This window comes from Lithobates pipiens, unplaced genomic scaffold, assembly GCF_037356315.1.
Source record: "Lithobates pipiens isolate NorthernLeopardFrog02 unplaced genomic scaffold, aLitPip1_a1.2 Scaffold_8, whole genome shotgun sequence".
Taxonomy (NCBI): Eukaryota; Metazoa; Chordata; class Amphibia; order Anura; family Ranidae; genus Lithobates; species Lithobates pipiens.
The window spans coordinates 677428950-677573128 of record NW_027507903.1 but is presented as its reverse complement, the minus strand read 5'-3'; the positions used below and the strand labels follow the sequence as shown (position 1 = coordinate 677573128).

Sequence of the window (144179 nt, the reverse complement as noted above, 5' to 3'; positions counted from 1 at the left end):
TGATGGATGTGTCATCATAGGTCAAAGTTTTTTTACACAGAAAACACGGAAGTCCGCCGGGCGAACGGCGGCAATAGTCCGCTGATCGGGCGAATTACGAACAGTCGAAATTCGCCGCGAAACGACCGCCTGGCGAACTGTTCGGCCATCACTAATACAGACCAGAGCGGAAAGAAACATTTTGACAAAGAAACAAAAATCAACATGTTGTCAGCACTAAAGGGTTTCATTAACCACTTCAGCCCCGGACCATTTTGCTGGCCAAAGACCAGACCACTTTTTGCGTTTCGGCACCCCGTCCCTTTAACTGACAATTGCGCGGTCGTGCAACGTGGCTCCCAAACAAAATTGATGTCCTTTTTTTCCCACAAGTAGAGCTTTCTTTTGGTGGTATTTGATCACCCCTGTGGTTTTTATTTTTTGCGCTATAAACAACAATAGAGCGACAATTTTGAAAAAAACACATTATTTTTTACTTTTTGTTATAATAAATATCCCCCAAAAATATATATAAAAAAACATTTTTTCCCCTCAGTTTAGGCCGATACGTATTCTTCTACATATTTTTGGTAAAAAAAGCACAATAAGCAATTATTGATTGGTTTGCACAAAAGTTATAGTGTTTACAAAACAGGGGACAGTTTTATGGCATTTTTATTAATATTTTTTTTTTACTAGTAATGGCGGCGATCAGAAATTTTTATTGTGACTGCAACATTGTGGCGGACACAGCGGACATTTTTGGCACATTTTTGGGACCATTGTCATTTCTACAGCAATCACTGCTATACAAATGCAGTGATTCCTGTGTAAATGACACTGGCAGTGAAGGGGTTAACCAGTGGGTGGCAGTGTAGGGGTTAAGTGTTCATAGGGGTGTGTTACTAACTGTTGGGGGCTGGGCTTTCTTTTAGTGAACACTGATCTCTGCTCCAATCACATGGAGCAGAGATCAGCATCACTTGTTGCTAGGCAGAACGGGAAGATGCTATTTACAACGGCATTTCCTCGTTCAGCCGCCCCGTGAGATGATCGCGGGTATGCCCACGGCGATCGAGTCCGAGGGACTCGCGACCAGACTGCCCATGCCATTCTGCCGACGTACATCGGCATGCGCCGGACGGGAACTGGTTAATGGGTCAGTCCTACCAAAAATGGGACTTTATTACAGGTGGAGCCTGGCTGGCTTCTTTTATGTCTTTTATGGTCAATTCTCCAGCAGTGAGATCTCTCAGTCATAATCCCAGCTCTGTTCTCACCCACCTTTGTATGAAATAAATAGAAATCATGAAAGGATTGTGGGAACCCCTCATAATGAGCCCAGCAGGTGTACAGACCCAGGAACTCAGCACAGGGATGGTGGGAACCCCTCATAATGGGCCCAGCAGGTGTACAGACCCAGGAACTCAGCACAGGGATGGTGGGAACCCCTCATAATGGACACAACAGGTGTAAGACCCAGGAGAGCATGTGCCTCACATGCCTAATGAAGGGGCCCTGCGTGACTGCGAAACATTGCACTACAAGTACTGTGATGTAATCATGCTTCAATAAAAAATCGTTTTGACGCTACCTGTCGATCTGTTGTGTGGCAAATATCCTCATTGAGTCTTTCATAATGTGCACAGCAGGTATGCAGACATGGGAACTCTGATCAGGGATGGAGGGAACCCTTTATAATGTGTGCAGACCCGGGGGCTCGGTGCAGGGATGGTCCTCATAAAGGCTCCCACAATGTATAATATTGCAAAATATTTATTATTTTTCTCTATTTATACTCTTCCTCGGGTCTGCAGTCAACCATCATCGATGGTTGTCAAAGTTCTGGGCATTTGCCATGATATTTCTATCACCTTCAGTTGTGGAAGTTCAGAGCGTACTGCAAGAAATAGAAGTAACACTGATATGGAATATGATCTGTGGCCCCCGAGCATTACAGACACTTTAAGGCAGTGTTGTGCCGCAGTGTTGGGACATGAATTATTATCAGTACAGATAGTAGTAGTCGGTCACATTCCTATGAACTCCTTCTGTAATATGGAAGACCTCTGATAGCTTCTCCAAGTCACTTCTAATGAGTGTCAAGAACATCCCTCAACATTTCTCTCCACACAGGGAGCGCCAACACCTCCAACCAATCACCATGGGAAGGTAGATGTTGGTTGTCCAAAAACAAGGATGGGAGGTGTGAAGGTTATAATCCCATTCTTGGTGTCAGGAATAGTGATGACCTAAATGAACTTGGGTTTGGTTCCAGCAGCAGACATGACTAAAGTTCAGGTGTTGAACCAAACCCCACTGAAGTCAATGGAAGCTGAATGCTAATAAAAGGTTCTGCCCATTTTCTAGGTGGCAAGGGATTGTCAAACAACTGACACGGGGGTCGGAGAGGCTGGGCACTGCACTAAGGAACATATACCAGAGCAAACCTTTTTAGATTGCACACAGGTGGACATCATTTCACTAATTATGGGACTTCTGAAGGTAATTGGTGGCACCAGAGCTTTTTATGGGCTTCATAACAAAGGGGGTGAATACATACACACATGCCAATTATCAAATTTATATTGCTGAAAAATAGTTTTATGTATATATTTTTCTAATTTTACTTCACCAACTTGGACTATTGTGTTCTGATCCATCACATCTATGCTATCTAATCTCTTTTAATTGTTGTCATGACTACGTTTATGTTTCTCTTTCCCTCCTGTGTCTACCAAGTCCCCCTTGCCGCTACCGCGCATGCCCCGTTCTTATGGAGTTTCCTCTGTCTCTGTTCCCATAGTCACTCTCGCTCCTATTGATCCGCCGCTACTGCGCATGCCCCATTCCCATAACTGCCCTCCCTCCTCTATCCTACGTAATGGAATGACGCACATGTCGCACAGGGAATCCCCGCCGTACGGCGCACTATAGCCACACTCGCGCCGCATCCCGGCGTGCTAGGCATACCCCCGTGCACGCTCTGCAGTTAATCCACACACACAGCTAATACATACTGACATCTTTGTATATTCCTGCTTATGTGACGGACTGGGGTTTATATGGTCACAAAACAGACACCCCAAAGCAAAGTACATATTCATTTTTTTTTATATTTCTAAACATATCCCTTCTATTCTATTAATAACCAGTAGATGGCAGAGAAGGTACACAAACAGAGTCTATATAAGGCCACACACCATGTGACTGGAAATTAAACTACTTCCAGCCATAAAGTCAGTGGTCATATCTCATGCTGTTTGTGTGATTCTTTGCAGGTATGTACTCTAAATTGTTCCTAATCTGTATTAACCTGTGATAGAAAGATTCCTAAACATCTTGAGCAGATGCAGAAAAAGTCTCAGCAGATTTTATGCTATAGTTTTGCTGTAATTAGAAGTTTAGAACAGCATGTGTCAGAAACAAGTGAAAAGTGCATAAGAACATGAAAATACTGCATTAGTCAGAACAAATGTCTATGATAAACACTAAACCTTTCTAAATAGGTATATTTAAACCTGATTTATTGAAAATTGCATAGATTTATAGAAGCACATGTTTTCTGTTATTTAATATAGAAAAAACCTATTGTATGTAAAGCTTATGTATTGCATCATACAGACATGCAATGTGCACCATCTAGTGGTTAAAAAAAGAGTACTACCATGAAAATATTTGTATTAAAGCAATGCATTGCTAGTATGATTATTGCACACTTAAAGTGTACCAGAGAGATAAAGATAATTATCTATAACACTGAAATAACAGGGATATATATGTTATTAAATATAGTAATGTTCATTGTTATAACTACGTTTTAAAATACTTTAGTTAAAATCGGTATTATATATATTGTTAATGTTTATAAACATGTGACTATAAAAATGTAAAAGATGTATTGTTATGTAAAAATTAAACTACTTCCAGCCATAAAGTCAGTGGTCATATCTCATGCTGTTTGTGTGATTCTTTGCAGTCCGCGCCAAGCTGATCACCTTATCTCATCGCGTCTACAATCATCGGCTCTCTTAATTCACATTTTGAGGCCGGTAACATTTTGGGGGCTCGTGTGTCGGGATTCGTTGTGTTACCAGTGAGAGGGAAGTGCGAGACAAGCGTGAGCCTGCTACAGAGCTACAAGGAGAGTCGTGAGTGTCGTCTGCCTTGTGAGTGCAAGTCTTCAGATTGCAACAGAGATGGCGTCTCCTCATCGTGCGCTGATGTGGGATATCCGGAAACAAATTCATCTGCTTAATGAAGAACAGCTGCATAGCCTTGCTATTACGCTGGAAGATGAAAGAGACGTGGACGTTCCATCAGTGACTGGTACCAACGAAATGGAACTTGTTGAATTTATTGAAGACTACTTGAGAAGTGATCAGCTGGAAAAGTTGGAAGATCAAGGTATGTCTTACCTACTCATTATCCAAGACAAGATCAATGAACTAAAACTTAACAAGGAAAGTACACCAACTGTGGACATTGCAACCGCTGCAAAAAAAAATAAGTAGTGGGACTGCAAGGACTGAACAGGTATCGGAGGTGGTGAGATTAACTGATGTTGTTGCTTTATTGCCACGTAGAGAATTTAAAATGCATGGTGGTGTAATTTCAGATCATGGTTCGGACATGAGTTACAGTAGTGTGTGCAGACAAATTGACGAGGGTCTAACAGAAAAATTCCCTGAATCTGAAATTATACGCACAGTGTTGAGAATAATCAAACCTGGTAATTTTAAAGATATGTTGACTGACAAAGATGATCTTACTGTTGCTGAATTGAAAAGGTTTTTGAAGTCACATATGAGAGAACGAAGTGGTAATGAGTTATTTCAGGACCTTAGCAATGCTGCCCAGCAAGAAAGAGAAACAGCACAACAATTTGTTTACAGGCTAGTGGGGTTAAAACAAAAAGTTTTGTCTACATCACAACATGATAGGCGAGAGCTTAGCTATGACAAAAAACTGGTGCAAGGCATATTCCTTCATACACTGTATCAGGGACTAAATGAGAAAAATTCTAATGTTAGACGAGATATCAAGCCTTACGTGTCTGATTTGACAGTAACGGATGACTTTATCATAGAGCAGGTCACCAGATCAGTTGATGAGGAAACAGAAAGGCAGAGACGCTTAAACAGTGCACCTAAACATAAACCTCTTACTGTTCATTCATCCCAGACACCAGGGAATAACGAAAAAGACACCTTCCAAAAGGGAGTTGAGGGAGATGCTAGAGCAAATCACACTGCATTAATGGAACTAACAACACAGGTCTCTGCTCTCACAAAGAACCTGAAAAAGATGATGAAGCTAACTCCTATTGTTGGAAACCAAATGATTAAACCACTAACCACTGTTCAAGTTCCAGATACAACTCACTGCAAGCCCAGGTGTGATGATTGCATTAAACGAGAGAGTCAGAACTGCTACCATTGTTTCTACTGTGGTTGGACAGGACACAGAGCGGTTGATTGCTTGAAGAAAAGAAGGCAGTCGGGAAACGACAGACGGTCACTGGGAAAGGGACAACCAGTGACCACCTCAAATGATCTGTCCCATGCTAAGGTAAACAGGGTATTCACCCACCGGTCAACTAGAACACTCCCAAAAGAGAATGGATTCTCCAAACAACACGTAGCACAATTAATTGGAGGAAAATGCCTACTGTCATGTCGGATGAATGGTGTACCGGTTGACATGTTGATGGATACAGGAGCTCAGGTCAGCATTGTCGGGAAGGCATGCTTAGAAAAGTTTCTACCCAGCGTCTCCATTAGGCACATACAAGATTTACTTTGTGATGACAACTTATCCATTACAGCTGCAAATGGTTCTCTCATTCCATTCATCGGATGGATTGAAGTCTGCCTGGAATTCAAAAGTAGTGGACATGGAAACTCAGCCATTTATGTGCCAATGCTGGTGAGTGACTGCTGTAATGACAATCCAATTCTTGGGTTTAATGTTATCGAAGAATTGATCAGAGAAAACCGTGACCGACCAAACAGCACCCAAAACCTGACTATCTTGCTGAGTGAAGCTATGAAAGTAAGACAGAGTGTAGCGAATAACATTGTCAATGCTGTCAGTCAAGCAACTGACCCAGGAGAAATATTCGATAGTCGTATGGTCAAAGTGGGGAAGAAGGGACTCCAGATTAAAGGAGGCGAGCTCTGTGAAGTCAAATGTAGAATTAGAGCGTGGCCGAAAGGAGGAATCATGCCATTTGAACCACTTCCCAAATATCCAGTCGAGGAAGGACTTGAACTATTTCCTTCAGTGGTAGATGTGCCAAATGGGTTTTCTAAACTGGTGAAGATACTTATACTGAACCGTGCTCAACATGACATCTACCTTCCACCCAGAACAGTACTGGGTACCATTTCTCCAGCAGCTGAGATTCTACCATTGTCTCCAAACAAAGACGATGGAAAGAGAATTGACCAGAAGAAAGGGGTGTTTCATGTAAACCAGTTGAATCAAGTGGACACTGGAAATCAGCTACCCACTAACAAATCTGTTAAGTGGCACCCACCTGTCAATTTGGAAGATCTCTCAGAAGAAGAACAGGAGATAGCGAGACAAATGTTATATGATGAATCAGATGTCTTTGCTCGAGATGAGGGAGACATAGGATGCATCCCTAACCTGAAACTGAGGATAAATCTGAAAGATGAAACTCCTGTCCAGAAACGCTACAATTCGATACCAAAACCCCTATACAAAGAAGTGAAAGAATATATCCAAAACCTTCTTGACCGAGGTTGGGTAACAAAATCTTCTTCCGCATACTCATCACCAGTTGTTTGTGTTCGAAAGAAGGACAGTAGCCTACGACTATGTGTTGACTTTAGGGAGTTAAACCGAAAGACTATCCCAGATAGACATCCACTACCCAGAATACAAGATCTGCTGGATAGCTTAGGAGGATTTACGTGGTTCTCAATCCTGGACCAGGGTAGTGCGTATCATCAAGGCTTTGTGCATGAAGACTCCAGACATCTGACGGCTTTCAGCACCCCCTGGGGACTCCTGGAGTGGAACCGTATTCCATTTGGATTAACGAATGCCCCAGCAGCTTTTCAGAGATGCATGGAGAATGTATTAGAGGGCATCAGAGACAAATGTTGTTCTCCATACTTGGATGACGTACTTTGCTACTCCAAAACTTTTCAGGAGCATGTCAATGATATTAGGCAAGTGCTTAGTCGAATGCGTGAGCATGGTATCAAACTTAGACCGAAGAAGTGTGAACTCTTTAAACGACAGATTCGATACCTTGGACGAATGGTGTCAGAAGAAGGCATAAAAATTGACCCAAAAGATCTTGAAGCGGTATTACATTTGAAAAGGAAAGAACCAAAAACAATGGGAGGAGTCAGATCTTTGTTAGGATTCCTGAGCTACTACAGGTCCTTCATTCAAGATTTCTCTCGACTTGCTAAACCACTGTATGAACTTTTGCAGAACACTGAGAAAGAATCTGCTACATCCATCCCCAAAAACAATCGGATGGAATCTACAAAGAAAAACGGGAACAAAGCACAAGTGCCATCTAAAACACTGATTCAATGGACACCCAAACATCAAGCTGTAGCATCCAGACTGGTGGACATGCTAACCAATCCACCAATTCTAGCATACCCTGATTTTGACTTACCCTTCGTCTTACACACTGATGCTTCCAATGAAGGCCTAGGTGCTGTACTATACCAACGACAAGGAGAAAAACTTCGTGTTATTGGGTTTGGCTCCAGAACATTGACTCCAGCAGAGCGCAATTACCATCTTCACTCTGGTAAACTTGAGTTTTTAGCTCTCAAGTGGGCAGTCTGTGACAAATTCAGAGATTACTTGTACTACGCTCCAACATTCACCGTTTACACAGACAACAACCCATTGACATATGTATTGAGTACTGCCAGACTGAATGCTGTGGGTCATCGCTGGGTTGGCGAGTTGGCTGATTTCCACTTCGATATCAAGTGCAGGCCAGGTAAACAGAATGCAGATGCAGATACACTGTCACGATTTCCGGTGGAACTCACGAAGAATCTGAGTGAGTACACAGAGCTTGTACCATCTGAGGTTGTGTCAGCTATGTGGCAAGGGAGCAAAGCTGTTGACGAAGAAGAGGCATTATGGGTGGCTTCATTGACTCTTCACTCAGAAAGTGATGTGGCCGAAGAATTGCTGAAAGGACAGACAATCTGCCCAATGACTCAGGAGAATATCAGAGCATTACAACAAGACGATACCAACATTAGAGAAGTGGTCTGGCTTAAGGAGAACGACTGGATTCCAAACCACAAAGAAAAGGAGAGTATGACCAGCAAAACAAGACGTTTGATACATGAATGGAATAAACTCAGAGTCGATGAAGGAATCCTCTACCGACACTCTGGAACCCGAAAACAGCTAGTTCTACCAGAAAAGTTAAAACCATTGGTCTTAAGAAATCTTCATGATGACATGGGTCACATTGGTACTGACAAGGTAACCCACCTAGCACGTGAACGATTTTACTGGCCATTTATGCAAAGAGACATTGATGAATATGTGCTGAAGAAGTGCAGCTGCATCAAACAAAAGCGTCCAAATATCACAGAAAGAGCACCTATGGGTTCAATTACTACCAGTTCACCTTTGGAGTTAGTATCCATTGATTATCTTCACTTGGAGAAAAGCAAAGGAGGATATGAGTATATACTTGTAATAGTTGACCATTTCACACGCTTTGCACAAGCGTATCCAACTAAGAACAAATCTGGAAAAACGGCGGCAGAAAAGATCTTTCAAGATTTCATACCACATTTTGGCTATCCAGAGAAACTCCACCATGACCAAGGAAGAGAATTTGAAAACAACTTATTTCAGACATTGCAATGATTGGCAGGGATTTCTCATTCAAGAACTACTCCATACCATCCACAGGGTAACCCAGTGGAGAGACTGAACCGTACTTTGTTACAGATGCTTCGCACCTTAGAGGAAGAGAAAAAGTCAGATTGGAAAGAACATCTTCCACATATGGTTCATGCATACAATTGCACCAGGCATGAAGCCACAGGATACTCGCCATTCTTTCTATTGTATGGAAGATCTCCTCGTTTGCCAATTGACCTAATGCTCAACCTAAATTTGAAAAAGGAATCAGAAAGTCAACCAACATTTACTCAGAAATGGGCATCTAGAATGCAAGAAGCTTACAAAATCGCATCCGAGAATAGCAAAAAATCATCTGCTAAAGGGAAGAAGTACTATGACAAAAAGATAAAAGGAGCACCTCTTCAACCGGGTGATCGGGTCTTAGTACGAAATCTCTCTGAAAGAGGAGGACCTGGTAAACTTCGTTCATACTGGGAAGAATCAGTACACAAAGTGGTAGAAAGAATCAAAGATGGGCCTGTGTACAAAATTCAGCCTGAAAGTGGTAAAAAGACTATTCGAGTACTGCACAGAAATCTTTTACTACCAGTAAATGACCTACCAATTGAAGGACACATTCCAAGAGTACCGATGAAACAAAGACAATCAAGTAACAGAAAGGATGCCAGAATGGATGTGGACCAGGAGGAGGAATGTTCAGATGAAGAAAGATGGTATTATCCTTATATACCAGAGACTACAGAAAGTCATGATTGTATTGTGTCTCAACCAAACTCTCAAAACGTACAGAAAATCCCATTAAGAGTTTCTGCTGAAGAGTTCTATCCTACAACTACCACACCCAATCTTGAACAAGAACAAAATGATGGAACAGTAGTTGGCGACCAAATCTGGGCTACAGACATGGTGGGACTAGACACTGCAGAATTACCCTCATTAAGTCAAGACTTACCTGTGAACCAAGATATGCAAATGGAGAATGATGTTGATGGAGAAGACTCAACTCCTGTCAGAAGATCTACCAGACATGTTAAGCCTAAAGAGATCTTTACATATGACACACTAGGTCAGCCAAGATACATACCAAGTCAGATTCACACCATACAAACTCCTACAATGCTAGCTACTCCCATGACATGCCAGGTAGTTAACGTAGCTCCTTGGTGGCAACACGTACCTATTTGGGTTACTTAAATCAATAAATAGTGTTCAGATACCAATTGAGTTTAATGTCGGGAGCCATTAACTGAAGGAGGGGAGAGTGTGACAGACTGGGGTTTATATGGTCACAAAACAGACACCCCAAAGCAAAGTACATATTCATTTTTTTTTATATTTCTAAACATATCCCTTCTATTCTATTAATAACCAGTAGATGGCAGAGAAGGTACACAAACAGAGTCTATATAAGGCCACACACCATGTGACTGGAAATTAAACTACTTCCAGCCATAAAGTCAGTGGTCATATCTCATGCTGTTTGTGTGATTCTTTGCAGGTATGTACTCTAAATTGTTCCTAATCTGTATTAACCTGTGATAGAAAGATTCCTAAACATCTTGAGCAGATGCAGAAAAAGTCTCAGCAGATTTTATGCTATAGTTTTGCTGTAATTAGAAGTTTAGAACAGCATGTGTCAGAAACAAGTGAAAAGTGCATAAGAACATGAAAATACTGCATTAGTCAGAACAAATGTCTATGATAAACACTAAACCTTTCTAAATAGGTATATTTAAACCTGATTTATTGAAAATTGCATAGATTTATAGAAGCACATGTTTTCTGTTATTTAATATAGAAAAAACCTATTGTATGTAAAGCTTATGTATTGCATCATACAGACATGCAATGTGCACCATCTAGTGGTTAAAAAAAGAGTACTACCATGAAAATATTTGTATTAAAGCAATGCATTGCTAGTATGATTATTGCACACTTAAAGTGTACCAGAGAGATAAAGATAATTATCTATAACACTGAAATAACAGGGATATATATGTTATTAAATATAGTAATGTTCATTGTTATAACTACGTTTTAAAATACTTTAGTTAAAATCGGTATTATATATATTGTTAATGTTTATAAACATGTGACTATAAAAATGTAAAAGATGTATTGTTATGTAAAAATAAAACTACTTCCAGCCATAAAGTCAGTGGTCATATCTCATGCTGTTTGTGTGATTCTTTGCAGTCCACGCCAAGCTGATCACCTTATCTCATCGCGTCTACAATCATCGGCTCTCTTAATTCACATTTTGAGGCCGGTAACACTTACATGACATATATCCTCTTACTTTATGTTACAACCCCCCTCCCCCCACGCCCCTCCCATTTAGCATTTAAATTTGCCTCCATCATATGACTATTATCAAAGCCTGATGAAGGAGCATGCATGCTCCGAAGCGCCGCTTATCCCAGCCCGTCTCCTGAGGACACAGACTCCCCGAAGATTAGATCAAGGGCACTACAGTGACCAGCACTACCCCGACCACTCTGACCATCCCGAAGAATTCCATGGAATGGGCTAAGCCACTAACCATCGGCCAAAAAGTCAGATGCTGTGAACCCTGCACTATATCCCTGCGAGTTGTGCCTATGGACATACGGATGAAACATTGTATCTAAGATGTGCCTTTACACCACTCATCTAATGTGAATGTTTTTAAACCGTTTTTAATAAATTTGAGTAACTTTATTGCTGCACTTTAGAGGGCGCCGTCTCTTTCTCTATTCATTGTGCTCTCAACCAAGCCAATGGCTGATGTCATAACTGATCACATGTGCAGAATCAGGGCAGTTGTAGATTAAACAGAGGCCAAGATGGCGGCTTCCTTGGTTGAAAACGATTGGAGGATTTGCTTCCACTGTAAGGATTTAGTTTCAGCTACAGATCGTCTCTTCCAGTTTATCCTCTGATACAGCTGGTCATGACCGGCGAAATCAGTCAGGTTTCCATTCCAATCTGTTGGACCCCCAGCACTCCAAGGAACCTCCTCAAACTTTCCATGAACCGGATTGGATTGAGCCTATATCATGGCATTTACAAGTACTCTATGTGACTCTGCAACTTATTGAACTTACTATGGATGGCTATATTACCTTTATTTACTTGATGTGTGGGTATTCAGCTGGTGCCACTATGTATACATCATGCCTCATGGACTTTTATGTCTACAGTAACCTTTGATGAAAGCTTATACAGCTGCCTTTTGGGAAGTACACATCTAGAATTTGGCACATGGAGGAGTTATGTTCCTTCATATAACTTTAGGACACCAATAGTTACTTCTGGTGGAGTCTTCCAGCATTTTGTACCCTTACATATACAGAGCCCATGGAAATATATGCAATATTTGATGCCCAGGTCTGGGATTTTCTAGACTCTACCTTACAATATTGAGGATGTGGACTATGCGTATTGGTTATATCCAAGCCTATGTCTTTATGGACCTTGCTTTGTGACACTTTGCTTCCCCTCCTGGTCGTATAGGAAGTAGGTCCTGAGACCTGATTGACTGGAAGTCTGAAGACTCCCTGGCCAATCCTGTCTCAGGTCTCGCTTCCTGAATGGTCAACAGAAGAAGCAACTGCCCCCTTTTTTGAAGCCAATTCGATCCTCAGGCTCTAATCATGTGCTTCAAAAAAACAAAAAAACATTTGACATCCATGCGTTTTGCACCCTGCATTTAGATTAGGGGCCGGGCACATGGATTAGGAGGGCAGCACCCCCGCGCCCCTAATGGAGCGTCTGGCACTGTTACGCACCCTTTAATGTGATTTTGTCAGGATTCTTGCCTCCCTCTGTATTCATTATCTACAACCTATCTCATTCCATCTCCACATGTTTAGCTTCCCTCATTGCTGCGGACAAACACGATTCTACATGTTGTGTAATCTGCATCCTCAATATCTGTTGTTTTCTTCAGAATCTTCTTAGAAGGTTTCGCCCCCCTTACTGTATTTCAGTTTTAGGAACTTAAAAATGCCGCAACAAACAGGAAGTGTGTGTACTTCTATATATTATTACTGCTGACTAAACTAATATACTATTTTTTTTTTTAAACATTCTTTATGTTATTTTTTTCAAAAAATGATGTTTAGATTGAAACATAATGAAAATAATACTGCTCATGTACATAAAGGAACATCAATGAAAGTTCAATTAAGACAGACGCATGAATAGTGAAAGCTGCAGTATGAATACGAGAAAGTTGGTTGAGTATGTTAGAAATAATTAAACATTTGATAGAAAGCAAATTTTGCATGTTCGCGATTCGCCAAACTGGCGGACTTCTGCCGCTGTTTTCGCGGCGGACATATGCGTTTACATTGTGAAAGAACTTTGACCCATGATAACAGATCTATCATGGGGTACAGGACAGCCAATTGAGACATTTCAGCACATGGACAATTGGACATTCCCGCTATCTTATAAATAGACCTGATCTGGCGGCCATTTTACATTCTGTCTTTTATCAGTATAGAGAGAGGTTGCTGTGCGGAGCAGTGTGATTGACTGTAGTGACACAAATCACTAGCTATTAGGTGCACAAAAGTCCTTTAAGGACTGGTATAGGTGTACAGTATATAGGGTTCTGGTGCACTGCTGCTGACTGCTGTGCTGCTGTTTGCTGAGTGCACTGCTGACCGATTCTGCAGCTGTCTTTTGTCAATGTAGGGACAGGACGCTATGTGGAGCAAGGACAGTCAGTTTAATCACTAGCTATTACTATTTTAGGTCCACAAAGGTCCTTTTAAGGACTGGTATAGGTGTACAGTATATAGGGTTGTACACGTATAATATACTTTCTATCAAATATAGAAAGCCTATTATATTTGAATGCTGACCAATTCTGCAGCAGTCTTTTATCAGTGTAGGGACTGAGGGACAGTCTGCAGATCACTAGCTACTAGGTCCACAAAGGTCCTTTTAAGGCCTGGTATAGGTGTGATATTTGGTGTGCAGTATATAGGGGTGTAATACATGTATAAAATACTTGCACATATAGAAAGCATAGTATAGTGCATTTCCACTGTGCAGCATTGTGACTGCTGAGCGGTTCTGCAGCGATACTACAAAGAGTGACAAACGCAATAAAAAAAAAGTATTTTAACTGGTGTGATAGACCAGTGGCCCCCAAAAACGGACATATTGAAGCGGGGTGTTATATACCTTCTCCCACATACATACTGCACTTCTCTAGAGACTTTTGTAACAGGGTCATTTAAAAAATGACAGGCAGAGGAAGAGGCGGGCCCTTCCGCAGGGGTGGTAGGGGTAAGGCAGGAGCAACAGACTTGAGCCAAAGTGGCAAATTGCAGAAGGTGCGTTCGATTACGTCAAAGGACGCACCAGACTTTTTTTGAGTGGCTCACTCAGCCTTACTCTTCTGCACCCTCCTCATCCTCTCGATCTGCACCCTCTTCACTCTCTGCTGTGTGCACCCCCAAATACACTACCACCACCACCACTCCTACCACATACCTTCCGCTTGAGTCACAGGAATTATTTTCCGATCCATATCAATACATTTCCGATGCACAGCCACTCTTGGCATTGGATCAAGAAGAGGAGGTAGCAACAACCGCCACTCAGCAGTCTGACCACAGTACTAAGATCAGCCCAAGGAGGAGGTTGGTTCCCGGTGTTGCTGCCTACTCCGACATCTCTAATTATAGCGGTGGGGAAGGTGACATTGATGATGACGTGTCTAGTGATGTCACGTGGGTGCCCACAAGAGAGGAAGAGGAGGAGAGTTCAGAGGCCATCAAGCATGTAACCCGTGGCACCAGTGTAGATTTGGTTTTACCTCCACGCATTGCATGCAAGCCTGCCTCTTCTTCTCCTCCTCCTACTCCATCCTCCTACCTCTCCTCCTCAGCTGACTCCTCCTTTTCTGCTGCTAGCGTCTCTAATGCTGCGCCGCCCAAGCTCCCCAGAACCTATTTGACATGCCATGCTGTGCTCCATCTGTTGTGCTTGGAAGCCAAGAGCCACACTGGTCCTGCACTCCTTTCTTTTGTAGGTGCACAGTCCCAGGAACTCAGCACAGGGATGGTGGGAACCTCACATAAAGGGCACAGCAGGTGTACAGACCTGGGAACTAAGCAAAGGGATGGTCAGAGCCTCTCATAATGGGCACAGCAGGTGTACAGACTAATGAACTCAACACAGGGATGACAGGAACCCCTTATAATGGGCACATCAGATATGTAGACACAGGAATTAAGCACGGGGAGAGAGGTAACCCCCCATAATGGGTATAGCAGGTGTACAGACCCAAGAACTAAGCAAAGGGATGGTGGGAACCCCTCATAATCAGCACAACAAGTATACAGACCCATGAACTCAACACAGGGGTGTCAGGATCCCCTCATAAATGGGCACATCAGATATGTAGACACCGGAATTAAGCACAAGGATGGTGATAATCCCTCATAATGGGCACAGTAGGTGCACAGAGCTGGGGACCCAGAGTAGAGATGGTCATCATAAAGGCACTAACAATGTATAATATTGCTATATGAGTATAGAGTATATGTATTTCTATTTGAAGGAAAGGTTTGAATTAAGCCAAAGCAGGTGAGATTGAATTGCCCACACATACAGTAAATGGTTACTAATAATTATAATTATAATGCACTGGGATCTTATATCATCTATAGCCACTGATTGACTTCCATTATGGAAACCTGTTATCCCCCACTTACCAGATTGCTAGATCAGCACTGGAGGAAATGATGACATTACACAGATACTCCCAAGCCTGTCTGTGGTCATCTATCAGAGGAATCCACATCTCTTCCTCTAATCTGTGGTTAACCATCCTCATTAGTTATGTCAGAGTCCTGGCTATTTGCCATGATACTTCTATCTACTGCAATTGTGGAAGTATACCATTTAAATAGAATTGCATTAGAAGCCTGAAAGAAAAAACAACATGTGATACATGTAGAATAAAGATCTGGGGCCCCGGGCATGTACAGACATTTTATGGCAGTTCAGCATCGCAGAGTGTTGGACATTGTATATTATTGGTACAGATAGTAGTAGATGGTCACATTAAAGTGGACTTCTGTAATGTTGAAAACCTTTTGTGGCTTCTTCATGTCACTTCTTCAGTTCTAATGAGTGTCAGGAAGATACCCCAACATTTATATGCACACATGTAGCATCAACATCTTTATCCAATCACCATGGAATGTGTAGATGTTGATTGCCCAAGAACATGATAGAAAGCACGAAGGTGGGACAACCATCCTCCTCTAGTTACAGAATCCCATCTTTTGTGTCAGGAATAGGGGTGAGCCAAATATTCCTGGGTTTGGTTAAAATTATTTCTTCTATACCAGGCCCTTATCCTAGATGAAGGTCTACTATAGATGTTAATGAGAGACCCCTCACAGACAACAAAAAAAAAGGGAAAATGGAATCCAAAAGGATCAAAAGATCCAAGGGACCTCTAAAGAGGCAGGAGGAAAAAAATCAGACATGGAGTTTCCACCAGAGTCTGCTATATGATTGACTAAAGTCTTGCAGATGTGGTTGCAAGCAAAGAACATCCTCAGTTGTGTAGTAATGTTGGGCACACCCTTAACACCTTTGATGTGTTGCTTGAACATGACTGCCCACTTTACCCTGTCCTCCTTGAAGCCCCAGGTGAAGTTCAACACCGCTCAGTCAGGGCTGGCACAAGGGGTAGGCAGGAGGGGTGGCTGCCCTGGGCACTGTGGTATCATGTGAGGTGGGAGGGCACTGTTAGGAGTTTGAAAGGGAGGTTTTGGGGGGGGGGGGCAGCAGGGGGTAAGAATTGTCCTAGGAGGGGAAATGTAGGTGTGTGTGTGCTAGGAGTGCTAATTCAGGGGGATATGTTTTAGGAAGGGGGATGGGGAAAGAGGATTTGTGCTCAGAGGGGGAATGGGGGATTTTGTGCTAGAGGAGGTGATATGGTGGGGGGGTGGAATTATGCAAGGATGGGAGATTTTTTCAGGGGGAGGATTTGTGCTAGTAGGTATGATTGTGGAGAATTTGTGCTAGGAGGGGGGATTCTAAGGAATTTGTGGGGGATAGGAGTACTTGGAGGGGAAATTTTAGGGTTATAGGATTCGTGCTAGGAGGGGTGTTTTTTTTTTGGGGGGGGGGGATTCGTGCTGGAGGATTTGGAGGATTGAGGGCAAAGATTTGTACTGGGAGAGGAAATTTCAGCAGAGGGTGGATTTGTACTGGAAGGAGGGGAGTTTGTGATTAGGGGCTAATCATGCAGAATCATGCTCAGTTTTGAGCAATTGGGGATTTTTGCTGACACATAATGTTCATGCATCTTGGGGGGGTCAGTTTGGCATGTTCGCCCTGGGCTCTGGGTGACCTTGTCTCAGTACTGGCACAGGCATTGTCACAGGGGGCCAGGTCCTCGGCAAGGTGCTGCAACAGAGGGAGGATCTTGCTGCTGAGTACCTGAGTACCAGCTGAGTACCAGTACCTTCAAAGGTGAGTTTTCTGAGGCTCCACAGTGTGAATTTCTGGTTCATTTTATCAATTTCTTCTCCTAAAACAACATATGCCCTCACCTCCAAACCAGAAACCAAGGATTTTGATATAATATGCTCGGATGTTGAAAGTAGGGATGACCCGAACACCCCCCGGTTCGGTTTGCACCAGAACTTTCGAATGGAACGAAAATTTATGTGCACTTTAGAACCCCATTGAAGTATATGGGACTCGAACGTGCGAAATAAAAAGTGCTAATTTTAATGGCTAATATGCAAGATATTGTCCTAAAAAGGGTTTGGGGACCTGGCTCCTGCCCCAGGGGACATGGGTCAATGGAAATAATTTTTTTTTAAAATGGACGTTTTTACGAGAGCACTGATCTTAATGATGATTAAAGTTAAAAAAAAGTGAAATATTCCTTTAAATATCGCGCCTGGGGGTGTCTATAGTATGCCTATGAAGTGCCACGTGTTTCCCATGTTCAGAACAGTCCCTGCACAAATTGACATTTAACGGAAAAAAAAGTCATTTAAAACTGCTTGCGGTTTTAGTGCAATATGGATGAAAATCATTGAGAAAAATGGCATTGGTAGCCCCCCCTACCTATTCCCAGCCCCTTTGGGTCTTGTATGTATATTAAGGGGAACCCCGTACCCATATTAAATAAAAGGAAAGGCGTGGGGCCCCCAGGCCCTATATTCTCAGAACAGCAGTATACAGATGGTGCAAACAAGATAGGGACTATGTAGGTTTGTTATGTTAAGTAGAATCTGTTTGTAATTTTGAACTGGTACATTTTTAAAGTGTAGCTACAGTCAAAAAATCTATTATTAAGATTTTTGGAAAACATAGCGAAGGGTTATCACCCCTGTACAATTTTTTTTGGCGTCTGTCTTTTTTCATCTCACTTCCTGCTGTCTCCTTCCATTTGCCAGTAGGAGACGTTTGTAAGTTGGATGTTTGAAACTATGGGTCTGCCCTATATGCTCTGCAGAAATGGGGGCCTAAGGTGTTGTTGTTGCCACAACACTGTAAGCCCTCAAAATGACTCTTGGTGGTCGCTGGAGCGCCCTGCTGTGAAAGATTATATCAAGAATTGTAATTACATGCCATTATTGAAGAGTGGTAGAAAAATTGGGGCTTTGGTGGTTGTGGTGGTGGTGCTGGTGCTGGTGCCACAACACTATAAGTCCTCACAGTTACTCTTGGTGGACGCAGGAATGGGCCCTGCTGTGAAATATTATATCAAGAATTGTAATTAAACGCCCCTGTTAAACAGGGACTGAAAAATTGGGCCTTAGGCACTGCTTGCTGGTGCTACGACACTGCAACCTCTCCCAGATACTCTAGTTGGAGTGCAGGAATGAGCCCTGCTGCTAAGCATTGCATCAAGAATTGTAATTACACACCCCTGTTAAACAGTGACTGAAAAATTGGGCCTTAGGCACTGGTACTGGTGCCACGACACTGCAACCTCTACCATATACTCTAGTCGGAGTGCAGGAATGAGCCCTGCTGAAAAGCATTGCATCAAAAATTGTATTACATGCCCCTGTTAAATGGGGGCTGAAAAATTGGGCTAGTGGCATCACCCAGAACCATAAATGTTCTTCCAAGATATCAGTGGGATCATTGAGGAGGAAGAGGATAGTCAGTCAACATAACAGAACAGTCACTCAGCATCAGCATAGGCAGTCTTGAAGGGATGTGACATTTCCAAAAAAATGATTTGGTTACATCAGCTTCAGGTGCTTTGTAGCTGGTGGTGATCCAAGACTGATTCAACTTTATGAAGGTCAGTCGATCAACTGAGTCGGTGGACAGGCGCAAACTGTGATCGGTTACAAAGCCACCAGCAGCACTGAAACTGAAGGTGTGTTCCGAAAGAACGCTGGATGCAGGACAGGCCAGTAGTTCAGTTGTATACTGTGAAAGCTCTGGCCAGTGATCCATCCTCAAGACCCAGTAAGCCAGAGGAATTTCGATGGGAAAGGTGTCCAAGTCTGACCTTGCCCCTAGGTATTCCTGCACCATGTAAATCAGATGATGGCGATGGTTGCTGGAACCGATCATACCTTGGGGCTACAGACTAAAAAATTGTCTGAACGCATCCGTCAGACGGCCACCTTCTCCACCGCTCCTTCTGTGACTGACTGAAGCCTCAGCAACACGTTGTCCAGGACCAACCTTTCTGCAAGGCCTCCCAGAGATGTCTCATCCTTTACTCCCTCTGTGACGGAAAGATAAGGTCCTCAACCTTACCCTTGTACCGTGGATCAAGGAGAGGGGCCAGCCAGTAATGGTCCCTCTCCTTGATACGAAAAATACGAGGATCCTTCCGCAGGCTTTGCAGGATCAGGGAGGCCATGCAGTGTAGGTTAGATGAGGCATTCGGTCCGAAGTCCTCTGGGTCACTAAGGACAACATGATACGCAGCCACCTCCTCCCAGCCACATAGAAGTCTATGGGTTTCTTAGAACTGTAAATTATCCCTAAAAGACTGCTGCTGCTGATGCTGAGTGCCAGGCTCCACCTCCATGCTGACACAATCCTCCTCCTCCTCGTCCTCTTCCTGTGTGATGGGTGGGAAAGCAGGAACACTGTCTGGATAAAGAGGGCCTTGAGAGGAAAGAAAGTCCTCCTCTTCCTGCACTGTTCTGCCTCAAGTGCCCTGTCCATTATTCCCCGCAGCATATGCTCCAACAGGTGGACAAGAGGTACAGTGTCACTGATGCATGCACTGTCACTGCTCACCATCCTTGTGGCCTCCTCAAATGGTGACAGGATAGTGCATGCATCCCTGATCATGCCATATGTGGTGAGAAAAAACCAAGCTCCCTTGACCCTGTCCTGGTGCGGTAGTCGCACAAGTACTTATTGATGGCCCTCTGCTGTGTGAGCAGCCGCTGCAGCATGGCCAACGTTGAGTTCCACCTGGTGGGCATTTCACATATAAGACAGTTCTTGGGCAGGTTCAACTCCTTTTGGAGCTCAGCCAGCCGAGCACTGGCTTTAAATGATTGGCGGAAATGCACACAGACTTTCCTGGCCTGCCTCAGGACATCCTGTAAGCCCAGGTACCTGCCCAAGAACCACTGCACCACCAGGTTAAGGACATGAGCCACACAGGGCACATGGGTCAGTAGTCCCTGTTGGAGGGAGGAAAGGAGGTTGATGCCATTGTTGCAAACCACCATTCCTGGCTTAATATGGCATGGCATCAACCACCTCTTGGACTGCCCCTGCAGAGCTGATAAAATATCTGCCCCAGTGTGGCTCCTGTCCCCCAAACAAACCAGCACAAGTACGGCATGGCATCTTTTTACCTGTGTACTTGCGTAGCCCCTTGAATGCCTATGGAGCACCGCTGGTTCCGAGAACAGAGCACAGCACAGTATACACCTGTATCTACCCTTTATTGCTGGTGTTCTATAATAAATACATCCGCAGGAGTTAGTGGGTGTTGTGTGCCTCCAGCACAGCACAGTATATACCTGTATCTACCCTTCATTGCTGGTGTTCACTAATACAGCCATCTGCAGGAGTTAGTGGGTGTTGTGTGCCTCCAGCACAGTATACACCTGTATCTACCCTTTATTGCTGGTGTTCTATAATAAATACATCTGCAGGAGTTACTGGGTATTGTGTGCCTCCAGCACAGCACAATATTCACCTGTATCTACCCTTTATTGCTGGTGTTCTATAATAAATACATCTGTAGGAGTTAGTGGGTATTGTGTGCCTCCAGCACAGCACAGTATTCACCTGTATATACCCTTTATTGCTGGTGTTCTCTAATATAGGCATCTGCAGGAGAGACACAACACCCACTAACTCCTGCAGATGCCTGTATTATAGAACACCAGCACTACATTTTGTTTTCTGTATCTTGATATCCATTTTTCCACTGGAACTTAGTTTACTTTATAATTTTCAGTTTGTACATGCCAATGAACATGACTAATAGTTTGTAGCGCTAATAGGAACTGTATATATGATAGGTATAGAATTATCCTGTAGATATAGAAGTATACACCCGGTTCCAAAATATTATGCAAATGATATTTTTCTCATTTACCTAAATAATTGATGTAAACAATGTCTCCCACCCTTATAGATCTTTTGCTTGAGGATGCTCCAAAGGTTCTCAATAGGATTGAGGTCAGGGGAGGATGGAGGCCACACCATGACTTTCTCTCCTTTTAACCCCATAGCAGCCATTGATGGAGAGCTATTCTTTGCAGCATGATAACGAGCATTGTCATGCATGAATATGATTTCATTATGGAAAGCATAGTTCTTCCTTCTGTGCCAGGGAAGGAAGTGGTCAGTCAGGAACTCCACATACTTTTCACAGGTGATCTTTACACCTTCTGGGACCCTAAAGGGACCTACCAGCTCTCCAAAATCTGACTCCACCACTGCCTTGCTGTAGTTGCATCCTTGTTGAAACAGGGTGACCGTCCACCAGCCATCTATTACTACATCCATCTGGACCATTCAGGGTTGCACGGCACTCATCAGTGAACAGGACTGTTTGAAAATTAGTCTTCATGAATTTTTCTGCCCAATGTAGCCATTTATGCTTGTGAGCATTGGTTAGCAGTGGCTGAATGGAAGGTTTATGCACAGTTGCAAGACTCTGGAGGACTCTACACATTGATGTTTGTGGGACTCCAGAGGCACCAGCAGCTTCAAATATCTTTTTGCTGCTATATAATGGTGTTTTAGCAGCTGCTCTCTTTATGCGATGCTTGGAACTGGCAGAAATATTCCTCAATGTGCCTTTATCTGCATGAAACCCATGTTTGCTCTGAATCAGCTACAAATCTCTTAGTAGTGCGATGATCACGCTTAAGTTTTTGTTAAATATCAAATGTTTTCATACCTTGTCCAAGGCATTGAACTATTTCACTCTTTTCGGCAATAGAGAGATCCTTTTTCTTCCGCATATTGCTTGAAAATGGTGCTCTGCCTAATAATGTTGAACACCCTCCTTTAGTAATCTAATAAACACAGGTGTCCGAGATTGTCTTCAGTGATCAAAAGAGCCCTGAGACACAATGCCATCCATGAGTTAAACTGAAAAACTAAATATTTAATCTTTGTGACACTGAAATAGAATTTGCATAATAACTTGGAACATGGTGTAGACATCTTTCCTTTTGAAGGGTAGATAGAATAGGCTTAAAATGGTGGTGGGAGTAGATTTTTGTTTTGACTGTGCTTACACTTTAAGCCCTATTTACACCTGAGCGATATTTGGCTTGAAGATTGAAATTCAATGCTTTGTGCCCCGAGCCTACCCTTTTTTAAGCCAATTAGAGCCTCAGGCTCTAATCATGTGCTTCTACAAAAAAAATATGGAATCCATGTAGATTAGGGGCCGGGCACATGGACTAGGGTGGCTGCGCCCCATGTACCCCGCATGGATGGGCTGCCATTAGATTCCGCAAAGGTCATAACTGTTCTTAGTAATATGCAGTGGAAGGACAGTTACATTGCACAATCATCGGTTTGAGGCAGTTGACATTTTCCTTAGAAGGAATACCAGTTTGGTACCTTTTCAGAGAAATTTTGTTTTGCAACTAGTGCCATTTGCCATCATACATACTTATTTTTGGTTCTGTGGCTCTTTCTATTTACAGAATAAAGTAGTATCCATGGGCACAAAGTTTGCACCCAGCTTGGCAAATTTGTTCATGCCTAAGTGGGAGGGGGATATTGTCTTGGGTGCCATAGGCCAGAACATATCGCCTGGAGGAGGTACATAGATGATGTCCTCCTCTTGTAGGATGGTGATTTACAGTCATTGAATGATAAACACCTATCTAAATGAGAACACTTTGGGGATCATTTTACAGCAGGAGACCAGTAGTGTGAGAATGCACTTTCTAGATTTACATATAGAAGTGAGGGACAGTTCTATTGTTACTATCACTTACTTCAAGGAGACGGATTGTAAGACAGCTGTATTAGCCAAGGAGGTTGTCATCATCCCTCCTGGCTAAGGTCTGTCCTGAGGAATCAGTTCCTCAGAATCAGACATAATTGTGCTCTTAGGGAGGACTATCTAAAACAGCCCTCAGTATTAAGATCTAGATTTACTGATGGGGATATAGGATCAATGGGCTGGATAGAATAATTTCTGATGTAGGTGATTTGGATTGGGCCAGCATGTTGAGAGACAAGTCTAAGATAGGGAGATATTAACACCTTTGGGTTTTTGTTTATCACATCTTACTCCAATCAATACTATGACATTAAAACAATTTTCCATAGACAATGGATGGTTCTAAAGAATGACAAATGTTTGGGTCCTAAAATTCCTGATTCTCCCCCAGTGGCCTATGTAGCTCCCAATGTGATTGATAACCCAATAGGACCACCTTTCTTCAAGAATTAAAAGCCTATTTCCATTGTTGGAGATGTGTTGTCTCCAATAGATTGGTGTGCAACTTTCAGCCGTTGGTCACGCTCTACAACTTATGATATCAAAAACATTTACATTATTACTTAATTCTCCACAAATGTTGTATATCTCATTCAATGTCCTTGTGGCCTTCAATATGTGGGCTGCACAATAAGAACTATGCAAGTTTGGATAAAAGAACACATAGGAAATATCAGACATGGGTTCTCTGGACATAGTACGTCCAAACATTATGCATATTAGACATGTGCAGTTCATTTTGTTCCAAATGAATATTCAGACAAATTCTTTGTTATTCGAAAAAACACAGGGGATAGTGATGCTGTCACTTGGTATGAAATGATAAAAAAATGTCTATTCAAGCACGTCCTTGTCATAAAATTCTCAGTGCAGATGAAAAGGGTAAAAACTATAGGGAAATGGGAGAGAGAACGAAGAAACAACCTATATATTAATTAACAAGTCCGTGCACCAGGGCAAGCCTTCAGGAGGAAGTTGAGAGTAGACTCCAGAACATGCAAAAAGAACAGAAGAGGCTCCTCCAGGTTAGAGCCAGTTGCATTTAATATATATATACAGGTGCATAAATCCACTTACATGTAATAAAAGAGATTTCCAGCACAATGTCCTCTTAATATGGCCTCCATCCAGCGCTTTTTAGCCTGTTTGCAGAAAATCCATGTGTGAGGAGTCCTGTCCAGCAAGATTTCCTGGATGATCCATGGGAGCTGGGACCGAGGCTTGGCTCTGGTTAGCGGTGGAACGCAGGCATTCCACCGCTACTACTGCACGTGACATCTCCGCGCCTGACACCTGCGTTCCACCACTGACCAGAGCTAAGCCTTGGTCCCAGCTCCCATAGATCATCCAGGAAATCCTGCTGGACAGGACTCCTCACACATGGATTTGTGCAAACAGGCTAAAAAGCACTGGATGGATGCCACATTAAGAGGTCATTGTGCTGGAAATCTCTTTTATTACATGTAATTGGATTTATGCACCTGTATATATAATAAATTCAACTGGATCTTACCTGGAGGTGCCTCTTTGTTTCTTTTTCTTTGTTATTCAGAGATTCGGATATATTCAAATACCTAAATTACAGCATAAAGTAAGATTAGCGAATGTTCTGAATACCAAAACGAAATTTGTCTGAATTTCCAAGATTCAAATTGAAATTTGAATAGAATTTTACATTGCATTCCATTCAAATTCGAACTGTAAACATATTTCTGAAATCAAAGACTGTGTGTGTTATTTGAGTACAATTTTGAAATAACATTGTTTTTCTTAAGCCAAAGGTGTTTTAAATAGTCATTGGAATCATTTGATTAAGATTTTTCTTTTGCTTGTTCACTTTGCCGCATTCGAATTGAAAAAAAAAAAAATCAATTCAACCAATTCAAAATGTATCAATTTGAAAGTTTTGAATCGAAAAAAATTGGTAAGTTCGAAGAAAACTAAAAAAAAGACGAATTCCAAATACAATATACAAACGAAGCCTGAATACGAATTCAACAAATCAACTGAATTTAACGAAAATGGATTACTGAATCTAAACAAAGTTGATTTTTCTACAGTCTGCAATATCCCCAGAAGATGGCACTGCCTTCAAACAATTCATTGTTTATACCTGTTCTTTAATTATAGCCAAACACTCATGAAGCTGTTTCTGGTGGATATTTTTGCTTTATCTTTTAGTATAATTTGTTTATTTATATGATGTTTGGCTGTTAATCAGCTCCGATCTTGAGTGTTCCGGTTTTGTGACCAGTGGACTGTCATATTTTCTACCTATGGAGCACAGTGTGGGTCATGTGACCGGTAGTTTGTCACGTTTTCAGCCTATGGAGCGCAGTGTGGGTATCACGTACTTGGTGCTGCAGGCTAATAGAGAGAGGGCTTCCCTAAGTTCCAGAATCCCCTGAAAGTGAGAACAGGAGGAGTCAGGCTCAAAGTCTCTAGAAACGCTCTCTTGTGTTCCTGTTAAAGGCTTGCTTGGCTAACATTCATTTTGGCTCCAGATCCTGCTCGCTTTTCAAATACGCTAATCTCTGGCTCCCTGAAATGTTGGCTTGTCTGACTATCAATTACAGTTATTGAACTCTGGCTATGTTTTGACTATGTTTACTCTGTTTACCTTTTTTTTATTATTATTAAACAAGTGTGATTTAATTGTACTTCTGTCTCAGTCTGATTCATGGCTTCTGACAGTAGGCAAAGGCCATGAATTCAGAAGATTCAGTCAATCCACTTGTTGGTAATAATTTTTCCAGATTGGATGAGCAGGATCACTGCATGGATCAGTTTGCCATGGCGTTACAAACACCCCTGAGTTGTGCGGAGGGTCAGGAGGAACGCTCTTGGGTCTCATCCTCAGACATGCATGCCCCTGTCCTACTCCATGATTTTCATAGACATTTTCCCCTCAAGCCTAGTGGTCCTCCGAGGGGGAGGGGTCATTGAGGAGGGGGTACTATCAGGGCTGGGCTCAGCCCTTCCTTCTCAAAGCCGGCCACTCAGCTGTTGGCTAATTGCCAGCTCCTATCTCTCCACACTGACTGACCTGTTGATGATATCCTGATTGTCAGTCCTGCCTACTCAAGTCGTCCAGATGATCTCTGCCTTCGCCTTGGTCACATCTCTAGAGCTGTACCTTTTTTTTATTATTATTAAACAAGTGTGATTTAACTGTACTTCTGTCTCAGTCTGGTTGATGGTTTCTGACAGTAACTTGACATTTCTTTCCATGAGTGATCGGGGCTGCCCGAGAGTGGAGTGTGGAGGTGTGGTGGAGTCCATGGATAAGTTTCTACTTCAGTGCCCTTTAAATATAGAGGTGTAAAAGAGGGTGGAGAGTTATGCAGAGTGGGTGTATGGGGCATTCCAGACTTGTCAGGATTATGATTTGGAAACACTTTCTTTAGTTAGTCTAGTAGTCAGTTATTTCACGTGGAGTGCACAGTGTCAGTTAACCTTATGGAGTAAAATCCTCCCTGTCGAAGTGGTGATGCAGGACATTCTAGGTGAGGTTGGGAAGATTCAGGCTCCTCAGAAAGACAGGTGGCAGCAGGAGGCCTGGATAAGGGCGTTGAGGAATATCAGGACTCTGTAGCTGCTACCTGTTGATCTCGGGGTGTGTGGGCTTTCTTTCTATTCTAGTTTCACTCCCCTAGATTTTCAGATCAAATATATTGTTGATAAAAGGCTACATGCATGGTGACGGTGATGTTCCTTAGTCTGGCTCTCCCGTAGTGATTATGTTGTATGCAATTTGGTTTACACCATTTATTACATTCTTGTTTTTTGGGGGTTTTTTTCTTGCTTTTTTGTTTTGTACAGTATTCTGTAAATTTGTTTTATTTATTTATTATGGTTGTATTGTATATAAGTTGTTGTTTGTAAGATTTTTCAATAAACAAAATTAACCCCTCATAATGCGCACAAGGGATTTGCAGGCCCAGAAACTCAGCACAGGGATGATGGGGACTCTCATAATGGGCAAAGCAGGTGTACAGACCCGGGAACACAATGTCTAATATTGCTATATAATTATTATTCATTTTGGGAGAAGTTTCCATCAAGTCAAAGCAGATAAGATTGAAACTCCAGCACATACAGTAAATAGTTAATTACGATAGTAATGTATTAGGATCTTATATTATTCTTTCCAATAACAGCCAATGATTGACTTCCATTATGGAAACCCAGCCCTTCTGTAGACATCTGTCAGCAGAAGCCACATCTCTTTCTTGGGTCTGCGGTTAACCATCCTTGGCAGTTATGTCAGAGTTCTGGCACTTTGCCGTGATACTTCTAAAACCTTCAGTTGTGGAAGTTCAGAGATTACCGCAAGAAATAGAATTCTGACAAATATAACAACATGTGACACTGATATAGAATATGATTTCTTCCCTCTTTCCTTCCCCTTTTTTTATTTTATTTAAATGTGTGTATATTGAAAAAGTTTTTGCAAGACATAAAGAAAACAAATACGTTACAAACAATCATTATTGTCATCATAATCACAGCATAGCAATCATCCTTGAGTGGGCTTCATGTTACCAAAGGAAAAGAAAGGCACATAAAGATAACAATAAGGGGAAGGGGGGGGGGGGAGGTACACCACGGATCTGGATACAGTAACTGCATAGTGATAAAACATGCAAAGGAGGTAGGTGATATAAATACTGAGGTGTAACCGCAGTAAATTGCCCTAGGGGCAATGTAACAGGATATGGATTCCACTTTAAATGAGGAGTTGTCCCAGGAATCCCATATCTTAGAGAATTGGGGCAAAAAGTCCTGGACCACTGCCGTCATATGCTCTATCCTGCGTATCTGTGCAATGGTTGAGACTAATTGGGTTTGGGCAGGAGGAGCAGGAGACAGCCAGTGGGTAGGTATTACTCTCTTGGCAGCTAAAAGAATAAATGCCATCAGTTTCTTGGCATGTTTAGGTATACCCGGGACCGGGAGGCCCAATAAGTAGTGGGCTGGGTTCAAGAATATCTATCTCCAACACTGATTGGAGCAGGGATTGAACCGAGGACTAGAAAGGTATAATTAATGGACAATCCCAAAAGATATGGTAATGCGTACCCACATCGTGCAAACACCTCCAGCATAATCGGGATAGCGAGGGGTCATATTGTACCAAAACATCAAAACCTTGTAGGCTGTCTCTCTCTGCTCCACGCACCTAGAGGCTTTAGAAATGGAAGTCCAGATCTCCTTCCCTTTGAGGAAGAGATAAAGGAGTGGGTAAAGTCTTGGCCCACCTCCGCATGTAGAGATGAGATTCTAATTCTCTATTCTGGGTGGTGATGAGTCATGGAGGATCTTGTATATAGAGGATATGAGATCTTTCTGGTAATTCCTTCCCCTTCTTATTGGTAATAGTTCTCTTTTTTTTAATTTTGGTTCTACAGGGGAACAATGTCATACTAAAATGGGTAGCGCTCATGTCAATCCATCAACATATAACACGCGTTTATATAATTCCTCATATAAGTGAAAAAAGTCCAATCAAGTGGTTTATGTGAGGGAATCAAATTCCTTATAGGTAAAAGTTCCTTATATTTGTGCACCACACACCCAGGCTTGTCACCGCATCAGAAGAAACTTGTCCCTTTGGGGTTAAACTCACCAGAAATCTGGCGTCACAAACACATGTTACAGTATGTCGCCACTGCTCCATAAAGAAAATATGTCCCACCTTATTCATATTGTAAGGGATGTTTACATTTCTTGTAATAGGAATAAAAGTGATAAAAAATTTTAATAAATAAAGGGATGGTATAAAAAGAAAAACATAGAAATAAAATAAATAATAAAAAAAATAAAAATAAAATAAATCACCCCCGTCCCCTTGTGCTTGAATACAGAAGCGAACACATATGTAGTTTGCGGCTACATATGTAAACGGCGTTCGCACCACACATATGTGAGGTATTGCCATGAACTTTAGCTTGAGAGCAATAATGCTACCACTAGACCTCCTCTGTAATGCGAAACATGTAACCTGTAAGAAATTGTAAACCATAGCCTGTGGGGATTTACATATTGGCTACACTCCTGTATAATAATAATAATAATAGTAATATTGTGTTTTTATTGCATTTAAAGTGTTTTTTTTAATTGCGATTGAAAAATTGCTGCGCAAACACTCTGCGACATTTTATTCTTTAGGTTCTCTGCTAATATATATATATATATATATATATATATATATATATATATATATATATATATAGCACGTTTACTACAGTTTATATGAGTGCGTTATTATAGGTTTACTGCAGTAAATTTAAGTGCATTTTTGCATGTTTAACACAGTATAGACATTGGCTGAACGACCCCCGGTTTGGTTTGCGGCAAAACTTTCTAACATTGAAAGAGTTTGGAAAAGGATACTGAACCCCATTGAAGTCCTGAGGGACATGTATCAAAGAACACAAAGTTCGTAAAAAAAACTATTATTTTTAAATGAGCAGTGATTTACTATGTCTTAAAGTGAAACCACAAAAATGATAAATATCAATAAAAATGTAAAATTCCTTTAAATATACAGTAGTATAGTCTGGGGAGCCCCCTTAGTCTGCCTGTAAAGTGGCACATCTGTACCGTGTATAGTGTAGTGTATATAATTAAATTTTACCTGCCAGCTTTCTTTATTTTATAAGAAATGGCTTGAGGAGCCAGTCTGTATGATGAGGCCACAATGTAGTACACTCGGAACAAGATTAGAGATTTTTTGGATTAAGTCTGGTGTCTATTTTGCTGACTTTGGATAGAAGTAACAGGTAGGGAACAATGGGTGTGTTGGTGGTGCCTTCACACAGTAACCCTACAGAGGTACTCTTAATGAATAATTGGCCTTGCTGTCAAAAATTTAAATGGCATGCACCTATCAAACAGGTGTGGAAAAATTGGTACTTGGGTGTTAATTATGCCCATAAAACCTACACCAACAAATTCTTCCAGATGGCATTAACACCCACAAAACTAGGCAGCCTAGGCAGTCTTTCAGAGATTCCAGATTCAGAAAGCACTTAATCAGTGAAATCAGCATCAGGGGTTTACTAGCTGCTGCTAATACAGGACTGATTAATTTTGATAAATGTCAGCTGGACCATGGAGTCTGTGGACAGACGAGCTCTCTTACCTGTCACAAAACCTCCAGCAACACTGAATGCCTATTTGGAAAGCCCGCTTGATGCAGGGCCTAGCCTAGCAGCATACTGGGCACGTTCTGACCAGTGGTCAATTCTCATGACTCAGTAACCCAGAGGATCATCAACTGGAAAGCTCTCCATGTCTGTTTTCGACCCTAAAAAATCTCCCACCATATGATGCAGACGTTGCCGATGGGATGTGGAAGCTCACAGCCCTGGATGTTGAGGACTAAAAAAATTTAAATGCATCACTGAGGTGGTCCTCTTCTCTACCGCTCCTCTCTTGACCAACAGAAGCCTCAAAACTATGTTTTTCCACGAGACTGTAACCTACCAGAGTTTAGAAAGTCGTTACATAAACTCCTCTTTAAATCTGGTGCAGCTGTGCATGGTAGCAAATCAGCTTCTAATGTTGACTTGTTCAATTAAGCTTTGATAATAAAACCTAGAAGCCGAGATACATCAGATTTTGCACATCAGTTTTAGTAAATCAATTTCAGTGAGCCTTATACTAGGGTGAGCAAGCATCTAGTTTGATCATCATACCATGTCGTAAAGACGGGGGACTCAGTGGTGAAAAACCATCTATAACTAAGTATTATTGTTACATTTTCCAATATTACTAAATGTGTTATCTTTATATGTATGTAGATGGGGTGCAGCATGATGCCACGGTAATAACACACACAGTCTTAAGTGCGATGAAAAGAATTTGTATTGAGATAATGCAGAGACAGTTCACAATAAACCCAGTGGGAAGATGGCCCAACCGGGAACAGTCATGGGTCCCAACAGCTTGTAGAGAGCAGGTTACAGCCTTACTAACAGAACCTGTTAGGGGGGGCAGAGTCTCTTGCCCAAGTGGGAAGATGTCCAGAGACATCTACACTTTCCCTCCTCACCTGGAACTTTTTCCTGCCACTAGTTCTATCCCTAACCTGTCCCATCGCTATCCACTCTCAAATGAACGCCAAACCTGGGTGTCAGAGCCTAAAATAGGCTCTGCCTGACCCATGATGGCTGCTGGAGTCACATGGGGCAGCAGCATCCAATCGGGTAGCTTTCCCAGTGACCCAGGAAACCATAGAGGAACCATGTCCCTCTTGACTTCCTCTTTAGCTGCAATGCCATTGCGGGGGGGGGGGAGCGCCACCTGCAGAGGAGAAAATAGACTGCTGCACCTGCCTACATTTACTGCGGTTCACAATAGTAAACACTGAATAAATAGATTTCATTTACAAAAAAATGGTTGTTTAAAACAGTAATATTCACTGTTATAAGCAATCATAGTGTGTAAAAAAAAATCCCGATCACCTCCCAGAGTACTATAGTGTAACTATGGTAACACTGGGTTGTTCTGGTCACAAAAATTTTCTATGTAGTATGTAAAAATAAAAAAAAATTGTGATTTTTTTTTTTTTATTTCTTCATTTTCTCAAAAAGTTTTCATAAATTACAACTTCAAAAAACTTTCCATGCCTTTTACTAAATACCTTGGACTGTCTACTTTTCAAAAAGGGGTCATTTGGGGGGTATTTGTACTGTCCTGATGTCTTCAGGCCTTAAGAAACGAGATTGGCCATCATAGTTGCCATAGTTTGTGATTGTGAACTCTATAACTTTCCTATGGACTAAATAATATACACTGATTTGTGTTATTTTCACCAAAGAAATGGAGCAGAATACATTTTGGCCTAAATTTATGAAAAACGATTATTTCTTTGCAAAGTTTTATAACAGCAATGAAGAAAAACACATTATTTTCCAGAATTTTCCATCTTTTTTTTGTTTATTTAGATAAAAGTAGAAAACGCAGTGGGGATAAAATACCCCCAAAAGAAAGCTTTATTTATGTGAAAAAAATGATAAAAATTTCATTTAGATACAGCATTGCATGACCGCACAATTGTCATTGAAAATGAGAGAGCGCTGAAAGCTGAAAATCAGCCTGAGCAGGAAGGGGGTGAAAGTGCCCTGTATCAAATTGGTTAAAGACCTTGTCCCCTCTGGCAAGTTACCCCCCCCCCCCCCCCATGTTGATAACATGTGAAATGGTACGTCTCAAGAAGGAGGGTGACTCACTGGTTTGCATGCAGATCACCCTAGATAACACCCACATGTGATGCTGAGCCTCCATGTTTGAAAGAACTGAAATTCAGTGAATGACTTATGGTGGGTCAGGGACACTCAGGCTGGAGAGAAGAGACCTAGGTGACACTGGACCTCCTCCAGCCAAGAAATCAGGCAGGGCTCTATCTGACTCTTTGTAGCTTCTAATGCACATTGTGAGACGCTCATAGCATGTGGTGAAATACAAGACCCTATACAACTGTGCAGGACTAAAGAAAAGGTTGGAAAAACAGCAGATTGGACGCTCTGAGATCCGTCAATTCTAGAAGAACAACAAGTCCCAGCATATCCTGCAGCATTTTATTATACAGTAGTATATTCTATATGGCTGTAGTATGATGGAGGAGCAACAAAGGTACAGAAGATAAAGATATAAGGTGTCCTCTGGTGTCCTTCAGTCCATATCAGAAGATCTTCTTCTCACAGATGTACTTTATTTTTTGAAAACAGTAACCATCATTCCATTCATATCCACTCCTTAACTCAGCACAGTCTTCCCCTCCTCCGAAACCGTGATCCTGCCAATCATCGGGCTGATCCTTCTCCCAGAACCTGAAGGACAGAAGTGACAATAAGGGTTTAGACCAATACAGGAACTGAGCAGAACTGGGACCTCAGAAATGCTAAAAAATTAGATTTAAAAGGTGTGAGCCCAACAACTGTGATCGGCTGCAAGAGAATTGACCACACACTACAATTCAATGGTACAATCTACTAAGGTTAGATCAGTGGTGGCCAACCCCATTCATACATAGCCCCTAGCTATGTGATGTGTTCTTCCTTCCACCTCTTTCCCTGATTGAATATGTGAAGTTTTCTCCTCCAGGTCCTTCATGTGAGAAGTTCTTCTCCTTCACTCCTTTACCTATTGGTCTATGTGAGGAGTTCTTTCCCTCATCTCTTTCCTACATTGGCTATGTGAGGAGTAGGGATGAGCCAATAGTTTGGCTTAAACCTAGGCTGTTAGAGTGTTTGGAAGAATGGGCAAACGTTTGGTCCCCTCTGCCCTGGGAGCTGAGAATCATCTATAGAAGTGGTATTTCTACAGCTTCTATATATAACAGCTTCCTGCTGTCAGTGGTTCCTAAAGAAGCAGCAAGCGCTGGTGCCCGCTGCATCCCTAGCAACCATCTCTGGCATCTTACTCACATGGGTAACAGCAACTGTCATTGGCCATATTTTGTCAATGATGTCACTACTTTGCCCTCCCCTTCCCTTATATAGCTGATGACAGCTCAGGGAACTGTCATTCAGCAAGCAGTACCATTGGGATTAGTCATGTACATGAGGTCAAACCAGTTTTTAATTCTGACAAGCCAGCAGGCGTAGGGCATCCTGATTGATGATGGATTTACAAGGAGAGGCTCTTTTTTGGGTATTTTAATTTTTAAAAACAGTTAAACAGTTAATATGCACCACCTACTCATTGAGGGGAGGTGATATATGTATGCCCCCATATTTTTAACAGGCTTACAAATTCTGATGAGCTCCCCACACAGACCCCCACAACCATTGGCAACGGTCATGAGGAATAGACCCTTATCTTCATCAACATGAGGATTAGGTGCTTTTCCAGAGGGTCCTCCCTGGCATGGCATCCCTCCAAGTTAAGATCATGTGGTCTTGCATGGCTCAGGAAGGAGAGAAAAAACTGAACCGGGGGGCGTTCTGCCCATCCCTAATTAAGATAAAAAAGCCTTCTGTGTGCAGCAGCCTCCCTCAGCCCCCCTAATACTTACCTGAGCCCCATCTCCAACCAGCGATTTTGTAGGAGTGTTTTGGCTGCCTGGGACTCTCCCTCCTCATTGCCTGAGACAGATGTATGATGCTATTGGCTCCTGCTGCTGTCAATCAAAGTCAGTCAGCCAATGAGGAGAGAGAGGGGCGGGGATAAACAATGCCTCTGTGTCTGCCCCCTTGTGGGTGCACTCAACAAGAGGAAGGGGCCAGGAACGTTGATAGGGGACCCGTGAAGAGGAGGATCCTGATCTGCTCTGTGCAAAACCATTAAACAGGGCAGGTAAGTATGACATGTTTTTTATTTTTAAAGAAAAAAAATGAAACTTTAGTATCACTTTAAGGATATGAAAGCATTTCCAATAGGATCCACAGGTTTCAGGATACTCACCTTTCACTCACACAAAGAGGCAAGAGGGTGAAAATCAAGTACATCGATCAGGAGAAGAGGCGACACCCCGCTGGAACCTTTTATTACAGAGTCAGTCCCTCTACCCAGCCCCCCACTGGTATGTTCTGCTCAAAAGGGGTTCCTCATAAAGACTGACTCATAGATTATTAATAAACATGCACTGAGGCCCTGCCACTGGAAAAATGATTGAAAAACGGCACAGGGTTCACACATGTGCAGAGTGCGGGCCTCCGGAGTGTGGATTTTGAGCTGAGAAAACGATTTTTACAACTTTCCCGGGATTTTGGTATTCCTGAACGTTTGGAGATGTCAAAGTGCCTTGGGAGAGAAGAAACCTCCAACCCAGTGTCTGGGTTTTGTTGAAGACCAGCAGGGTGTGTGTGAAGGACTGAGAACATTTCAGGGCTCCAGCCAGGAGGGAGGTGCGCTCCCATTCTGGAGACAGGGCTTCACCTTAGGAGACAGGTGTGAGCCAGTATCTCTGTGTGCCTTAATGAGGAGCTGTGTGCCTTAATGAGGAGCTGTGTGCCTTAATGAGGAGCTGTGTGCCTTAATGAGGTGCTGTGTGCCTTAATGAGGAGCTGTGTGCCTTAATGAGGAGCTGTGTGCATTGATGGGATTGAAGATATGTGCATTGAAGAGACGTTGGTCTGAGGGACACATTACTAAGAGCAGAAGTACTGCTGAAGAAAGATCCAGGTGGCTTAATATTTTTTGCCTGTTTATGCTGTGAGCTGGGAAAGTTTATGGACTTTACATTAATCTGTTTTTATAAAAGTGGGCTACCAGGCCCTTAAACCTGGCATGGACTTCACTAAAAAAACACATCTACCCCTGATTCTTATCACTCCATTTCATTATTGTTTTCTGGGTGGAAAGTATTGTACAGCACTGGGTGGAGTGAATTAAAGTCTTAACAATGTGCTCAAGGATCCATCGGTGTGCCACCTTTTCAGATCATTTTGCCAGATCTTAGAGATATGTGAGAAGGATTCCGATATTTGAGGTTTCTATGTCTTACTTTGGAGTTATGTCATAAGGCGTTCCATCCACCCATCTCCAGGTTCCATCCGCATCTGTTAGACCGATCCACAAGGTTTGTTGGTTTGCGATCCCACGCAGAAAATTCTTAAGAAAGACAAAATATAGAAGTTGTTAGAAGATGAATTATACACACAATGGCTGATTAGGTCACATGACAGTTGGGCTACCTTTATATTTTAGGGTTTAGGTAGGAAACTGGGGAACCGGGAGGAAATCCACTAAAATGATGAGAACACGTCACACCCCAACACAAATGTAATCTTCCCCCGGAGGCAACGTCATGGTGGGAGTGGGAGAATTATCGTTTTATCTCTGGAGTTAATCCCCTTTTTAATGCCAATATTCTGTTTGCTTTGTTAGCAGCAGCTTGGCATTGCATGCCATTGCTGAGCCTATCATCTACTAGGACCCCCAGGTCCTTTTCCATCCTAGATTCCCACCAGAGGTTCTCCCCCCAATGAGTAGATTGCATTCATATTGTGGTGTTGAGTGTTTTTCATATATCTCAGCAGGTCATCATCAAGCGTGAAACCCAGAGGAAGCAATTTTTTGTGAAACGCGTCAGGTCTATATGCTTCTTTGTACAGTATTTTACAATTGCTACCTGTTTGATGTGACCAGTTTATTCTGTTGACTTGATTTTAACCACTTCCCACCCGGCCAATGCATATATACGGCCGGGTGGGAGCCGTCTACTCCTGACAGGCCGTTCAGGAACGTCCTTCAGGAGTAGCGGGATCGCGCGCGCGTGCGCTCACGCAGCGGCGCGATCCCGATGTGCTCGTGTCACCCGGACACGGCACATCTTAGATCGGCAGGAGGGCTCTGTGATTGGCCCTCCTGATCACATGACGGCCGTGTCCAATCACGGCCGTCATGTGATGTAAACAAACAGCCGGTTGCTAGGCAATCGGCTCTCCTCTCCTCACACGGAAGTCACCGCTGAGGAGAGGAGAGCAGAACGCTGCAGCCGGCTGATGATCAGTGAGTATGGGCTGCTTTTTACAGCTTTTTACTCACTGATCATCAGTGTAGTGTAAACACACAACCCACATATGTCCCCAAAACACATATGTCCCCAAAACATACATGTCCCCAAATAATAAAAACACATGTCCCTAATAATAAAAACATGTCCCCCACATATGTCCCACTAAAATCACATGTCCCAATGATTATCTGCACACATATGTACGTGATCACCTGCACACATATGTACATGATCATTTGCGTACATATGTCCGTGATCACACAAACCAATTATTATACACTTAACGAAATTTTTTTTACCAAAAACATGTAGCAGAATCCATTTTGGCTTAAATTTATGACAAAATTTGATTTTATTGGATTTCTTTTCAAATAGAAAAAAGAAAATATTGTTTTTTTTCCAAATTTCCGCTATTTTTGCGCTTATATCGCAAAAAAAAAAAAACGGAGTCGTGAATAAATAACACCAAAATAAAGCTCTATTTGTGCGAACAAAATGATAACAATTTCATTTGGGTACAGTGTAGCATGACCGTGCAATTGTCACTGAAAGCGCTAGAGCGCTGAAAGCTGAAAATTGGGCTGGGAAGGAAGGGGGTGAAAGTGCCCGGTATTGTAGTGGTTAATGATGGTACTATGGTTTTAAGGAATTTGATAATAAAATCAGTGATTGTACAGGCAGAAGGTGCATTCTATGCAACAATGTTGCAATAGTGTCTTTGCTGCCCAGGACTCCCCTCCTCATTGGCTGAGACAGCAGCGCAGCACCATTGCCTCCCTCTGCTGTCAATTAAAGGCAGTCAGCCAGCCAATGAGGAGAAAGAGGGGTGGTGCTGGGCCACGGCTCCATGTCTGAATGGACACACGGAGCTTTGGTTCAGTTTGGGAGCTGTCAGGAAGGCTCTGCCAGAAAACAGAATAATAGCAGTAGACAAATCCCTGTTCCCCGAATATCTGGAAGAAGAGGCGCATTAGTGCGTGGTAATGCACGAACGTATATGTGCATGTCCGGAATTTCAACAAATATGTGCGTGCGTGCACACATGTGCGCGGAGCATCTCGGGACAGGTAAGGGCGCCAAATGGGCTATTTAAGCTGGATCAGTACCCAGGATCAGTGCTGTCTCATCTACAGTGTTCTGTGATTTGTCCTGTTCCCTGTTATCTGCTTCTGCTTGAAATACAATCAGGTGAACAAGTTTGTTGCGCTTAAATGAAATGAACAGTAAATAAATAATATAAACAAACGAGTCCAAGAGTCACAAACGTGCCACGATAGTGAAAGTTTCAATGCTGTGCCACCACTTTGTGCGACCACCACCATTCATGCCCCCCATCCCCCATGGTAGACTCTAACACAATTAAAGGCATTCATTGACTATGGCCTCCTTTTCCACCCAGCTGCTCAATTCATCTATTCATAGAAGCTATACTACAGCTTCTATGAATGGAACACCAACTATGAATGGATGGGGCAGACCTAACAATCATCCACTTATCCTCCATTCAGAGATCATTTCCCATTCATGGAATAAAGAGGTTTTTTTTATTACTCAGGTGTATTGGTAATACTTGAACCATGAAGCCAGAAGGATATCCATAAGAAAGTTGTTTTTTTTTCCCTAAAGGAAACCTATAATTAGAGAAGAATGTAGGTTTTCCTTGCTGACCTCCTAAACATGCCAGTGGCCTGGCTAGAACTCCATCCAAAACCTTTTCTTTCTACTTTTTAATATACTGGGAAGGAACCAGAACCTCCATCAAGTCGTCATTGTAACACTAAAAGAGATGAGGAGCACTGGATTGCAGTGGCGGCCGATCCATTAGGGGTACAGGGGCACCGCCCCCCTAATCAATGCGCCCGGCCCCCATCTCCAATGTCTTCATGGACCTTCCTTTGTGCACTGGTCCAAATTATTTGGTGGAGTGAGGATTATGGTGTGGGGCTTGGCCCGTTTGTTCCAGTGAAGGGAACTCTTAAGGCGTCAGCATACCAAGACATTTTGGACAATTCCAAACTTTGTGGGAACATTTTGGGGATGGCCCCTTTCTGTTCTAACATGACTGCACACCAGTTCACAAAACAAGGTCCATAAACACATGGGTGAGCGAGTTTGGGGTGGAGGAACTTTACTGGCCTACGCAGAGTCCTGACCTCAACCCGATAGAACATCTTTCGGATGAAATAGAGTGGAGAATGCAAAACAGACCTTCTCATCCAACAACAGTGCCCGACCTCACAAATGCTCTGGAAGAATGGTCAAACATTCCCATAGACACACTTCAAAACCTTCTGGACATCGGAGACTGCAAGTCAAGCTTTCTCATCCAACATCAGTGCCTGACCTCACAAATGTGCTTCTAGAAGAATGGTCAAACATTCCCATAGCCTCCTAAACCTTGTGGCCAGCATTCCCAGAAGAGTTGAAGCTGCAAAGGGTTTGTCAATTCAATATTGAATTACGGACTAATGCTGGCCATACACTATACCAAAAATCGGCTGAGTGGGCTTTCGAAAGACGAACATACGTTCGTGGGAGCAAACGATCACGCCATCAGGTAAGTAACGATTTTCGAACAATAAATCGTTTGTGAACATCAATGTATCGTTTTTTCGTGCATTTTTTTTCATATAAAATGGAAGTGTCAAAATGTGTTTGACCTCTGCACTGTGGCTTCCTGAGGTTCACGTATACGCACACAGGATCAACGTACGTTCGTCAGAACGAACCCTGTGTGTAGTAGAGATCTACTGCCCCACTAAGGATGAGCCGAACACCCCCCCCCCCCCCCCCGGTTCGGTTCGCACCAGAAACTGTGAACAGACTTCATGTGAACTTTAGAACCCTATTAAAGTCTATGGGACTCGAACGTTCAAAATCTAAAGTGATAATTTTAAAGGCTAATATGCAAGTTACTGTCCTGAAAAGCATTTGGGGACCCGGGTCCTGCTCCAGGGGACATGGATCAATGCAAAAAAAGTTTTAAAAACGGCCGTACCTGGGGGGTGTGTATAGTATGCCTGTAAAGGGGCGCACGTTTCCCGTGCTTAGAACCCTGGATTACCACCGCTGGAATCTTTTTTTCATTTTTTTTTATTTTTAATAAAGGACTTTTTCAAAAGTGTGTTTGTCTTTTTTAACATTATTTTACACTTTCTTTGTGAAATGGTAGTGTCATGGTTATGCAATAGAGTTCGTCTGCTTACCTGTCTCCATGTGTTCATTGCTAGAGACCAGCTGACCCTCACCTGACCTGACCCTCACCTGACTACTTTTATAATCCATCCTCTGGCATGGCTCCACCCTAGCTCCTATCAGACAACTAAATATTAACCTGTGCACTACAAGCCAATCCTGCTGATCAACCTTTGTGTGTTAGCTTCCTGTTACCTGCCGTGTGCTCTTCTACTGTTTTCCGTTGCCGACTTTGGCGTGTCCTTGACTATCCCTGTTTGCCTGTGATCCTGACCTTTTGGCGTGTCCCCGACTATTCTTGTCTGCTTGTGGCCCCGACCTTGGCTTTGTCCCTCACCATCCCTATCCTCCTGTTGCCTACTGTGGGTGTGAGCTGGGGGTCGCGACCTGGAGCCAGTTGCAGCCAAGTCCATCCTCACCACTCGAGGCTCTGGTGAACACCTGCTGGCTCTTAGACTCCGCACCCCAGGGAATATTACGCTCTAACCCGGTGGGATCCATCTTGGTGTTCTGGCAGCCCTGCCTTCCTATCACCTTGACCCCCGTCCGCAGCAGTCAGCCGTAGGGTCCACAACCTTGCGGTGCACTCCTAAACCCTATGATGTGCATCTGTCACCTGGGCTCTAGGTGACCTGACAGGTAGGGGTAATTTTGTACCCCTTACCAATTCAAAAGGGGGGGGGCCGGGAAATGGGGGTCCCCTTGTTAAAGGGGGATTCCAGATTCTGATAACCCCCCCGCCCGCAGACCCCCACAACCAGGGCCGCTGATAGGGCAGTACAACCAGCCCTGTTGTACCAGGCCCAGCCAGCAGGGGGGGTCCGAGCAGATTTCTAGCTAAAAAAAACAATTTGCTAAATAACTTTATTAACCTGCTTCTACTTGATTGGCAAGGTATATAGTACCTTTCTGGGCCCCATCAGGTTAATAGAGGGGCCCAGGAGGTGAGAGAAGAAGAGGGACTTTTTCTCCATTTTCAGGTGGAGGCATACAATCCCTGCTCTGCATCTGTGTACCTTGTGCTCACGGTATGCTTTCCTGGGTGGATGGATTCAATTATAATGCGGCTCCCTTCTCTCAATAAGTGCCGGGCTGCTGCAGCCTGAAGGAGAGGCTGAAAGAGGCTGAAAGAGAGAGTAATCTACCTGGTCCCACAGGCAAGCAATTCCCCTACACACATCACATCACACACACTGACACACATCACACATCACACAGGCTGAGGCTTAGTCCCCTGACTCCCCATTGTGTGCTCATGGTCATTATGATGATCAGGGCACAGAAGGTTCTCTATGGCTCTGTCAGTGTAACATGCTGTGTGGTGGTGACTTTCTTAATATATGGCTGTACTGTGTGTTACACACTATATAACAGATCACAGCCATAAGAAAGTCAGCACCACACAGTCATGTTACACTGACAGAGCCATAGAGCACCTGCTGTGCTTTGATCATCATAATGACCATGAGCACATGGTGAGATGCTGCTTTACACATGTGATGGGGGGAAGGGACAGTAAAAACACGCAGCCAAGATGCATTTTTACTACCCCCAAATCACTCCCCTTTAAGATTTTTTTCACCCAAGCCTTGCAATCAGGTCTGCCTGTCAGTTTTTCCTGTGGACCAATGGGTACAGTAGCTGTGTATGATGGGCACAGTGGCTGCGTTTGATTGCACGGTAGCTAAGTTTGATGGCACAGTAGCTAAGTTTGATGGCACAGTAGCTAAGTTTGAGGGCACAGTAGCTAAGTTTGATGGGCACAGTAGCTAAGTTTGATGGCACAGTAGCGGCAATTGATGGCACAGTAGTGGCAATTGATGACACAGTAGCAGCAATTGATGGCACAGTAGCTATATTTGATGGCACAGTGGCGGAAATTGATGGGTACAGTAACTGCATATGATGGCACAGTGGCGGCAATTGATGGGTACAGCTGCATATGATGTTCATATGATTTTCAGTTTGTTTGCGCCCCCTCATAAATTTTGAGCACCACCTGCCACTGATGTGGAATGATTGAAAGCCCCATGTAGGTCTACAGGAGTCCAGATATGAATTGACTTATAATAATGGTTATTAAAGCGGAGTTCCACCCAAAAGTGGAACTTCTGCTCATCTTATTCCTCCCCCCTCCAGTGCCACAATTGGCACCTTTTGAGGGGGAAATGGGGGGGTAAGGTATCAGCTATTCTTTTCCACTTCCAGGATTCCCTGCCACAGAGCTGTGATGTCACCATGGGGCTCCCTCCTCCTCCCATGGCCCCTGGGCCAAAAGGGGAGAGAAGCGTGGTCTCGCGCATGTGCAGTAGGGTTTCCGGCGTGAAGCTGAAAGGCTACACTGCCGGGTTCCCTTACCCACAATGGTGGTGGAGCACCCAACAGCTGATGGAAACATCTGCTGCGGGTGTCGACATTGTTGGACTCCAGGACAGGTAAGTGTCCATTTATTAAAAGCCAGCAGCTGCAGTATGTGTAGCTTCTGGCTTTTAATGTTTATTTTTTGGGGGGGCGTAACACCACTTTAAAGGTTCACCTTTTGGAACATCTTACATGTTTCAGCTCCTGCCACCTTTCCCCCAGATTTCGTTACAGCATGGGGTCAGGGGCGGAGCCAGGTGTGGGGTTGTGGGTGGGGCCAAGGGGCCCTGTCAGGTACGCTGTATGGGGCCCCGTGATTTCTAACAGCGGCCCTGCCCACAACCACCAGCCAGGGTTGTGGGAATGAGGCCCTTGTCCTCATCAACTTGGGGACAAGGTGCTTTAAGGGGTCTGTGACCCCCAAAGCATCCTCCCAATGTTGAGGGCATGTGGCCTGGTACGGTTCGGGGGGGGTGATCTCTCGTCCCCCACCTCTTTTCCTGCGACCTGCCAGGTTGCGTGTTCGGATAAAGGGTCTGGTATGGATTTTTGGGGAGAACTCCACGCCAATTTTTTTTTAATTTGGCGTGGAGTTCCCCTTAAAATCCATACCAGACCTGAAGGGCCTGGTAATTAAATTTGGAGGGACCCCACGCATGTTTTTTTTTGTTTTTTTTTTATCAATGACTTTCAATGAGTGTTCTCTGTATTACGGGGAGCCGACAATTCATTATAGCCGCGAGTGATTTTAAATTACTTTTTTTCCTGCAGAAATGACACTTTGTGCAGGGACAGTTCTAAGCACGGGAAACATGCGCCCCTTCACAGGCATACTATACACACTCCCCCAGGTATAACATTTAAAGGAATATTACACTTTTATTGTTTCACTTTAATGATTATTAAAATCACTGCTCCTGAAAAAACTGCCGTTTTTAAAAGGTTTTTTTTGCATTGATAGGACCCGGGTCCCCAAACCCTTTTTAGGACAATAACTTGCATGTTAGTCTTTAAAATTAGCACTTTAGATTGTGAACGTTCGAGTCCCATAGACTTTAATAGGGTTCTAAAGTTCACACAAATTTTAGGTCTGTTCGCAGGTTCTGGTGCCAACCGAACCGGGTGGGGGGGGGTGGTCGGCTCATCCCTAGTGTTTAGACATAACAAGTCAAATATGTATGAACATTTTTAGATAATTTAATTCGTAACTTCGGATAAATTTGGATTTGTTACATTCACTAACAGACAAATTCGAAAGGAAATTCCAATACCTATAATTTAATAGTTAGTTATTATTTAGAATTAAACAGATTTTCTTTCTTTTTTACTGATTTTTGAATTTCCGAATTTCCGAAAAATCCGGAATTCCGAAAATCCGAAATTTAGAAATCCAAAATTCGAAAGTTCGGAAATCCGAGAAACAGAAATTCGGAAATTCAAAAATCCAAAATTCAGAAATCTGAAATTCAGAAATCCTAAAATTCTAAATTCGGAAATCCGAAAATCCGAAAATCGGAAATTCAGGAAATCTGAAAATTCTAAATTCAGAAATCCAAAAATTGGAAATTTGGAAATTCAGAAATTATAAATTTTTTGGAAATTCTAAATTTCGGAAATTCTACATTTCGGAAATTCTACATTTCGGAAATTCTAAATTTCGGAAATTCGTAAATTTCGGAAATTTTGAAATCCGGAAATTCAGAAATTTCACAAATTGAAAAATTCGGAAATATGGAAATTCTGAATTAATGAATTTGTAAAAATTTGTTAAAAAAACGAGTTTGGAATGAAAAGAATTGCACATGTCTAAACTGGACAATCTCTTCCCAGGGTGAGGCTGGGAGCATAATAATCAAATACTGCTGGCAGTGATGTGATCAGACAGTGGGACTAATACAATAGGAAGTGTATATCTGTGCATACCAGCTCTCCCTCGCCATTAATGACCACCAGGTGGGCCCCCTTGCTCTCGCAGTCTTCATTGGTGTCGTTCCATGTTTTTTTGTCTGAAGACAAGTAGTAACAGCTGAGTCCATAGTGTCTCCATCCCTCACTGCATAATGGATTAGAGGAGCCTGAGGGAGCAGGAAAGAGGATTAGGTGGGTGACGCTGGATTGTTATGGTTATAGCCGTACAGTTTAGCCAAGATGGTAAAATTATAATAAAAGGGGATCAGGCACAGCATGCAGACATACATTTTGTGGGGGCAATGGGGGTACTCTACTACATGCCAACATCCCTTTATCACTAAAAAAAATATGTAAATTTCCCTTAATGGGATTTTAAAGGACACTTATTATCGCAACACATTGATTTAAAATGATGTAATATTTTTATTAGTACAACATCATACAAAGATTTAAAAACATATAAGTACGGCATAAAATATTACTTTGTAAACGTCCTAGATCAGTGACGGTGAACCTTTTTTTTGAGCCGGAGTGCCCAAACTGAAATAATAAAGTTGGTTTTGTGTTGCAAAGTGCCAACATGGAGATTCATGAGAGGGGGTCTGAGCAAAAGAGAGGGGGGTGAGAGAGAGAGAGAGAGAGACAGAGAGAGAGAGAGAGACAGAGAGAGAGAGAGAGACAGAGAGAGAGAGAGAGACAGAGAGAGAGAGAGGTGAGAGAGAGGGTGAGAGAGAGAGAGAGAGAGAGAGAGAGAGTGAGAGAGAGAGAGAGAGAGACAGAGAGAGAGAGACGGAGAGAGACGATGTGAGCTGCGCACCATGTAGACCAAAAGAATCGGATAGGCTGCACACCCACACAAATGCATCGGTTCAATCAGTTTATTAAAGCATCATAATACCACTGGATGGGTAGAGGAACGAGGTTGAGACGTTTCACATGATTTTGGTTTTGACAAAGCACTTAAATCGTGTGAAACACGTCAACCTCGTTCCTCTACCTCTGCCTGTACCATGCAAGAAGTCAGGGGGCTGTGGGGGGGGGGGGGCAGTAAATAAAAAAAAAAAGTTTGTGGAACAGAAAAACACTGCAACAAAATATTTACAATGCTTTTTTTTGGTGAGTTTTTTTACCTGCATTTTTTAAATTGATAACAGGGTCTCTTTAAGAACCCAGGAAAGTAACTGGAACTCCCACTTAGAGGAGGCTCAGCTTCCCTTTACACTGGAATTACAGCATTGGGATGGACTTGTTCCAAGGTGAGGATCACCCCACACAACCCCCCTGATACAGGGCTCCACATATCATTTTGAGGTGAAATATTTTTGGAATTTTTTTCTGATCCTTTTTGTGATGTAAAACGTACAATTATAACTCTAGTATAACTTATTGAGGTTTTAATCTTTATCTGGACTTACAAAGGTGCGGCCATCAGTAGATGTATTGTGGACCCTTGGAATATTTTTGGATGAAATAATTTAAGATAAACTTACTTTTCTGGAGCTCTTCTGCCAATTTCCCCATAAATCCCAAAATCCTCTGAATGTCGCTGGAAAAAGAAGCTGAAATACACAAAATGTTAGGAGAGAGCTGGCCTCCTTTCATACCAGAGGTCTCCAAACTACAAGCTACTACAAGATTGTATCTAGGGGTTAGCGGTCCCTCACATTCCTACTGTCTTTATTTCTACACAACATCCACCCTTCCTGGTCCCCAGTGCAGGTTCCTCTGGTTACATTGTCAGTATACAGTCATTGGTTGCTAGGGCTGCTAGTGTCCTAACAACCAATAAAGTGCTTGCCCCAGCATTTACAGGAGGACCTTTGTTCCTCCATAGACCTGCTACATCCGCACTCCCGGGCTCTCAGGCTCCCAGCCACCCTGTAATTGTGTGAGGTTATGCAGTGTACACATGATCCGACTTTCCAGCAGACTTGGTCCTGTGGACTAGGTCTGACGGACTTCAGGCAGAGTTCCGACGGACTTCAGGCAGAGTTCCGACAGACTTTCAAAATAAACAGATTTGCTCACACACGGACTAAAGTCTGTTAATTTTAAACGTGACTCCAGGTACGGCGGGACTAGAGAAGGAAGTCAATCTCGTTGATTTCATCAGCGGGGTTGACACCTTGTGAGCCCCGTCGCCTGGTATGGATTTTAAGGGGAACCTCCTATACTGGAAAAAGGCGTGGGGTCCCCCAAAGTGTGGGGGTCACCTCAAAGTCCATACCAGACCCTTATCTGAGCATGCAGCCCCTTAGGAAGGGGGTGGGGTCAAGCGAGCGACCCCCCTCCTGAACCGTACCAGGCCGCATGCCCTCAACATGGGGGTGGATGCTTTGTGGAAGGGGGAGCCTTGTGGCCCCCCCACCCCAAATCACCCTGTCCCCATGTTGATGAGGACAAGGGCCTCTTTCCCACAACCCTAGCCGTTGGTTGTTGAGGTCTGCGGGTGGGGGGCTTTTCGGAATCCGGGAGCCCCCTTTAATAAGCTTCTATTTCCCTCCTTGGTCATCTATTGCCTTGACTACTGCAAATCTAACCTGCCAACCACTCTGTGTTTCGCTACTCCTCTCTGTCAATCCCTCTACTGACTCCCGCTCACCCAACAAATTCAATTTAAAATACTAACAACAACTTACAAAGCCATCCACAACTCTGCCCCCAGGTACATCACTAACCTACTCTCAAAATACCAACCTAATCGTTCTCTTCATTCCTCCCAAGACCTCCTGCCCTCAAGCTGCCCCATCACCTCCTCCCATGCGCTCATCCCCAGGACTTTTCCAAAGCATCCCATTCTATGGAACTCCCGACTCCAATCTGTCCGATTATCTCTTATTCTGTTTGCTTTTAGACAATCCCTGAAAACCTTCCTCTTTACAGAAGCCTATCCTGCCCACACCTAACAATTGTACTTTTATTTTCTCCGTCTGTTCATTCCCCACAGTTATTACCTTTTTGTATCACTTGACTCTCCCTCCTAGATTGTAAGCTCTAATGAGCAGGGCCCTCTGATTCCTCCTGTATTGAATTGTATTGTAACTGTACGGCCTGCCCTCACGTTGTAAATGGTTGCCTAAACTGTTGGCGCCATATAAATCCTAGTAATAAACTGAATGTATCTATGGACGTACTTACACCAACTCAGTGCTCTATTACTATTAAGTTAAAACAGGCAACTAACCAACAATCAATCAAAATGATCGTTAACATAAAAAAGCAGCCACTAAAATAATGAATAAAACCTAATAAACTAATAGTATCTAGTCCAGAAGCATTGAAAAAAGCACCTTCCAATATTAAAGTATCACTCCTGTCAATCCATATCTTGACCGGCATTCATATGTTAAAGCATATGAGAAACATTTGAATGGCATAAGGGGGTTAAAGTTTGGAGAGTAGATGGTGATCCTAGTTGATAATAAAGTGTGCACCGTACACCAAGATCTTCACCACGTGGGTCACTCGCCCCAAGGGTTCAAACTCACCAGCAAGAGCAAAATCACAAGCCTTGGTATAATCAGAGAAGTGTCATCCAAACGGCAGGTAGGTTAGGGATGCAGATCACTCCATGGATAGTCAGACATGATCTGCATCTCTAACCTACCCGCCATTCGACATTTCTCTGATTATTAGGGATGAAACTGATCACTGAACAGCGAAGATTGTGCGGTGTTCACAGCAAATTTGAAAGCCACGGAACCCCGTTAAAGTCTATGGGACACAAACATGAAAAACGAAAAGTGCTCATTTTAAAAGCTTATATGCAAGTTATTGTCATAAAAAGTGTTTGGGGACCCGGGTCCTGCCCCAAGGGATATGAATTAATGCAAAAAAAAGTTTTAAAAACTTCAGTTTTTTCAGGAGCAGTGATGTTTTTAATGTTTAACGTGAAACAATAAAAATTAAATATTCCTTAAAATATCTGTCTGGTGGGGACAGGGGGCGTCTATAGTATGCCTGTAAAGTGGTAAATTTTTCCCCTGTTATGAACAATACCACAGCAAAATTACATTTCTAAAGGAAAAAATGTCATTTAAAACTGATTGCGGCTGTAATGAATTGCCAGGTCTCAGCAATGTATATAGAACTCATTGAAAAATGGTTCCTCCCCCAGTCCATTACCAGGCCCTTTAGGTCTGGTATAAATATTAAGGGGAACCCCAAAACAAAATTTAAAAAAAAATTGTGTAGGGGACCCCCCAAAATCCGTAACAGGCCCTTCAAGTCTGGTATGGATATTAAGGGCAACCCTACACCAATAATATATATATATATATATATATATATATATATATATATACATACCAGACCCCCAACAGGGGTCCCCCTGTTGTAATTATTAAAAAATAAATAAATAAAAATGTCCCACAATTTAAATCCATCTCACGCTGCCCGACAAGCCAAAAAAAAACTGCAACAGCTCCGCTGGCCTCATCCCCACAACCCTTGCCCGGTGGTTGTGGGGGTCTGTGGGTGGGGGGGGCTTATCAGAATCTGGAAGCCCCCTTTAACAAGGGGACCCCCAGATCCCAGCCTACCCCCCTATGTGAATTGGTAATGGGTACATTGTACTCCCACCATTTCACCAAAAATAGTAAAAATGACAAGATCCACTTTGGGACAAGTCCTTTATTTAAAAATCAAAAAATAAAAGTGTCCCACAATATAAATCCATCTCACGCCACCCGACAGACTGAAAAAAAAAAAACTCAACAGCTCCGCCTCCAAAAATACTCAACAGCTCCGCCTCCGCCTCCACTCAACGAGAGCCTCCATGGGAGGCTCCCGCTGAGTGAAGCTTCTTCTCCATAACAGCTGTTATATAGCTGAGGGCGGGGCCATCCATTGACATAAATGGGTGACCCCACCTTCCTCTGATGTCGCGTGGCATCAGGGGGGGCGGGGTCACCTGTTTACGTCACCGGGTGGGCCCACCTCAGCTTTATAAGAGCTGTCATCGAGAAGAAGCGTGCAGTGATCGGGAGCCTCTCATGGAGGCGGAGCTGTTGCAGTTTTTTTTATTTTTTCAGTCCGTCAGGTGGCGTGACATGGATTTATATAGCGGGACATTTTAATTGTTTAGATTTTTTGTCCTAAAGTAGCTCTTGTCATTTTTACTACTTTTGACACTTTTTTGTAAAATGGTAGGGGTACAATGTACCCATTACCAATTCACATGGGGGGTGGGATCTGGAGGTCCCCTTGTTAAAGGGGAGCTTCCAGATTCCGATAAGCCCCCCACCCGCAGACACCCACAACCACCGAGCAAGGGTTTTGGGGAGGAGGCCCTTGTGCCCATCGTCATGGAGACCAGGTGCTTTGGGGGTGACTCAAAAGCACCCCCCTATGTTGAGGGCATGTGGCCTGGTATGGTTCAGGAGGGGCGCTCTCTCCTTCCCCCCTCTTTTCCTGTGGCCTGCCAGGTTGCGAGCTCAGATAATTGTGTGGTATGGATTTTTTTTTGGGGGGGGGCCTACTCCTTTTTTACTTATTTGGCGCAGGGTTCCCCTTAATATCCATACCAGATCTGAAGGGCCTGGTAATGGACTGGGGGGGGACCCATGCCATTTTTTTCAATGAATGTTATCAATATTGCCGAGACCCGACAATTCATTACAGCCGCAATCAGTTTTAAATTACAATTTTTCCTTTAGAAATGTAATTTTGCTGTGGGACTGTTCTAAACATGGAAAAAATGTTGCACTTTACAGACACACTATAGACACCCCCCAGGCACAATATTTAAAGGAATTTTTCATTTTTATTGTTTCACTTTAAGCATTATTAAACTCACTGCTTCCAAAAAAAACAGCTGTTATTAAAACTTTTTTTTGCATTGATACATGTCCCCTGGGGCAGGACCCGGGTCCCCAAACACTTTTTATGACAATAACTTGCATATAAGACTTTAAAATGAGCACTTTTGTTTTTTCATGTGCGTGTCCTATAGACTTTAATGGTGTTAGTCCAAATTTTTTGCCTGTTAGCAAATTCTGGTGCGAACCGAACCTGGAGGGTGTTCGGCTCATCCTTACTGATTATATCAAAGCTTGTGATTTTTCTATTGCTGCTGGCTATATAAATCCTGTATAATAATAATAAATTGTATCTATCTATCCATTCTAATATACAGTACATTGAGCATGAAATAATTACCCATGACTTCATATGGTAAATTAGGATTCTCGTCACAATCTGAGAAAGAGAGGAAAACCAACATCAATTAGTATGATCAGGTTTATCATTATACGCCTCTCTTATTCTACATACATTCGTTTAAGATGCACCCACTACATTGCCCATCTCTTTTGGGTTCACATTGTTTCTGCTAAAGAGAAAAATCCACCAGTTTGAACTTTGATCCTAGGCATTTAGTCATGTGACCATATTGGGATTCTGGAGAAGCGGTTTCTACACGTAATACAATGTTTCAGGACTGTTACCATTTATGGAACATGGTGGACCAGGCAGTAGAAATCCTATTTGATAAAAGGTCTGCTTTCAAGCCCAACTCTAGTTTAATATCAAAAATAAAATAAAATGAAAAGCATCTCTGGATATTTCCCTTGCAGTAATAATTATAGTTTCACAGTTTTCCAGATTGAATGATGTCCAGTGTCGCTTAACCCACTTCCTGTGAACTAAGGGTGTCAAAGTCCTACCCCTTAGTGGGTATGCCATCCATGGGTTCACAGGAGCATGCTGCTGAGGGCAACACCTTGTCATTGTAAGGTCTGCTCTCTGCAGCATTCAAGATTCACCCAGTGATGAGGACAGACTAGGAACCAAGAGGTCAGAACCCACCCTCTGCTGAGGATAGAAGAGGAACCAAGAGGTTAGAACCTACCCTCTGCTGAGGACAGAAGAGGAACCATGACGTCAGGACCTACCCACTGCTGAGGATTGAATTGGATCCATCATGTCATGGGTCTGTGACATCAGGACCCACCTACTTCTGAGGACAGAAGAGAACCCATGAGTTCAGGAACCACCTACTGCTGAGGAATGAAGAGGAACCATGAGCTTAGAGCCCACTTTCTGCTGAGGACAAAAGAGGAGCCATAAGATCAGAGCCTACTCTCTGCGGAGGATAGAAGAGAACCCATGAGGTTAGGACTCACCCACTGCTAAGGACAAAAGAGAACACATGAGGTCAGGGCCCAGCCACTGCTAAGGACAGAAGAGGACCCACCATGTAATGAACCCACCCACTTCTGAGGACAGAATAGGAACAATGATGTCAGGACCCACTTCTGATGACAGAAGAGAACCCACAAAGTCAGCCCCCAGCTACTGTTGAAGGCAGAAAAGGACCCATCATGTCATAGATCCATCACATCAGGATCCACCCACTGCTGAGGTCAGAAGAAGACCCATGAGGTCAAGACCCCCCCAATGCTGATTACAGAAGAGGAAGGAACTGTAATGTCATAGACCCATGATGTCAGGACCCACTAACCGCTGAGGACAGAAAAGGACCAATGAGGTCAGAATCCACCCACTGCTGAGGACAGAAGAGGACCAATGAGGTCAGGACTCCCCCACTGCTGATGACAGAGGAGGAACTGTAATGTCACAGAGCCATGATGTCAGGACTCATGAACCACCCACTGCAGAGGAGAGAAGAGGACCCATCATGTCATGGACCTGTAATGTCAGTTTTTTTGTTCTTAAAATTCCCCTAATGTGTTTGATATCTGGATATATCGTTCTACAAACAGACAGAGAGAGGCTTTGTGGTATCTACATCCCGTTTGCACACTGTGGTGAAAGGTGGTTTGATGGGTAAGTGTTCCAGTGATTGGAATAAGATAATCTTACTGGTTGCTGTCTGGACTTTCTCCAGGTTCCTCACAGCTCTCCGAATGCTCTGAACTTCACTGGAATGAGAACCTGTAATGATAACAATGGTGGCTCATCTCAGATTACTGCAGATCTACACCCCAATACACCCACAGAACATTACACAAAACTTCATAGGTGCCTGATAATATACAGTTAACCGCTAATAAAATGATACAAATGCATTCACAAAAATTTTTTAAAGTACAGCGCATGAGAACCACACCCGGCCTATTTACAGAATCCACAATGTAGAGGCAATAAAAAATCACTTGTTTCACAGTATAACATTGACTTTCCCACCCTAGAATAGATACCAACCAATCAGGAAACAGTTCCTGAGACACGGTTGGTCAGGGAATCTTAGGACTCTCTGGCCAATCGGGTCTCAGTTGGGACTAATTTCCTGTCCGGCCTGAAGGAGAAGCAATGGAGCGAGGAGCTTCAGCCCGGATCCATGTCTGCCTGATCTGCCTCCTTCCCAAGGTAAGATAAGGTTGTTAACGTCCTCAGGAAGCGAATGCTTATTAAAATCAGAGTGAAAATCAAATAGATGGTGTTGCGCTACCTGAACTAGATATAAATATAGAGAGCCTAATACTGGAAGAAATAAAATCTAGCTATAAATCAACTAGCCTATCTTAAATAAAAATTAAAGTGCCTTGTGCTATGAAAAATAGTGACCAGTGTATTAAAAACTTAAATTCCAGAAATCATGTGTTTATATATCAACATAGGTAACTCTAAGTAAAAGGGGAAAAATATTCCATAAAGTGCAAATGTCTTATGTTAAAACGTGCAATTCATAGTGCATGATTACAAAAAGTTGGTAAAATACAGTCTTTAGTGAAATTAAATAAAGTGCCAGTGATTATTAGTTCCGTAATCTTCTTAATAATAAAAAAAAAAAAATAATTAAATATTCTTAATAATAAGAAAAAAATTAAATATGTATATAAGACAGTCTATATATAAGCTGAAATAAGTGCTCAGTGACTTGTTCAGTGCTTCTCAAAAAGAAAAACAGGTGCCAGCAATCGTGTTGTAATTTCTGTGTCTCCAGTATACACGGCACACTAGGTAAAATGGCCCCTTACCTTACTGCTGTAAGGTAAACAGCAAATCAAGCAGCAAAAACAAGGGTCCAGGGACTCTATCCCAATTCCTAGCAGGTGGATATTGGTCCCCTCAGGTAGGTATTTTTCTCTCAGATAGTTTCCATATAGATCTTTGGCTTCAGTATAACTCCCAGAGGTCTCATAGGAAAGATAGAGGTACACTCGGATGGTGAAGTACGTTCGTAAAATTTATTATAACGATATATAAGAAGAGGTACTCACAAACATACGATAAAATACAGCTTTAAAACCGGACGAGCATTCCGCTCGTGTATGCGAACGTCACTTCCGGTATCCTCGTTCGGGAACGAGGATACTAATAATCACTGGCACTTTATTTAATTTCACTAAAGACTGTATTTTACCAACTTTTTGTAATCATGCACTATGAATTGCACGTTTTAACATAAGACATTTGCACTTTATGGAATATTTTTCCCCTTTTACTTAGAGTTACCTATGTTGATATATAAACACATGATTTCTGGAATTTAAGTTTTTAATACACTGGTCACTATTTTTCATAGCACAAGGCACTTTAATTTTTATTTAAGATAGGCTAGTTGATTTATAGCTAGATTTTATTTCTTCCAGTATTAGGCTCTCTATATTTATATCTAGTTCAGGTAGCGCAACACCATCTATTTGATTTTCACTTTTATTATCTGGGGGTTAGGGTTCATACCCCTGTCGGTAGTTTGCTGCAACCTATCCTTTTAAATAGCTTAGGCCCTTGAGGACAGCGCGGGGATACCTTAACCCAAATTACCTTATTAAAATCAGTATCACGCTATGGATCCTTTTGTATTTTTTTATATATACCGCCTGAGTCTGTGAAGGGGACGTATTATCCTGTGTATGAAAAAAAGTATATAAAATTCATTTGGGTAAAGTATTGTAATATTGTAATATATTAGAGATACTCACAGGAAATGAACATTAGGAGGATCCCCAGGATCAGTATCACCCGGTGAGGTGTATTCTTGGCAACCGGAATCTCTAAAGACAGAGAGGATAGTGAATAATCCTGCGTGTATCAGGCGGTATAATAATCCTACAGAATTCTTATCTCATGTAAAGACATTTTAAATTCATCCCGGATCATCTGTGTGCTCGTTCCCTGCATACAAATCTGTAATCTTCTATTATAACTGTATGTAGCGCTGGCTCCTGATGAGCAGGTTTTTTTCAAAGTTACATTTCTTGAAACCACAGTTGGGTTTTGGGACTAATTTGTTTTGGAACTAATTTGTTAAATTTCTGGTTTCGGTACCAGTCCAGCTGGGTTGCACTGGGTTCTCCTTGGCCACAGGTGTCGCTGTCACCGCCGGCAAGGTTAGAAGCGCAGTCTAGCTGGGTGTATTGAATGCCACTGATTTCCCTCGGATCCAGCCCAGTGGGAGTGTTCTCCTGCTGTGCATTCTGGGGGGTGGTATTTAAGGTACTGACATCACATGCTTCAGGGTTTCCGGAGATTATTTTCTGTCTGTCTCCTGACCAGCCCCCATGGCCCTCCTGGCCTGGGGTGCGGAGCCACTCATTTCAAGTCTTGGGGCTGGCAAGCCCGAGGTGACACAACTGCAGGGACAAGTCTGAATGAAATTCTGGGCCTATTGATCCAAAGGTGGTCGGGTGCCGTCTCATCTGAAGGGAAAGGCCTGGCAACTGGAAAACCCCAGGGGAGGACTCTCCAGGAGAAGGCCGTGCACAAGGCTGGCTTCTCTGAAGGAGTCTGGAGGCTAGGTTGAAGGACGCTACCTGGATCAACACTCATACGGTATCGCCGGATCGGCTGGGAGATACTGGAACTGTATGATAGCTTTTCCAATTTGTCTATGTCCCTCAGTAACGCTTAAGTGTGTATCATGAGTTTGTGGCAGAGACTTTGTCAAACATCCTACGCTCAAGTGTACTTCACAAGTCTGTGGCAGAGACTTTGTCAAACACCTTACTGGCTGCTAGGCCTAGTGAGAGGAGGTCTATCCGGGGGGTTGTATGATCCAGTTGTGAAACGGTCTTTATTCTCTGGATTTTCTATAAGGACTCCATTGTATTTTTTGCAGTCTAAAGTACCCGAACTCGCTCCTAACCCTCTATCCTTATTGAAAGACTCTGTTTCTGCTTCAAATAAATAACCCTAAAGAAGATTCAGTGTCAGTTTCCACATTCTTTGGGCCATCTACCATGGGAACCCCCAAGATGGAGAAGTAAACGGGAAGGTAACGGTAAGCCCAATAAAACCAGCAGCTCCTTCGGGGGTCAGTGCTACATGTATATATCTATATTTATATCACATCTATCATTTAATAATCTTCCACTATAACCGTATATTTAACTATCACCTCATGTTATTTCATTATCATGATATAGCCAAATGAGAGTGTAGGTTCTGGTTCATACCCTGATACTGTATGTCTACTACATGTCCTACTACTGTATGCCTAATAGATGTCCTAATACAGTATGTCTACTACATGTCCTACTACTGTATGTCTACTACATGTCCTTCTACCATATGTCTACTACATGTCCTACTACTGTATGTCTACTACATGTCCTACTACTGTATGTCCAAAAAAATATTGTCTTATGATGACTAAAAAATATTGTTCCACAATGTCTAAAAATGAATGTCCTGTGATTTCCAAAAATAATATCCTGCAATGTCCAAAAACAATGTCCCACTATGTCCAAAAATAATTATGTCCCATGTTGTAAACAAAAAATGTCCCAAGATGTTCAAAAAATTATGTCTATGATATCTAAAAGTTAATTGCCCTTAATGTCCAAAAATAATATCCCACAATGTCCAAAAATAATGTTTACGACGTCTAAAAGATAATGTCTCAAGATGTCCAAAAATAATGGCCCTTGATGTCCAAAAAGTATGTGTCCTGCAGTCCTACACAGTCTACAAATAGTCCCACGATGTCCAAAAATAATATACTAAAATGTTGAAAAAAAATTATGCACCAAGACATCTAAAAAATAACGTCCTATCATGCCCAAAAATAATGTCCAAAAGAAAGTCCCGCAAAGTAAATGTCCCAAAATGATTTTTTGCCACTGATCCTCTTACTGGGAATGACAGCAAAGCTTCAATGACATCATAGTGGTTCTTGGATGCTGGTGACCCCCGGTGTCCTAGCAAACAATGATGCATCCCTTTTCAGCTGAATGGAAACAGTGACGCAGAGGATGCTGGCTGACATCACTGAACAAATATTACCATGTGGTGATATTTGGTCAAGGACATCTACAAACATCCCCAGTCCAACTATCTACATTCAGATGAATGGGGGCAGGGATGCTCCATTGGTTGCTCAACCCCTGACAGCCACAGTGTCCTGGCAATCACAGACCTGGATGGGAAGCTGTCACTCATTAGTGGCAGTAGTAATACCGCTACTAATGAACACCTTCCTTGTGAATCAGGAGGTTCACAGCCATGGGTGAAAAAGTAATTTAGTTGACCTGTTAACTAAAACGCAAGGAGCTAAAGTTTGGGGCAAAACCTGCATTGCTACACACCTGAACCTGTATCTCTAATTGTGAGTGTCAGAAATAAGATCTCCCACAAGCCTGTCATTTGTAGGTGGTAGCAGCTTGGATATTAGTGTATGTGTGCATTGTGGGAACTTTGAGATTTCCACTGGGCTGGCCAATTTCCAAGGAGGAGCAATGGACGGCAATGCTTCCTGCATCGTTTTGCACCTCCTTCAACTAAGTATCCCTCAGGATCTAGGGATATATATATGTAGCACTGGCTCCTGATGAGCAAGCGCTATTGTTTTTCAAAAATTAAGTTGCCTGAAGCCACAGTTGGGCTTCAGGATAATTTCTCTAAATTTCTGGTTTCAGTACCAGTCCAGCTGGGTTGCACTGGGTTCTCCTTTACCGTAGGTGTCACTGTCACCGCCGGCAAGAGAAGAAAGTCTAGCTGGATGCATTGAATGCCACTTATCTCTCAGAACCAACCCAGTGGGAGTGTTTTCCTGTTGTGCATTCTGGGGGGTGGTATTTAAGGTACCAACGCCATGTTAGGGGGGATTATTTTCTGCCTGTTCCCAGCTCTGTGGCCCTCCTGGTCTGGGGTGTGAAACTATGCATTCTGTGTCTCGTGGCTGGCTGGCCCGAGGCGACGCAACTGAAGGGATAGGCCCGAGCGAATTTTGGAGCCTACTGATCCAGGGATGGTCCGGTGCCATCTTATCTGAAGGGAGAGGCCCAGCAACTGAAAAACCCCAGGGGAGGACTCTTTCAGGAAAAGACCGTGCGCAAGGCTGGTTTCTCTGAAGGAGCCTGGAGGCTTAGTTGAAGGATGCAATCTACACTCCTTTGGCATCGCCTGGTCGGCTGAGAGAAGCTGGTACTGTATGTCAGTTCTTTAAATTCATCCCAATCTCTCAGTAATGCTCAAGTGTAACTTACAAGTCTGTGGCAGAGACTTTACTGATCATCCCACCGGCTGCTAGGCCTAGTGAGAGAGGTCTATCCGGGGGTTGTTGAATCCAGTTTGTGGAACAGTTTTATCCTCTGGATTCTTCTAATACCTTCACCCTGCAATTGAAGTGCCTGAACTCACCCTTAACCCTCTACCCTTTATTAGGAGACGTTGTCTTTTTTCTAAATAAATAATCCAAAAGAGCATTCAGTGTCAGTTTCAACATTTTTAGGCCAGGAAGCAGGTGAGGTAACGGTAAGCCCAAATGAAACTAGCAGCTCCTTCAGGGGTCGGTGTTATATATATATATATATATATATATATATATATATAGTGACAGTATTACAACACTCTATCAAAGACTTTTTCTTGCCCAGGGTTCTTGCCCAGGCAGGTTGAGGCGATCCGAAGGGGTTTAGGTCATATGGAGGAAACTGGAGGAAACTGGATTGGATCCTGCAGCCCGGAGACTTTGTAGAGACTTATGAGGGATGAACTCTCCAATCCCGGCTCCGTGTGTTTTGAGCAACCAGCTTGTGCAATCCTATTTTGTTTTGGGAGAGACTGGCCTTCCCTAAGGAGTCCATATGACTGCAAGGGGGTAGCCAGAAACACGTGTCCAGTTTTAGAGGGTACTGTCTGGAGGAACAGATAAGAGTCTATGTTTGAGGCCACAGCAACAGAACTGCAAAAACAAACCAGGAAGCTGCTAATAATTGTTTGTTTGCTGAACAATTCCCAATACCCCCAACCAGGGTAACATCTGTGTTTTTAATAATAGTGGTCAGGAAGAAGCCTTATCAGAAGAGTCCTTATGATCTCTACACTTGAGTTCATTTCCCAAAAAATATGTACAGTGGTGTGAAAAAGTGTTTGCCCCCTTCCTCATTTCCTGTTCCTTTGCATGTTTGTGCCACTTAAGTGTTTCGGAACATCAAACCAATTTAAACAATAGTCAAGGACAACACAAGTAAACACAAAATGCAATTTGTAAATGAAGGTGTTTATTATTAAAGGTGAAAAAAAATCCAAACCATCATGGCCCTGTGTGAAAAAGTGATTGCCCCCCTTGTTAAAACATACTATAACTGTGGTTGTCCACACCTGAGTTCAATTTCTCTAGCCACACCCAGGCCTGATTATTGCCACACCTGTTCACAATCAAGGCATCACTTAAATAGGAGCTGCTTGACACAGTAAGGTCCACCAGAAGATCCTTAAAAGCTACACATCATGCCGAGACCCAAAGAAATTCAGGAACAATTGAGAAAGAAAGTAATTGAGATCTATCAGTCTGGAAAGGGTTATAAAGCCATTTCCAAAGCTTTGGGAATCCAGCGAACCACAGTGAGAGCCATTATCCACAAATGGCGAAGACATGGAACAGTGGTGAACCTTCCCAGGAGTGGCCGGCCACCCAAAATTACCCCAAGAGCGCAGCGACGACTCATCCAAGAGGTCACAAAAGACCCCACAACAACGTCCAAGGAACTGCAGGCCTCACTTGCCTCAGTTAAGGTCAGCGTTCATGCCTCCACCATCAGGAAAAGACTGGGCAAAAATGGCCTGCATGGCAGAGTTCCAAGGAGAAAACCACTGCTGAGCAAAAAGAACATCAAAGCTCGTCTCAATTTCTCCACTACACATCTTGATGATCCCCAAGACTTTTGGGACAACATTCTGTGGACCGATGAGACAAAAGTGGAACTCTTTGGAAGGTGTGTGTCCAAGTATATCTGGCGTAGAAGGAACACTGCATTTCATAAAAAGAACATTATACCAACAGTAAAATATGGTGGTGGTAGTGTGATGGTCTGGGGCTGTTTTGCTGCTTCAGGACCTGGAAGACTTGCCGTGATAAAAGGAACTATGAATTCTGCTGTCTACCAAGAGATCCTGAAGGAGAATGTCCGACCATCTGTTCGTGTACTCAAGCTGAAACGAACTTGGGTTCTGCAGCAGGACAATGATCCTAAACACACCAGCAAGTCCACCACCGAATGGCTGAAGAAAAACAAAATGAAGACTTTGGAGTGGCCTAGCCAAAGTCCTGACCTGAATCCTATTGAGATGTTGTGGTATGACCTTAAAAAGGCAGTTCATGCTCGAAAACCCTCTAATGTAACTGAATTAGGACAATTCTGCAAAGATGAGTGGGCCAAAATTCCTCCAGGACGCTGTAAAAGCCTCATTGCACGTTATCGCAAACGCTTGGTTGCAGTTGTTGCTGCTAAGGGTGGCCCAACCAGTTATTAGGTTTAGGGGGCAATCACTTTTTCACACAGGGCCATGATGGTTTGGATTTTTTTTCACCTTTAATAATAAACACCTTCATTTACAAATTGCATTTTGTGTTTACTTGTGTTGTCCTTGACTATTGTTTAAATTGGTTTGATGTTCCGAAACACTTAAGTGTGACAAACATGCAAAGGAACAGGAAATGAGGAAGGGGGCAAACACTTTTTCACACCACTGTAGATATATTGTATATCACCATGTATATCGTATTTAAGTATAAAATGTATACTAAATCAGGGCAACCAATGAGGTTCTGTTTTTTATTACCTCAATACAGATATAGTAAAAGGTGATTTCTGATTGGTAGAGCCATTATAGCAGTATTAGTATTAGTAGACATGTGTCCTATAAATGAAGACGCGGGTCCTCAGCTGTCCATAATAGATTAAGAGGATACCCCCTCATTATAATAACTTACCTTCGGCTGTTGATGCATTCTTCATCCTTTTTAAATGAAGATCACCCATATTGGCATATGTATTTTTCTCATAAAAGCGCCCTGAAGAAGAACACAGACCTTAATATACATATTGTAGATACCAGGGAGGATTTTCAGGTAATGTAATTCACATATAGTGACGCTCTACACAGCATTTTATCAATAAGAGATGGAGCTTTTCTGAAATATGATGCTATTGACATTTATTGTGACCTATCGGGAATTTATTCTTGGAGAATTGTAAAAGTTACTGACGCCAATGATAAATTCTATAATAAATCGACTTACATAACAATGTATAATTAAGCATTTTAAGCATTTAAATAGAAAAACCTTGGGATCATTAGAATTTAATTGTATTATTACTATCACGACTTAAGACTCATCTTCCACGAGGGTCGGAGTAGATGACCAGGACTGGTTGAGGCAGCGGTGCAGATGGGCCAAAGTCACAGAGCTGACACAGAATGTTTGGAGAATCTGCTTCTTTCGCTACAGCGAGAGCCCTGAAAAGGTCCATCTAGAGGTAGAGAGATCGTTCTACAGGTGATACTCAGGCTGTGGTCCTCTAACTCACCCAAGAAGATCACAACTGCACTGCCACAACTCCCTGGCAGTGTTGGAGGAGCACAGGTATCACAAGGCAGCAGATAAGGCTGAAGGAAATAGCAAGGCTTACTAAGGCATATTGGGAACACGTGGCTAAATGCAGTTAGGGACTCACTGGGATGATGGATCAAGCAGCTGGAAGTTGATAAGGACACACTGGGAACACAATGTGGAAAGCATGCGTGGGGTGCGCTCTGTGATAACGACCCCTTGCCTCGTGATCAGCTGTCAGCCAATGACAGTTGAGCACGCAATGTAAACAAAAGATTGATAATCTATATATTTTTCCGCAGTGTGAGGGGGAAAAAAAAACAGATCATTGACTTTTGTCAGAGGGACATCGCTCCCTCACACAGAGAGCCACGGCTGCCTCATCAGTGCCCACCATTGCCACCTATAAGTAGAACACACGAAGGGCGGTGGAGAACATGGGGAGGTGGAGCACACTGGGGGGGGAGGTGGAGTGAACTGGGGGGTGGCAGAGAGCATGGGGGAGGTGGAGCACACTGGGGGTGGCAGAGGGCATGGGGGAGGTGGAGCGCACTGGGGGAGGTGGCAGAGAGCATGGGGGAGGTGGAGCGCACTGGGGGGTGGCAGAGAGCATGGGGGAGGTGGAGCACACTGGGGGGGTGGCAGAGGGCATGTGGGAGGTGGATCGCACTTGGGGGGTGGTAGAGACCATGAGGGGAAGTGGAGAGCACTGGGGGGTGGCAGAGGGCATGGGGGAGGTGGAGCGCACTGGGGGGTGACAGAGAACATGGAGAAGGAGGAGTGCACTGGGGGGGTGGCAGAGGGCATGGGGGAGGTGGAGCGCACTGGGGGGTGGCAGAAGGCATGGAGGAGGTGGAGCGCACTAGGGGGTGCAGAGGGCATGGGGGAGGTGGAGCGCACTGGGGGGTAGCAGAGGGCATGGGAGAGGTGACCGCACTGGGGGGTGGCAGAGAGCATGGGGGAGGTGGAGCACACTGGGGGGTGGCAGAGAGCATGGGGGAGGTGGAGCACACGGGGGGGTGGCAGAAGGCATGTGGGAGGTGGATCACACTGAGGGGTGGTGGAGAGCATGGGGGAGGTGGAGAGCAAAGGTAGGGTGGTGGAGAGCATTGGGTAGGTGGAGAGCACAGGGAGGGTGGTGGAGAGCATGGGGGAGGTGGAGAGCAAAAGTAGGGTGGCGGAGAGCATTGGGTAGGTGGAGAGCACAGGGAGGGTGGTGGAGAACACAGGGAAGGCGGTGGAGAGCATGGGGAGGTGGAGTGCACTGGGGGTGGCAGAAGGCATGGAGAAGGTGGAGCGCACTAGGGGGTGCAGAGCACATGGGGGGTGGAGGGCACTGGGGGGTGGCAGAGGGCATGGGAGAGGTGGACCGCACTGGGGGGGTGGCAGAGAGCATGGGGCAGTTAGAGCACACTGGGAGGGTGGCAGAGAGCATGGGGCAGTTAGAGCACACTGGGAGGGTGGCAGAGGGCATGGGGGAGGTGGAGCGCACTGGGGGGTGGCAGAAGGCATGGGGAGGTGGAGCGCACTGGGGGGTTCAGAGGGCATGGGGGAGGTGGAGCACACTGGGGGGGTGGCAGAGGGCATGGGGTATTTGGAGAGCACTGGTGGGTGGCAGAGGGCATGGGGGATGTGGAATGCGCTGGGGGTGGCAGAGAGCATAGGGGAGGTGGAACACACCAGGGGGTGCAAAGGGCATGGGGGAGGTGGAGCGCACTGGGGGGTGGCAGAGGGCATGGGGGATTTGGAGCGCACTGGGTGGTGGTAGAGGGCATGGGGGATGTGGAGCGCACTGGTGGGTGGCAAAGAGCATGGGGGAGGTGGAGCACTGGGGGGGTGGCAGAGAGCATGGGGGGAGGTGGAGTGCACTGGGGGGTGGCAGAGGGCATGGGGGAGGTGGAACACACTGGGGGGTAGCAGAGGGCATGGGCGAGTTGGAGAACACTGTGGGGGTGGCAGAGGGCACAGGGAGGTGGAGCGCACGGAGGAGTGGCAGAGGGCATGGGGGATGTGGAGCGCATTGAGGGGTGGCAAAAAGCATGGGTGGGTGGAGTGCACGGGGGGGTGGCAGAGAGCATAGGGGAGGTGGAGTATACTTGCGGGTGTCAGAGGGCATGGGGAGGAGGAGTACACTGGTGGGGTGGCAGAGGGCATGAAAGAGGTGGAGCACACTGGGGGGGTGGCAGAGGGCATGGGTGAGGTGGAGCATACTGGGGGGGGGTGGAGAGCATGGGGGGAGGTGGAGAGCACAGGGAGGTGGCGGAGAGCATTGGGTAGGTGGAGAGCACAGGGAGGGTGGTGGAGAGCATGGGGAGGTGGAGCGCACTGGGGGGTTGGCAGAGAGCATGGGGGACGTGGAGCACACTGGGGGGTGGAGCACACTGGGGGATGGCAAAGGGCATGGGGGATTTGGAGTGGACTGGGGGGACAGAGAGCATGGGGGAAGTGGAGCACACTGGGGAGTGGCAGAGAGCATGGGGGAGGTGGAGCACACTGGGGGGTGGCAGAGAGTATGGGGGAGGTGTAATGCACTGGGGGGTGACAGAGGGCATGGGAGAGGTGGAGCCCACTGGGGGGGGGTGGCAGAGGGCATGGAGGAGGTGGAGCACACTGGGGGGGTGGCAGAGGGCATGGGGAAGGTGGAGCGCACTGGTGGGTGGCAGAAGGCATGGGGGAGGTGGAGCACACTGAGGGATGGAGCGCACTGAGGGGGTGGCAGAGGGCATGGGGGATTTGGAGCGCACTGGGGGGTGGCAGAGGGCATGGGGAATGTGGAGCACACTGGGGGGTGGCACAAGGCATTTGGGAGGTGGAGCACACTGGGGTGGTGGCAGAGGGCATGGGTGAGGTGGATTGCACTGGGGGGGTGGCAGAGAGCAAGGGGGAGGTGGAGTACACTGGAGGGGTTGACAGAGATCATGGGTGAAGTGGATTGCACTGGGGGGGTGGATTGCACTGGGGGGTGACAGAGAGCATGGGGGAGGTGGAGCGCACTGGGGAGTGGCAGAGTGCATGGGTGAGGTGGAGCTCACAGGGGTTGGCAGAGGGCATGAGGGAGGTGATTGCACTGGGGGGTGGCAGAGAGCATGGGGGTGGTGGAGCACACTGGGGGAGGTAGCAGAGGGCATGGGGGAGGTGGAGCACAGTCGGGGGGCAGAGGGCATTGGGGTGAGGTGGATTGCACTGGGGGGTGGCAGAGCATGAGGGAGATGGAGCACACTGGTGGGGTGGCAGAGAGCATGGGGGAGGTGGATCTCACTGGGGGTGGCAGAGGGCATAGGGGAGGAGGATTGCACTGGGGGTAGCTGAGGGCATGGGCGAGGTGGAGCACACTGTGGGGGTGGCAGAGGGCACGGGGAGGTGGAGTGCATGGAGGGGTGGCAGAGGGCATAGGGGTGTGGAGCGCACTGGGGGGTGGCAAAAAGAATGGGGTGGTGGAGCGCACTGGGGGGTGGTAGAGAGCATAGGGGAGGTGGAGTGCACTGGGGGGTTGCAGAGGGCATGGGAGAGGAGGAATTTACGGGGGGTGGCAGAGGGCATGGGGAGGTGGAGCACACTGGGGGTGGCAGAGGGCATGGGTGAGGTGGAGCATACTGGGGGGTGGTGGAGAGCATGGGGGGAGGTGGAGAGCACAGGGAGGGTGGCGGAGAGCATTGGGTAGGTGGAGACCACAGGGAGGGTGGTGGAGAGCATGGGGAGGTGGAGCGCACTTGGGGGATGGCAGAGAGCAATGGGGACATGGAGCACACTGGAGGGTGGATTGCACTGGGGGGTGGCAGAGGGCATGGGTGAGGTGGAGCATACTGGGGGGTGGTGGAGAGCATGGGGGGAGGTGGAGAGCACAGGGAGGTGGCGGAGAGCATTGAGTAGGTGGAGAGCACAGGGAGGGTGGTGGAGATCATGGGGAGGTGGAGCGCACTGGGGGATTGGCAGAGAGCATGGGGGACGTGGAGCACACTGGGGGGTGGAGCACACTGGGGGATGGCAAAGGGCATGGGGGATTTGGAGTGCACTGGGGGGACAGAGAGCATGGGGGAAGTGGAGCACATTGGGGAGTGGCAGAGAGCATGGAGGAGGTGGAGCACACTGGGGGGTGGCAGAGAGTATGGGGGAGGTGTAGTGCACTGGGGGGTGACAGAGGGAATGGGAGAAGTGGAGCGCACGGGGGGGGGGGGGTGGCAGAGGGCATGGAGGAGGTGGAGCACACTGGGGGGGTGGCAGAGAGCATGGGGAAGGTGGAGCGCACTGGTGGGTGGCAGAAGGCATGGGGAGGTGGAGCACACTGGGGGGTGGAGCGCACTGAGGGGGTGGCAGAGGGCATGGGGGATTTGGAGCGCACTGGGGGGTGGCAGAGGGCATGGGGAATGTGGAGCACACTGGGGTGTGGCACAAGGCATTTGGGAGGTGGAGCACACTGGGGTGGTGGTAGAGGGCATGGGTGAGGTGGATTGCACTGGGGGGGTGGCAGAGAGCATGGGGGAGGTGGAGTACACTGGAGGGGTTGACAGAGAGCATGGGTGAGGTGGATTGCACTGGGGGGGTGGATTGCACTGGGGAGGTGACAGAGAGCATGGGGGAGGTGGAGCGCACTGGGGGGTGGCAGAGTGCATGTGGGAGGTGGAGCTCACGGGGGTTGGCAGAGGGCATGAGGGAGGTGATTGCACTGGGGGGTGGCAGAGAGCATGGGGGTGGTGGAGCACACTGGGGGAGGTAGCAGAGGACATGGGGGAGGTGGAGCACAGTGGGGGGCAGAGGGCATTGGGGTGAGGTGGATTGCACTGGGGGGTGGCAGAGAGCATGGGGGAGATGGAGCACACTGGTGGGGTGGCAGAGAGCATGGGGGAGGTGGATCTCACTGGGGGTGGCAGAGGGCATATGGGAGGAGGATTGCACTGGGGGTAGCTGAGGGCATGGGCGAGGTGGAGTGCACTGTGGGGGTGGCAGAGGGCACGGGGAGGTGGAGTGCACGGAGGAGTGGCAGAGGGCATGGGGTTGTGGAGCGCACTGGTGGGTGGCAAAAAGAATTGGGTGGTGGAGCGTACTGGGGGGTTGCAGAGGACATGGGAGAGGAGGAATACACGGGGGGTGGCAGAGGGCATGGGGGAGGTGGAGCACACTGGGGGGTGGCAGAGGGCATGGGTGAGGTGGAGCATACTGGGGGGTGATGGAGAGCATGGGGCGAGGTGGAGAGCACAGGGAGGGTGGCGGAGAGCATTGGGTAGGTGGAGACCACAGGGAGGGTGGTGGAGACCACAGGGAGGGTGGTGGAGAACACAGGGAGGGTGGTGGAGAGCATGGGGAGGTGGAGCGCACTTGGGGGTTGGCAGAGAGCAATGGGGACATGGAGCACACTGGAGGGTGGATTGCACCGGGGGGTGGCAGAGGGCATGGGGGGAGGTGGAGAACACTGGGGGGTAGCAGGGGGCATAGGGGAGGAGGATTGCACTGGGAGGGTGGCAGAGGGCATGGAGGAGGTGGATCACACTGTGGGGGTGGTAGAGGGCATGGGTGAGGTGGATTGCACTGGGGGGCTTGCAGAGAGCATGGGGGAGGTGGAGCGCACTGGTGGGGTGGCAGAGGGCATGGGTGAGGTGGAGCATACTGGGGGGGGTGGTGGAGAGCATGCAGGGAGGTGTAGAGCACAGGGAGGGTGGCGGAGAGCATTGGGTAGGTGGAGCGCACTGGGGGGTTGGCAGAGAGCATGGGGGACGTGGAACACACTGGGGGGTGGAGCACACTGGGGGGTGGCAGAGAGCATGGGGGATGTGGAGCGCACTGGTTGGGTGGCAGAGAGCATGGGGGAGGTGGAGAACACTGGGGGGGTTGCAGAGGGCATAGGGGAGGTGGATTGCACTGGGAAGGTGGCAGGGGGCATGGGGGAGGTGGATTACACTGGTGGGGTGGCAGAGGACATGGAGGAGGTGGAGTGCACTGTGGGGGTGGCAGAGGGCATGGGGGAGGTGGAGCGCACTGGTTGGGTGGCAGAGAGCATGAGGGAGGTTGATCTCACGGGGGGGGTGACAGAGGGCATGGGGGAGGTGGAGAACACTGGGGGGGTTGCAGAGGGCATAGGGGAGGTGGATTGCACTGGGAAGGTGGCAGAGGGCATGGGGGAGGTGGATTACACTGGTGGGGTGGCAGAGGACATGGGGGAGGTGGAGCGCACTGGGGGGTGGCAGAGGGCATGGGGGGAGATGGAGAACACTGGGGGGGGTGGCAGAGGGCATAAGGGAGGAGGATTGCACTGGGAGGGTGGCAGAGGGCATGGAGGAGGTGGATTGTACTGGGGGTTGCAGAGGGCATGGGTGAGTTGGATTGCACTGGGGGTGTGGCAGAGAGCATGGGGGATGTGGAGCGCACTGGTCGGATGGCAGAGAGCATGGGGGAGGTTGATCTCACGGGGGGGTGGCAGAGGGCATGGGGGAGGTGGAGAACACTGGGGGGTTGCAGAGGGCATAGGGGAGGTGGATTGCACTGGGAAGGTGGCAGAGGGCATGGGGGAGGTGGATTACACTGGTGGAGTGGCAGAGGACATGGAGGAGGTGGAGTGCACTGTGGGGGTGGCAGAGGGCATGGGGGAGGTGGAGCGCACTGGCGAGTGGCAGAGAGAGAGCAGGACAGGAGGAGGGGTGAGGGTGGCTGCATATAGAACAATCATTCTCTCCATCTTCCTCCTGCAGTCTCCTGCTTCTCCTCTCCCTCTTGCAGGCATTCCGATACTGCAGGAGGAAGATGGAGAGAATGATTGTTCTATATGCAGCCGCCCCACCGCTCCTCATATCCTGGTTATAAGGGGGTGAGCGCAGAGCACGGCGGGACTCGCGTTTTGTTATCCGGTGTTCTGCCAGGACTCAGCGCAGGTGTCTGATCTGGCTCCTCCCCTTCACAGTCACGCCCCCTGGCAGGCTGCCACCGATGCCCGACCTATACGGGCAGCCGCGGAGAGGCCAAAGGCTTCTCATCTAGCTCCGCTCCCTCTATGTTTACATCCTCCCGACGCCGATGGGCAGAGTTTAGATGGCAGCTCGGCGGCCGCAGAGAGGCTACATGAGGGGCGCGGGCTCAAAGAGCCTAGTGCCCAGCATGTACTTGCAGCATGGCGGCCCCGGCGCCGCAGCCCACTGGGCAATCGCCCAGTTTGCCCTATGGCCAATCCGGGCCTGCAGTCATTCCATAAACACATACCACATACTCTGCATATATCATTTTAGGAAAATATGCTTATAAAATAGTTTACCATTTGCCAATAAATAAAAAAATATGTCCCCGGATTTCATTTTGAAAATCTGGTCACCTTACTCTGGGAGCACAAGGCTGGAAGAAGGGTGGGACACATTGGGAGCAAATTAGAAGATGGTGGGAATTACTGAAAGCACAGAAAAACTCTAGATGAGAAAACGGGTCCAGCGTGTCGACATGGACATGGTGCTCAAACAGTGCGCAACTCTCCGGCCGACATCATCAAAGTGGTCTTTCACTGGTCAACTGTGTCAAAGTGATCCCTTTCTGGTCACCTGAATAAAAGTGATCCCTCACTGGCCATCGGCATCAACGTAGTTCATTTGCTGGCCAACTATGTCAAAGTGACCCTTCTCTGGCCAACTGCATCAAATTTATTCCTTTCTGGTCAACTGAATCAAAGTGATCCCTCTCTAGTCAACTCTGTTAAAAGTGATCCCTCTCTTGTCAACTGCATCAATGTGACCCCTTTCTGGTCAACTGAATCAAAGTGATCCCTCTCTGGCCAACAGTGTAAAAGTGATCCCTCTTTGGCCAACAGTGTAAAAGTGATCCCTCTTTGGCCAACTGAATCAAAGTGATCTCTCTCTGGCCAACTGCATTAAAGTGATCTCTCTGTGGTCAACTGCATCAAAGTGATCCCTCTCTGACCAACTGTGTCAAAGTGAACCCTCTCTATACAAGTGCATCAAAGTGATCCCTTTCTGGTCAACTGAATCAAAGTGATCCCTTTCTAGCCAACTAAATCAAAATTATCCTTCCCTGGCCAACTGCTTCAAAGTTATCCCTCTATGGCCAACAGCATCAAAGTGATCCCTCCCTGGCCATCTGAATCAAAGTGATCTCTCTTTGGCCAACTGCATCAAAGTGATCCCTTTCTGGTCAACTGCTTCAAAGTTATCCCTTTCTGGTCAACTGTGTTAAAGTGAGCCCTTTCTGGTCAACTGAATAAAGTTATCCCTCTCTGGCCAACAGAATCCAATTGATCCTTCTCTGGCCAACTGCGTCAAATTTATTCCTTTCTGGTAAACTGAATCAAAGTCATCCCTCTCTGGCCAACTGCATTGGAGTGATCCCTCTCTTGTCAACTGCATCAAAGTGAGCTCTTTCTGGTCAAAGTGATACCTCTCTGGTCAAAGTGATACCTCTTTGGTCAAAGGCGTCAAAGTGATACCTTTATGGTCATCTGATACAAAGTGATCCCTCTCTGGTCAACTGAATCAAAGTGATCCCTCTCTGGTCAACTGCATCAAATTGATCCCTCTCTGGTCAACTGCATCAAAGTGATCCCTCTCTAGTCAACTGAATCAAAGTGATCCCTCTCTGGTCAACTGCATCAAAGTGATCCCTCTCTGGTCAACTGAATCAAAGTGATCCCTCTCTGGTCAACTGAATCAAAGTGATCCCTCGCTGGCCAACCACATCAAAATGACGGCTCTCTGGTCAACTGCATCAAAGTTATCCCTTCCTGGTCAACTGTGTTAAAGCGAGCCCTTTCTGGTCAACTACATCAAAGTGATCCCTCACTAGCCAAATGCATCAAATTAATCCCTTTGCTGGCCAACTATGTCAAAGTGACCCCATTCCTATCCCCCCTCCCCCCTCAATATTAATCAATGATCACATCTACAACCTACCTGGTTCCCTCTGCAGACAAACCCGATTCTGTGCTGCTCAGTCTGCCTCTTCAATCCCTGTTGATTTTATAGTTAGGTACTTCCTAAAATATGGCGTTGCCGCATACTACATTTCAGTTTTAGGAACTTAGAAATACCACAATAAAGAGGAAGTGCATGTATTTCTGTAATATTCTGTAGAAACGTGTGCCCGCTCATGAACTTGTTATTGAATCACAGTAATTTATTGACTATGATTGGTTTATAATATATTTGTTTGCACTACTAATCTACTACTCTGGAGGATGGGGGAAACAGTTCAATCTCTGTATTTGTGGACAATACTAAGCTAAGCAGGGCAATAACTTCTCCGCAGGATGTGGAAACTTTGCAAAAAAATCTGAACAAATGAATGAGGTGGGCAACTACATGGCAAATGAGGTTTAATGTAGAAAAATGTAAAATAATGCATTTGGGTGGCAAAAATCTGAATGCAATTTATACACTGGGGGGAGAACCCCTGGGGGGATCTAGGATGGAAAAGGACCTGGGGGTCCTAGTAGATGATGGGCTCAGCAATGCCAAGCTGCTGCTAACAAAGCAAACAGAATATTGGCATTAAAAAGGGGATCAACTCCAGAGATAAAACGATAATTCTCACCACTCTACAAGACTCTGGTCCAGCCGCACCTGGAGTATGCCGTCCAGTGCTGGTCAGCGGAACCCTCAAGGAATCAACACACGTTAACCCCTTTAATGCATACTATGTGGGAGCGCTGGGGTTTTTGTGACATCTATGAATATGCAAGCACCTGGCGCCTTAGTCTTGAGGACTTTCTATTTAGTAGAAATATAAGAGTTTTTTTCTATATGTCTTCATATGTCTCGATATAAGTCTATTCACACACACTATGAGATATGTAGTGAGGTTTATAACCGATTTATTTACAGATAGGTTATTAAGTGGTTGTTTCCGTTATATATATATATATATATATATATATATATATATATATATATATATGGGATTCATGTGTGACAAAGGGCCTTATCTCAACACTCACATACGGACAAGGGTACTTATTTATTTATTCAACTTTATGGATGTAATAGCACTCACTTAAACGATTTAATAATTTGTTAATTTAATTTATTAGTTTAATTCATTAGTTCATTCGCTTGTGATTAACATTTGAGTATTATGGGGGCGTGGCCTGGATGCGGCAGAAGATGGCAGCCTAAGCCTACAGCTCTGCTACTCAACGGCCCCTACATCCGCACCACGGGAGAATAAGCAAGAAGAAGATGGGCAAAACGGACCGGGATCCCTCCGCCACCCGATCCTCGCTCACTGCGGGACCCCGACACACAACTCTCCGGCAGTATACCAGAGATATTCAGGTTCAGAACGCGGGAGACAGCCGCAGCCATGCAGGCCTCCAGGGAGGTGAGCCACATCCCCACGAGGCAGCCTGGAATACCAGCATGTGAGCGCCAGCCTCCAGCTGCACACAGCCTGAGCATTGAAGACCTCAGAGCGGTGGCCACTGATATAAAAAAACACCCTGTCAGCTGCAATAGCTGAACTGAGACTAGATTTGCAGGCTGTTGCAGGGCGTTTAGAGGAGGTGGAAGAGATCACAGAACGCAGTGAGGAGGCGATAAACGCAGCACACCACTCCATAGGCACCCACTCCACACAAATCCGAGAGATACCGAGACATATCGAAGATCTAGACAACTGGGGTCGCCGTCACAAACATCAGAATCAAGAGACTCCCTGAATTGATCGATTCTGATCATCTTCCTCATGCCGTGACAAACATCTTCAATGATCTGCTAGGCCGCCCACCCGACACACCGGTGGAGATGGAACAACTACACCGTGCATTACGCCCTAGGGGCAGAGATACAGACCCCCAAGAGACATTATCGGATGTCTAACCAACTTCAGAATAAAGGAAGAAATAATGAGGCAAGCAAGACTCAGGAGACACATCTTATACCGGGGCACAGAAATTAAATTATATCACGACTTGTCCCAAATCACCTTACAAAAGTGCAGAGCTTTGCACCCGCTCCTGGATGTATTGAGAGACAGGAACATCCCCTATAGGTGGGAATTTCCTTTCTGTCTATAAGCGGGCTCAGGCGGCAGAGTTTGTCTCCTGCATCACCCAGAGGAAGCTAATGCATTCTGCGACTATTTAGGGATCCCAACAGTCGTAATCCAGGACTGGAATCACGACCTATGAGGTGAAGGCAGACAACAAGAGGAACCAATGGAAGCATCCCACAGAGAAACCCTACCCACAACCAGAAGACGCCAACTTTCCCCACGTCTCTCGCCTCCACTGGCTAACCGCCGGTCCCCAGGAGAAGGAAGGGTCCCAGCATCACCGGCACACAGGAAAGCCAGAACAGATTAAACAACGCAACCAGCTCCCCCAAATGCCATGAAGATCCGCAAAATAACTTTCCATGATACACATCCACCATGAAGTCGACGAGGAAACAATCAACACAATAACAACCACTTGGTACAGTATTGATACACAACCCTTCATGCAGAGGTAATAACAAAACCTGTAGCTCTCTTAGGAGATGGGCACCTCTGTACCCACATGTGCACCGAACGAACAGATACTCCTCCGCGCTGGCACGAACACCACATAGGCACCTGGAGAACGATCCTAAAAGAAGACTCCCTGAACTATGCAAATAAGTCTCAAGGACCCAAACCTCCACGTTCGATACACCATGGTCAGATAAATCCCCTTGTTGTGTCCTGACCCAGTTAGAACTGTAAGCCCAGCAGTGTGATATAGCCATACTCGCTTAGGCAGACACAGATAAGTAGTGTATATAGAATGAGCAGATATATCACACATGCTCTACGGTAGATAGCAGGGCGTACATCCTATCCATCTGCCGATTCCCAACTATATCTCCCCCTCAAACTATAGCAAATACAAAAGACACCCAAATAATCAATCATTAAGCCCATAACCACATACCTCCTTTAAAACAAGCTAAAAGACAGAAAGGATGTACCCCACACACCATTGTCTGACAAACACACCCAAACCAAGGTGGGATACTGACACACACACAGTCAAACACTATATGATCTCGAGAGTCATTGCGCTATGGTCAGACTGCTAACAAGGTGTATTGTGAGATTGTTTAGACACCTATGCCAAGGACAAACACTATAAGCAAAGGGACATGGACATAGAAAACGTTCACTACAAATACAGTACCTCACAAGGCTGACCAGCAGAATAAACAGAACACAAAACCAACTACCATGAACGATCCGCATATATCAAGGTAAAGAGCGGTAGAGACTCTAGCATAAGCGTCCGCATCTCCAGAGGCAGAGAAAGCCTCTATAAGAATACTACACCTGGATCCAGCAATCGTTTAAAAGGTGTCAAAACAAGGTCTGAAACATAACGTGGCCAGACAGCCTAGCTTAGGAATTCATACCATGTTCAGTGTGTGTATTTATAACAACCGGGTTTTTGTGTGCTGCAAGAAATATGTTCTACCCCTCCCCCACCAAAAGGTGGGCCCAGCCCAGTGCCTGCTGAACATATGAGCGGGACAGACCATCATAAGCATACCTGTAATTGACAACAATCCACTGCCCCTCGAGCACATAAAGGTTTATGTTAGAACCCCCAAACATTATATATAGATTTTTAGCAGAGACCCTAGGGAATAAGATGGGTGGACATTGCAATACTTTATCTCGCGCCCGATTTTTAGTTAGCCCAATTTTTTTTGTAATGTGAAAGATGATGTTATGCCGAGTAAATAGATACCCAACATGCTTTAAAATTGAGCACACTCGTGGAAGAGCGACAAACTGTGGTACTTAAAAAGTTCCATAGGCGACACTTTCAATTATTTAGTGGTTACCTGTTAGTGGTTACCTAGAGTTACAGAGGAGGTCTAGTGCTAGAATTATTGTTCTCACTCTAATGATCGTGGTGATACCTCACATGTGTGGTTTGAACGCTGTTTACATTTGCAGGCGTGACTTGTGTATGACTTGTGTATGTGTTCACTTTGCTGCATGAGCACGGAGGGATGGGGCGCCTTAAAAAAAAATTGTATTTATTTTAAAAAATATATATTATTTTTACACTGTCACTTTAATTTTTTTTATGACTTTTATTGCTGTCAGAAGGAATATAATAGATGGTAACAGGTACTCTTTATAGAGAGATCTGGAGTCTATAAGACCCCAAATCCCTCCTTTGCACTTGAAAGTATTCAAAACACCAAAATCGGCATTTTTGAATGCTTTAAATTTCTGAAAATTGGTGCCGTTGGCTCCCCAGTAAACCGGAAGTGACGTCGTGACAATGTGACGTCACTTCCAGGTTACTACATCCGAGATCCAAGCAAAGCTGCGCCGGCTTGTTGCTCGGGTCTTCCGGTGGGATGTGAGAGCCCAGGTGAGCGGCGGAAGGTGGCGGGAAGGGGTATACCCCCCGCTGCTTGTAATAACAGCCGAGCGGCTGCTTAGCCACATTGGTTATTATTACAGGAGAGCTGACCATCGGCCTCTAAAGAATGGTACCGGGGTGATACCTGCAGCTGAATATCATCACTCCGGTGCAACCACTTGAAGCCCATAATGTGCAGGTACGTAATTTAGCGGCAAGTGGTTAAGTGTGGACCATCACCTATACCAGTCACATGAGGGAGTGGGGAGAGAATCTTCTCAGGGTGAGGAGCAGAGCAGACACTGATCATGGTGGACGATGGGGTGGAGAGAGGAGGGGTAAATGGTCACAGAGCACTGGAAGAGAGTGTAACGACATCGGCCATTTAATGGAAAAGGGAAAAGTCCCAGAAGTTGCACATCTCTGCAAAACCCCATAAGAAGGTGTATAACAGCCTCAGCCCTGGGCTCCAACCAGGCCACGCCCCAACGCATTTCATTCCATCCAAAGAGCTTAGTCATGGCCCCCTATCTCTTTTTTTGAGGCCTTAAAATGTCAGGAGAGTGCAAATACCCCCCAAACGACCCCTTTTTGGAAAGTAGAAAGCCAAAGGTATTACATAGGAGTCATGGTGAGTTTTCTGAAGTTGTAATTTTTAAGAGACAGTTTTTGGGAAAATAAAAGTAATTTTTTTTTGTTGTTGCTTTTTTACATACAGTTACCAGTGCAGTTTAGTGTCAGCATATGACTGGTGTTGGCGGTGATCAGGGATTCTAACTGGCTACTGTATGTGAAAAATAAATAATAATAATAATAATAATAATAATCTTATATTTAATTTCTCAACATTTTTTTATTTTTTTTACTTTTTTTTATACATACTTCCATCAGAGTAGTCCAATGTCCCCATAGTGACATTGTACTACTCTGGGGGAGTGATCAGGATTTTTTTATTTATTTTTTGATAACCACTGTAACAGTAATCATTTGAACTGTTATGAATGAGTTTTCCATTCATGTCAGCTTGCTTTCTGTTGAGATGCTGTGATTGGCTACAGCTAATCACATGGTACAGGGTGCTGCGATTGGCCCAGATACCATATGATAGCTGTGGGCCAATCACAACACCTCTACGAGAAGCACAGCCCATTCATAACAGTTGTGTACACATTGGGATCATGGGATCTCCCAGCCGCTCAAAGAGGCCAGGTACAGGGAACTGTAATCCGGTGGACACAGTAGGTACTGGAGTGGTTCATTGAATGCCCCAGGGGCCACACAAGTGCACATGTGGGAAGCAATGTATTTATACGTTGCTGAGCCTGCCCATGCTGCCCATCCACAGTAAAAGTATTGTGGGCAATCTTAGGGTGGTTAGTGGTGCTATCACTATCCCTTCAAAATGAAAGATGTATGCAACTACAGCCTGCCTAGGAATGCCCACCCCTCTAGTATGACACCCACCCATCAAAGTGTGGGCGGGTGCCACCTGTTTTCTCCACTGCAAGTGCCACTCATCTACAGTGGCATTGCAGAAGGAGATGAAGTCAAGAGGAATATGGTTCCTCTATGGTTTCCTGGATCACTGGGGCAGTAATTCGGGTTGAATCTAATCCATGTGACTAATCTATGTGGCTAGGATAGATAGGTGATCCTATTGGATGCTTTGGAGGAGGGGAGGTGACACACAGCCACCGTGATGGAGGAAAGGAGACACAGGAATCGCTGCCCGATGCTCGCTGCCCGATTCCTGCTGCCTATTGCCTGATCTCTGATGCCTGCTGCCTGCTGCCCGATGTCCCATGCCTAATGCCTTATGTCCCATGTCTGCTGCCCAATGCCTGATGTCTGATACTTGCTGCCCAATGCCTGATGCCTGCTGCCTGATGCCCGATGTCCCATGCCTGATGCCTGATGTCTGATGCCTGCTTTCCAATGTCTAATGTCTCATGCCTGCCTTTTTTTATTGCATTGCATTTTGTGTTGCCTTTTAGTGTAAATATGAGATCTGGGGTCTTTTTGACTCCAGATCTTATATTTAAGAGGTCCTGTCATGCTTTTTTTCTATTACAAGGGATGTTTACATTCCTTGTAATAGAAATAAAAGTGACACAATTTTTTATTTTTTTTCAAAAAAATAAATAGAAAAGGTCAAATAAATAAGAACAAAAAAAAATGTAAACTCTTCGCGACCCACCAAGCTTGGGTGCAGAAGGGAACGCATACGTCAGATGTTTTCAGATAAAGACTTCTGAAGAAGATTTCCTCATACTGACCTTTTCTGGATCTCCAACCACAGGCCAGAGCGGAAAGAAACATTTTGACGAAGAAACAAAAATCAACATGTTGTCAGCACTAAAGGGTTTCATTAACCACTTCAGCCCCGGACCATTTTGCTGGCCAAAGACCAGACCACTTTTTGCGATTCGGCACTGCGTCGCTTTAACTGACAATTGCGCGGTCGTGCGACATGGCTCCCAAACAAAATTGACATCCTTTTTTCCCCACAAATAGAGGTTTCTTTTGGTGGTATTTGATCACCTCTGCGGTTTTTATTTTTTGCGCTATAAACAAAAATAGAGCGACAATTTTGAAAAAAACGCATTATTTTTTACTTTTTGTTATAATAAATATTCCCCAAAAATATATATAAAAAACATTTTTTTCCCTCAGTTTAGGCCGATACATATTCTTCTACATATTTTTGGTAAAAAAAATCACAATAAGCGATTATTGATTGGTTTGCGCAAAAGTTATAGCGTTTACAAAATAGGAAACAGTTTTATGGCAGTTTTGTTAATATTTTTTTTTTACTAGTAATGGCAGCGACCAGCGATTTTTATTGTGACTGCGACATTTTGGCGGACACATCGGACATTTTTGACACATTTTTGGGACCATTGTCATTTATACAGCAATCACTGCTATACAAATGCAGTGATTCCTGTATAAATGACACTGGCAGTGAAGGGGTCAACCAGTGGGCGGCAGTGTAGGGGTTAAGTGTTCCTAGGGGCGTGTTACTAACTGTTGGGGGCTGGGCTTTCATTTATTGAACACTGATCTCTGCTCCAATCACTTGGAGCAGAGATCAGCATCACTTGTTGCTAGGCAGAACGGGGAGATGCCGTTTACAACGGCATCTCTCCATTCAGCCGCCCCGCGAGACATTCACGGGTATGCCCACGGCGATCGAGTCCGAGGGACCCGCGACTGGACGCACGGGGGTCCAGGCGAGCACGTGAGCGTGCTCGCGATGGCAGGGCAGTAAAGATTGGACTACCTGTATGCCAATATGCCTGTCCGTGCCATTCTTCCGACGTACATCGGCATGCGCCGGTCGGGAACTGGTTAATGGGTCAGTCCTACCAAAAATGGGACTTTATTACAGGTGGAGCCTGGCTGGCTTCTTTTATGTCTTTTATGGTCAATTCTCCAGCAGTGAGATCTCTCAGTCATAATCCCAGCTCTGTTCTCACCCACCTTTGTAGGAAATAAATAGAAATCATGAAGGGATTGTGGGAACCCCTCATAATGGGCCCAGCAGGTGTACAGACCCGGGAACTCAGCACAGGGATGGTGGGAACCCCTCATAATGGGCACAGCAGGTGTACAGACCCAGGAACTCAGCATAAGGATATGGGAACCCAGCATAATGGGCACAGCAGGTGCAAAGACCCCGGAGAGCAGGACCCCTTCATCAGGCATATGCCTCACATGCCTAATGAAGGGGTCCTGCATGACTCCGAAACATTGCACTACAAGTACTGTAATGTAATCATGCTTCAATAAAAAATCGTTTTGACGCTACCTGTCGATCTGTTGTGTGGCAAATATCCTCGTTGAGTCTTTCATAATGTGCACAGCAGGTATGCAGACATGGGAACTCTGATCAGGGATAGAGGGAACCCTTTATAATGTGTGCAGACCCGGGGGCTCGGTGCATGGATGGTCCTCATAAAGGCACCCACAATGTATAATATTGCACAATATTTATTATTTTACTCTATTTATACTCTTCCACGGGTCTGCAGTCAACCATCATCGGTGGTTGTCAAAGTTCTGGGCATTTGCCATGATATTTCTATCATCTTCAATTGTGGAAGTTCAGCGCTTACTGCAAGAAATAGAAGTAACACTGATATGGAATATGATCTGTGGCCCCCGAGCATTACAGACACTTTAACCACTTGGGTACCGCGCTATTGCAAAATGACGGCAATAGCGCGGACCCACATTTCCGGGACTACGTCTATTGACGTCATCCCGGATACGAGCGGCCTGCGCGCCCCCTGAGGGGCGCGCGCGGCGCCCTCTGTGATCGGCGAGTCCGTGAGACTCGCCTGATCACCGATCCGTGTAAGGGGTCGATCCCGACCCCTTATCACGTGATCAGCTGTCAGCCAATGACAGCTGATCATGTGATAAAACGGAGCCGGTAATCGGCTAGTATTCCTCCTCGCGCTGTCAGCGCGAGGAGAAAAAAAAAAAGCCGATCGCCGGCGGCCGTGTTCGGGACATCAGTCCCGATCGCCGGTGGCCGTGTTCGGGACATCAGTCCCGATCACGGCCAGCAATTTAAGCGGACACCTGCCCCCTGCCAGTGCCCACCTGCCACCCGCAGTGCCATCCTGAAATAAAGTAAGTGCCTCCCTGTCAGTGCCACCCAGCAGTGCCCATAGTGCCCACAGTGCCACCCAGCAGTGCCCACAGTGCCACCCAGCAGTGCCCACAGTGCCACCCACAGTGCCACCCAGCAGTGCCACCCACAGTGCCACCCAAAATCTGCCTCAAAGGTGCTGCACCCCAGTGCCGCCCATCAGTGCCCAGCAGTGCCGCCCATCAGTGCCCAGCAGTGCCGCCCATCAGTGCCCAGCAGTGCCACCTATCAGAGCCACCTATCAGTGCCACCTATCAGTGCCCATCAGTCCCATCTATCTGTGGTACCTATCAGTGCCCATCCGTGCCACCCATCCGTGCCACTTATCCGTGCCACCCATCCGTGCCATCTTATCTGTGCCCATCTTTGCCCATCAGTGCCGCCTTATCTGTGCCCATCGGTGCCGCCTTATCTGTGCCTATTAGTGCCGCCTTAACTATGCCTATCAGTGCCCACCAGTGCAGCCTATCAGTGCCCACCAATGCAGCCCATCAGTGCCCACCAATGCAGCCCATCAGTGCCCACCAATGCAGCCTATCAGTGCCGCCTAATCAGCGCACTTCAATGAAGGAGAAAAATGACCCGTTTGCAAAATTTTATAACAAACTATTAAAACATGATTTTTTTTTTTTTTTTTTTTTGCATCTTTTTTTGTTTGTTTAGCAAAAAATAAAACTCCGAGCTGTAACTAAATACCACCAAAAGAAAGCTCTATTTGTGGGAAAAAAATGATAAAAATTTCATTTGGGTACAGTGTTGTATGCCCGCGCAATTGTCATTCAAAGTGCATCAGCGCTGAAAGCTGAAAATTGGTCTGGGACTGAGGGGGGTTTAAGTGCCCAGTAAGCAAGTGGTTAAGGCAGTGTTGTGCCGCAGTGTTGGGACATGAATTATTATCAGTACAGATAGTAGTAGTCGGTCACATTCCTATGAACTCCTTCTGTAATATGGAAGACCTCTGGTAGCTTCTCCAAGTCACTTCTAATGAGTGTCAAGAACATCCCTCAACATTTCTCTCCACACAGGGAGCGCCAACACCTCCAACCAATCACCATGGGAAGGTAGATGTTGGTTGTCCAATAACAAGGATGGGAGGTGTGAAGGTTATAATCCCATTCTTGGTGTCAGGAATAGTGATGACCTAAATGAACTTGGGTTTGGTTCCAGCAGCAGACATGACTAAAGTTCAGGTGTTGAACCAAACCCCACTTAAGTCAATGGAAGCTGAATGCTAATAAAAGGTTCTGCCCATTTTGTAGGTGGCAAGGGATTGTCAAACAACTGACACGGGGGTCGGAGAGGCTGGGCACTGCACTAAGGAACATATACCAGAGCAAACCTTTTTAGATTGCACACAGGTGGACATCATTTCACTAATTATGTGACTTCTGAAGGTAATTGGTGGCACCAGAGCTTTTTATGGGCTTCATAACAAAGGGGGTGAATACATACAAATAAGACAATTATCAATTTTTTATTGCTGAAAAATAGTTTTATGTATAAACTTTTCTAATTTTGCTTCACCAACTTAGACTATTGTGTTCTGATCCCTCACATCTATGCTATCTAATCTCTTTTAATTGTTGTCATGACTACGTTTATGTTTCTCTTTCCCTCCTGTGTCTACCAAGTCCCCCTTGCCGCTACCGCGCATGCCCCGTTCTTATGGAGTTTCCTCTGTCTCTGTTCCCATAGTCACTCTCGCTCCTATTGATCCGCCGCTACTGCGCATGCCCCATTCCCATAACTGCCCTCCCTCCTCTATCCTACGTAATGGAATGACGCACATGCCGCACAGGGAATCCCCGCCGTACGGCGCACTATAGCCACACTCGCGCCGCATCCCGGCGTGCTAGGCATACCCCGTGCACGCTCTGCAGTTAATCCACACACACAGCTAATACATACTGACATCTTTGTATATTCCTGCTTACATGACATATATCCTCTTACTTTATGTTACAACCCCCCTTCCCCCCACGCCCCTCCCATTTAGCATTTAAATTTGCCTCCATCATATGACTATTATCAAAGCCTGATGAAGGAGCATGCATGCTCCGAAGCGCCGCTTATCCCAGCCCGTCTCCTGAGGACACAGACTCCCCGAAGATTAGATCAAGGGCACTACAGTGACCAGCACTACCTCGACCACTCTGACCATCCCGAAGAATTCCATGGAATGGGCTAAGCCACTAACCATCGGCCAAAAAGTCAGATGCTGTGAACCCTGCACTACAGCCCTGCGAGTCCTGCCTATGGACATACGGATGAAACATTGTATCTAAGATGTGCCTTTACACCACTCATCTAATGTGAGTGTTTTTAAACCGTTTTTAATAAATTTGAGTCACTTTATTGCTGCACTTTAGAGGGCGCCGTCTCTTTCTCTATTCATTGTGCTCTCAACCAAGCCAATGGCTCATGTCATTAATGATCACATGTGCAGAATCAGGGCAGTTGTAGATTAAACAGAGGCCAAGATGGCGGCTTCCTTGGTTGAAAAAGATTGGAGGATTTGCTTCCACTGTAAGGATTTAGTTTCAGCTACGGATCGTCTCTTCCAGTTTATCCTCTGATGCAGCTGCTCATGACCGGCGAAATCAGTCAGGTTTCCATTCTAATCTGTTGGACCCCCAGCACTCCAAGGAACCTCCTCAAACTTTCCATGAACCGGATTGGATTGAGCCTATATCATGGCATTTACAAATACTCTATGTGACTCTGCAACTTATTGAACTTACTATGGATGGCTATATTACCTTTATTTACTTGATGTGTGGGTATTCAGCTGGTGCCACTATGTATACATCGTGCCTCATGGACTTTTATGTCTACAGTAACCTTTGATGAAAGCTTATACAGCTGCCTTTTGGGAAGTACACATCTAGAATTTGGCACATGGAGGAGTTATGTTCCTTCATATAACTTTAGGACACCAATAGTTACTTCTGGTGGAGTCTTCCAGCATTTTGTACCCTTACATATACAGAGCACATGGAAATATATGCAATATTTGATGCCCAGGTCTGGGATTTTCTAGACTCTACCTTACAATATTGAGGATGTGGACTATGCGTATTGGTTATATCCAAGCCTATGTCTTTATGGACCTTGCTTTGTGACACTTTGCTTCTCCTCCTGGTCGTATAGGAAGTAGGTCCTGAGTCCTGATTGACTGGAAGTCTGAAGACTCCCTGGCCAATCCTGTCTCAGGTCTCGCTTCCTGAATGGCCAAGAGAAGAAGCAACTGCCCCCTTTTTTGAAGCCAATTCGATCCTCTGGCTCTAATCATGTGCTTCAAAAAAACAAAAACATTTGACATCCATGCGTTTTGCACCCTGCATTTAGATTAGGGACCGGGCACATGGATTAGGAGGGCAGCACCCCCGCGCCCCTAATGGAGCGTCTGGCACTGTTACGCACCCTTTAATGTGATTTTGTCAGGATTCTTGCCTCCCTCTGTATTCATTATCTACAACCTATCTCATTCCATCTCCACATGTTTAGCTTCCCTCATTGCTGCGGACAAACACGATTCTACATGTTGTGTAATCTGCATCCTCAATATCTGTTGTTTTCTTCAGAATCTTCTTAGAAGGTTTCGCCCCCTTACTGTATTTCAGTTTTAGGAACTTAAAAATGCCGCAATAAGGAGGAAGTGTGTGTACTTCTGTATATTATTACTGCTGACTGAACTAATATACTATTTTTTTTTAAACATTCTTTATGTTATTTTTTTCAAAAAATGATGTTTAGATTGAAACATAATGAAAATAATACTGCTCATGTACATAAAGGAACATCAATGAAAGTTCAATTAAGACAGACGCATGAATAGTGAAAGCTGCAGTATGAATACGAGAAGGTTGGTTGCGTATGTTAGAAATAATTAAACATTTGATAGAAAGCAGAAAAAAAATATTACATGCATGGATAGGAGCTCCAATGTACTCGATTCTGCAAACACTGTACTGGTACAGGGACAATATTGTCCAAAGACTGTCCAATTGAGATTAAAGGATAAATTAATCTTTGGGAACATGTTACACGTAGAGATGGCCTTGCGGTTCGCCCGGCGGTCGGTTCGCGGCAAATTTTGCATGTTCGCGATTCGCCAAACTGGCGGACTTCTGCCGCTGTTTGCGCGGCGGACATATGCGTTTACATTGTGAAAGAACTTTGACCCATGATGACACATCTATCATGGGGTACAGGACAGCCAATTGAGACATTTCAGCACATGGACAATTGGACATTCCCCCTACCTTATAAATAGACCTGATCTGGCGGCCATTTTACATTCTGTCTTATTTCAGTGTAGGGACAGGACCCTGTGTGGAGCAGGGAGAGACTGTAGTGACACAAATTGCTAGCTATTAGGTCCACAAAAGTCCTTTAAGGACTGGTATAGGTCTACAGTATATAGGGTTCTGGTGCACTGCTGCTGACTGCTGTGCTGCTGATTGCTGAGTGCACTGCTGACCGATTCTGCAGCTGTCTTTTGTCAATGTAGGGACAGGACGCTATGTGGAGCAGGGACAGTCAGTTTAATCACTAGCTATTACTATTTTAGGTCCACAAAGGTCCTTTTAAGGACTGGTATAGGTGTACAGTATATAGGGTTGTACACGTATAATATACTTTCTATCAAATATAGAAAGCCTATTATATTTGAATGCTGACCGATTCTGCAGCTGTCTTTTATCAGTATAGGGACTGAGGGACAGTCTGCAGATCACTAGCTACTAGGTCCACAAAGGTCCTTTTAAGGCCTGGTATAGGTGTGATATTTGGTGTGCAGTATATAGGGGTGTAATACATGTATAAAATACTTGCACATATAGAAAGCATCGTATAGTGCATTTCCACTGTGCAGCATTGTGACTGCTGAGCGGTTCTGCAGCGATACTACAAAGAGTGACAAACGCAATAAAAAAAAGTATTATAACTGGTGTGATAGACCAGTGGCCCCCAAAAACGGACAGATTGAAGCGGGGTGTTATATACCTTCTCCCACATACATACTGCACTTCTCTAGAGACTTTTGTAACAGGGTCATTTAAAAAATGACAGGCAGAGGAAGAGGCGGGCCCTTCCGCAGGGGTGGTAGGGGTAAGGCAGGAGCAACAGACTTGAGCCAAAGTGGCAAATTGCAGAAGGTGCGTTCGATTACGTCAAAGGACGCACCGGACTTTTTTTGAGTGGCTCACTCAGCCTTACTCTTCTGCACCCTCCTCATCCTCTCGATCTGCACCCTCTTCACTCTCTGCTGTGTGCACCCCCAAAGACATTACCACCACCACCACTCCTACCACATACCTTCCGCTTGAGTCACAGGAATTATTTTCCGATCCATATCAATACATTTCCGATGCACAGCCACTCTTGGCATTGGATCAAGAAGAGGAGGTAGCAACAACCACCACTCAGCAGTCTGACCACAGTACTAAGATCAGCCCAAGGAGGAGGTTGGTCCCCGGTGTTGCTGCCTACTCCGACATCTCTAATTATAGCGGTGGGGAAGGTGACATTGATGATGACGTGTCTAGTGATGTCACGTGGGTGCCCACAAGAGAGGAAGAGGAGGAGAGTTCAGAGGCCCGTCAAGCATGTAACCCGTGGCACCAGTGTAGATTTGGTTTTACCTCCACGCATTGCATGCAGGCCTGCCTCTTCTTCTCCTCCTCCTACTCCATCCTCCTACCTCTCCTCCTCAGCTGACTCCTCCTTTTCCGCTGCTAGCGTCTCTAATGCTGCGCCGCCCAAGCTCCCCAGAACCTATTTGACATGCCATGCTGTGCTCCATCTGTTGTGCTTGGAAGCCAAGAGCCACACTGGCCCTGCACTCCTTTCTTTTGTAGATGCACAGTCCCAGGAACTCAGCACAGGGATGGTGGGAACCTCACATAAAGGGCACAGCAGGTGTACAGACCTGGGAACTAAGCAAAGGGATGGTCAGAGCCTCTCATAATGGGCACAGCAGGTGTACAGACTAATGAACTCAACACAGGGGTGACAGGAACCCCTTATAATGGGCACATCAGATATGTAGACACAGGAATTAAGCACGGGGAGAGAGGGAACCCCCCATAATGGGTATAGCAGGTGTACAGACCCAAGAACTAAGCAAAGGGATGGTGGGAACCCCTCATAATCAGCACAACAAGTATACAGACCCATGAACTCAACACAGGGGTGTCAGGATCCCCTCATAAATGGGCACATCAGATATGTAGACACCGGAATTAAGCACAAGGATGGTGATAATCCCTCATAATGGGCACAGTAGGTGCACAGAGCTGGGGACCCAGAGTAGAGATGGTCATCATAAAGGCACTAACAATGTATAATATTGCTATATGAGTATAGAGTATATGTATTTCTATTTGAAGGAAAGGTTTGAATTAAGCCAAAGCAGGTGAGATTGAATTGCCCACACATACAGTAAATGGTTACTAATAATTATAATTATAATGCACTGGGATCTTATATCATCTATAGCCACTGATTGACTTCCATTATGGAAACCTGTTATCCCCCACTTACCAGATTGCTAGATCAGCACTGGAGGAAATGATGACATTACACAGATACTCCCAAGCCTGTCTGTGGTCATCTATCAGAGGAATCCACATCTCTTCCTCTAATCTGTGGTTAACCATCCTCATTAGTTATGTCAGAGTCCTGGCTATTTGCCATGATACTTCTATCTACTGCAATTGTGGAAGTATACCATTTAAATAGAATTGCATTAGAAGCCTGACAGAGAAAACAACATGTGATACATGTAGAATAAAGATCTGGGGCCCCGGGCATGTACAGACATTTTATGGCAGTTCAGCATCGCAGAGTGTTGGGCATTGTATATTATTGGTACAGATAGTAGTAGTTGCTCACATTAAAGTGGACTTCTGTAATGTTGAAAACCTTTTGTGGCTTCTTCATGTCACTTCTTCAGTTCTAATGAGTGTCAGGAAGATACCCCAACATTTATATGCACACATGTAGCATCAACATCTTTATCCAATCACCATGGAATGTGTAGATGTTGATTGCCCAAGAACATGATAGAAAGCACGACGGTGGGACAACCATCCTCCTCTAGTTACAGAATCCCATCTTTTGTGTCAGGAATAGGGGTGAGCCAAATATTCCTGGGTTTGGTTAAAATTATTTCTTCTATACCAGGCCCTTATCCTAGATGAGGGTCTACTATAGATGTTAATGAGAGACCCCTCACAGACAAAAAAAAAGGGAAAATGGAATCCAAAAGGATCAAAAGATCCAAGGGACCTCTAAAGAGGCAGGAGGAAAAAAATCAGACATGGAGTTTCCACCAGAGTCTGCTATATGATTGACTAAAGTCTTGCAGATGTGGTTGCAAGCAAAGAACATCCTCAGTTGTGTAGTAATGTTGGGCACACCCTTAACACCTTTGATGTGTTGCTTGAACATGACTGCCCACTTTACCCTGTCCTCCTTGAAGCCCCAGGTGAAGTTCAACACCGCTCAGTCAGGGCTGGCACAAGGGGTAGGCAGGAGGGGTGGCTGCCCTGGGCACTGTGGTATCATGTGAGGTGGGAGGGCACTGTTAGGAGTTTGAAAGGGAGGTTTTGGGGGGGGGGGCAGCAGGGGGTAAGAATTGTCCTAGGAGGGGAAATGTAGGTGTGTGTGTGCTAGGAGTGCTAATTCAGGGGGATATGTTTTGGGAAGGGGGATGGGGAAAGAGGATTTGTGCTCAGAGGGGGAATGGGGGATTTTGTGCTAGAGGAGGTGATATGGTGGGGGGGTGGAATTATGCAAGGATGGGAGATTTTTTCAGGGGGAGGATTTGTGCTAGTAGGTATGATTGTGGAGAATTTGTGCTAGGAGGGGGGATTCGAAGGAATTTGTGGGGGATAGGAGTACTTGGAGGGGAAATTTTAGGGTTAGAGGATTCGTGCTAGGAGGGGTGTTTTTTTTTGGGGGGGGGGGATTCGTGCTGGAGGATTTGGAGGATTGAGGGCAAAGATTTGTACTGGGAGAGGAAATTTCAGCAGAGGGTGGATTTGTACTGGAAGGAGGGGAGTTTGTGATTAGGGGCTAATCATGCAGAATCATGCTCAGTTTTGAGCAATTGGGGATTTTTGCTAAAACACAATGTTCATGCATCTTGGGGGGGTCAGTTTGGCATGTTCGCCCTGGGCTCTGGGTGACCTTGTCTCAGTACTGGCACAGGCATTGTCACAGGGGGCCAGGTCCTCGGCAAGGTGCTGCAACAGAGGGAGGATCTTGCTGCTGAGTACCTGAGTACCAGCTGAGTACCAGTACCTTCAAAGGTGAGTTTTCTGAGGCTCCACAGTGTGAATTTCTGGTTCATTTTATCAATTTCTTCTCCTAAAACAACATATGCCCTCACCTCCAAACCAGAAACCAAGGATTTTGATATAATATGCTCGGATGTTGAAAGTAGGGATGACCCGAACACCCCCCGGTTCGGTTTGCACCAGAACTTTCGAATGGAACGAAAATTTATGTGCACTTTAGAACCCCATTGAAGTATATGGGACTCGAACGTGCGAAATAAAAAGTGCTAATTTTAATGGCTAATATGCAAGATATTGTCCTAAAAAGGGTTTGGGGACCTGGCTCCTGCCCCAGGGGACATGGGTCAATGGAAATTTTTTTTTTTTAAAATGGACGTTTTTACGAGAGCACTGATCTTAATGATGATTAAAGTGAAAAAAAAGTGAAATATTCCTTTAAATATTGCACCTGGGGGTGTCTATAGTATGCCTATGAAGTGCCACGTGTTTCCCATGTTCAGAACAGTCCCTGCACAAATTGACATTTAACGGAAAAAAAAGTCATTTAAAACTGCTTGCGGTTTTAGTGCAATATGGATGAAAATCATTGAGAAAAATGGCATTGGTAGGCCCCCCCTACCCATTCCCAGCCCCTTTGGGTCTTGTATGTATATTAAGGGGAACCCCGTACCCATATTAAATAAAAGGAAAGGCGTGGGGCCCCCAGGCCCTATATACTCAGAACAGCAGTATACAGATGGTGCAAACAAGATAGGGACTGTGTAGGTTTGTTATGTTAAGTAGAATCTGTTTGTAATTTTGAACTGGTACATTTTTAAAGTGTAGCTACAGTCAAAAAATCTATTATTAAGATTTTTGGAAAACATAGCGAAGGGTTATCACCCCTGTACAATTTTTTTTGGCGTCTGTCTTTTTTCATCTCACTTCCTGCTGTCTCCTTCCATTTGCCAGTAGGAGACGTTTGTAAGTTGGATGTTTGAAACTATGGGTCTGCCCTATATGCTCTGCAGAAATGGGGGCCTAAGGTGTTGTTGTTGCCACAACACTGTAAGCCCTCAAAATGACTCTTGGTGGTCGCTGGAGCGCCCTGCTGTGAAAGATTATATCAAGAATTGTAATTACATGCCATTGTTGAAGAGTGGTAGAAAAATTGGGGCTTTGGTGGTTGTGGTGGTGGTGCTGGTGCTGGTGCCACAACACTATAAGTCCTCACAGTTACTCTTGGTGGACGCAGGAATGGGCCCTGCTGTGAAATATTATATCAAGAATTGTAATTAAACGCCCCTGTTAAACAGGGACTGAAAAATTGGGCCTTAGGCACTGCTTGCTGGTGCTACGACACTGCAACCTCTCCCAGATACTCTAGTTGGAGTGCAGGAATGAGCCCTGCTGCTAAGCATTGCATCAAGAATTGTAATTACACACCCCTGTTAAACAGTGACTGAAAAATTGGGCCTTAGGCACTGGTACTGGTGCCACGACACTGCAACCTCTACCATATACTCTAGTCGGAGTGCAGGAATGAGCCCTGCTGCAAAGCATTGCATCAAAAATTGTATTACATGCCCCTGTTAAATGGGGGCTGAAAAATTGGGCTAGTGGCATCACCCAGAACCATAAATGTTCTTCCAAGATATCAGTGGGATCATTGAGGAGGAAGAGGATAGTCAGTCAACATAACAGAACAGTCACTCAGCATCAGCATAGGCAGTCTTGAAGGCATGTGACATTTCCAAAAAAATGATTTGGTTACATCAGCTTCAGGTGCTTTGTAGCTGGTGGTGATCCAAGACTGATTCAACTTTATGAAGGTCAGTCGATCAACTGAGTCGGTGGACAGGCGCAAACTGTGATCGGTTACAAAGCCACCAGCAGCACTGAAACTGAAGGTGTGTTCCGAAAGAACGCTGGATGCAGGACAGGCCAGTAGTTCAGTTGTATACTGTGAAAGCTCTGGCCAGTGATCCATCCTCAAGACCCAGTAAGCCAGAGGAATTTCGATGGGAAAGGTGTCCAAGTCTGACCTTGCCCCTAGGTATTCCTGCACCATGTAAATCAGATGATGGCGATGGTTGCTGGAACCGATCATACCTTGGGGCTACAGACTAAAAAATTGTCTGAACGCATCCGTCAGACGGCCACCTTCTCCACCGCTCCTTCTGTGACTGACTGAAGCCTCAGCAACACGTTGTCCAGGACCAACCTTTCTGCAAGGCCTCCCAGAGATGTCTCATCCTTTACTCCCTCTGTGACGGAAAGATAAGGTCCTCAACCTTACCCTTGTACCGTGGATCAAGGAGAGGGGCCAGCCAGTAATGGTCCCTCTCCTTGATACGAAAAATACGAGGATCCTTCCGCAGGCTTTGCAGGATCAGGGAGGCCATGCAGTGTAGGTTAGATGAGGCATTCGGTCCGAAGTCCTCTGGGTCACTAAGGACAACATGATACGCAGCCACCTCCTCCCAGCCACATAGAAGTCTATGGGTTTCTTAGAACTGTAAATTATCCCTAAAAGACTGCTGCTGCTGATGCTGAGTGCCAGGCTCCACCTCCATGCTGACACAATCCTCCTCCTCCTCGTCCTCTTCCTGTGTGATGGGTGGGAAAGCAGGAACACTGTCTGGATAAAGAGGGCCTTGAGAGGAAAAAAAGTCCTCCTCTTCCTGCACTGTTCTGCCTCAAGTGCCCTGTCCATTATTCCCCGCAGCATATGCTCCAACAGGTGGACAAGAGGTACAGTGTCACTGATGCATGCACTGTCACTGCTCACCATCCTTGTGGCCTCCTCAAATGGTGACAGGATAGTGCATGCATCCCTGATCATGCCATATGTGGTGAGAAAAAACCAAGCTCCCTTGACCCTGTCCTGGTGCGGTAGTCGCACAAGTACTTATTGATGGCCCTCTGCTGTGTGAGCAGCCGCTGCAGCATGGCCAACGTTGAGTTCCACCTGGTGGGCATTTCACATATAAGACAGTTCTTGGGCAGGTTCAACTCCTTTTGGAGCTCAGCCAGCCGAGCACTGGCTTTAAATGATTGGCGGAAATGCACACAGACTTTCCTGGCCTGCCTCAGGACATCCTGTAAGCCCAGGTACCTGCCCAAGAACCACTGCACCACCAGGTTAAGGACATGAGCCACACAGGGCACATGGGTCAGTTGTCCCTGTTGGAGGGAGGAAAGGAGGTTGATGCCATTGTTGCAAACCACCATTCCTGGCTTAATATGGCATGGCATCAACCACCTCTTGGACTGCCCCTGAAGAGCTGATAAAATATCTGCCCCAGTGTGGCTCCTGTCCCCCAAACAAACCAGCACAAGTACGGCATGGCATCTTTTTACCTGTGTACTTGCGTAGCCCCTTGAATGCCTATGGAGCACCGCTGGTTCCGAGAACAGAGCACAGCACAGTATACACCTGTATCTACCCTTTATTGCTGGTGTTCTATAATAAATACATCCGCAGGAGTTAGTGGGTGTTGTGTGCCTCCAGCACAGCACAGTATATACCTGTATCTACCCTTCATTGCTGGTGTTCACTAATACAGCCATCTGCAGGAGTTAGTGGGTGTTGTGTGCCTCCAGCACAGTATACACCTGTATCTACCCTTTATTGCTGGTGTTCTATAATAAATACATCTGCAGGAGTTACTGGGTATTGTGTGCCTCCAGCACAGCACAATATTCACCTGTATCTACCCTTTATTGCTGGTGTTCTATAATAAATACATCTGTAGGAGTTAGTGGGTATTGTGTGCCTCCAGCACAGCACAGTATTCACCTGTATATACCCTTTATTGCTGGTGTTCTCTAATATAGGCATCTGCAGGAGAGACACAACACCCACTAACTCCTGCAGATGCCTGTATTATAGAACACCAGCACTACATTTTGTTTTCTGTATCTTGATATCCATTTTTCCACTGGAACTTAGTTTACTTTATAATTTTCAGTTTGTACATGCCAATGAACATGACTAATAGTTTGTAGCGCTAATAGGAACTGTATATATGATAGGTATAGAATTATCCTGTAGATATAGAAGTATACACCCGGTTCCAAAATATTATGCAAATGATATTTTTCTCATTTACCTAAATAATTGATGTAAACAATGTCTCCCACCCTTATAGATCTTTTGCTTGAGGATGCTCCAAAGGTTCTCAATAGGATTGAGGTCAGGGGAGGATGGAGGCCACACCATGACTTTCTCTCCTTTTAACCCCATAGCAGCCATTGATGGAGAGCTATTCTTTGCAGCATGATAACGAGCATTGTCATGCATGAATATGATTTCATTATGGAAAGCATAGTTCTTCCTTCTGTGCCAGGGAAGGAAGTGGTCAGTCAGGAACTCCACATACTTTTCACAGGTGATCTTTACACCTTCTGGGACCCTAAAGGGACCTACCAGCTCTCTTCCCATGATTCCAGGCCAAAATCTGACTCCACCACTGCCTTGCTGTAGTTGCATCCTTGTTGAAACAGGGTGGCCATCCACCAGCCATCTATTACTACATCCATCTGGACCATTCAGGGTTGCACGGCACTCATCAGTGAACAGGACTGTTTGAAAATTAGTCTTCATGAATTTTTCTGCCCAATGTAGCCATTTATGCTTGTGAGCATTGGTTAGCAGTGGCTGAATGGAAGGTTTATGCACAGTTGCAAGACTCTGGAGGACTCTACACATTGATGTTTGTGGGACTCCAGAGGCACCAGCAGCTTCAAATATCTTTTTGCTGCTATATAATGGTGTTTTAGCAGCTGCTCTCTTTATCCGATGCTTGGAACTGGCAGAAATCTTCCTCAATGTGCCTTTATCTGCATGAAACCCATGTTTGCTCTGAATCAGCTACAAATCTCTTAGTAGTGCGATGATCACGCTTAAGTTTTTGTTAAATATCAAATGTTTTCATACCTTGTCCAAGGCATTGAACTATTTCACTCTTTTCGGCAATAGAGAGATCCTTTTTCTTCCGCATATTGCTTGAAAATGGTGCTCTGCCTAATAATGTTGAACACCCTCCTTTAGTAATCTAATAAACACAGGTGTTCGAGATTGTCTTCAGTGATCAAAAGAGCCCTGAGACACAATGCCATCCATGAGTTAAACTGAAAAACTAAATATTTAATCTTTGTGACACTGAAATAGAATTTGCATAATAACTTGGAACATGGTGTAGACATCTTTCCTTTTGAAGGGTAGATAGAATAGGCTTAAAATGGTGGTGGGAGTAGATTTTTGTTTTGACTGTGCTTACACTTTAAGCCCTATTTACACCTGAGCGATATTTGGCTTGAAGATTGAAATTCAATGCTTTGTGCCCCGAGCCTACCCTTTTTTAAGCCAATTAGAGCCTCAGGCTCTAATCATGTGCTTCTACAAAAAAAATACGGAATCCATGTAGATTAGGGGCCGGGCACATGGACTAGGGTGGCTGCGCCCCATGTACCCCGCATGGATGGGCTGCCATTAGATTCCGCAAAGGTCATAACTGTTCTTAGTAATATGCAGTGGAAGGACAGTTACATTGCACAATCATCGGTTTGAGGCAGTTGACATTTTCCTTAGAAGGAATACCAGTTTGGTACCTTTTCAGAGAAATTTTGTTTTGCAACTAGTGCCATTTGCCATCATACATACTTATTTTTGGTTCTGTGGCTCTTTCTATTTACAGAATAAAGTAGTATCCATGGGCACAAAGTTTGCACCCAGCTTGGCAAATTTGTTCATGCCTAAGTGGGAGGGGGATATTGTCTTGGGTGCCATAGGCCAGAACATATCGCCTGGAGGAGGTACATAGATGATGTCCTCCTCTTGTAGGATGGTGATTTACAGTCATTGAATGATAAACACCTATCTAAATGAGAACACTTTGGGGATCATTTTACAGCAGGAGACCAGTAGTGTGAGAATGCACTTTCTAGATTTACATATAGAAGTGAGGGACAGTTCTATTGTTACTATCACTTACTTCAAGGAGACGGATTGTAAGACAGCTGTATTAGCCAAGGAGGTTGTCATCATCCCTCCTGGCTAAGGTCTGTCCTGAGGAATCAGTTCCTCAGAATCAGGCATAATTGTGCTCTTAGGGAGGACTATCTAAAACAGCCCTCAGTATTAAGATCTAGATTTACTGATGGGGATATAGGATCAATGGGCTGGATAGAATAATTTCTGATGTAGGTGATTTGGATTGGGCCAGCATGTTGAGAGACAAGTCTAAGATAGGGAGATATTAACACCTTTGGGTTTTTGTTTATCACATCTTACTCCAATCAATACTATGACATTAAAACAATTTTCCATAGACAATGGATGGTTCTAAAGAATGACAAATGTTTGGGTCCTAAAATTCCTGATTCTCCCCCAGTGGCCTATGTAGCTCCCAATGTGATTGATAACCCAATAGGACCACCTTTCTTCAAGAATTAAAAGCCTATTTCCATTGTTGGAGATGTGCTGTCTCCAACAGATTGGTGTGCAACTTTCAGTCGTTGGTCACGCTCTACAACTTATGATATCAAAAACATTTACATTATTACTTAATTCTCCACAAATGTTGTATATCTCATTCAATGTCCTTGTGGCCTTCAATATGTGGGCTGCACAATAAGAACTATGCAAGTTAGGATAAAAGAACACATAGGAAATATCAGACATGGGTTCTCTGGACATAGTACGTCCAAACATTATGCATATTAGACATGTGCAGTTCATTTTGTTCCAAATGAATATTCAGACAAATTCTTTGTTATTCGAAAAAACACAGGGGATAGTGATGCTGTCACTTGGTATGAAATGATAAAAAAATGTCTATTCAAGCACGTCCTTGTCATAAAATTCTCAGTGCAGATGAAAAGGGTAAAAACTATAGGGAAATGGGAGAGAGAACGAAGAAACAACCTATATATTAATTAACAAGTCCGTGCACCAGGGCAAGCCTTCAGGAGGAAGTTGAGAGTAGACTCCAGAACATGCAAAAAGAACAGAAGAGGCTCCTCCAGGTTAGAGCCAGTTGCATTTAATATATATATACAGGTGCATAAATCCACTTACATGTAATAAAAGAGATTTCCAGCACAATGTCCTCTTAATATGGCCTCCATCCAGTGCTTTTTAGCCTGTTTGCAGAAAATCCATGTGTGAGGAGTCCTGTCCAGCAAGATTTCCTGGATGATCCATGGGAGCTGGGACCGAGGCTTGGCTCTGGTTAGCGGTGGAACGCAGGCATTCCACCGCTACTACTGCACGTGACATCTCCGCGCCTGACACCTGCGTTCCGTACAGGGCCATGATGGTTTGGATTTTTTTTCACCTTTAATAATAAACACCTTCATTTACAAATTGCATTTTGTGTTTACTTGTGTTGTCTTTGACTATTGTTTAAATTGGTTTGATGTTCCGAAACACTTAAGTGTGACAAACATGCAAAGGAACAGGAAATGAGGAAGGGGGCAAACACTTTTTCACACCACTGTATATCCACCTATATAGCTAGCTATCTTGCTCTTTTTAAATAGAGCTTGCAGTCAGCTGTAGGAGATTGTGCGTGCTGTCTGCGTTCCCTAACCGCAGAATACACCATTATATCCACCTATATAGCTAGCTATCTTGCTCTTTTTAAATAGAGCTTGCAGTCAGCTGTAGGAGATTGTGCGTGCTGTCTCCGTGCCCTAACCGCAGAATACACCGCTATATCCACCTATATAGCTAGCTATCTTGCTCTTTTTAAATAGAGCTTGCAGTCAGCTGTAGGAGATTGTGCGTGCTGTCTGCATGCCCTGAGCGCAGAATACACCGTTATATCCACCTATATAGCTATTTATCTTGCTCTTTTTAAATAGAGCTTGCAGTCAACTGTAGGAGATTGTGCGTGCTGTCTGGGTGCCCTGACCGCAGAATACACCGCTATATCAACCTATATAGCTATCTATCTTGCTCTTTTTAAATAGAGCTTGCAGTCAGCTGTAGGAGATTGTGCGTGCTGTCTGCGTGCCCTGACCACAGAATACACCACTCTATCAACCTATACAGCTAGCTATCTTGCTCTTTTTAAATAGAGCTTGCAGTCAGCTGTAGGAGATTGTGCGTGCTGTCTGTGTGCCCTGACCGCAGAATACACCGTTATATCCAACTATATAGCTATCTATCTTGCTCTTTTTAAATAGAGCTTGCAGTCAGCTGTAGGAGATTGTGCGTGCTGTCTGCGTGCCCTGACTGCAGAATACACCGCTATATCAACCTATATAGCTAGCTATATTGCTCTTTTTAAAGTGGAGTTGCCCCCCAAAAAATAAAACTACTTAAAATTCTTAAAAAAAAAAAAAAAAAAATAATTGGCAAAAAAAAAATTTTTTACTCACCTCTAAATACCGGTTGCTAGGGGGTCCCTCGTAGTCTGCCTTCTTCATTGCCCGGGCTGGTGACATCACTTCCCCTCGCGCCGCACATTCACCTGGGACCTGTCACGTGTCCCAGGTGACTGTACGGCGTATCACGGCGCCCTGCGCCGCTCGTGCATGCGCAGGGGGTGCCCGGCTGTGAAGCCACAGCCGGGTGCCCACAGTATGCATGACGGCGCCGCGAGCGGAGTGGGGAGCGAGGGGGGGGCTTCGTTCCCCCGCATCGCTGGAACCCGGGACAGGTAAGTGTCCGATTATTAAAAGCCAGCAGCTGCAGTATTTGTAGCTGCTGACTTTTAATTTTTTTTTTTTAGGGGGTACCCCACTTTAAATAGAGCTTGCAGTCAGTTGTAGGAGATTGTGCATGCTGTCTGCGTGCCCTGACCGCAGAATACACCGCTATATCCACCTATATAGCTAGCTATATTGCTCTTTTTAAATAGAGCTTGCAGTCAGCTGTAGAAGATTGTGCGTGCTGTCTGCGTGCCCTGACCGCAGAATACACCGTTATATCCACCTATATAGCTAGCTATCTTGCTCTTTTTAAATAGAGCTTGCAGTCAGTTGTAGGAGATTGTGCGTGCTGTCTGCGTGCCCTGACCGCAGAATACACCGTTATATCCACCTACATAGCTCTTCTCTAATTGAGCCATCTGCCATCTGCAGGAGTGGATGTTGTGTGTGCCTCCAACACAATATACACTACCCAATTGCTGGTTTTCCCATCTCCCTTCAGGCCATTACCATGTCCGGAAGGCCAGCAAGGAGAGGCAGACAAGCGCGAGCCGATAAAAGAGGGCAAGCAGGCTCTGTGTCTAGAGACAACAGTGCTGGTCGTGGACGCAGTGCATCTTTATCATCAGCACGTGGCCATGGGACACGCTTGTCCTTCTTTTCGGCAGCTGGACATGTTGAGCCGCAACATGCTGAAGACTTGGTAGAGTGGATGACCAAGCCCTCTTCATCCTCCTCATCCTCTCTCATCCAGGCTCAGGGTACTAGCAAAGCAGCTGCCAAAGCATCGTCTTCCCTCCTCTCAATGTCATCATCAGTGACTCCTTCCCTAGACCCACCACATCCTCCTGAGGAGTCTCCTGAACTCTTTGAGCACAGTGTTGGGTACATGCTCCAGGAGGATGCCCAGTGTTTTGTAGGCTCTGATGATGATACTCAGCTAGAGGAAGGCAGTAGCGTGAATGCAGAGAGAGGGGATGCTCAAGAAGGACAGCAATCTGGTAGTCATGTTCCACAAGCTGCAGCATACTGCAAAGTTTGCTCCAGCGATGAAGAGGGAGGGGATGATGAGGGCACTGACTCCACGTGGGTGCCTGGTAGGAGAGAGGAGGAGGAGGAGGAGGCACGTGTCCAACGAGGCAGGATGCCCTCCGGGGGCCATCTTAGGGGCAGCACACCGACTGAATCACACCGCAGAGCTCCGCCTGTGCAGGGCGCTGCCTCTGCGCATTATTCTAAAAGTTCTTTGGTGTGGGCCTTTTTTGAGACGAGTGCATCAGATCGCACCGCTGCTATTTGCAACATATGTCTCAAGCGTATCTCGCGTGGCCAAAACATCAGCCGCTTGGGCACCACATGCTTGACCAGACATATGTTGACCTGCCATGCAGCTCGTTGGCAAGCGTACCTCAAAGACCCACACCAAAGAACAAAGCGGACCTCTCCTTGCTCCTCATCAGCTGGGATCTCCAACCCCACTAGACCTTCAGTCCTCTCTGAAACCTGCTCTGAGAGGAATGAAGGTGTAGAATTAGGTGTGTCACAGCCAAATGCTTCCGGGCACTCTGCTAGCAGTACACCCACGTCCGATTATAGCAGGCAAATGTCCCTGCCCCAGCTGCTGGACCGTCGAAAGAAGTTCACTCTCAGCCATCCACATGCCCAGCGGTTGAATGCTAGCTTGGCTAAATTGCTAGCACTTTAACTGTTGCCTTTTCAGTTGGTAGACTCGGCCCCCTTCTGTGAGTTTGTACAATGTGCGGTTCCTCAGTGGCAGGTCCCCAAACGCCACTTTTTCTTATGGAAGGCGATTCGGGCTCTCTACCGGCATGTGGAAGGCAATGTCCTTGCCTCGCTGGACAGGGCGCTCAGTGGTAAGGTGCATATTACCGCTGACTCATGGTCCAGCAGGCATGGACAGGGACATTACCTGTCTTTCACGGCCCATTGGGTCACTCTTCTGGCAGCTGGGAAGGATGCAGGACAAGGTGCAGTAGTGTTGGAGGTTGCTCCACCACCACGCCTCCAAAATGCTACTATTGGTTGTGACACCCCTCTCTCCTCCACCCCCTCCTCTTCTTCTTCCTCCATGGCCTCTTCCAGTGCTCTGTCCTCAGAACCAGCGGTGCTCCATAGGTGTTCCAGGGGCTACGCAAGTACGCAGGCAAAACGATGCCATGCCGTGCTTGCGATGGTTTGTTTGGGGAACAGGAGCCACACTGGGGCAGCTTTGTCAGCTCTGCAGGGGCAGGCCGAGAGGTGGTTGACGCCACGCCAGCTTAAGCCAGGAATGGTGGTTTGCGACAATGGCACCAACCTCCTCTCCGCCCTGTCCGTGTCCTGTGTGGCTCATGTCCTTAACCTGGTGGTGCAGCAGTTCTTGGGAAGGTACCCGGGCTTACAGGATGTCCTGAAGCAGGCCAGGAAAGTCTGTGTGCATTTCCGCCGATCATTTAATGCCTGTGCTTGGCTGGCTGAGCTCCAAAAGGAGTTTAACCTGCCCAAGAACCTCCTTATATGTGACATGCCCACCAGGTGGAACTCAACGTTGGCCATGCTGCAGCGGCTGCACACGCAGCAGAGGGCCATCAATGAGTACCTGTGTGACTACGGCACCAGGACAGGGTCAGGGGAGCTTGTTTTTTTCTCACCACGCCAGTGGGGCATGATCAGGGATGCATGCACTGTCCTCTCACCGTTTGAGGAGGCCACAAGGTTGGTGAGCAGTGATAGTGCATGCATCAGTGACACTGTACCTCTTGTCCACCTCTTGGAGCATACGCTGCGTGGAATAATGGACAGTGCACTTGAGGCAGAACAGAGGCAGGAAGAGGAGGACTTCCTTGCCTCTCAAGGCCCCCTTTATCCAGACAGTGTTCCTGCTGTGCCACCCATCACACAGGAAGAGGATGAGGAGATGGAGGAGGATGATTGTGTCAGCATGGAGGTGGAGGCTGGCACTCAGCATCAGCAGCAGCAGCAGCAGCAGTCTTGTAGGGATGATTTACAGTCCCAAGAAAACCGTGGACTTGTACATAGCTGGGAGGAGGTAGCTGCGGATCATGTTGTCCTTAGTGACCTAGAGGACTCCGGACCGAATGCCTCAGCTAACCTATGCTGCATGGCCTCCTTGATCCTGCAAAGCCTGCGGAAGGATCCTCGTATTCTTCGGATCAAGGACAGGGACCATTACTGGCTGGCCACTCTCCTTGATCCACGGTACAAGGGTCAGGTTGCCGACCTTATCTTGCCATCGCAGAGGGAGCAGAGGATGAGACATCTCCGGGAGGCTTTGCAGAAAGGTCTGTGCAACGTGTTCCCAGAGACTGGGAGGTTACAAACTCCTGGTCCTGGACAATGTGTTGCTGAGGCATCGGTCAGAAGGAGCGGTGGAGAAGGTGGCCGTCTGACCAATGCGTTCAGACAATTTTTTAGTCCGCAAGGTATGATCAGTTCCAGCAACCATCGCCAACGTCTGATTTACATGGTGCAGGAATACCTAGGGGCAAGGTCAGACTTGTACACCTTTCCCACCGAAAATCCTCTGGCTTACTGGGTCTTGAGGATGGATCACTGGCCAGAGCTTGCACAGTATGCAATTGAGCTACTGGCCTGTCCTGCATCTAGCGTTCTTTTGGAACGCACCTTCAGTGCTGCTGGTGGCTTTGTTACCGATCACAGGGTGTGCCTGTCCACCGACTCAGTTGATCGACTGACCTTCATCAAGATGAATCAGTCTTGGATCACCCACATCTACCAAGCACCTGAAGCTGATGTAACCAAATATTTTTTTTTTTAAATATCACATCCCTTCAAGACTGCCTATGCTGATGCTGAGTGACCGTCCTGTTATGTTGATTGTCTATCCTCTTCCTCCTCCGCTGATATGTTGGAAGAACATTTTTGGTTCTGGGTGATGCCACCAGCCCAATTTTTCAGCCCCTGTTTAACAGGGCCGTTTAATTACAATTTTTGATGCAATGCTTTGCAGCCGGGCTCATTCCTACACTACAACTAGAGTATATGGGAGAGGTTGCAATGTCGTGGCACCAGCACCAGTGCCTAAGGCCGAATTTTTCAGCCCTTGTTTAACAGGGGCGTTTAATTACAATTTTTGATGCAATGCTTTGTAGCAGGGCTCATTCCTGCACCACAACTAGAGTATATGGGAGAGGTTTCAGTGTCATGGCACCAGCACCAGTGCCTAAGGCCCAATTTTTCAGCCCCTGTTTAACAGGGGCGTTTAATTACAATTTTTGATGCAATGCTTTGCAGTCGGGCTCATTTCTGCACTACAACTAGAGTATATAGGAGAGGTTGCAGTGTCGTGGCACCAGCACCAGTGCCTAAGGCCCAATTTTTCAGCCCCTGTTTAACAGGGGCATATAATTACAATTCTTGATATAATATTTCACAGCAGGGCCCGTTCCTGTGCCCACCCAGAGTAACTGTGAGGATTTATAGTGTTGTGGCACCAGCACCAGCACCACAACCGCCAAAGGCCCAATTTTTCTACCACTGTTCAACAATGGCATGTAATTATAATTCTTGATATAATTGTTGATAGTAGGGCGCTCCAGTGCCCACCAAGAGTCACTTTGAGGGCTTACAATGTTGTGGCAACACCAACACCTGGTTCCGCCATTTCTGCAGAGCATATAGAGTAGGCCCCTACTTTCAAACATCCAATTTACAAACGTCTCCTACTTGCAAATGGAAGGAGACAACAGCAAGTGAGATGAAAAAAGACGGATGGCAAAACAAATTATACAGGGTGATAACCCTTCCCTATGTTTTCCAAAAAGCTTAAAAATAGATTTTTTTTTACTGCTACACTTTAAAAATGTACCAGTTGAAAATTACAAACAGATTCTACTTAACACAACAAACCTACACAGTCCCTGTCTTGTTTGCACCGCCTGTATACTGCTGTCCTGAGTATATAGGGCCTGGGTACGGGGTTCCCCTTAATATCCGTACAAGACCCAAAGGGGCTGGTAATGGGCAGGGGGGGCTACCCATGCCATTTTTCTCAGTGATTTTCATCCATATTGCCAGAACCAGATATAACATTAAAACCGCAAGCAGTTTTAAATTATGTTATTTCCGTTAAATGTCATTTTGTGCAGGGACTGTTCTAAACATGGGAAACACGTGGCACTTCACAGCCATACTATAGACATCCCCCCAGGCACGATATTTAAAGGAATATTTCACTTTTTTTTCACTTTAATCGTCATTAAAATCAGTGCTCCCGCCAAAACGGTCATTTTTAAAAACATTTTAGGCATTGATCCATGTCCCCTTTGGTCCCCAAACCCTTTTTAGGACAGTATCTTGCATATTAGTCATTAAAATTAGCACTTTTAATTTCGAATGTTAGAGTCCCATAGACTTCAATGGGGCTCTAAAGTTCGTACGAAATTTGGGTCCGTTCGAAAGTTCTGGTGCGAACCGAACCGGGGGTGTTCGGCTCATCCCTACCCACCATGTAATGAACCCACCCACTGCTGAGGACAGAATAGGAACCATGATGTCAGGACCCACCCACTGCTGAGGATTGAATTGGATCCATCAAGTCATGGGTCTGTGACATTAGGACCCACCTACTTCTGAGAACAGAAGAGGACCCATGAGGTCAGGACCCCACCACTTCTGATGACAGAAGAGGAACTATAATATCACAGAGCCATGATGTCAGGACTCACAAACCACCCACTGCAGAGGACAGAAGAGGACTCATCGTGTCATGGACCTGTAATGTCAGTTTTTTTGTTATTAAAATTCACCTAATTTGTTTGATATCTGGATACATCATTCTACAAACAAACAGAGAGAGGCTGTGTGATATCTACATCCCGTTTGTACACTGTGGTGAAAGGTGGTTTGATGGGTAAGTGTTCCAGTGATTGGAATAAGATAATCTTACTGCTTGCTGTCTGGACTTTTTCTAGGTTCCTCACAGCTCCCCGAATGCTCTGCACTTCACTGGAAAGAAAGCCTGGAGCAAAAAAGAAAGAGAACATAGGCGGAGGGCGGGCATGACATGGTTAACTGGCGACTGGAGACAGGGGTGAGTGGGTGGTGCTTGGCTGAGACTGAGAGGGGAGGAGCAGAGTTAATGTGCAGAGATGGCAGGGCTCACTCAGGCCTGCCCGCGAAGCGTGCGGCGGGAGGAGGCAGCGTAAGAAGTGGCACTGGCCCTGGTCGGATGGGGGGTGGTGCTGGCAGTTCTAGGCTGGATGCTGGCATAGGCAGGAGGCCCAAGACTGTGAGGGGGGCCCCAGCTCTTGGCCTTGAGATGGCGGGGGCGGGGCTTGCAAAGATGGCGCCCAGGAAGATGGCCGCTGGGCTCAGGGGACGTTCAGCAAGTGGCACTCCTGGGGTGGATGGACGGTAGTTGTCCCCTGCTGTGGGATGGCAGGCTGTGGCGGATGTGGGGTTAAAGGGTTTTCTGGTGGGTTTAAAGGAGCTGGTCCATCGATTCGAGCCGGGTATGGGTGGGGAACAGGCTTCGGCGGTGGCATGGGTGGCCCCGGGCTCGGGGGTTGGGGGTGACGTGGGGGCGGGGTGGGTCGGGGGTCAATCGGTGGTGGCTGCGGAGCCGGCGGCACCTGCCAGCACGGTGGCTGCGGTGCCTGACCAAGGGGCAGAAAAAACGCCCGCGGGGGCACCCAATCTGCGTTCGGCGTTATTACACGCCGGGGTGGTATCTACAAAACTGGGGAAGGAGGTGTCATTGGGGCGCATGAGTGGCCCCTTCACGACCGCGCCCATTCCGAATTTGGTGGTGTCGCCCTTGGGTGTGGTGCCCAAGAAAGAACCTAACAAATTTTGTCTAATTCATCATCTCTCGTATCCAAAAGGGGGATCGTTGAATGATGCTATTGACCCGGAGATCTGGGCGGTGTCTTATACATCCTTTGACGCGGCTGTTTTTTGGGTCAGGAAGTATGGGAAGGGAGCATTGATGGCGAAGACCAATATTGAATCGGCTTTCCGTTTGCTCCTGGTCCATCTGGACAGCTTCCGACTGCTGGGTTGTCATTGGCAGGAGGAATTCTACGTCGATAGATGCCTGCCCATGGGGTGTTCCATATCGTGTGCGCTGTTTGAAAGATTCAGTTCATTCCTTGAGTGGGTACTGTGGGATGTCGCTGGACTGAATTCGATAATACATTATTTGGACGACTTCCTCTGCGTGGGCCCGCCTGCTTTGGAGTTGTGCGCGATACTGTTGGCTACATTGGAACATGTTGCGGAGAAGCTTGGAGTCCCATTGGCACCGGACAAGACGGAGGGCCCGCAGACGATGTTGAGCTTCTTGGGCATCGTGTTGGATTCCGAGAGGATGGAATGTAGGCTGCCGGAGAAGTTGAGGGTGCTCCAAGCGGAGATTTGTGGGATGATGGGATTACGCAAGGTTCATCTTAGGCCATTACTATTGCTGCTGGGTAAATTGAACTTTGCGTGTCGCATTCTGCCGATGGGGAGGGTGTTCTGTCGACGGCTGTCGGCCAGTAACGCTGGGGCCACCTCGCCCAAGCACTATGATCTGGTGACATGGCACGCGTTCCTGGCTAACTTCAACGGCAGGGCGTTGTGGATGTCGGGCCCTGTCAGAAACTTTGACCTGGAGCTGTACACGGATGCAGCGGGGGCATTGGGTTTCGGTGCCTTTTTTCAGGGCAAATGGAGCCGGATTCGTGGAAAGCAGCGGGCCTGGTTAAAAACATGTTGCTGTTGGAACTGTTTCCAGTGGTCTTGGCTGTCGAACTGTGGGGCGAGGCTTTCCGGAATTTGAAGGTGCGTTTTCATGGGGACAACTTGGGGGTGGTGCAAGTGATCAACAAGGTGTCAGCGGCGTCAACGCCGGTGGTCAAGTTGCTCAGGCACCTCGTACTGCACTGCTTACAGTTAAATGTTTTTATTTATGATGTTCATTTTCCGGGCGTAGATAACGTCTTCGCTGATGCTTTGTCTCGCTTCCAGTGGGACAGGTTTCGAGAGTTGGCACCGGGGGCAGAGCAGCAAGGGGTCCCTTGTCCGGAATGGCTGTGGAGGATTGTCTTGAATGAGTAGCGGGCTGGATACGACGGTCGGTGAGCAAGGCGACATAGTCAGCATACAGCAAGGTGTGGGAGGAATGGGGTGCCTTCATGCAGCAGGTCACAGAGGGTCAGGAGGAATGGGAAATGAGTTTATTGATTATCTATTTTGTTTCCAGGAACTTCGAAGCTGGGGTGTCTGTGTCCGGGCTTAATAAAAAGTTAGCAGGGCTGGCGTTCTGGTTCAAGTTTAGAGGTTTGCTGGACGCGACAAAGGATTTTTGGGTCAGACAGACCATGAAGGGTTACAGGCGTTCTCACGTCAGGAGGGATTCCAGGCACCCGGTTTCGTTCTAGCTGTTGGGCAGGTTATTGGTGCAATTAGAGGGTACATGTTCATCGCCATACGAGGTGGCCTTGTTCAGAGCAGCTTTGGCATTTTTTGGGGTTTTGCGGGTGAGCGAACTGGTTAGTCCATCGCAGAGCCGGCAGGGAGGTTTGGGCTGGGACGAGGTGGCGTGTGAGGGTGATAGGTTGTCTATCCTGGTATGCCGCTCAAAAACAGATCAGCAGGGGAAAGGGTAAGACGGTGCAGGTGTTTGCCTTGCCAGGTTCGCCTTTGTGCCCTATTGGGTTGGTGCAAAAATTTTTGGCGGTACGCCCGGCGGTAAGGGGGCCGTTCTTGGTATATCAGGATGGATGATTTCTCTTTAGATTCCAGTTTACAGCGATTTTTAAGCAGTGCTTGATGGCGTTGGGTTTGGGGGATCAGAAGTTTTCCTCACATTCATTCCGCATAGGGGTGGCCACTGAGGTGGTCAGGTGGGGGTTGGATGAGACGGCGGTGAAGCGGATTGGGAGGTGGGAATCCAGGCGGTTCCAGTTGTACGTTCGCCCACATTTATTGGTTACGTAAAGTGCCTGTGGGGGTAGGAGGCTACGTGTTTCTTATTTCCATTTGTTGGCTTATGTTCTGTATTGATGTTTGGGGTTATGTTTTTCTTCTCTTCCTTTCTTACAGGCGGCCGGCTGGGCGTGATGTGGATAGTAGGCCACTCCTACGTTTGTTGGGGCTAGACAGGGTGATGCCCGCCCAGAGGGTCGGCAACTTGGTTTTTCTAGGCAAGAGGCACTTATCAGATGGCTGGGGGCGCCAGGCATGCTGTGGGGCAGGGCGGTGTCAGAAGCACACCGTTTTGCATGCTGGGACGGGCCTCCGGATGTGCTGGTGCTGCACGTCGGAGGCAATGACCTAGGTGTCAAGACTATGCTGGATCTAGTCAAGGAAATCAAGTTTGATTTTTGGCAGCTCCGCCTTGCTTTTCTACACATGATCATTGTGTGGTCTGACATGGTGGCCAGGACAGCATGGAGGTTTGCGAGATCGGTAGATAATATTAACAGGGCCAGGAAAAAAGTAAACAAGGAGGTTAGTGCTTTTGTCGTCAGGAATGGGGGGTTGGCTATACGGCACCTTGAATTAGAAGTGGATACATGGCGCTACTTGAAGAAGGACGGGGTCCACCTAAATGATGTGGGGACTGATTTATGGTCCCTGGGGATTCAGGATGGGATCCAGCGAGCTGTGAGGGTGTGGCAGGGCGTGCAAGGGTAAGGTGTTGCCCTTGCGTGCTGTGGCATGTTGTTGGTCTGTGCGGATGAAGGATTTACCCCAGGGATGGAAGAGTTCGGGGCCTATCGGTGGTATAGTACCCGTCGGTGGTGATACAGCTAACGGTAGTTTAGCTAAAGTTGGTGATCAGGTGCATTGCGATCAGTGTTTGGCCTCTGAGCTGGTTTGTCAGCTTGAGGTCCATTATAGTTTGGGTACCGCAGAGCCATAATGGTTGATGGTGATTGGTGGGTTATCCTAGCACAGACCAACGGGAGGAGTTGCAATGGAGGAAGTGCCTTACTAAGTGACTTAGTTATGTTAATTTATGTTATTTATGTTAATTGTTTTTGAATATTTTTGATAATAAAGATAATTGGCTGCTACGGCCATGTTTACTCCAGATTGGTGTGGTCTCAATTTCTGGGGTTAGTAAGTGGGGGCGTAGCAGTTGGAGAAGGTAAATGGTGGGTTTAATAAGTCACATCTGTTATACAATAGTCAAGAGAACCTGTAATGATAACAATGGTGGCTCGTCTCAGATTACTGCGGATCTACACCCCAATACACCCACAGAACATTACACAAAACTTCATAGGTGCCTGATAATATACAGTTAACAGCTAATAAAATGATACAAATGCATTCACAAAAAATGTAAAAGTACAGCGCATGAGAGCCACACCCGACCTATTTACAGAATCACAATGTAGAGGCAATAAAAAAAAATCACTTGTTTCACAGTGTAACGTTGGCTTTCCCACCCTAGAATAGATACCTCCTTTGTTGTAGGCACATTAGATGACTTCAAGATCCTAGATGGCAGTAGCAGGGTGGATCTCATCCCTTATGCTGTGCCCTTGCCTTACCCAGGTAACACATATACTACAAGATGGTTTATTGGATGGTGAAAGGTTGTGATATGCAGCTATATAGCCTCTGTCCTCACTAAGGATCACCCACTATTGTGGGACAATAGAAGAGGGCTAATAGAATAGTATCCTTTTTTATTTTAAAGGGATAATCCCTGAGACCCCTCCAAGTGTTTCACAGATCCTGAGGAAGTGGAATATATGGAACCCATGAAATGCATTGTGACATGACCATTGAGACCATTGTACACTCACCATTCCTCATCTGTGACATTTCCTCACCAACATGTTTATCTGAAGAGGAAATAGAAAACAATGTCAGATAAGGTTCTTCAATGTTGGAGAACTCACATCAGCAAATACAGTTTAAAAAAATAAAAATAAAGATACGGTCCTTAGATTGCACAGACATGGTCTGGGTATTGTTAAATTTCACAGTGGTCATTATAAGGCCCCACTGAATCCCATTTAATCTTTTTGGAATTATGAAGATGACCGGTCATATATACTGTATATTGTGTATATTTCCATGGTAGGTGCACCATTCTACTAATTTATTAATTAATGTAACCCCTCCAGGTATTTATGACCTCTCACAGATAACACTAAACTTCCCCCGATAATGCCCTCAGCTTCAGAAGGACAGAGCCATCTTCGTTCAGACATCATCCAGGGTCACCAGCTATGTCTTAGACTAAGATGCCAGCTCAGAGATGGCACAGTAATTATATATTATTATCTGGTGCCTGTGTAGTCCTTGGATGTGTTCACAAATGTCAGCCACTAATTAGTTAAAGTCTATTAAACTGGAGCTCAAAGACAGAGCCTTTCTGAAATAATTATACTGCTCCTGTATATTATGATAAGTCAAGAATTTATTCATGGAGACTTACACTTCATATCTTCGAGTTCTTCAATATCACTGACAGGCAGTGGAGGCCCGTCCATAAGGAGTGCATGGGCACCACTCCCCCCCATCCATGCCTCTGGCCCCGCTAATCTACATGCGGGGTTCCAGACGCATGGATTTCAATGGGCCTGAGGCCCGAGGCTCTAATTGGCAGAGCACTGCGCCCCGAGCCCACCAACTTGTGTGACAATAGCAAATTAATATTCACTATTGCCTTCCTGATTCTCCTCCCAACCAATCAGGAAACAGTTCCTGAGACTCGATTGGTCAAGGAGTATTAGGACTCCCTGGCCAATCGGGTCTCAGTCGGGACTAATTTCCTGTTCGGCCTGAAGGAGAAGCAATGGCCCCAGAGAGAGGAGCTACAGCCGGGATCCATGTCTGCCTGATCTGCCTCTTTCCTAAGGTAAGAAGGCCTCTGATCAGCGATGCATTCCCGTCCATCTCCCGTGGTGTGGGGGAATCACTGCATCCAATCTGTCTCCCACGGGGGGAGGAGGGGATCAGGGTGATCGCTGCATTCCCGTCCATCTCCTGGGGGGGGGGGGTCCCTGCATTCCTGTCTGTCATAGGGGGATCAGTTCTAGTATCTGTGCCCCCTTCCCCCTGCTGTCTCTGACCCCACAGTACTGCAGTTTTCCCTCCTTTCCCACCAGCAAGTGCCAAGTGCACACAGTCGGGTTATTTCAAGTTGGTGAGTGGGGGGAGTCACCATTTTTTAGAGGCTATTTCTAGCGCTAAAACGCCTAAAAACTGCCCAGCATGAAGGGGGTCTTACAACCTTTTGTATCACTTGCCCAACCCTATTAGATTGTAAGCTCTTCTGAGCAGGGCCCTCTCAACCCTCTTGTATTTTCATTGTATTTTAACTATATTGTCTCCTTTTTATATTGTAATGCGCCATATAAATCCTGTATAATAATAATAATAATAATTCAGTGGAACCCAGAGGAGACACGTTGGGGTCTAAAAGATTAAAGAGAACCTGTCACCTAAAAATCATCACACAGGGCACGTTTTGTCCCCTATGTGATGACAAAAAATAAAAAAGTTAAGCAAAAAAAAGGTTAAACCAAAGCACATAAAGTAGCCAATAGCTTTGGTCTCGTAGTTTGATCTGAGCATGCGTGGCACTTTGTCCGATCGGAATTCTCTACAAACTATCGGACAAAGTCCGATCGAATTTTGTTGTCGGAAAATTTGAGATCCTTCTCTCTGCGATGTCCACAATGAGTAAGATGCCGGATGCAATGGTTTCACAGGAGGCCACCAAGAGTGGAGCAACGGGGGACAATTCTAACAGGACATTACCAGGCTGGTAGATGCCGCAAAGTGTAAGGTCTATGTCTGTTATGAGGGTCTGTTGGGGGCTCATTTGAAACAAGAAGTGAGGGAGAAGCTGTGGAAAGGTGGGTACGTGGAATTTTTTTCACTGCTGCAGTTGGAGAAGATTAATCTGGACAGGGTAAAACCAGATGAGGAGAAGCGTAGGTACAGACTTATCCCTAGGACACTCAACAATTGGCTTCAAGTGTTTGCCATTATGGCTAGTCTCATTGGGGAAAAGAACCCCGAACATTGTTCGCCATTATTCTGTTACCGGGATTCTATAGGAGAGGCGTATCGAGTGTATGGCGGGACGGCGTGGCTGCGCTATAATGAACAGTTTCGGCAGAGGAGGGCTGTTCGACCGGCATTGTGATGGAACCACAAGGATATCAGCTTGTGGATGCATTTGATGACAATGGCGAGGGCACCTGGGCAGTTTTTTCAAGAGGGGGGGTGGTGGACCTTCGGCCCAGGGACAACCGGCCGGAAATAAAAAAGGGGTTTGCTGGCAGTATAATTCAGGGACCTGCAAGTTCGGTGGTACCTGCTAGGGTTGAGGAGACACCTGGATGTTCGGGTTCGATGGGTTTGGCCGAACTTCGCAAAAAAGTTTGAGTTTGGGACCCGAACTTGACCCCGAACCCCATTGAAGTCAATGGGGACCCAAACTTTTGAGGACTAAAATTGCTCTATAAAAGTAATGGGAAGGGCTAGAGGGCTGCAAATGGCAGCAAAATGTTGTTAATAGCATGGCAAGTGATCTGCAAACAAATGTGGATAGGGAAATAACTTAAAATAACATAAAATACATAAAAATAAAAAATAATATGCTGGAGGCCCCCTTCTCATAAGAGGAACAAGAAGTCATTAAGAACCTCAAATCAGGTTCTGCTCCAGGCCCTGATGGTCTCCCTAACCCCTATTACAAGACATTTACCAACACCCTGACTCCACATTTGACAAAATTTTTGAACGCTAAGACACAGGGAATCCCACTTGATCCTCACCTAAACACAGCCTACATTGCAGTAATACCGAAACTGGATAAAAAACCAGAAGAAGTCAGTAATTATAGACCCATCTCCCTCATCAATAGCGACTTAAAAATCCTTACCAAACTCCTTGCAAATCGTCTAGCTTCCTTCATTAACCGATATGTTCATCCCAGGCAGACAGGGCCTTGATCAGATCAGAAGAGCAATAGACATAGTCTCCATACTGGCCAGGAGGTCCAAAACAATCAGGCATGCTTTTATCACTGGACCTTCAAAAGGTCTTCGATTCGGTCTCCTGGCCATACACCTTTACAATCCTTGAACGTTGGGGCCTTGGCGACAAGTTTATGGGCCTGATCCGAGCTCTTTAATCAAATCCTAAAGCCTATATTAGGCTTCAAGGCCACTACTCCAAACCAATGCATATAGCCAAAGGCACCAGACAAGGCTGTCCTTTATCTCCGCTAACCTTTGCAATAGCAATTGAGACACTCAGGGTGGGGACATCACCCGGCGATGTCGCTATATAAGTCGCCGCACGCCGCGTCCCTGTCATTGCGGCCAGAGACAGTGATGAGTCAACAGCTCAAGAAGAACAAAAAGAACAAGAAGAAGAGAAGGCAGCAGCGGCGGCGATAGAAGGCTGGGCCACCGCTTGTAAAAGAGCTGGAAGAAGGCGCAGAGGCCCGGCAAGAAGAACCAAAGAGGGGGCAAGACCCCCGAAGTCGGAAAAAGACCCCCGGGTGGTGGCGGCGACGAATGACGAAAGCCGGGCTCCTCCGCTAGTAAAAGAGCTAGTAAAAGAGCAGAAGATAGAGGAGAAGTACGGCGAGAAGACCCCCCAAGACGGAATAAGACCCCCGGAGCTGTGCAATAAATTATTTTTAACCCTTGTGTGTTGTGTTTTATTTACATTTATTCACAGGTGAATGGGTAGGGGTACATTGTAGATGCTGTGAAGATGGTTCCTCCTCCTCTATCTCCTCCTCCTCATCCTCCACCTTGTCATCCTCCAGAACTGTGCCCTTGTTGGACAATTGTGTACCTAGCATTTGTTGGTGCAGGAACCCACCCTCAGAGCCACTTGAATGACTGCCCTGAAAGCCTTGGAAATGATCCCTCTTCCTCCTCCTCCTCCTGTGCCACATCCTCTTTCATCATCGCCCCAAGCGTTTTTTCAAGGAGGCATAGAATAGGGATAGTAACGCTGAGAATGGCAACATTGGCACTGGCCATGTTGGTTGAGTACTCAAAACAACGCAACAAGGCACACAGGTCTCGCACGGAGGCCCAGTTATTGGTGGTGAAGTGGTGCTGTTCCGCAGAGCGACTCACGCGTGAGAAACTGAAACTCCACTATCTCCTGCTTCTGCTCGCACAGTCTGGCCAGCATGTACAAGGTGGAGTTCCACCTTGTGGGCATGTCACATATGAGGCAGTGAGCGGGAAGGCTGAAGTTACGCTGCAGCGCTGACAGGCGAGCAGCAGCAGGGTGGGAATGCCGAAAGTCTGCACAGATGGCCCACACTTTCTGCAGCAGCTCTGGCATATCGGGGTCATTTTTAAGAAACCTCTGGATAACCAAGTTCAGCACATGCGCCAGGCAAGGGATGTGTGTCAAACTGGATAGGCCCAGAGCTGCTACGAGATTTTGCCCATTATCGCACACCACCAGGCCAGGTTTGAGGCTCACTGCCACCAACCACTCATCGGTCTGTTATTCCATGTCCCTCCACAACTCCTGCTCGCTGTGGGGTTTTTTCCCCCAAACGGGAAAGTTTTAAAACTGCCTGCTTTCACTTCGCTGTTAGGGAGATATAATGTCCCCGACCATGCTTACTGGTCCACGTATCCATAGTTAGGTGGACCTTGCCAGTTGCCACAGATGGCTTTGCACAATGCACACCTGATTTTGTCCCCCACTTGTACTGTGGGACAGCCAATGCCATCAGGCTTTTAAAACTCTGCGTCTCCACCAGAACGAATTACAGCATTTCTAAGGCCAGGAATTTTTAAATGCTGGCATTCAGGGCCAGGGATTGCAGGTGGGTAGGGGGGTACTTCCCCTTCCGCTCCAGTGTTTGGGAGATAGAGAGCTGAACACTTCTATGGGACATTGTGGAGATGGTTGGTGACCCAGGTGGTAGTGTTGCTGGCAGATCCTCTGTTTGCAGGTTGGCAGGTGCCACTGTCACTACAGAGGTGGATTAAGAGAGACAGAGATTGCAGCAGAAGAGGAAGCAGGAGGAGTCAGAGAACCTTCTTGGTTTGTGAGGTGTCTATTCCACTGCAGATTGTGCTTTTCACTTAGATGCCTGGTCATGCAGGTTGTGCTCAGGTTGAGAACGTTTATGCCTCGCTTCAGGTATGCAAACCACTCGTGTCTTGTCATCAGCACATTGTCTGAAGAACTGCCACGCTAGGGAACTCCTTGGACCTGGTTTTGGTGTGCTCGGTCCCTTGCTGCATTGGGCAGTAGCAGGCGTACTCTCTAGGGGATAGACGTTCCGCTTTTGCACCCTGCTTCCTCTTCTGCTGTGCTGGTGGCTCTGTGTGACCACCGCCTCTTCCTCCGAACTACACTGGTCATCTGCATGATGTTGATTCCATGTGGGGTCAAGGACCTCGTCGTCCTCCACATCATCTTCCACCCAGTCTTCACCCCTGCCCTCCTTGTCGGTCTGCACAATTGCGTCATCATCCGAGATGTGCTGATATGGTGCTCCCATGTACTCATCATGAAACATAAGTGGTTGGGCATCGGTGCACACAATCTCTTCCACTTCTGGGGCAGGGCTAGGTGGATGGCCCTGGGAAACACTGCTAAGAGAGTCATCAAAAAGCAGAAGAGACTGCTGCATGATTTGGGCCTCGGCTGATTTGCAAGGAGGTGAGGTGAAAGACTGATGGACATCGGCTGCAGGTGCCAACTCTGATCTTTCAGCAGGAGACTGGGTGGGAGACAATGTAACGGAACCGGAGGCATTGTCAGCAACCCAATCTACTATCGCCTGTACTTGTCCTAGCCTCAACATTCGTACAGCCGCATTAGGACCAACCAAATACCGCTGCAGGCTCTGTCGCCTACTCGCACCTGAGGAAGGTATTTCACTTGTACGTATAGCTAGCACAGATCGACTAAGTCGCCTCCTTGCAACAGGAGCTCCACCAGCAGCACGACGACCGAAGCCACGTCCTTTCTTTGACATTCTCCTCATATTTCTCAAATTTAGGATCTTGCCCTAAATGGGCATTTTTTGAATAGCAGAATAGAAGAACAGTATCTAAAGTGTGTATCTCACATGTACAGATATGCAGGAAAAACGGCAAAATATATATTTTTTTGCCCTAAATGGGCGTTTTTAGAATTGCAGAATAGAGCAACAGTATCTAAATGGTGTATCTCAGACATACAGATATGCAGAGAATTCAATCAAAAAATTATTTTGCCCTAAATTATATTTTTTGGAATAGCAGAATAGAAAAACAGTATCTAAAGTGTGTATCTCACACGCACATATATGCAGAAAATGCTATTCAAGAAAAATAAAATTTGCCCTAAATTATTATTTTTTTGAATAGCATAATAGAAGAACAGTATCTAAAGTGTGAATCTCACACGTACAGATATGCAGGAAACACTGCAAAATATTTTTGTTTGCCCTAAATGGGTGTTTTTAGAATAGCGGAATAAAGCAACAGTATCTAAAGGGTGTATCTCACAGTAACATATGCAGTGCTGGTGCACTGAGCTTGCATAAAATGCTGGCCGACGCCAACCTAACTAACAGATGGATAAAAGTTATCTTTTCTCTGGCACTGGGCTCAGGGCAGTGTAAAAAGATTGTGCACTGCACCCACACAAGCAAATCAAGGTAGATGGCTGAGTAATTAGATTTCTGAAGCAGGACTCCTATCTAATTCTCTCCCTCAAAGCAGCAGCAGCAACCTTTCCCTACACTATCTAAAGCAGAGTGACGTGCTGTGCTGTGTGCCTCTAGCTTATATAGAGGCTGGGTCACATGCTGCACTGGCCAATCATAGCCATGCCATTAGTAGGCCTAGCTGTGATGGCTTCTAAGGGCACACGAGTTAAACAAATGTTGATTGGCTGCCCTGCAGCTGTTTAAAAAGTGCCATTACATTACTGAACACCGAACCCGAAAACGAACATACAGTAAATTGTTCAGATTCGGGTCTGGGACAAGCATGAATGTTCGGGATGCGGGGGATCCCATCCGGCAACCAGATGCTTCTAACAAGGAAAAGGACGTGCTGGAGAAGTTAGCAACAAGAGGGAGGATCCCGGTGATGGTGGGAGGGATGCTGCCATTCCTTGGTAGGTATCCGGACAGACAGGCGGCTCGGCTACTGGAAGAGGTTTTCACGGTAGGTTTTAAGATCCCATGTTCATTAGAAGTTATTCCCCCAGTGTCGCCCAAGTTGAAGTCTGCTTCACAACATCCAGAGGTGGTTTTAGAGAAACTATGGAAGGAGGTCGCATTGGGCAGGATGTATGGGTCGTTCCCTGCCCCTCCGTTGGATGATTTGTGATTTGGTGGTATCTCCATTGGGGGTAGTGCCAAAGAAGGAGCCAAATAAGTTTAGGCTCATTCACCATCTATCCTTTCCCAAAGGGGGTCGGCTAACGATGCCATTGATTCAGAGGCGTGCTCTGTGTCGTACACGTCATTCGATGCAGCTGTTCGCTGGGTGCACAGGTAAGGGAAGGGGGCATAGTTAGCCAAGGTGGATGTGGAATCAGTCTTCCACCTATTGCCAGTTCACCTGGAAAGTTTCCACCTGTTTAACCACTTGCCGCCCGCCCTATAGGCAATTGACGGCGGCAAAGTGGTTGCATAATCCTGATCGGACGTCATATGACGTGATCAGGATTATGAGCCGCTGCGTGCCCCTGAGGGCGCGCATCGCGGCGATCGTTGTTGCGGGGTGTCAGTCTGACACCCGGCAACTACGATCTCGGTAAAGAGTCTCCGACGGAGACTCTTTACCACGCAATCAGCCGTGTCCAATCACGGCTGATCACAGTGTAAATAGGAAGAGCCGGTGATCGGCTTTTCCTCACTCGCGTCTGTCAGACGCGAGTAGAGGAGAGCCGATCGGCTGCTCCTCTGACAGGGGGGTCTGTGCTGATCGATTATCAGCACAGCCCCCCCGAGGATGCCCACACTGGACCACCAGGGACGCCACCAGACCACCAGCGATGCCCAGCAAAGGTAATCCTCCCTAGACCACCAGGGATGCCAGTCAGTGCCACAATGGATGCCAATCAGTGCCCACAATGGGCATCACTGATTGGCATGCATTATTGTTTGGCACTGATTGGCATCCATTAATACAGTATAACAATACAATGCCACCTATGAGTGCCCACCTGTGCCGCCTTTCAGTGCCCACCTGTGCCGCCTATCAGTGCCCATCCGTGCCACCTATCAGTGCCCACACATGCCCACCTGTGCCGCCTATCGATGCCCATCTGTGTCGCCTATCCATGCCCATCTGTGCCGCCCATCCATGCCAATCTGTGCCAGCTATCAGTGCCAATTTGTGCCACCTATCAGTGCCCATCCGTGTCGCCCATCAGTGCCACCCATCAGTGCCGCCTATCAGTGCCCATCAGTGCCACCTATCAGTGCCACATATCAGTGTCCATCAATGCTGCCTCATCAGTGTCACTTCATTGGTGCCACATCATTGGTGCCCATCAGTGCCGGCTTATCAGTGCCCATCAGTGTAGCCCCATCAGTGCCCATCAGTGAAGGAGAAAACTTACTTATTTACAAAGTTTTGAAACTGAAACAAAAAAAAACATGTTTTTTAAAAAAAAAATCGGTATTTTTTTATTTGTAGTGCAAAAAATAAAAACCGCAGAGGTGATCAAATACCACCAAAAGAAAGCTCTATTTGTGGGAAAAAAGTGATAAAAATTTCATTTGGGTACCGTGTAGCATGACCGCGCAATTGTCATTCAAAATGCAACAGCGCTGAAAGCTCAAAATTGGTCTGGGCAGGAAGGTGTTTAAGTGCCCTGTATTGAAGTGGTTGAAGTGTTATTGGGATGGCGGCTTTTACGTTGACCAATGTTTACCAATGGGCTGCTCGATATCCTGCGCTCTCTTCGAACAGTTTAGCTCCTTCATGGAATGGGTGGTGCAAATGGGGCAGCACGGCTATAACTCTGCAGAGGCGCTTTGTGGTGGTTTTTAACTTTTTCTCGGCCACTAGCGGGCAGGGGGGGACCATCCCGCTGGCTGCCGAATAGCTCTGCAAATCCAACGGTAAAGTAAAAATAGTGGCGCTTTACCGCCAATGCACCCAACGCCCAGTGTAAAAGGGGCCTAACAGTAGTAGTAGTAACAGTAGTAAGTAGAAAATATGTTTTTTTTTCAATTTTTCATTCTTTTTGCGTTTAGCAAAAAATAAAAAAAAACCTAGTGGAGATCAAATACGGCCAAAAGAAAGCTCTATTTGCATGAAAAAAAAAAATATATAAAATGAATTTGGGTAAAGTATTGCATGCCTTCCCAATTGTCAGTAGTGCAGTTAAATAGCAAAAACTGGCCTGGACATGAAGGGGGGGGAAATCTTCCAAAGGTCGTGGTTAAGTTGATTTTTAAATGTAATTTTTTTTAATTGTTCTTTTTTTAAACAACATTAATTATTGAAGCGTTATTTCAACACATGTGAGAACAATTTACAAAAAAATATATTTAAAAATCGACTTAATGTATGTATGGGTAAAATATATTTTATATATATATATATATATATATATATATATATATATATATATATATATATATATACACACACTCATTTAATTTTTTGCTGTCAAGCCAGGCAGGGTTCATATTGATTTTGAATCGTATATGTAATATATATATTTTATATACATTACATATAAAATTCAAATCAATATGAACCCTGCCTGGCTTGTCAGCAAAAAAGTAAATGTGCGCTTCTGCAGTACGAACCACAACGGAGCCGCAGTCAGCTGTACACGTTGTAATGACATATTCGGCGACCTGTCGCAGTTTGCTACGGAAGTGACATTCCGTCGCTGCCATCTTGCTACACCCCACACTCGTCCACAGTAGGGATTCCTCACTGTGTTGTTATAAACTAGAGGTTGTCTGGTTATGGCAGGTACGACCATGGCAGGTATGTTCAGTTTTTACACTTATTTTTATTTATTTATGAATTTAAAAAAATATATATTTACTGTATATGCCGGTGTATAAGACGACCGGGCATATAAGACGACCCCCTAATCTTACTGTTGTATAAGCATTTTTTTCTTGTACTTACCGTATAAGACGACCCCCTTCCAAGGCTTCCGATGCTTGATATTCCATCCGTCCTTGCTGAAGCAGGAGCTGGCGCCATATCTTTCTTCCTGCTTTTGCTGGAACCAATCACAGTGAGCGATGTATTCTATTAATGAATACAAAGCCTGCTTGGATTGGCAGAGGCTGTATCATCATCAGCCCGCGCCTCTGACTCTCAAAGCCAATCCGAGCAGGCTACAGAGTAGCCTGCTCGGATTGGCAGAGGTTGTTGCTCCAATCCGAGCAGGCTCTGTATTCATTTGAATACATCACTCGCTGGGATTGGCTCAGCGGTATATACTGTATGTAGCCGAAGCTACATACAGTATTACCGAACCCTCAGCAGGCATCGGAGGGGCTGATCCGGCGTATAAGACGACCCCCGATTTTCGGCCAGTTTTTTTTAAGTGTAAAAGGTCGTCTTATACGCCGGCAAATACGGTATATCTTTTATTTAGAAATATGTTTTCTTCCTTCTAAGGGGGTCCCTGCACTGATCAAGCAAACATACTCAGGGGCGGCAACGCAACCTTGGCACTACTTTAGGCAAAAAATAAGTCCTAGGCCTCAGCACCACCTTGTCTCTTTCTTAAACCAGAAATGGTTCTTTACAAAAAAAAGGACAAATATTCGGAGACACAACTCAAAGAAGTGATGGGTGCAAGGATTGTACGTGAGATAGAGATATAATTAGGAAGATATAGGGATGTAGCGAGACATAGAGGGGAGGGTCTCCAACTGGTTGACAAGACCATCTCGAAAGATTAGAGAAAAACAGAATGGGGCTTAACCCAGGAGTGAGAGGCCAACAGTCTCTTGAAGTTAAAAACCAGACAATATCTCACTCAACTTTTCTTTTTAACATTATTCACGGATTTACGTTTTTTATATTTGCCTTTTATATATTTGTTACCTGATAGTTAGTGATGAGCTGGACATCACAGGTTCTGATTAAGAGGTAAGTTCATGAATTTAATCAAAGTTCAGATACCAAATCCAAACCCCAATACCCCAATATATTAGAGATACTCACAGGAAATGAACAGGAAAGTCGTGAGGGTGACCAAAGTAATGAAGACCAATATTAGGAGGATCCCCAGGATCAGTATCACCCGGGGAGGTGTATTCTTATTCTTGGTAGCCGGAATCTCTAAAGACAGAGAGGATAGTGAATAATGGTGCGTGTATCAGGCGGTATAATAATCCTACAGAATTCTTATCTCATGTAAAGACATTTTATATTCATCCCGGATCATCTGTGTGCTCGTTCCCTGCATACAAATCTGTAATCTTCTATTATAACTGTATGTAGCGCTGGCTCCTGATGAGCAGGTTTTTTTTTCAAAGTTAATTTCCTAAAACCACAGTTGGGTTTTGGGACTAATTAGTTAAATTTCTGGTTTCGGTACCAGTCCAGCTGGGTTGCACTGGGTTCTCCTTGGCCACAGGGGTTGATGTCACCACCGGCAAGGTTATAAGCGCAGTCTAGCTGGGTGTATTGAATGCCACTGATTTCCCTCGGAACCAGCCCAGTGGGAGTGTTCTCCTGCTGTGCATTCTGGGGGTGGTATTTAACCACTAGAGATCCGCGCTATAGCCAAATGACGGCTACAGCGCGGACTTCCTTTGCCGGGACTACGTCTATTGACGTTGTCCCATGCACGAGCGGCCTGCGCACCCCCTAAGGGGCACACACGGCGCTCTCTGTGATCGGCGAGTCTATGAGACTCGCCTGATCATGGATCCAAGCAAGAGGTCGATCCCGACCCCTTACCACGTGATCAGCTGTCAGCCAATGACAGCTGATCATGTGATACAACGGAGCCGGTAATCGGCTATTTTTCCTCCTCGCGCTGTCAGCAGAAAAAAAAAGAGCCGATCACCGGCGGCCGTGATTGGGACATCAGTCCCGACCCCAGCCAGCTTACCAGTGCCCATCTGCCCACTGTCAGTGCCACCTCAGGAATAAATAAGTGCCCCCTGTCAATGCCACCCAGCAGTGCCCATAGTGCCACCCAGCAGTGCCCACAGTGCCACCCATCAGTGCCCACAATCTGCTTCAACAATGGTGCTGCACCCCAGTGCCACATATCCGTGCCCATCAATGTCATCTACCAGTGCCCATCAGTGCCACCCATCAGTGCCACCTATCAGAGCCACCTATCAGTGCCCATCAGTCCCATCTATCAGTGGTACCTATTAGTGCCCCTTAGTGCCACCCATCCGTGCCACCCATCCGTGCCATCTTATCTGTGCCCATCTTTGTCCATCAGTGCCGCCTTATCTGTGCCCATCAGTACTGCCTTATCTGTGCCTATCGGTGCCACCTTATCTGTGCCTATTAGTGCCACCTTAACTATGCCTATCAGTGCCCACCAGTGCAGCCTATCAGTGCTACCTCATAAGCGCACTTCAATGAAGGAGAAAAATGACCTGTTTGCAAAATTTTATAACAAACTATTAAACATGATTTTTTTTTTGCATCTTTTTTTGTTTGTTTAGCAAAAAATAAAACTCCCAGCTGTGATTAAATACCACCAAAAGAAAGCTCTATTTGTGGGAAAAAATGATAAAAATTTCATTTGGGTACGGTGTTGTATGACCGTGCAATTGTCATTCAAAGTGCATCAGCACTGAAAGCTGAAAATTGGTCTGGGCAGGAGGGGGGTTTAAGTACCCAGTAAGCAAGTGGTTAAGGTACTGACATCACGTGCTTCTGGGTTTCCGGAGATTTTTTTCTGTCTGTTAGGTCCTGGTCCTCCTGACCAGCCCCCATGGCGTTCCTGGCCTGGGGGCGGAGCCACGCATTCCAAGTCTTGGGGCTGGCAAGCCCGAGGCAATGCAAATGCAGGGACAAGTCTGAATGAAATTCTGAGCCTATTAATCCAAAGGTGGTCCAGTGCCATCTCATCTGAAGGAAGAGGCCCAGCAACTGGAAACCCCCAGGGGAGGACTCTCCAGGAGAAGGCCGTGCGCAAGGCTGGCTTCTCTGAAGGAGTCTGGAGGCTAGGTTGAAGGACGCTACCTGGATCAACACTCATACGGTATCGCCAGATGGGCTAGGAGATACTGGAACCGTATGATAGCTTTTCAAATTTGTCTACGTCCCTCAGTAATGCTCAAGTGTGCATCATGAGTCTGTGGCAGAGACTTTGTCAAACACCTTACCGGCTGCTAGGTCTAGTGAGAGGAGGTCTATCCGGGTGGTTGTATGATCCAGTTGTGAAACAGTCTTTATTCTCTGGATTTTCTATAAGGACTCCATTGTATTTTTTGCAGTCTAAAATACCTGAACTCGCTCCTAACCTTCTATCCTTATTGAAAGACTCTGTTTCTGCTTCAAATAAATAACCCTAAAGAAGATTCAGTGTCAGTTTCCACATTCTTTGGCCATCTGCCACGGGAACCCCCCGGACGGAGAAGTAAACGGGAAGGTAACGGTAAGCCCAATAAAACCAGCAGCTCCTTCGAGGGTCAGTGCTACATGTATATATCTATATTTATATCACATCTATCATTTAATAATCTTCCACTATAACCGTATATGTAACTATCACCTCATGTTATTTCATTATCATGATATAGCCAAATGAGAGTGTAGGTTCTGGTTCATACCCTGATACTGTATGTCTACTACATGTCCTACTACTGTATGTCTACTACATGTCCTACTACTGTATGTACAAAAAATATTGTCTTATGATGACTAAACAAATATTGTCCCACAATGTACAAAAATGAATGTCCTGTGATTTCCAAAAATAATGTTCACGATGTCTAAAAGATAATGTCCCAAAATGTCCAAAAATAATGGCACTTGATGTCCAAAAAGTATGTGTCCTACAGTCCTACAAAGTCTACAAATAGTCCCACGATGTCCAAAAATAATGTCCCTTGATATCCAAAAAAATAATATACTAAAATGTTGAAAAAAAAATATTCACCAAGATGTCTAAAAAATAACGTCCTATCATGCCCAAAAATAATGTCCAAAAGAAAGTCCCACAAAGTAAATGTCCCAAAATGATTCAACATTTTTAGGCCAGCAAGCAGGTGAGGTAACGGTAAGCTCAAATTAAACCAGCAGCTCCTACGGCTCCTACAGTGCTACATATATATCACCCAGGGTTCTTGCCCAGGCAGGTTGAGGCGCTCCGGGGGGGGGGAGAGACTTTGTAGAGACTTATGAGGGATGAACTCTCCAATCCCGGCTCCATGTGTTTTGAACAACCAGTTTGTGCAATCCTATTTTGTTTTGGGAGAGACTGGTCTTCCCTAAGGAGTCCATATGACTGCAAGGGGGCAGCTATAAAAACATGTGTCCAGTTTTAGAGGGTACTGTCTGGAGGAACAGATAAGAGTCTATTTATAATGTTATTATAGGGCTTATATATATCATTTGAAAAGGAGTGCCATCTGGGTACCAACTACACAGCAAGGAGGTGGAAGTTTTCGATACAGGGCGTACACAGGTGGAGATACTACATGCCCGTAATCCCTTAGGGGGAGAGGAATCTGGTGAGTGGGGACCCAAAGGGGCATGAGCATAGAAGTCACTGGATTTATGTGAACACAAAAGTCACCTTTGCTCCCCTTTTGTTGAGGTATTCGGAACTTCATGAGACGTTTATTGAACTTTATATATACAGCTTTCACTGAGCACTTTTTGGGACATTACTGTTGTATATTTTAGCAAACTTTATAATTTCACCACTTATATTTGAAGGAATACTTATTTAGTTTACGCCCATTACCCACCTCGGGTACAATACATTTTGGGCGCACCACAGAGGTATTAATTGAAGGTAGGTGGGAAGTGAGCACGCAATAGCATTAAAGGGGCCTTTTGTTAGGGATTCTGTCTTCATATAAGATATTGATTCGAGCCTCCTTCCCCTTCCTTTTCTTCTTTTTTGGGTTGCTATGTCCTTTACAATAGTACAGTGCATATATGACTGGTAACGTGGTGTGTGGATAAGCTAATTCCATTGTTTATACACTGGTACGAGCACTGGGAAATATAACCTGGGTATTATATTATAGATAAATTAGTCATTCTGGTATAGGTAGTGCCATAAGCCCTATAATAACATTATAAATAGCTAAACAGCCATAGCTCCCTAACAGGGGCTGAGGGCTTAGAGGGTGGCAGCAGCCTTAAAATATTCTGCTTCCTAAGCACGGCTATTATATATTTTTTCTAATCAGATAAGAGTCTATGTTTGAGGCCTGAGCAACAGATCTGCAAAAACAAACCAGGAAGCTGCTAATAATTGTTTGTTTGCTGAACAATTCCGAATACCCCCTACCAGGGTAACATCTGTGTTTTTAATAATAGTGATCAGGAAGAAGCCTTATCAGAAGAGTCCTTATGATCTCTACACTTGAGTTAATTTCCAACAAAATATGTAGATATATTGTATATCACCATGTATATCGTATTTAAGTATAAAATGTATACTAAATCAGGGCAACCAATGAGGTTCTGTTTTTTATTACCTCAATACAGATATAGTAAAAGGTGATTTCTGATTGGTAGAGCCAGTATAGCAGTATTAGTATTAGTAGACATGTGTCCTATAAATGAAGACGCGGGTCCTCAGCTGTCCATAATAGATTAAGAGGATACCCCCTCATTATAATAACTTACCTTCAGGTGTTGATGCATTTTTCACCATTTTTAAATGAAGTTCACCCACATTGCCATATGCATTTCTCTCATGAGAGCGTCCTGAAGAAGAACACAGACCTTATATAGATATTGTAGATACCAGGGAGGATTTTCCGGTGATGTAATTCAGATATAACACTCTACACAGCAATTTATCAATAAGAGATGGAGCTTTTCTGAAATATGATACTATTGACATTTATTGTGACCTATCGGGAATTTATTCTTGGAGAATTGTAAAAGTTACTGACACCAATGATAAATTCTATAATATATCGACTTACATAACAATGTATAATTAAGCATTTTAAGCATTTAAACAGAAAAACCTTGGGATCATTAGAATTTAATTGTATTATTACTATCACAACTTAAGACTCATCTTCCACGAGGGTCGGAGTAGATGACCAGGACTGGTTGAGGCAGCGGTGCAGATGGGCCAAAGTCACAGAGCTAACACAGAATGTTTGTAGAATCTGCTTCTTTCGCTACAGCGAGAGCCCTGAAAAGGTCCATCTAGAGGTCAAGAGATCGTTCTACAGGTGATACTCAGGCTGTGGTCCTCTGACTCATCCAAGCAGATTGCAACTGCACTGCCACAACTCCCTGGCAGTGTTGGAGGAGCACAGGTATCACAAGGCAGCAGATAAGGCTGAAGGAAATAGCAAGGCTTAATAAGGCATACTGGGAACACATGGCTAAACGCAGTTAGGGACTCACTGGGATCAAGCAGCTGGAAGCTGATAAGGACACACTGGGAACACAATGTGGAAAGCATGCTAGAACACACTGGGAATGTTAGGTTCGAATCAGGTAGGGAGACTCTGTGAATACAAGGCTGGAAGCAGATTGGGACACGCTGGGAATACTAGACTGTAAGCAGACTGTAACACACTGGGGGCACAAGACTGGAAGCAGGCTGGGGCACACTGGGGACACAAGGCTTGAAGCAGGATGGGGCACATTTGGAGCAAAAGGCTGGAAGCAGGCTGCGAAACAATGGAAACACGAGGCTGAAAGAAGGCTGGAATGCATTGGAAACAAAAAACTGGAAGCAGGCTGGTACACGCTGGGAACACAAGGCTGGAAGCAGGCTGGTACACGCTGGGAACACAAGGCTGGAAGAAGGCTGGTACACGCTGGGAACACAGGGCTGGAAGAAGGCTGGTACACGCTGGGAACACAAGGCTGGAAGAAGCCTGGTACACGCTGGGAACACAAGGCTGGAAGAAGGCTGGTACACGCTGGGAACACAGGGCTGGAAGAAGGCTGGTACACACTGGGAACACAAGGCTGGAAGAAGGCTGGTACACGCTGGGAACACAAGGCTGGAAGAAGGCTGGTACACACTGGGAGCACAAGGCTGAGTGAGTGGCTTCAATATTTTCAACTACGCAATTTTTATAGAGAGCTGAGTAGGTCAAGTCTCTGTGGGGACTTAACTCATTCTGAGGAGTTGTACCTCTCTGACTCAAAATGCTCCCATGCTTTATCTATAACATAGGGCATTTTATTATCGCACACATTTCCTGACTGCCCCTTCTATGTCCGAGACTGGGAGCTAGGTAAAAATATGGCCCTTGGAGACTGGGATAAAGTGTTCTCTCTCACTTTTAACTACTTGCCACCCACGCTATAGCCAAAAGACGGCTAAAGCATGGACCTTAATTGCTGGGAGGACATCCATGGGCATCCTCCCGTGCGTGAGCTGCCTGCATGCCCCTGTGGGTTGCGTGGGGTACGCTCTGTGATCACGACCCCTTACCGCTATCCAATGACAGTTGAGCATGTGATGTACACAGAAGCTTGACAATCTGTATTTTTTCCCCTCACGTTGTCAGAGTAAGGGGGGAAAAAAAGCAGATCATTGACTTCTGTCAGAGGGACATTGTTCCCTCACACAGAGCCGCGGCTGCCTCATTAGTGCCCACCATTGCCACCTATAGGTAGCCACCAGTGCTGTCTACCAGTGCCCACAGTACCACCTACCTTTGCCCACCAGTGCCACTCATTAATGCCCACCAGTACCTCATCATCAGTGCCACCGATCAGTGCTGCCCATCAGTGTCACCTACCAATGCCCATCAGTGCCACCTAACAGTGCCACTTATCAGTGCCACCTATCAGTGCCCATCAGTGCAACCCATCAGTGCCAGCTCTCAGTGCCACCTATCAGTGCTGCCTCATCAGTACTTATCAGTGCCCAATCGTGCCACCTTATCAGTGCCACCTATCAGTGGCACCTATCAGTGCCCATCAGTGCAGCTTATCAGTGCCCATCAATGCAGCCTCATCAATGCACATCAATGAAGGAGAAAAATGACCTGTTTTCAAAATTATATAACAAACCATTAAACAGTTTTTCAAAATGTTCAGTCTTTTTTTTTTTTTCTTACCAGTGATTAAATGCCATCAAAAGAAAGCTCTATTTGTGAAAGCTGAATATTGGTCTGGGCAGGAAGGGGGTTTAAGTGCCCAGTAGGCAAGTGGTTAAAATAACTTTATCCTCTTATTCACAGGAACGCAACTATAAGGTCCTATTAAACAAAATGAATCCAGCTATGTCTGATCTATGTTGGAGATGTTGTGAATCGAGAGGCACATTATTACACTTGTGGTGGTCTTGCCTGAATATAAAACCATTTTGGTCGGCTATATTTAAATGAAGTCATGTGGTCTCCGGAAAAAAAGTGTCAGGAGTCTTCAGAGGTAGCGCTTTTCTGATCAATGAAATCAATTTATAAAGGGAATATTTAAATGTTTCTTGATGGCGGGAAGAGCTTTAATTCCAAGACATTGGAAATCTCCAATAACAGCAACAATATTGGAATGGATAGTAGAGATGAACCACATAATGCAGATGGAAGAGCTCATATCCACAGCAAATAATAATGACTTTAAAGGGGTTGTAAACATTTGTGTTTTTTCACCCTAATGTATCCTATGCATTAAGGTGAAAAAACACCTGACAGTGACCGCCCCCCCCAGCCCCCCATTTTACTTACCTGAGCCCTGGAACTTGACCCGACGGGGACACGCTGTCTCTCTGCCCGGGGTTCTCGGCTCTTGATTGGATAGATCGATAGCAGTGCAGCCATTGGCTCTCCCTGCTGTCAATTAAATCTAATGATGCGGGCGCAGGGGGGCGGGGCCGGGTCCAGCATTCGGCTGCTATGGAAACAAAATGCTGGAGCGCGCCCGCAAGGCAACCCCTGAGAGAGCGCTTCTTCCTAGGGGATTATGAGACACGGGGAGGAGCCGCGAGAGCCTCCCGGGGGGAACCCCAGAAGGTTCGGGGCCACTCTGTGCAAAACAAGCTGCACAGTGGAGGTAAGTATGACATGTTTGTTATTAAAAAAAAAAAACAATAATACGAACCCTAATGCCCTGTACACACGATAGGATTTTCCGACAACAAAATCCATGTTTTTTTTTCGACGGATGTTGGCTCAAACTTGTCTTGCATACACACGGTCACACAAATCTTGTTGGAAATTCCAAACGTCAAGAACGCGGTGACGTACAACACGTACGACGAGCCAAGAAAAATGAAGTTCAATAGCCAGTGCGGCTCTTCTGTTTGATTCCAGTGTGCGTCGGAATTGTCTACACACGATCGGAAATTTACAACACCTGATTTTGTTGTCGGAAAATTTGAGATCCAGATCTCAAATTTTGTGTGTCGGCAATTGCGATGGAAATTTCTGATGGAGCCTACACACGGTCAGGATTTCCGACGACAAGGTCCCATCAAACATTTTCTGTCAGGAGAAATGTCGGGGCATTGTAGTCACTTTAAGTTTAGGGAAGTCTGGGCACCGTGGGTGAAGTTTCTGGAATCACCTCAGCTGTCATCTTTCTTGTGATTGTTAGGAGGCTATAATTTTTCCTAATTTTACTTCATTCATCTATTTATTTACTTTATTTTTTCTCTTCTTTCTCTCCTTTTTTTTTATTATGTAAAAATTGGCATTGATAGCAAATATTTCAGCACGTTTCATTTGTGCAGTCTCTTGTTTCTCAGTTGCCGAAGCACAAGAGGGCATGTGGTAATACAAGTATTGGCAATAAGTGTGAATTTGTGTATTTGTGGGAGGGGTCTGAGAGACTACTTAACCCTCCTCCTCTGTCAGGGCCAGGGTGGTGTTTTCTGGGTTCCCACCCACCCGCTTCCCCCAGTTTTGTCATACATACTCATAGTAATTTCTTATTCTTACATTCAGGGTATGCCCTCTTTTCAGGCATATTGACCAGCCAGGCCATGGCACACCTCAGGCCTTGATCTTAGTAATATCGCATTTCCCACTTGCAGACTCCGATTACAAGTATTGTTATTTCCTTTAATTTCTTTCTACAATGCCATTCTTCTCAATATTAAACCAAATAACACAAGACTGGAAGCAGATTGGGACACACTGGGAGCACAGGGCTGGAAGCAGACTGGGACACACTGACAACACAAGACTGGAAGCAGACTGGGATACACTGGGATACACTGGGAGCAGAGGTGGCTCTTTAATTAGACAAATTAGGAGGTCGCCTGAGGCCTCGCGCTCAAAGGGGCCTCGCGGGCCGCCTAATTTGCCTACTGGAGGAGAGAGAACACTGGAGTAGTTTGGCAGCCGCTGGACCTGCATTGTCCCTGGGTCCGATGCCCCAGCCAACAGCGGGAGCCGCAACATTACTGACAGCGCAGCACTGAACATGGTGTGAGATCACTGCAGTGGGCTGCCCCATTATCAGACAAAGTCTCCTGTCAGGCGGAGTCATCTGAGCCGGACATGTCACATTGAGTGTTGGTACAGGAGAACAGGACCTGCGGGCGGGTGTAGCAGGACTCGGGAGCAGCCCTGGAAGAAGTACATGCTCGGTGAGTGGAGGGCTCAGCTATGTGTAATAGAGGTGGAGGCGGGGGGCGGGATAGCCGTGTCTGTGTGCCCAATTGTGGAGGGGAGTCTGTGGGAGTGGGACTACAATGTCCAGGATGTCTGTGGAGGACGAGCAACTAACTTGTGAGGCTGGAGGGGGAACAGAGGCGGCTCTCCAATTAGGCAAATTAGGCGATCGCCTTAGGCCTCGCGATCACAGGGGCCCCACAATCGCCGAATTTGCCTGATATGTGTAAGCGGGTGCCACGGATCCCCATTCCGCTTGCTCTCCCCACCGGCCGCCGCCGGTAAATGACAGGAGCGGGTCCGAGAAGGAGACCTGCTTCATGCCCCCTGCTCGAGCCGCCGCTAAAAGACTGGATGTCTCTCTCTCTGTGCTCCCTGCCCATTCCCCTCCTTCCTCCTGTCAGAGGAGAGAGCAGAGCAGCAGAAGATCGGAGCGATCTTGTCTGTGTAGAGAGAGAAGTTGCTGCGGGCTCTTCTCCCCCCCCCCCCCTCTCCTCCTCTCAACACTGTACTAGTTTTTTCTTCCCTCCTCCTTATTGGACAAATAAATACTAAAATGAAGCAGAGAGGAGGATTGTGGGAAATGTAGTCCCGAGGGCTGGACATGCAGTACTAAGGGGATAAACTGCAGCTCTATCCTCCCTCCTCCCTCTCTCTATCCTCTCTCCCCCCTCCCTCTGTCCACTCTCTCCTCTCTCCCCCACCCTCTATCTATCCTCCCCCTCCCTCTATAATCTCCCCCTCCCTCTGTCTACTCTCTCCTCCCCCTGTCCCTCTCTCTCCTCTACCCCTCCCTCACTCCCCTCCATCTATCTATCCTCTCACCTCCCTCTCTATCCTCTCTCTCCTCCCTCTCTCTATCCTCTCCCTATCCACTCTGTCTATCCTTTCCCCCTCCCTCTCTCTTTCCTCTCCCCCTCCCTCTCTCCCTCACTCTCTCTATCCTCCCCCCTCCCTCTCTCCCCTCCCTCTCTCTATCTCTCCTCCCTCTCTCCCCCTCTTTCTATCCTCTCCCCCCCTCTCTCTCCTCCCTCTCTCTATCCTCTCCCCCCCCTCTCTCTCCTCCCTCTCTCTATCCTCTCCCTATCCACTCTGTCTATCCTCTCCCCCTCCCTCTCTCTTTCCTCTCCCCCTCCCTCTCTCCCTCACTCTCTCTATCCTCCCCCCTCCCTCTCTCCCCTCCCTCTCCCTATCTCTCCTCCCTCTCTCCCCCTCTCTCTACCCCCTCCCTCTCTCTCCTCCCTCTCTCCCCCTCTCTCTATCCTCTCCCCCTCCCTCTCTATCCTCTCCCCCCTCCCTCTGTCCTCTCTCTCCTCTCCCCTCCCTCTGCCCCCCCACTCTCTCCTCCCTCTCTCTCTCTCTCTCCTTCCCCTCTCTATCTCTCCCCTCTCCCCTCCCTCTGCCCACTCTGATCTCCCCCACACCTTCTCTCTATTCCCCCTCCCTCTGCCCACTCTCTATATCCTCTCATTCTCCCTCTGTTCACTCTCACCTCCCCCTCTATCGTCTCTCCTCTCCCTCCCCTCTCTCTATCCTCTCCCACATCTCTCTGTCCGCTCTGATCCCCCCACTCTCTCTCTAACCCCCCTTCCTCTGTCTACTCTGCCCTCTCCCCATCTCTTTATCCTCCCCCCTCCCTCTGTTCACTCTTACCTCCCCCTCTCTACCCCCTCTCCTCTATCCTCTCTCCTCTTCCCCTCCCTTCCCCCTCTTTGCCCCCTGTCTACCCCCCCTCCTTCTCCCCCCCCCCCTCTGTCTACTCTCTGCCCTCTTTCCCTCTCCCTTTCTCTTTGCTCTCTCCCTCCCCTCCCTCTCTCTGTTTCCCCTCTTTTCTCTCCCCCTTTCTGCCCTCTCTCCCCTCCCTCCCCTCCCTCTCTCCACTTTCCTCCCCTCCCTCTGTCCTCTTTCCCCTTCTCCTCTACTCCCCTTCCTCTGCCCCCCCCTCCTCCTCCAGGATCATGTATTGTGTAAAGACCTCTACACCGGAAGCATGGGGCCTCATGGACACTATGAACAGCAAGGTCTAGAGGGGTGGCCAGGACACTTGGAGTTAGTTCAGCTTTTCATTTTGTGTGAAATGGTGGACTTACTCTTTAAGCCTTCCAAACTATCTCAGGGCATGAAAAAATGCCCGATAGGTGCTGAATTCCTCTTACCTACCTGGTGGAAAAGTCCCCAAGAACTCTATCATATACAGATGTAGACTAGCCAGAGGAAGTGGTAAGGCTCCAATAGTTGCTATTGGCTTATAACTTTGATGGATGGCCTCCTTTACCAGTAAGGTGGAGTGCAGGCCCAAGCGTTCTACAACAGTGGCTGGTCCAGATTTGCATAATGGAGCACCTATGGTTTAGGGGTTCCGAAGTACGTGACCATACTACCGCCAACAACAGATGGCACATGGGAACCTGTGGGTGATTTCACTGCTCCAGGCATTACCAGTGATTGTCAAGTGCTCTCTCCTCTCCCCTGCAGCCATCACTGATTGACACAGTGGATCATGTGACCAGATCGGAGCTAAAAGGCCATGGTTAGGGGACTCCAATTACTTGCCTTGCCCTGAACACTGACAACCCACGCTATGTCACTGGAGGGAAGAGCCCAGCATCAGGAAGAAGGATGGTGCTGCCACCTCGAGCTGTCAATGTTATCTCTATGTGCCGCTCACAAATGGCAATCTTCTGACAATACACTCCCAGGGGAGAGCAGAGCACAGCCTGGGAAAGGGGGGGACCTTCTGGGTGAGCTCGCTGGTGTGATATGATCCAATAACAAGAATCTTTGAGAACTGGCCATGGGTGGATTACTATCAGTTAAGTGTACACTGTATATCGCAATGTAGTATTCATTTTTATGGGTTGAATTATTTTCCAATTATGGGCGTGAGAAAGCCTCATGTCTGAGTTTTGCCTAATGGCGCATACACACAAGTGGATTTTCCATCAGAAAAATCTTGGATGATTTTTCCGATGGAATTCCGCTCAAGCTCGGCTTGCATACACACGGTCACACAAAAGTTTGCTGAACTGGAGGGGGGGGGGGGGGGGGGGTTGTAGAAACTGGGGGGGGGGGGGGAGTATTGTGCAGACTGGGGTGGGGTTGTGCTGATTGGGGGGATTGTGCAGATTGGGGGGATTGTGCAGATTGGGGGGATTGTGCAGAGTGGGGGGGTTCTGCAGACTTGGGGGGGTTGTGCTGGCTGGGGGGTTGTGCAGACTGGTGGGGATTGTGCAGACTGGGGAGGTTGTGCTGACTGGGGGGGGGGGGATTTTGCAAACTGAGGGGGATTATGCAGACTGGTAGGGAATTGTGCAGACTTGGGAGGCTACACAGTGCTCTGGACGATGGTCTGAGAGGAGGCCTGCTGTAATGTACACAGTGCTCTGGTCAGTGATATGAATGGAGGCCTGTAATGCGCTCTGGACGGTGGTATTTCTTTTTTTATCTCATGGACGAAATGTGAGAAATAATGTAGATATCATACAGTCATTCCATAAACACATACCACATACACTGCATACATCATTTTAGGAAAATATGCTTATAAAATAGTTTACCATTTGCCAATAAAAAGAAAAAAAAAATATGTCCCCGGATTTCATTTTGAAAATATGGTCACCTTACTCTGGGAGCACAAGGCTGGAAGAAGGGTGGGAAACATTGGGAGCAAATTAGAAGATGGTGGGAATTACTGAAAGCACAGAAAACAGGAGTCCAGCGACTAGCATGTCAACATGGACATGTTGCTCAAACACTGTGCAACTCTCTGGTCAACTGCGTCAAAGTGACCCCTCTCTGGCCAACCAAATCAAATTGATCCTCTCTGGCCAAATGTGTCAAAGTGATCCCTTTCTGGTCATCTGAATTAAAGTGATCCCTCTCTGGTCATCTGAATTAAAGTGATCCCTCTCTGGCCAACTGCATCAAAGTGATCCCTCTCTGACCAACTGCATCAAATGTATTCCCTTCCAGTTAACTGAATCAAAGTCATCTGTCTGCTAGCCAACTTCATTGAAGTGATCCCTCTCTGGTCAACTGCATCAAAGTTACCCCTCTCTGGCAAACTCAAAAAAGTTATCCCTCTCTGGCCAAGTGCATAAAAGTGATCCCTCTTTGACCAAATGTGTCAAAGTGAACCCTCTCTAGTCAAGTGCATCAAAGTGATCCCTTTCTGGTCAACTAAATCAAAGTGATCACTCGCTGGACAACTGCACCAATGTGATTCCTCTCTGGCCAAAAGCATTAAAGTTATCCCTCCCTGGCCAACTGAATCAAAGTGATCCCTTTCTAGCCAACTAAATCAAAATTATCCCTCGCTGGCCAACTGCTTCAAAGTTATCCCTCTCTGGCCAACAGCATAAAAGTTATCCCTCTCTGGCCAACAGCATCAAAGTGATCCCTCCCTGGCCAAATGAATCAAAGTGATCCCTCTTTGGCCAACCACATCAAAGTGATCCCTTTCTGGTCAACTGTGTTAAAGTGAGCCCTTTCTGGTCAACTGAATCAAAGTGATTCCTCACTAGCCAACTGCACCAAAGTAATCCATTTGCTGGCCAACTATATCAAAGTGACCCTTCTGTGGTCAACTGAATCAAAGTGATCCCTCTGTGGTCAACTGCGTCAAAGTCATCCTTCTCTGGCCAACTGAATGAAGTTATCCCTCTCTGGCCAACTGCGTCAAAGTGATCCCTCTCTGGCCAACTGAATCAAATGTATTCCTTTCTGGTAAAGTGAATCAAAGTCATCCCTCTCTGGCCAACTGCATTGGAGTGATCCTTCTCTTGTCAACTGCTTCAAAGTTATCCCTTTCTGGTCAACTGAATCAAAGTAATCACTCTCTAGTCAACTGTGTTAAAGTGATCCCTCTCTTGTCAACTGCATCAAAGTAAGCCCTTTCTGGTCAATTTAATCAACTTGATCCGTCTCTGGCCAACGGTGTCAAAGTGATCCCTCTCTTGTCAAGTGAATCAAATTGATACCTCTCTGGTCAACTGCGTCAAAGTGATCCCTCTCTGGTCAAAGGCGTCAAAGGAATCCCTCTCTGGTCAACTGCATCAAAGTAATCCCTCTCTGGTCAACTGCATCAAAGTGATCACTCTCTGGTCAACTGCATCAAAGTGATCCCTTTCTGGTCAACTGAATCAAAGTGATTCCTCGCTGGAAAACTGCACCAATGTGATTCCTCTCTGGCCAAAAGTGTCAAAGTGATCCCTACCTGACCAACTGAATCAAAGTGATCCCTCTCTGGCCAACCACTTCAAAATGACGGCTCTCTGGTCAACTGCATCAAAGTTATCCCTTCCTGGTCAACTGTGTTAAAGTGAGCCCTTTCTGGTCAACTACATCAAAGTGATCCCTCACTAGCCAAATGCATTAAATGAATCCCTTTGCTGGCCAACTATGTCAAAGTGACCCCATTCCTATTACCCCCCCCCCCCTCAATATTAATCAGTGATCCCATCTACAACCTACCTGATTCCCTCTCCCGATTTTTAGCCCCCTTCATTGCAGGCTGCAGACAAACCCGATTCTGTGCGCTGCTCAGTCTGCATCTTCGATATCTGATGATTTTATCTTCAGGTACTTCCTAAAATAAGGTGTTGCAACATAATGCATTTCAGTTTTAGGAACTTAGAAATAGCACAATAAAGAGGAAGTGCATGTATTTCTGTAATATTCTGTAGAAACGTGTGCCCGCTCATGAACTTGTTATTGAATCGCAGTAATTTATGGACTATGATTGGTTTATAATACATTTGATTTCAGTACTAATCTACTACTCTGGAGGATGGGGGAAACAGTTCAATCTCTATATTTGCGGACAATACTAAGCTAAGCAGGGCAATAACTTCTCTGCAGGATGTGGAAACCTTGCAAAAAGATCTGAACAAATTAATGAGGTGGGCAACTACATGGCAAATGAGGTTTAATGTAGAAAAATTTAAAATAATGCATTTGGGTGGCAAAAATATGAATGCAATTTATACACTGGGGGGAGAACCCCTGGGGGGGATCTAGGATGGAAAAGGACCTGGGAGGTCCTAGTAGATGATAGGCTCAGCAATGCCAAGCTGCTGCTAACAAAGCAAACAGAATATTGGCATTAAAAAGGGGATCAACTCCAGAGATAAAACGATAATTCTCACCGCTCTACAAGACTCTGGTCCAGCCGCACCTGGAGTATGCCGTCCAGTGCTGGTCAGCGGAACCCTCAAGGAATCAACACACATTAACCCCTTTAATGCATACAATGTGTGCGCGCTGGGGTTTTTGTGACATCCATGAATATGCAAGCACCTGGCGCCTTAGTCTTGAGGACTTTCTATTTAGTAGAAATATAAGAGTTTTTTCTATGTGTCTTCATATGTCTCGATATAAGTCTATTCACACACACTATGAGATATGTAGTGAGGTTTATAACCGTTTTATTTACAGATAGGTTATTAAGTGGTTGTTTCCGTTTTATATATATATATATATATATATATATATATATATATATATATATATATATATATATATATATATACACACATATATATGGGATTCATGTGTGGGGAAAGGGCCTTATAGTAACACTCACACACGGACAAGGGTACTTATTTATTTATTCAACTTTATGGATGTAATAGCACTCACTTAAACTATTTAACTATTCCTTAATTTAATTTATTTAATTCATTAGTTCATTTGCTTGTGATTAACATTTGAGTATTATATGTTGAAATCTCTCTTTTTCTACAGTAAGCTAAGCCATGAAATTTACTCTTTTTGGTTTATTTAATAATTTACAGCATAATAGATTTCTATTTTTCACATATTTTCTTATCACCAGTGTTGGTCATCTTACTTTAAAAAAAAAAAAATTAGTTAAGTTACAAATTACTTCTCCCAAAATGTAATTGCGTTAGTAACTCAATGACTATATTGGAAAAGTAATTAGTTACTCAGCAAAGTAACTGTGACTTTTTAAAAAAATATTCTATAATGCAATTACCTTCTATAACATCTTTAATATCAAAGATGTTTATATTAACTGACTGAAGAATAAAAACACTATATACAGTATTTTAGAACATGTGGTATTTATTTGAACCCAAATGTTGAGGGGGGTGACAGCGGTGGTACTTGAGGGGTAGCAGCAATGATACTTGAGGGGGTGGCAGCGGTGGTACTTGAGGGGTGGCAGCAGTGATACTTGAGGGGGTGGCAGTGGTGGTACTTGAGGGGTGGCAGCAGTGATACTTGAAGGGGTGGCAGTGGTGGTACTTGAGGGAGTGGCAGCAGTGGTACTTGAAGGGGTGGCAGCGGTGGTACTTGAGGGGGTGGCAGCGGTGGTACTTGTGGGGGTGGCAGCGGTGGTACTTGGGGGGGTGGCAGTGGTGGTACTTGAGGGGGTGGCAGTGGTGGTACTTGAGGGGGTGGCAGCAGTGGTACTTGAGGGGTGGCAGAAGTGGTACTTGAGGGGATGGCAGCAGTGGTACTTGAGGGGTTCGGCAGCGGTGGTATTTGAGGGGTGGCAGCAGTGGTACTTGAGGGGGTGGCAGTGGTGGTACTTGAGGGGGTGGCAGCGGTGGTACTTGAGGGAGTGGCAGCGGTGGTACTTGAGAGGGTGGCAGTGGTGGTACTTGTGGGGGTGGCAGCGGTGGTACTTGGGGGTGGCAGGGGTGGTACTTGAGGGGGTGGCAGTGGTGGTATTTGAGGGAGTGGCAGCGGTGGTACTTGAGGGGGTGGCAGCGGTGGTACTTGAGGGGATGGCAGCAGTGGTACTTGGGGGGTGGCAGTGGTGGTGGTGTACTTGGGGGGCAGTGGTGGTACTTGGGGAGGAGGCAGTGGTGGTGGTGTACTTGGGGGGGTGGCAGCAGTGGTACTTTGGAGGGTGGCAGTGGTGGTGGTGTACTTGGGGGGGAGGGTGGCAGGCAGCGTAGTACTTGGGGGGATGGCAGCAGTGGTGGTGCCATCTTCTTCCACCACCTCCACCTCTGCCTCTTACTGATCCCATCCCCCACCACCACTGATCTCATCTCTACCATATCCCCCCCATCACCTCTGTTGTAGAAGTGATGGTGGGTGGGTAGGGATGGGATCAGTAAGAAGCAGAGGTGGTGGAGGACTTGGTATGGATCGATTGCACTGCAATTCGAATCATCAGTCACTTACTTGAATGCCTCCAGGGATGCCTTTCCTCATGGGGAGAGAGAGAGAGACCCTCCCCTTCACTCGATTGGTGTCAGCTGGTCAGCTGACTTCATTTTTCAGTGTCAGCCCCGCCTCCCTACATTCTCTCTCTGGATAAGCGGGGGCGGGACTGGGTGGTCCAGACAGTCTCTCTGAGTCTCAGCCTCCCCTCCCCGTGGCAGAACGAGCGGCCAGGCAGCGCGGCCATGGCACGGCTTCCCGGGCGGTAAATGTAATTGAGGTAACTCCGCCCAAGTAATGGGAACTGAGTTGCCATGAGGGGAAGAGTAATCAATTAAATTACTCTTCACCCTCTAAAGTAACTGCCGTTTTATTTGAACTGATACTTACATCACTGCTTATCACTCATATATTTTCATTTCTCACACAATCACATCTGTTCATGTGTTATCACACATTATTTGGGGATAGATGGTTTATTATTAATAATATACTAGATTTATATTTTTCACTTATTCACATTTGCATTTTAAGATCATATCCATTAGATTTTCCCTTAAAAATTATGTTTTTTTTTTATTTATGTATTCACTTATTCATTGACTATTGTGTTGTGTGGGTTTTAATTATTTAATTATTTAATTAATTATTTAAATTGTGTAATTAGACACGGTATTTAATACATTTTCTGTGGTGTGATTGTTTGCTATGATTAAGCACTACGGCCAGTGTGCGAAACGTCAGCGTTTTCCTTCTTTGCTGTGCTTGTTGAGCTGTGATGTGATCCTTCAATAAAGTAAGATGGTTCTTCTGAGGAGTGCGGCAGGTCCAGAGCTTGTTTTTTCATTTGTTACCTCAGGAAGGATGTGCTGGAAATGGGGCGAGTACAAAGAAGGGCAACAAAGCTGATAAAGGGTCTGGAGGATATTAGTTATGAGGAAAGGTTGTGAGCTCTGAACTTATTCTCTCTGGAGTCGCTTGAGAGGGGATATGATTTCATTATATAAATACCGGACTGGTGACCCCACAATATATAAATACCGGACTGGTGGCCCCACAATATACAAATACCGGACTGGTGACCCCACAATAGGGATAAAACTTTTTCGCGGAAGGGAGTTTAACAAGACACCTGGCCACTCTTTAAAATGAGAAGAAAGGAGCGTGTATGACTTGTGTATGTGTTCGCTTTCGTGCGCAAGCACAGAGGGATGGGGCGCTTTTAAAAAAAAAAAAATCGTATTTATTTTTAAAAAATATATATTATTTTTACACCGTCCCTTTAATTTTTTGTTTTTTTTCATCACTTTTATTGCTGTCAGAAGGAATGTAATAGTTGGTGACAGGTACTCTTTATGGAGAGATCTGGAGTCTATAAGACCCCAAATCCCTCCTTTGCACTTGAAAGTATTCAAAACACCAAGATCGGCATTTTTGAATGCTTTCAATTTCTTAAAATTGGCGCCGTTGGCTCCCCAGTAAACCGGAAGTGACGCCGTGACATTGTGACGTCACTTCCAGGTTACTACATCCGAGATCCAATCAAAGCCGCGATGGCTGGTTGCTCGGGTCTCCTGGTGGGATGGGAGAGCCTAGGTGAACGGTGGAAGGTGGCAAGGGGGGAAGTCCCCTCCCGCTGCTTGTAATAACAGCCGAGTGGCTGCTTAGCTGAATCGGTTTTTATTACTAGAGAGCTGACCATTGGCTTCTAAAGAATGGTACCGGGGTGATACCTCATCGGTTGTTATTACTAGAGATCTGACCATCAGCCTCTAAAGAATGGTACCGGGGTGATACCTCATCGGTTGTTATTACTAGAGATCTGACCATCGACATCTAAAGAATGGTACCGGGGTGATACCTCATCGGTTGTTATTACTAGAGATCTGACCATCGGCCTCTAAAGAATGGTACCGTGGTGATACCTCATTGGTTGTTATTACTAGAGAGCTGACCATTGGCTTCTAAAGAATGGTACTGGGGTGATACCTCATTGGTTGTTATTACTAGAGAGCGGACCATCTGCCTTCTTCTATACAAGTCACGTGAGGGATGGGGGAGAGAATCTTCTCAGGATGTGGAGCAGAGCAGACACTGATCATGGTGGATGATGGGGTGGAGAGAGGAGGGGTAAATGGTCACAGAGCACTAGGAGACTGGCCATTTAATGGAAAAGGGAAAAGTCCCGGAAGGTTGCACATCTCTGCAAAACCCCATAAGAAGGTGTATGACAGCCTCAGCCTTGGGCTCCAACCAGGCCACGCCCCAAACGCATTTCACTCCATCCACAGAGCTTAGTCATGGCCCCCATCTCTTTTTTTGAGGCCTTAAAATATCAGGAGAGTGCAAATACCCCCCAAACGACCCCTTTTTGCAAAGTAGAAAGCCAAAGGTATTACGTAGAAGTCATGGTGAGTTTTCTGAAGTTGTAATTTTTTAGGGACATGTTTTGCCAAAATAAATGTAAAATATGTTTGTTTTTTTTGCATACTGTCACCAGTGCAGTTTAGCGTCATCATATGATCAGGGATTCTAACTGGCAACTGTATGTGAAAAATAAATACCGTATTTATCGGCGTATAACGCGCACTTTTTCCCCTTAAAATCAGGGGAAAATCGCGGGTGCATATTATACGCCGATCCACCACGATTCTCTTGCGATTTTTGGTCTCTGGGCAGCTTTAAGCCGCCTTCGGCCCTTCTCGGCGGTTTTCGAGAGCAGCCGAAAGCCTCCGAGTACGGCCGAGGCGGCCAAAAGGCTCAGAGTACGGCCGAGGCGGGCAAAAACCGGCGAGAAGTGGCAAGAGTGGTCGAAAGCCTCCGAGTATGGCCGAGGCACTTCCGGGCGCCATCTCGGCGGCGCCATTTAAAAAAAAAAAAAGCTGAGGGGACAAGGGTTCAATGATGGGCAAACTGCATGACGCACAGGCTGCAATGACAAGGCTGCAATGACGGACAGGCTGCAGGCTGCAATGACAAGGCTGCAATGACGGACAGGCTGCAATGATGGACAGGCTGCAGGCTGCAATGACAAGGCTGCAATGATAGACGGGCTGCAGGCTGCAATGACAAGGCTGCAATGATGGACAGGCTGCAATGACAAGGCTTCAGATGGACACTGATAAGGTTGCATTTTCCTTAAATTTCCCTCCTAAAAGTTTTTTTCCTTAAAATTCCCTCCTAAACTTGGGGTGCATGTTATAAGCTGGCGCGTGTTATACGTCGATAAATACAGTAATAATATTAATAATAATTTTATATTTAATTTCTCAATTTTTTTATGCATACTTCCATTAGAGTAGTCCAATGTCCCCATAGGCCGCGTACACACGGGCGGACTATCCGTCCAACTAAGTCCGTCAGACAATCCGACAGACAGTCCGTCCTACTTTTGAATGAACGGACTTGACCACACACGACGAACAGACAGTCCGCTGAAAGCGTGCGCGATGACGTGTACGGCACGTACGACGGGACTAGAAATTCGACGTCCAATACACTGCAATGCAACCTTCGGCCGTGTAAATCCTTTCTGAGCATGCGCCATACTTAGTCCGTCGAACTAGCCTACTCACGAGCGGACTGTCCGCTGAAACCAAGTTTGGACGGACAATATTACGGAAATTCCGAAAGACCTAGTCCGCCAGACTGTCCGCTGAAAAAGTCAGCTGAAGCCCACACACGAGCGGATTGTCCGCTGAAACACGTTTCAGCGGACTAAGTTGGACGGACAATCCTCTCGTGTGTACGCGGCCATAGTGACATTGTACTACTCTGGGGGAGTGATCAATATTTTTTTATTTATTTTTTGATTACCACTGTAACAGTAATCATTTGAACTGTTATGAATGGGTTTTCCATTCATGACAGCTTGCTTTCTGTTGAGATGCTGTGATTGGCTACAGATAATCACATGGTACAGGGTGCTGTGATTGGCCCAGGTACCATGTGATAGCTGTGGGACAATCAAAACACCTGTTGACATGCTGTCATTGGCTACAGCTAATCACATTGTACAGGGTGCTGCGACTGGCCCAGGTACCATGTGATAGCTGTGGGCCCATCACAACACCTCTACAGGAAGCACAGCTGTTATGAATGAAAACCATTCATAACAGTTGTGTATACATTGGGATCATGGGATCTCCCAGCCACTCAAAGAGGCCAGGTACAGGGAACTGTAATCCGGTGGACACGGTAGGTACTGGAGTGGTTAACTGAATGCCCCAGGGGCCACACAAGTGCACATGTACGAAGCAATGTATTTATATGTTGCTGAGCCTGCCCATGCTGCTCACCCACTATCCCTTCAAAATGAAAGATGTATGCAACTACAGCCTGCCTAGGAATGCCCACCCCTCTAGTATGACACCCACCCATCAAAGTGTGGGCAGGTGCTGCCTGTTTTCTCCACTGCAAGTGCCACTCATCTACAGCGGCATTGCAGAAGGAGATGAAGTCAAGATGAATATGGTTCCTCTATGGTTTCCTGGATCACTGGGGCAGTAATTTGGTAGGATACTAATCCATGTGACTAATCTATGTGTCTAGGATAGATAGGTGATCCTATTGGAGGGTTAGGAGGAGGGGAGGTGACACACAGCCGCCGTGATGGAGGAAAGGAGACACAGGAGTCGCTGCCCAATGCTCGCTGCCCGATTCCTGCTGCCTATTGCCTGATCTCTGACGCCTGCTGCCCGATGCCTGCTGCCTGATGCCCAATGTCCCATGCCTGCTGCCTGATGCCCGATGTCCCATGCCTGCTGCCTGATGCCCGATATCCCGTGCCTGATGCCTGATGTCCGATACCTGCTGCTCAATGCCTGATGTCTGAAGCCTACTGTGCTATGCCTGATGATGGATGTCCCATGCCTGCTGCCCGATGCCTGATGTCATATGCCTGCTGCCCGATGCCTGATGTCCCATGCCTGCTGCACGTTGCTCACTGTACGATGCCTGCTGCCTATAGCCTGATCTCTGATGCCTGCTTTCTGATGCCTGATGTCCCATGCCTGCCTTTTTTTTATTACATTGCATTTTGTGTTGCCTTTTAATTTGGTGTACATATGAGATGTGAGGTCTTTTTGACATATTTAAGAGGTCCTGCCATGCTTTTTTTCTATTACAAGGGATGTTTACATTCCTTGTAATAAAAATAAAAGTGACACAATTTTTAATTTTTTTTTTTGAAAAAAAAAAAAAAAAAAAAAGGTAAAATAAATAAGAAAAAAAAAAAAGTAAACTCTTCATGACCCGCCAAGCTTGGGTACAGAAGGGCACGCATACGTCAGATGTTTTCTGATAAAGACTTTTGAAGAAGATTTCCTCATACTGGCCTTTTCTGTATCTCCAACCACAGACCAGAGCGGAAAGAAACATTTTCTCGATGAAACAAAAATCAACATGTTGTCAGCCCTAAAGGGTTTCATTAATCGGTCAGTCCTACCAAAAGTTGGACTTTATTACAGGTGGAGCCTGGCTGGCTTCTTTTATGTCTTTTATGGTCAATTCTCCAGCAGTGAGATCGCTCAGTCATAATCCCAGCTCTGTTCTCACCCACCTTTGTATGAAATAAATAGAAATCATGAAGGGATTGTGGGAACCCCTCATAATGGACACAGCAGGTGTACAGACCCAGAAACTCAGCACAGGGGTGGTGGGAACCCCTCATAATGGGCCCAGCAGGTGTACAGACCCAGGAACTCAGCATAAGGATATGGGAACCCCTCAAAATGGACACAACAGGTGCAAAGACCCCGGAGCGCAGGACCCCTTCATCAGGCATGTGCCTCACATGCCTAATGAAGGGGTCCTGCGTGACTTCGAAACATTGCACAAGTACTGTGATGTAATCATGCTTCAATAAAAAATAGTTTTACCTGTCAATCTGTTGTGTGGCAAATATCTTCATTGAGTCTTTCATAATGTGCACAGCAGGTATGCAGACATGGGAACTCTGATCAGGGATGGAGGGAACCCTTTATAATGTGTGCAGACCCGGGGGCTCGGTGCAGGGATGGTCCTCATAAAGGCCCCCACAATGTATAATATTGCAAAATATTTATTATTTTACTCTATTTATACTCTTCCTCAGGTCTGCAGTCAACCATCATTGGTGGTTGTCAAGGTTTTGGGCATTTGCCATGATATTTCTATCATCTTCAATTGTGGAAGTTCAGAGCTTACTGCAAGAAATAGAAGTAACACTGATATGGAATATGATCTGTGGCCCCGAGCATTACAGACACTTTAAGGCAGTGTTGTGCCGTAGAGTGTTGGGACATGAATTATTATCAGTACAGATAGTAGTAGTCGTCACATTCCTATGAACTCCTTCTGTAATATGGAAGACCTCTGGTAGCTTCTCCAAGTCATTTCTAATGAGTGTCAAGGACATCCCTCAACATTTCTCTCCACACAGGGAGCGCCAACACCTCCAACCAATCACCATGGGAAGGTAGATGTTGGTTGTCCAATAACAAGGATGGGAGGTGTGAAGGTTGTAGTCCCATTCTTGGTGTCAGGAATAGTGATGACCTAAATGAACTTGGGTTTGGTTCCAGCAGCAGACATGACTAAAGTTCAGGTGTTGAACCAAACCCCACTGAAGTCAATGGAAGCCGAATGCTAATAAAAGGCTCTGCCCATTTTCTAGGTGGCAAGGGATTGTCAAACAACTGACACGGGGGCCGGAGAGGCTGGGCACTGCACTAAGGAACATATACCAGAGCAAACCTTTTTAGATTGCACACAGGTGGACATCATTTCACTAATTATGTGACTTCTGAAGGTAATTGGTTGCACCAGAGCTTTTTTATGGGCTTCATAACAAAGGGGGTGAATACATCCACACATGTCAATTATCAATTTTTTATTGCTGAAAAATAGTTTTATGTATATATATTTTTCTAATTTTACTTCACCAACTTAGATTATTGTGTTCTGATCCATCACATATAATTCAGAATAAAAAACATAGAACTAAAGGCTGTAATGTAACAAAATAGGTAAAAAGCCAATGGGGGGGTGAATACTTTTGAAAGGCACTGTATGCACCGCCCGTACCAATGGATATAGGGGGCATAGATATTCAGTACTCCTTCCACCATCCTATATACAAATTGACTAACAACGGGGAGAATTTAGCTCCCATAGAGGCCCCACATCATTGTACATAGAACGTATCATGTAAAATAAAGTAATTATTCTGTAGTAAAAAAATAACCGCCAAGATAATGAATTTTCTCAAATGGGAGTCATATATGCTATATTTGGATAGGTGGAATCTCAATGCATCCAAGGCCAAGTGGTGTGGTATGCAGGAATAGTGTGACCCATGAAAAATGGTCTGCCCATTGAACTTCATTCACATGTTTAAGGATAGAAGTCGTATCTTTAATGTAGTCCGGTAGCCGCGTCACCAAGGGTTGTAGGTATTGGTCTACCCATTCTCCTAATTCTTGTGAATTTTGGGAAGGTGGTGGAACACCGGGACAACCGGAGGGTCTACTAATAAGTGCTCCACCACCTTCTTGGTGAGAACCCCCATTTATACTCCTGTGTCTAAGAAATGTATCAGTTTGTTCTTAAAAACCCGCGTAGGTTTAGATCTAAGAATGCGATAGGTGAGAGGATTCGGCTTCATAATTCCGATCATTGAGAACCACTTCAGCACTGCCCTTGTCCGCTTCCCGAATCACAATATCTTTGTGGGCTTAAAGATCTACAAGTGCTTGTCTCTCAGACATGCTAAGATTGTGAGATGACCGAGGTGTTATGGTATTCGTTTTATCTTTCAGGGACAAGAGTTCTTTTTCAACAACATATTGAAAGATATCAACAGCATTGTCCCTCAAGTGTATAGGAAAAAATTATTTGTTACCTTTATATGTAGTATCACCTAGTATGGCATACATGCCCCTGTTGGACTTATTGATAGTCTCTTAAGCTTCTTTTTGTGGCCTTCGCCTCATCCTAGGATAGGTATAAATACTTTACAAGAACCACTGGAGCAAGGAGGTCTGGCATCACCCGATCTCTATAAATATTTTCTGGCTGTATTTTTATACTGTGCTGTAATTATATTCTTTTACCTGGTTCTTTACATACCTGCTGATGTCAACCTTTATGTAACCAGTGATTTCTTTTGATTAAAAAAAAAAATATATATATATATTCTGTCTGGACAAATGTTTTTTTCTAGGCGTTGGTTGCTCAGAGATGATGAAGATGCAGCCATGGTTCTAGAGGCAGCTATCCTGGAATAATATGAGGATCTTTCCAATCTGGAATACAAAGGCCCCCAAGTTTCGTTGACCTTGATTGGCTCCATGCGGCCAACTCTCCAGGCTTGGGATAGAGTGCATGTGATTATGTAACCAGAGGGGATCTCCTTTCTCCGTATTCTCCCTTATGGTTCAATCCCAGACT

The 144179-nt window shown here is 45.7% G+C and overlaps 1 protein-coding gene across 1 annotated transcript; it reads right to left on the bottom strand.

The window, feature by feature from the left end:
• Positions 1-32250: 32250 nt before the first annotated feature.
• Positions 32251-133167, bottom strand: LOC143962013 (asialoglycoprotein receptor 1-like). The gene is made up of 12 exons (XM_077471354.1): positions 133083-133167; positions 122695-122775; positions 118078-118194; positions 106717-106755; positions 60385-60465; positions 54152-54223; positions 52086-52157; positions 50421-50459; positions 45752-45820; positions 44274-44425; positions 35781-35887; positions 32251-33162 (listed from the first exon to the last, which is right to left on the bottom strand). Exons 1-12 carry the CDS (start codon positions 133114-133116, stop codon positions 33015-33017), a joined length of 1011 nt encoding a protein of 336 aa, XP_077327480.1. The 5' UTR covers positions 133117-133167; the 3' UTR covers positions 32251-33014.
• Between the last annotated feature and the right edge of the window lie 11012 nt (positions 133168-144179).

Excerpts from the sequence above, each read along its gene's own strand:
- LOC143962013 (XM_077471354.1), bottom strand. The coding sequence starts at position 133,116 with ATGAAGGGGGCTAAAAATCGGGAGAGGGAATCAG. Across the intron at positions 122,776-133,082 it reads AAATCGGGAGAGGGAATCAG|GACGCTCTCATGAGAGAAAT; the intron begins GTAGGTTGTAGA and ends GTTCTTCTTCAG. Across the intron at positions 52,158-54,151 it reads CCTCCTAATGTTCATTTCCT|GTTCTCATTCCAGTGAAGTT; the intron begins GTGAGTATCTCT and ends TTATCATTACAG.